Genomic DNA, 144,179 nt, shown 5'->3' on the forward strand with positions numbered 1-144,179 from the left:
CTAAAAGATAAGGTTAGGTACAAAAGTTATATGGATGTACATAGGGTCCCCAATAATAGACGCAATGGTCAAAGGGTGTATTGCATGCACAAGCATACATATAGCATGTCATAGATGTATGGCAAAAAAAGATAGTAAACCCAATATGGAGAGTTAATACAAAAACATAATCCCCAATGCTCATTTCATGTGTTTAGATCATGCTTCCTCAGGGCGTCTGACATATTATAGTGTCCCACACAGCCTTAAATATCCTGAACTCTCATCACATGAATAGAGAACAGCAAATGGGATCCGTTTTGAGCGGCACATGCGCACTTTGCTTCCTCTGCTCACAGTTTGTATTGAAAGTCTAAGACACTCCTCCCTGCTCTGGGCTGGAATATAGGACTGTGTCTGAGGCTAGTCTATGCACTCCATCCTTTAGTAGCCTGAGATATTCTCCCTTATCTTACAACGAGCATGGCAGAGCAGGGCGTGTCTCAGATTTCAAAAACACAATGTACATATAGGAAGATGGAAGCCTTTTTCTATACATGTAGATAGGATTGGAATTCAGAGGAACCACACCATAAAAATTAAATAGGAGGACACCAGGTTAGTTAATTATGCATTATCTATTTACTGTGAAAATGTTATTGGTAGGCTGAGGGTTGAAGGGTGGAGGGCTACTCTAAGTAATGATCATTGCTAATTTTGACTCTTAATTTTATATTCCTTCATTCGTATCTAGTTGGATATTGGCTTTTTTAACTACAATTCAGTTGAGCCCTGCTTTTGTGTGTTATTTGGGCATGAATTTGCCACAGCAGGATGTTCATAAAATCATATCCTTGCATATTCGCAAAAGCTCCCTGTTCCTTATAACCATATGGTTAATGTTGGGTCATAAGATCACATATGGCTCCTTTTCATCATATACTTTTTCTTGCAATGGAATAAGTTTTGTTTTAATATATGGTGACAGAGCTACAAGACCATCTTTGTGTAAAACACAAAGAAATTGATTTATTAAATTTAGTGAATATACATCATTTGACATAAGTTATATACACAATTCATAGGTAAGATATGGAATGTTCTAATATGTTTGTGCCAATAAGTTCCTATATAGATGACAAGGATATTAATATTTTCAAGCACATTGGCCAATGACAAACTGCTTCTAGATTTTCAGAAAATCTATAACATTTCATGAACCTGTAAAACTTCTTGCAACTTACATAGACCCATAGTTTAAATAGCACTAGAAAGTCATATTGCAAACATTTATTTGCTATGTGTTTTTAAGTTTTACTTAAATTGTATCTGTCACTAGATTTAACAATACAACATGCATATATTCTTAAATAAATCCATTAGACATGATGAGGATTCTTTATATTCTTTGAAAATCAATGTCAAAATGGATGAATAAATCTATATGAAAGTTTATCTAAATCTGTGCCCATCTATCCTGATAGATCGCTCCTCAATGTCTCTTGTCCTTCCTGCTGCTGAGATCTCACACTGCTCAGTACAAGCTGCAGCTGTCAGTTATACTCAATAAGTGGAGATTGAATACACTTGGACTTATGATGAGCCAATATCAGGATTGTACAGTTATTATCACATAGATTTTAAAAGTTAATACACCTGCATTGCTTATATCCAGCAACCGCTAGTGAAGATTTGGGCTGACACCCAACTTCAGTCCCACATCCAGCACTCCAAATGATCTCTTATTTGGAGTTGGATAGGTAATCGATTAATTATTCCTTAACAACCTTTCTACGTATCTATAAAGTTTTGTCTGTATAATTATATGCATATAAAATGTATTGTGAAATCTGATGGTAGATTGCTTTAATATGTTTAGAGAATTACTTGGCACTATGTACCCATTTTTTGTTTTTTGCTTGGCCTTGTCAATTTGCATTGGAGAAAAGTGGGGATAGTTTTAGTGTGGGGAGAAACCTGATTAACTTTAAAAATATTTGACCATATCATATTGAAATACCAACTTTCACAAAAATGAAAGTCAGATTTTCACAGAACTTCATTACTGCAATGTAACAAATCTAACTATTTAGAATCTGTAAAAGCAAAGCATACAGACTTTTTCATACTTTGTGGTCATTTCACAGTTATGTATTTGTCATGATTTACATGAATTTGTGTTGAACAATGGACCATGTTGTGTGAATAAACCTTTACAGTCAATCCACAGAAAATATTGCTTATATAGTCTCCCCATTAACTGTAGTTAATCAATTTGTATGTGTATAAGGGGGCTATGTGGGACTCATACTGTATATGGAAAGCTCATGCTGTGTATAAGAGGCTATGTGTGGGCTCATGCAGTAAATAGAGGGTTATGTGGGGCTCATTCTGTATATAAGAGGCTATGCGGGGTGCATACGATACACAGGGGGCTATGTGGGGCACATGATGTTTACAAGAGGCTATTTGGGGCACATGCTGTATATAAGAGGTTATGTGGGGCACATGCTGTACATAAGAGGCTATGTGGGGCACATGCTGTATATTGGGGCTATGTGGGGCTCATGCTTTAGGGTTGGTGGATTGCACTAAATAAAATACAAATTAATGCGCAATTGCAACCCGGCGTCTACTGTCCAGAGATGTATAACTGCTGCCAGTGTGAACAATGGCGGAATGAAGCAGTGAATGTTAACCTTAATCAAACTGCATTAACTCTACACATTATGAACGGAACACAAGGTGTCAAGCTCAGTTACTTCACTGAGAGGTACTGCATGCTATATGCTGAGCACTATACCCTGTTAAATGTCACAGGGATGATAGCATGTAGGTTGCGCTCGCTCTGCAACTAAACTGTGCTAATCGCACACAAGAATAAAGCAGATGCAGAGCCAAAGGAAAGAACTAATGTGATGCTAGGTGCAAAGCCCTCACACTTTCCCTGAGAGGTGTAGCCTGAGGGTTGGACTTGCTCTGTAACTCAGCTGTGCTATCCGCACACATGGAGGAAACAGATGCTAAGCCAAGGGGTAGCTACCCAGTCCTAACTCTACCTGCCAACGTAAGAACTCTCAGTGTATAGAGCGTCATGTGCTAACAGAGTGGTAGAGTATACACTCACAAACTCCACACATAAGTGATACTAGCATGCCCACATGCGCCGCTGAAAGCCTTTTAAACCCTAGGCTCCACCCCAAACTTTCACGCCCAGCCGGCTGTGGCATCGCCCGTGGGCCAATCCGGAGCTGCCACATCACCAGAGCAGCTAACAGCCGACCACCAATGAAAACATCACATCACAGATATGCTCAGTAAAGGTACCTTCACACTAAACGACGCTGCAGCGATATCGACAACGATGCCGATCGCTGCAGCGTCGCTGTTTGGTCGCTGGAGAGCTGTCACACAGACAGCTCTCCAGCGACCAACGATGCCGAGGTCCCCGGGTAACCAGGGTAAACATCGGGTTACTAAGCGCAGGGCCGCGCTTAGTAACCCGATGTTTACCCTGGTTACCATTGTAAATGTAAAAAAAACAAACAGTACATACTCACCTTCTGCTGTCTGTCACACATCCCTCGCCGTCTGCTTCCTGCACTGACTGTGATTGCCGGCCGTAAAGTACAGCACAGCGGTGACGTCACTGCTGTGCTCTGCTTTTACTTTACGGCCGGCACTCGGGAAGCAGGCGGCGAGGGACATGTGACAGACAGCAGAAGGTGAGTATGTACTGTTTGTTTTTTTTACATTTACAATGGTAACCAGGGTAAACATCGGGTTACTAAGCACTGCCCTGCACTTAGTAACCCGATATTTACCCTGGTTACCACTGTAAAACATCGCTGGCATCATTGCTTTGGCTGTCAAACACGACGATACACGCCGATCTGACGAGCAAATAAAGTTCTGAACTTTCAGCAACGACCAGCGATATCACAGCAGGATCCAGATCGCTGCTGCGTGTCAAACACAATGATATCGCTATCCAGGACGCTGCAACGTCACGGATCGCTATCGTTATCGCTGCAAAGTCGTTTAGTGTGAAGGTACCTTAAGGTTATCTCTGGTCTTAGACTCCAAAGCACAGGACTGCACCAGAATATCACTGGTTTCCATAGACTTGGCTGGAGAGCCAGCAGTAACCAAGTGTATACCGCGAGCCTGAGCAAGAAGCTGGGACCGACATCTTTGCTGAGCAGCACCCACCTCAGAAGGACCTGAATGGGAGACCACAGCACCAGGCAATGCTTGGGATCTATCTTGCGCAGTGGGAGAATCCCGATGCCTAACACATTCTGAATATAGGGGGCTATATTGGGCTCATTCTGTTTATAAGAGGCTATGCGGGGCTCATGCTATGCACAGGGGGCTATGTGGGGCACATGATATTTATAAGAGGCTATCTGGGGCATATGATGTATATAGGGGTACGTGGGGTACATGTTGTATATAAAGAGCTATGTGGGGCACATATTGTATTCAGGGGGCTGCATGGGGCACATGCTGCATATTAGAGGCTATGTGGGGCACATGCTGTAAATCAGAGGCAATGTGGGGCACATGCTGTACATGGGAGGCAACGTGGGGTTCATACTGTATATAGGAGGCTATGTTTGGGCTCTTACAGTATATAAGGGACTGTGTGTATGCTCTTACAGTATATAGGGGGCTGTATGTGTGCTCATATGGTATATAAGGGGCTGTTCGTGGGTCCATACTATATATAGCAAGATGTCAGCATGCTTAATTTGGCTCAATATTAAGTCATACAATTAATATTAACATTAAATAATCATAATTAAAGGGAATCTGTCATCACTTTTATGGCATAGCAGCTAAAAATATTGCCTTATTAAGCGTCTGCTATGCATTCCCTACATCATTATAGAACCCCCTAACTCCTCTTGTATACTTACAAAAACGTGTTTTAATGTGTCCCGCGCTGTATGTTGAGTTCTCAGTCCGGTCCGATGGGTGTGGTTTCGAGTCTCTACATCATGCCCATTGGCTGTTGGTCACCATCCTACTTCATAGGTAAGGCCTCTTGACCCTTGCGACAACTCGCGCCTGCTCAGAAATACAGCCTTGTGCGCCTGTGCAATACGCTTTGCCCAACTGCGGGCAAAGCCGAAAAACAAAAGTGAGTATGCACCGACACATACTTTCGGCTCACGTAACTCATGTACCGAAACTACATTTGCCAGCGCATGTGCCCTTCTGTCAACATATAGAATTGTCAACAGATCTACGGGAAAAGGTAGTTGAACTGTATAAAACAGGAAAGGGATACAAAAAGATATCCAAGGATTTGATAATGCGCTAAAGTACTTTTTATAAAATACAGCACAAACTTCCAAAAAAACTCCAATATGCATCAAAGTTGCTTCCAGACACTCATTATTGTACTGTTCTCCAGCTCATTGGCAAACAAACCTCATATTGCAGATATTATTATTATGCTTTGCTTATATAGAACTATCTTATTCCGCAGCGCTTTACATACATTATCATTGCTGTCCCCAATGGGGCTCACAATCTAAATTCCCTGTCAGCATGTCTTTGGAGTGTGGGAGGAAACCAGAGATAAATATTTCAAATTTTGACTCATCTCTCCAAAGCACATGTTCCTATATTTTCGGGCATAGTTGAGTCATGTGGCCTTGTTTGCATATAAAACGTATGGCTTTTTGGCCAAAATTCTTCAATGAAGCCCGCATCTGGCTTGACTTCTCTGAATAGTAGATAAATGTAGATAAATGTATCTGGGTTCCACTGGCTGCTACCAGTTATGAGATTATGGCACTGCTGGAAATCTTCCAAAGGCAAGTAAGCATGATGTGCATTTAGCTTGCTGTATTAAGATCCCTTGGTTGACCACTATGTCTACAGTCCTCCATGTTGTCCATTTCTTGGTAGTTTTTCAAAAAAGCTTAAAGAGCACTGTCACGATCCATTTTTGGATTTGTGGCAGCTCTGGTTCCACTTAGTTTAAAACTTTTTCCTTTTGGACCATTGGGGGTTAATGTAAGTTTCTTCCCTCCCCCCGCTGGCAATCTGATGGTACTGCAGTGCTGCTGAGTCAGCTGATGCAGGTGGTGACCACTCCCACCATCCTTTCAAAGGTCACTTGATGCATCAGCTGACTGTTGGTGATAGAGTTTCTTTCTGAAGTCCAGCCAAGCAGGAGCAGCTATTTGGTGTCAGCCACGTCTGGCTTTGCCCTCGTTCTTTAGGGAGTGAGGAACAGCGTGAGGGGATTATATTTTCCATTCTCAAGGGTGATCCCCAATCCTGGGACTTCCCCCTGCCAATCGGTTCACCATCTTTACTGCTCAGAGTTTAGGAGATGGGCCAGTGACATGCAGTGGAATGACCCTGCCTTTAGGAGCTATATTTGTCATGGTCTGTCACCTAGGCTACAAGATACTCTGGTGCAGTACGCTGCTCCCAGGTCATTTAAAGCTGCCATGTCCCTTGCTATCTGGGTGGATAGATGCCTCAGGGAGAGACATACACTAAATCTGCCCCACTGTCCTTTCTACGGAGGAGGACACAGCGGTACAGATGGACGAACCTATGCAGGTGGGATGAGTGTCATCTCAAATGGGGTTGCCTATGGTTTGCCATGGTATGGGGGCATGTTTTTACTGTGGGCAGACTCGTCATTTTATCAATGTCTTGCCTGCTCGTGCCAAAGTACCATCACCATATCAAAAGCCGTGTCCCCCTGGTCGAGTGGAGGGAAGTGATCAGGGTGTGTATTGTTCCTCCATCTTCTCTTCTCAGTGTTCCATACCTGCTGAAGTGGTGACTGGCAGGGTAACTGAGACTGTACCGGTGCTTGTGGACAGTGGAACTGGAGTCAATTTGGTGGATACCCGCTTTGTTCAAACCCATGGTCTGAGGAGTAGGAAACTAGCGAGACCCCTAAGCATTCAGGCCATTGACTCAGTCCCACTCAGCCAGAGGAGGGTGACCCAAGTCGTAGATGATATAAACCTGCGTATAGGGACTCATCATGAAGAATCCCTGTCGTGCTATGTCTTGGATGGTATGCCAATTCCCATCTTTTTAGGCCTCCCTTGGTTGAAAAAACACAACCCGGTCATAGATTGGAGGTCCAGGGAAGTAGTCAGCTGGCATCAGTCGTGTAAAGACTGCTGCTCAGGAGCTATGATCTCTGCTGTCTTTCTGCAACCTACCCCTTCTTCTCCAGTGGGGCAGCAGAGGTGCTGCCAGGGGGTACAGGCAAGACTCAACCCTCACCACAAGTAAACCCTGTGTGTCCGAGTCCTCTTAGGAGGAGGGTCAGGGGAGGGGGGTCATTCATTCTGTGCAATGTGGGGGTATGAGTGTAGTGACAAAGGGGGACGCCTCTGTTGTCAGTTCCTCAAAGAGTTCATCATCTTGTGGCAAACGTATGCATGGAAATAAACATTCAGATCTGGACCTATGTGTGAATGAGTACATGTGGTTGTCCAGCAAAAACATCAGGTGGAAGTGTGCTAGGGTGATCGGGCCATATTGGGTGTCGGCCATTCTCAACCTGAGGACTTTCCAGTGGAAGTTACCCCCTGTAATGCACAAACACAAGTTATTCCACAGGTCCACAGCTCTGGAGCTTATGCTATCGTCACCTTCATTGGGCTGTGTTTGCCATAAACCTGAGGGTCAGGTGACTGCGGAGGTGAACTCTGGTAGAACGAGGCATCCTCACCATGTGTTGTTTTCTGGTGAGGTCCGGTGTTGAGGGTCCAGAGGCCCCTCATTGAAAGGGGGTTACTGTCACGATCCATTTTTGGATTTGTGGCAGCTCTGGTTCTACTCAGCTTAAAACTTTTTTCCTTTTGGACCATCGGGGTGTTAGATCTAGTGGAACACACTGAGAAAATATAGTTTTTTATTGTTATTGATGCGTTCGCAGCCCGGGGTCCACCGTGCAGAAAAAAATGGCGGTATTGGCTAGCTCTGTTAACTCACAGAACAGCCGTGAAAGCAAAGCACTGTGCCCTGTTAGACTTCACAGGAGCACAGGCTAACTGCCCAACAGAGAGCAGACAGTGGTCATGCATGCACACAAAACTCCTAGCCAGAGGAGCCAGCATTCTAGGGGCTTATTTCCGCCAGGTCCCTGAATACACACAAACTCCTCGCCGGAGGTGCCAGCATTCTAGGGGCTTATTTCAGCTGGGTCCCTGAACACAATCTTACATGACCACACTGGCGCAAAGCACATAACTTAGAAAGATACTAGCGCATGGCCGTGCGGCCATGCAAGCCTTTTATAGCTGCAGCCAGAACAAGACCTTCCTAGAAGGACCAATGAGAAGCTGCCACAAAGCCTGAGCACCTTCAGGACCTTCCTGGAGGACCAATGGGCTTTGCTGCAGTATCCAAGCATGTGACCCTCGATCTCCAATGAGAGATCTTACCCTGGGCATGCTCAGAAGGAGAAAAGCAGGACTTAGTCCCAAAAGCGTCTGCTTGCCGCTGCCCAGCACTGACTTCAATGGCAGAAGCTGGAAAAGCAGCAGTAATCCTCTTAACAGAGTCAGATTGAGCGAGAAGCTGGGACTGACATCTCCGCCGAGCAGCCTCCACTGTGGCAGAAGAAGAATGGGAGACCGCAGCGGAGATGGCCCGAGATTCCCCCTGTGCAGAGGCGGGAACTTGATCCCTAACACGGGGGTTAATGTTAGTTTCTTTCCCCCACTGGCAATCTGATGTTACTGCAGTGCTGCTGGGTCAGCTGATGCAGGTGGTGACCACTCCCACCATCCATTAAAAGGTCACCTGATGCATCAGCTGACTCTTGGTTATACAGTTTCTGTCTGGAGACCAGCCAAGCAGGAGCAGCTATCTGGTGTCAGCCATGTCTGGTGATTGGAGTCCAGTTACTGTTGTTTTCTGTGGTGTGGAGCTTAGCAGCGGTGTTTATAAGCTAAGTATGGTGTTTTTGTTACCTTGTCCCTTTTGGTGTTTGTCACTTTCCCCTGTGTGTATTATTTGCATAGGTGAGGCTAGTTGTCAGGACTCTGAACATTTTTTTTACCTTTTTGTGCACTACTGCCCTTTTCCAAGATGGCGTCTTTGGTCTCATGTGCACTGTGTCTTCCTGCTATAAAACTCCACCCCAGCCTTCAGTCTGTGCTAGAGTATTCTGTCTTGCATCCAGCTCCTGACCTCTGGTGACTCCCTGGCTATATACCTGCTCCTGTGAACCTGTGGGGTTATCCTGCTACTCTGCTCTGAGTTCCTGCTGCATACACCAGTTCCAGTAATCCTCCTTCATCTGCTGCTCGTGTTTACTTCCATCTGCATTTGCTGGACATGTAAGCTGTTGCTGCTCTGCAAGAACCTGAGACTATTACCCAGACCTCCCTGGTTGAGCTAAGATATTATTTGAACTGCCTTATAAGCATATCTATCTGTGTTTTGGACTAAGCAAGGACTTATTCGTGTCAAGAATCCTCGAGAATAACTGTGCTTCATAGACTTTCTGCGTGATTGCATTTTCCTCTGAAGTTTCCTATAGACTGCTGAGCTGCATTTGATATTTTCACCAAGTGTTGTGGACTTGAGTTTCTCTCTGCACCTGTTTGAATCACCGTGTGTTGTGAATTCTGTTCTCGAACTCCCTCCGGTGGTTATGAATGGTACTTCGGCGAGTTCTTTCCATGGACTCCCTCTGGTGGCTGTGAGTGGAGCTGCTGGTTCTGAGGTTCTTTCCTCAGCTGACCTTGTTTAGTCCTAGGCTGGCTGCTCTATTTAACTCCACTTAGATCGTTACTTGATGCCAGCTGTCAATGTCCTAGTACTGGTTCAGTTTGCTCTTGGATCTTTCAGATGACCTGTCTACTCCAGCAAAAGCTAAGTCCCTGCTAGCTTATTTTGTTTACCACTGTTTTCTGTCCAGCTTGCTATCATGATTCTGCCTGGCTAGCTGGAAGCTCTGGGATGCAGAGTGGCACCTCCATGCCGTGAGTCGGTGTGGGGTCTCTTTTGCACACTCTGCGTGGTTTTTTTGGTAGTTTTTTATGCTGACCGCAAAGATACCTTTTCTATCCTCGTTTGTTTAGTTAAGTCTGGCCTCCTTTGCTGAAACCTATTTCATTCCTGTGTTTGTGACTTCCATCTTAACTCACAGTCAATACATGTGGGGGGCTGCCTATTTCTTTGGGAAATTTCTCTGAGGCAAGTTAGGCCTTATTTTCTATCTTTAGGGGTAGTTAGCTCTTAGGCTGTGAAGAGGCATCTAGGCAGAGTCAGGTACGCTCCACGGCTATTTCTAGGTGTTGTGATAGGTTTAGGGGTTGCGGTCAGCAAAGCTCCCACTTCCCAGAGCTTGTCCTGTATTACTAGTTTGCTCATCAGGTCATTCCTAGTGTTCCTAACCACCAGGTCATCATAACAGTACAGCTGGCCCGTAAAGTGTTAATGCATCTCAATAGAGGGATAAAGGAAGTTCTGAGACCTTTTTTTTTTTTTCCTCTGCAGCGTGTTTTGTTTTTCTTTTCCCCTAAATCTCTGGGTGGCTCAGGACACAGGTGTAGATATGGACATTCAAGGTCTGTCCTCTTGTGTGGATCAACTCACTGCAAGGGTACAAGGCATTCAAGATTATGTAGTTCAGAACCCGATGTTGGAACCCAGAATTCCAATTCCTGATTTGTTTTCTGGGGATAAATCTAAGTTCCTGAATTTCAAAAATAATTGTAGACTGTTTTTTGCTTTGAAACCCCGCTCCTCTGGTGACCCCATTCAGCAAGTAAAAATCATTATTTCTTTGCTACGTGGCGACCCTCAAGACTGGGCATTTTCCCTCGCGCCAGGAGATCCTGCATTCCGTAATGTAGATGTGTTTTTTCTGGCGCTTGGGCTGCTTTATGATGAACCAGATTCAGTGGATCAGGCAGAGAAAATCTTGCTGGCTTTGTGTCAGGGTCAGGATGAAGCGGAGGTATATTGTCAGAAGTTTAGAAAGTGGTCTGTGCTTACTCAGTGGAATGAGTGTGCCCTGGCAGCAATTTTCAGAAAGGGTCTTTCTGAAGCCCTTAAGGATGTTATGGTGGGATTCCCCACGCCTGCTGGTCTGAATGAGTCTGTGTCCTTGGCCATTCAGATCGATCGACGCTTACGTGAGCGCAAAACTGTGCACCATTTGGCGGTATCTTCTGAGCAGAGGCCTGAGCCTATGCAGTGTGATAGGACCTTGACCAGAGCTGAACGGCAAGAATACAGACGTCAGAATGGGCTGTGTTTTTACTGTGGTGACTGCACTCATGCTATCTCTGATTGTCCTAAACGCACTAAGCGGTTCGCTAGGTCTGCCACCATTGGTACGGTACAGCCAAAATTTCTTTTGTCCGTTACTCTGATTTGCTCTTTGTCATCCTATTCTGTTATGGCATTTGTGGATTCAGGCGCTGCCCTGAATTTGATGGACTTGGAGTTTGCCAGGCGCTGTGGTTTTTTCTTGGAGCCTTTACAGTATCCCATTCCATTGAGAGTAATTGATGCTACGCCTTTGGCCAAGAATAAGCCTCAGTACTGGACTCAATTGACCATGTGCATGGCTCCTGCACATCTGGAGGATGTTCGCTTTTTGGTGTTGCATAATCTGCATGATGTGGTCGTTTTGGGTTTGCCATGGCTACAGGTCCATAATCCAGTATTGGATTGGAAATCAATGTCTGTGTCCAGTTGGGGTTGTCAAGGGGTACATGGGGATGTCCCATTGTTGTCAATTTCATCTTCCCATCCTTCTGAAGTCCCTGAGTTCTTGTCAGATTATCGGGATGTATTTGATGAGCCCAAATCCAGTGCCCTACCTCCTCATAGGGATTGTGATTGTGCTATTAATTTGATTCCTGGTAGTAAGTTTCCGAAGGGCCGACTGTTCAATTTATCTGTGCCAGAACACGCCGCTATGCGGAGTTATGTAAAAGAGTCCTTGGAGAAAGGGCATATTCGCCCGTCGTCATCACTGTTGGGAGCAGGGTTCTTTTTTGTGGCCAAGAAGGATGGTTCTCTGAGACCTTGTATAGATTACCGCCTTCTCAATAAAATTACCGTCAAATTTCAGTACCCTTTGCCGCTACTTTCTGATTTGTTTGCTCGGATTAAGGGGGCTAGCTGGTTCACTAAGATAGATCTTCGAGGGGCATATAATCTTGTGCGTATTAAACAGGGCGACAAATGGAAAACAGCATTTAATACGCCCGAGGGCCATTTTGAGTACCTGGTGATGCCATTCGGGCTTTCTAATGCTCCATCTGTGTTTCAGTCCTTTATGCATGACATCTTCCGAAAGTACCTGGATCGATTCATGATTGTATATTTGGATGATATTTTGGTCTTTTCGGACGATTGGGAGTCTCATGTGAAGCAGGTCAGAATGGTGTTCCAGGTCCTTCGTGCTAATTCCTTGTTTGTGAAGGGGTCTAAATGTCTCTTTGGAGTTCAGAAGGTTTCATTTTTGGGCTTCATTTTTTCCCCTTCTACTATCGAGATGGATCCTGTTAAAGTTCAGGCCATTTATGATTGGACTCAGCCTACTTCTGTGAAGAGCCTGCAGAAATTCCTGGGCTTTGCTAATTTTTACCGTCGCTTCATCGCTAATTTTTCTAGTGGTGTTAAACCATTGACTGATTTAACCAAGAAAGGTGCGGATGTGGTCAATTGGTCCTCTTCGGCCGTTGAGGCTTTTCAGGAGTTGAAGCGTCGTTTTTCTTCTGCCCCTGTGTTGTGTCAGCCAGATGTTTCGCTCCCGTTTCAGGTCGAGGTGGATGCTTCTGAGATTGGAGCAGGGGCTGTTCTGTCTCAAAGAAGTTCTGATGGCTCAGTGATGAAGCCATGTGCTTTCTTTTCTAGAAAGTTTTCGCCTGCTGAGCGCAATTATGATGTGGGCAATCGAGAGATGTTGGCCATGAAGTGGGCATTCGAGGAGTGGCGACATTGGCTTGAAGGAGCCAAGCATCGCGTGGTGGTCTTGACGGATCACAAGAATTTGACTTATCTCGAGTCTGCCAAGCGGTTGAATCCTAGACAGGCTCGATGGTCGCTGTTTTTCTCCCGCTTCGATTTTGTGGTTTCGTACCTTCCGGGTTCGATGAATGTGAAGGCTGATGCCCTTTCAAGGAGTTTTGTGCCTGATTCTCCGGGAGTTCATGAGCCGGCTGGTATTCTCAAAGAGGGGGTAATTTTGTCTGCCATCTCCCCTGATTTGTGGCGGGTGCTGCAGGAGTTTCAGGCTGATAGACCTGACCGTTGCCCAGCGGAGAAACTGTTTGTCCCTGATAGATGGACTAGTAGAGTTATCTCTGAGGTTCATTGTTCGGTGTTGGCTGGTCATCCTAGAATCTTTGGTACCAGGGATTTGGTGGCTAGATCCTTTTGGTGGCCTTCCTTGTCACGGGATGTGCGTTCTTTTGTGCAGTCCAGTGGGACTTGTGCTCGGGCTAAGCCCTGCTGTTCTCATGCCAGTGGGTTGCTTTTGCCCTTGCCGGTCCCAAAAAGGCCCTGGACGCATATTTCCATGGATTTTATTTCAGATCTCCCTGTCTCTCAAAGGATGTCGGTTATCTGGGTGGTTTGTGATCGCTTCTCTAAGATGGTCCATTTGGTACCTTTGCCTAAATTGCCTTCCTCCTCTGATTTGGTTCCATTGTTTTTCCAGCACGTGGTTCGTTTACATGGCATTCCGGAGAACATCGTGTCGGATAGAGGTTCCCAGTTTGTTTCGAGGTTTTGGCGGTCCTTTTGTGCTAAGATGGGCATTGATTTGTCTTTTTCTTCAGCTTTCCATCCTCAGACAAATGGCCAAACCGAACGAACCAATCAGACTTTGGAGACATATCTGAGATGCTTTGTTTCTGCTGATCAGGATGATTGGGTGTCCTTCTTGCCTTTGGCTGAGTTCGCCCTTAATAATCGGGCCAGCTCGGCCACTTTGGTTTCGCCTTTTTTCTGTAATTCTGGTTTCCACCCTCGTTTTTCTTCAGGACAGGTTGAGCCTTCGGACTGTCCTGGTGTGGATTCTGTGGTGGACAGGTTGCAGCAGATTTGGACTCACGTGGTCGACAATTTGACATTGTCCCAGGAGAAGGCTCAACGTTTCGCTAACCGCCGTCGCTGTGTTGGTCCCCGACTTCGTGTTGGGGATTTGGTTTGGTTATCGTCTCGTTATGTTCCTATGAAGGTTTTGTCTCCTAAGTTTAAGCCTCGTTTCATTGGTCCTTATAAAATTTCTGAAATTCTTAATCCTGTGTCATTTCGTTTGGACCTTCCAGCTTCTTTCGCCATCTATAATGTGTTCCATAGGTCGTTACTGCGGAGATATGTGGCTCCTATGGTTCCCTCCGTCGACCCTCCTGCCCCAGTGTTGGTTGAGGGGGAGTTGGAGTATGTGGTGGAGAAGATTTTAGATTCTCGTATTTCAAGACGGAAACTTCAGTACCTAGTCCAGTGGAAAGGTTATGGTCAGGAGGATAATTCCTGGGTGGTTGCCTCTGATGTTCATGCTGCCGATCTTGTTCGTGCCTTTCATTTGGCTCGTCCTGATCGGCCTGGGGGCTCTGGTGAGGGTTCGGTGACCCCTCCTCAAGGGGGGGTACTGTTGTGAATTCTGTTCTCGAACTCGCTCCGGTGGTTATGAATGGTACTTCGGCGAGTTCTGTCCATGGACTCCCTCTGGTGGCTGTGAGTGGAGCTGCTGGTTCTGAGGTTCTTTCCTCAGCTGACCTCGTTTAGTCCTAGGCTGGCTGCTCTATTTAACTCCACTTAGATCGTTACTTGATGCCAGCTGTCAATGTCCTAGTACTGGTTCAGTTTGCTCTTGGATCTTTCAGATGACCTGTCTACTCCAGCAAAAGCTAAGTCCCTGCTAGCTTATTTTGTTTACCACTGTTTTCTGTCCAGCTTGCTATCATGATTCTGCCTGGCTAGCTGGAAGCTCTGGGATGCAGAGTGGCACCTCTACGCCGTGAGTCGGTGTGGGGTCTCTTTTGCACACTCTGCGTGTTTTTTTGGTAGTTTTTTATGCTGACCGCAAAGATACCTTTTCTATCCTCAAGTCTGTTTAGTTAAGTCTGGCCTTCTTTGCTGAAACCTATTTCATTCCTGTGTTTGTGACTTCCATCTTAACTCACAGGCAATACGTGTGGGGGGCTGCCTATTTCTTTGGGAAATTTCTCTGAGGCAAGTTAGGCCTTATTTTCTATCTTTAGGGGTAGTTAGCTCTTAGGCTGTGAAGAGGCGTCTAGGCAGAGTCAGGTACGCTCCACGGCTATTTCTAGTTGTTGTGATAGGTTTAGGGGTTGCGGTCAGCAAAGCTCCCACTTCCCAGAGCTTGTCCTGTATTACTAGTTTGCTCATCAGGTCATTCCTAGTGTTCCTAACCACCAGGTCATCATAACACCATGTGATAATATAGACTTTACCACTTTTAAAACTGTGTCCTGTAGTTGTCTTGTTCCACGCAGAGTCTCCTGAGTTATCACCTATAATTATTACACTAGTGCTCCTTTGCCGACCAGTGCACTAGCCAGAATAGTAATAGGTGACTACTAGGGACGAGGTATCCTGACAGCAGTGGAGGGGAGGACCCGCATAGGGCATTAGAGGAGTGCAGGGACAGGCTCAGGTTTGAGCTCAGGTGGTGACCATCCCCCATTCCCTACGAGTAGGGCCTTCACTCACCTATTCCATAACATTGTTTGTGAGTTGTGCCGTCTGTTGACCGACCACCTGTTGGGTCTGGTCACTCCATGAGAAGCACATCTTGCAATACCAGTCTGATTTGAAATATTTGCATGTGAGTGACCTTGCTGATGCAGTTTAACTATCTTGTGTCTTGTTTCCATACTCAGTATTAACGTGGTGTGTGACCTGTGACATTTTACTGTCTTCCAAAACCTCACCTTTGTCACAGAGTTTTGCTGGTCCTCACCCAATTTTAAGCCTCCAATTTTCTGTGTCAGATAATAACTTTGTTTCAAACTATATATTAATATGATTTAGATTTCTTTTTTGTTCATGTACTTTGCATAATAGCATAAACTATTAATACTTCCATTTAAAAATTTTTTTTTACTTTGCCACAGTTTTTCTACACCTGCCTAAATCTTTTTTCCCAGTACTGTATATTAAATACAATGAATAATTATTAAGTCAAATATTTAAAATATTTTAACTTTTCTACTATGATCTTTTCTAAACTAGTATTATACAACTGTAATATAGATACATCTTATAGACCACTCAATGGCTGCAAAGCTCTAATCCCCTGTGGTTCTAGTAAACCAAACTTAGACCAACATATAATTCAATGATTGTTTAGCTATATTTAGGTAGGTTCTTCAAAGTAAAACACATTTTTCTTTAGGAATATTAATTCTACAATTTTTAGTAATTCAACCTCATTACTAAGATATTGATTTTTGAAAAAAATGGTTTGTTTAAATGTTGATACCACGCAAAGTTAAATCTAATGTAACACCAGATTTTACAGATTTTAAATATAATACAAACTTGAAATGTCTGGTGATAAGACTAGTTATAAAATTTTCCTTCCTTACTCTTAAAACATCAGACTGGTAGTAGTATCATCTTTCAAGATTACAAGTAAACAACGTAAAACAAACTTTTCTGCAATTTTTAAAATGCGTTTGACTATTCAGAAACTTTTAATTATCTCCTTTACAATAGAAGCTGCCAGAGCACTGGCAGAGTGTGTGTGGTCTCTAGGTGACTGTGTTGAGACCACCAACCACATTTAACTCTGGTCCCTAAGGCGTAATCATGCCCTTTCTGACCACACAGGTGAGAACACATATTTTCTCACTTGCCTTAAAAAAATGAAAAAGAAAATAAAAGTATATAAAGGTATAGTTATTATTATATATATATATATATATATATATATATATATATATATATATATAACTCCTTCTGTGGAAAGTAAAATACAATGGATTTCTGCTATAAACATTTAGGGTTGCTACCACCCAAGCATAACAGATGAAGGGATAAGTGATGTTTATTACACGGTAACTTGACAAAAGTGCCGCCATGCTTCATGTGGATAAGCCTTAAACATGAACTGTCAAGTAACATAATGGACTAGTAGGGACTGGGGTTGTTCGGCTGAGAGTAGGAACAACCTACTTATGCACAGCGAGACATGCAAAGGAAGTGAAAATGCTACAGATAAGATGATAAATTAAATAATTTAAGGACAATTTGTGAGAATCCAGCAGCAAAGCTAACAATCTTCAATTTATTTTTTAAGTGTGCTTTGGCAGTGAAATTTCATCTGCCTTTTCTCAGTATATAGAACATGTGCAGTCCAGATGCTCATACGTGCTGTGGCATTACAGGACCTGAGTTAACTTAACAATAATCTGAGGACAGCGGGTGTGAACTTGAGCTGGGCCAACACCTCATCAGAACGTATGGCTAATTGATTTCAAAATTAGACTTGGTATTTCTAAACAATAATCTTAAAAGGCAGCAATAAAATACATCAGAATCCTTTGAGCTAGCCAAGCTTTCATCCAACTAGCTTATTACAAAGAGCTGGCACACCTGAACTTTGGCACACACAAATAAATCCCAAAACAGCAAATGGAAACCACATTTGGCACTTTTAGGTTTGTCAAGAGAGGTTTGTAGTTATAAAGGAACAAGAGTTATTTTTTTTTTCTTTTTAGCAGCAGGAAATAATTCATCGAATTTGTTTTATTGTGACACCTGTGACTCTTACAATAAAACTAGGCATTGTGCTCCTGATGGAGTGCTTGCAGTTTTGTGTTACTGGAACAGAAGCCCAAGGAGTGTTAGAGATGTTCAATGCTCTTGTCAGTGAGTTCCCTTTGAACTCTGAACTAGTGATCTGTGGCATTAAGGACCTGAGGGCTTTAGATTAGACATTTGTGTTGGCTAGAATAAATTAGGGCCAACAATCTAAGAAATGTATGGAATCTAGTAGAGAAGACACAAAGGTGCCACACGACTAGGAGTTGACAGTTGAAAGCATGTCCTATGCTCATATTATATTGAGTATGTGCCCGAAAATGAAACGCTAAGGAAATTCATCACATTCAATTTACATTGCTTTCAAAGTGACTGTAAGAGTTGAAATGTCCCTGGTGATAGTAGGACAAATGAAGATATTAATCTAACTTCCAATTAGTATGTGATCCAGTGAAGTAAGTGTGCATTGCATCACAGAGGCTGCCTAAAAGATTGCTAGTGTAAATGACAGAGTGCAGATGACACAGTCCTCACACATACCTACTAGAAATCATGTTTCCTCAAATACTTTGCATATCACCACATTATCACTATGAAAAAAATATTGTACTTCAATCAGATTTTTTTTTATCTGGCAGTGTTGTTCAATTTTTGTCAAACTTGTTACCTTCTAAGTTTTATTACCTGTAATGAACTACTCATTATCTAATTCCTGTATTTTGCTCTGCCATAAAATAAAATAAATACAATAAAATTAATATCTGTTTTAGACCCAAAGAGAAAAGACAACCAGCTCCCCTCCACCATGCAGTAACACTAAGCCTTAGTTCACAAACTGCTTCTCGACACGACATCCAACTAAGTCATGTTAATCCATAAAGATTGTTTCAGCTCCAAATGGTTAAAATAATGCATTTTATTCATATAATTAAAACTTCACGACTAGAGATCAGTGAACCTTTCAAGGTTCGGTTCTGTTCAATTCGCTGAATGTTTAGACGTTCGCCAAACGGTTCGACAAATGTACCTGAATGCCATTCGATTTAAAGGGAGGTCAAACAAAATGTAAACTCATCTCCATAAGTGGTGACAAAAAGCTTCCCAAACAGCTAAAATTAGGGGCAGACACCAAAAAAGTGGCATCAATTGACCCACAGAAATTTGTAAATGGCACAGTAGCAGTCAGCCATGGGCCATGCATGAGGTATCACGGTCTGACTCGGCATTTGCAGCTTGGAATTGAAGTTTCAATGAGAACCTGGTGGATAAGGGAGCAGTGTAAGGGTACGTTTCCACGTGCCAGATTACATCAGTATTTGCTGCGGATTGGGCGCTACGTACAGTTGCAGCATCCAATCTGCAGCATCCAGGTGTTCCAGCATAGTGGAGGGGATTTTATGAAATCCCGTCTCCACCCTGTGCACATCCGGTGGCCCTGTGCATCTGGACATGCGGCTCATCTTTATAGACCGCAGCATGCCTATTTATAAAAACCTCAGTCAATGAATATGATGTGGTGATTCCGCATGTGCTCAATGAACACATCCGGAATCACTGCGCGTACAATAGGGGCGACGCTTTGGGCAGAGAGGGGTATCCACTGCGCCCAAAGCGCAGAGATTATGCCCCATGGATACATAGCCTTAGCCTTCTGGGCTGGGAGCCTTGATACCTGATGCAACACCTCCAAATTTTTTTTTTTAAATTCCAGCCACACTCAGATGGCACAAACATCAGTTTCTTACAGTTCTATTGGTTTGAAAATGTAAGGAAAGTAACACAGGTTTTTGACTGATAAAGTAACCCTGAAAGTCTTGAGGATTCAAAGACTTGTGGAGCAGCCCTTTGACCGCTTGCCCCCACAGCCACCAGAGCCATCCAGTGCCCAGTCAGTGAGATGTAATGCACCTGCCAATGTTTGCTTGTCCAGGTGTCAATGGTGAAATGCACCCTGGCAGACAGATTTTTTCAAGGAAAGGGTTATGAATTCTGCAACATGCTGGTGTAGCGCAGGCACAGCTTTCTTAGAGAAGTAATGGTGACTGGGCAACTGGTACTGGGTGATTGTGATGGCCATCAACTTTCTAAAACTGTCTGTATCCACCAGGCAGAAAGCCAGCATTTCCCCGGGCAAAATATTAGATATGGTGCAGTTCAAGCTCTTAGCTTTGGCATGGTAGGAGGAAACATTCTTTTATGTGATCACAACTGCGGGACCGAGAGCTGGCTGCTGTGCCGAGAGAGGGTGGAGTACGGAGAACAGGACAAACTGCTGGTCAGTGAGTGAGGTGCAGGTTGAGATGTTATGGCGGATTGAGAATGATGTGTTGTGCTAGGTGCACAAAACAGCAGTCACGTCCACTGCCGTAACAGCTGACGGGCTCTCACTCACCCTGACTGTAGGGAGTAAACAAATGGAGTTTATGTGGCCAGAGACCTGTGTGAGAAGACTTGGCACGGTAATGGAGGAGGAAAAAGCAGCAGATGTGGTTAATGGGACAGCCTATGGTTGGCGACGCCTGCTAGTCCACATTTTAGAGCAGCGAGTTTCCAACACTAAGGCATGTGCCGGTTCATGCATGTAGTTGTCAAATCATTGCAATTTTTGCCTCTACTGAGTTTTTTTTTTTGTTGCAAATTTGGCAGATACCATGTGTTGGGTCATCCATTGCAGTTTCAAAAAAGGCCCAGGGTAGGCAACCCTTGCTGCCCTTGAGAACTGCACACTCAAGACTGGTGCTGGCCACAGTTGGAGTTGGGGCTGAGGATGCAGTGCTTGTCATTTGTCACCACTTCATGTCTGTCTGGGAAGCCACAATGTAACCTCTTCGTCTTCCTCTTCCGCCACCTCCGCTGCTGAGCTACTCATCTGTATACCTCTGGGTTCTCACCAAGTGGGATCTATTATCTATTATCATTACACTGGCTACCCATCCACTCCATAATCCAGTACAAAACTACTACCCTCATCCACAAAGCACTCCATGGCTCAGCACCACCCTACATCTCCTCTCTGGTCTCAGTCTACCACCCTACCCGTGCCCTCCGCTCTGCTAATGACCTCAGGTTAGCATCCTCAATAATCAGAACCTCCCACTCCCGTCTCCAAGACTTTACACGTGCTGCGCCGATTCTTTGGAATGCACTACCTAGGTTAATACGATGAATCCCCAATCCCCACAGTTTTAAGCGTGCCCTAAAAACTCATTTGTTCAGATTGGCCTACCGCCTCAATGCATTAACCTAACAATCCCTGTGTGGCCTATCATTAAAAAAAAAAAAAAACATAATCAGGTTCCACGTATCATGTTCTCATACACTTTATGCAGTTAATAGCCCTCTGTGTCTGTACTGTTACATACTTAGGCAGTTAACTGGTTTATGCAGCTTTACATGAACACCCGAGCCTTACACTATGGCTGGTCCAAATAACTAAAGCAATTGTTACCATCCACCTCTCGTGTCTCCCCTTTTCCTCATAGTTTGTAAGCTTGCGAGCAGGGCCCTCATTCCTCCTGGTATCTATTTTGAACTGTGATTTCTGTTATGCTGTAATGTCTATTGTCTGTACAAGTCCCCTCTATAATTTGTAAAGCGCTGCGGAATATGTTGGCACTATATAAATAAAATTATTATTATTATTATTATTATTATTATATTATTATTATCTATAACCTTCATCCTTTCTGTTCTCACACTCCTCACCCTAAGGGTCACCATCCTCCTTTTCCTGCCCTGACACCACAGTACAGTCCGCGTGTGCCTCTGGCATCTGAGTCTCAGGATCACCTTCACCCTTGGTGGTTAACATGTGATGATGAGGTTCTGGATTCTGCTTGGACCATACTTCGTCCGGCCCTGGATACAACATGAAAACATTTTGGGCATCGGTGCAGATACTCTCCTCCTCTGGATTCTGTGACTTTTTTAAAGCAGACCTTTGATGCTCATGGAATAGAATGTTTGAGCAGCTCTCAGAATGGCCCATTCAAGAGGAAAGGCCACTTGATACAGCGCTTGCCATCCACTGGTATACATGCTCTTTCTGAGATTCATCTGCAAGACATACAGCTGTGTGGTTGCCAAAGAAAGGGAGTCGAGTAGCCCATTCAGTAACAGATTTTTGTCAGTGGTCTTTGGATAGGAAAAGATGGTGTTTGTTCAGTTGAGCTTTCATTAACATTAACACCTAACCCACGTACATGTCTAACACCCTAACACCAAGCCTATTCCCCAACGACCTCACTTCTTCCCACTCATGTTGTATGTAGTCTTTCCCTCTTGTAACGTGCTGTTTGAAAACTAAATCACTATCACTATTTATCTTCTTAGTGTGCCTGAACAACACTGTTATACCTAACAATTTTAAATGGAGATCTGACCTTCTGATTTGTCAGTGAAACACCATTTTATCACAAACTGTTTGGATTAGCCAATTGGGCCTCCTCGCTGCACCCCAATATTAAGCCTAGAAATTTTTAAGTGGAAATCTGGCCTTCTGATTTGTCACTGAAACACAGTTTTATCCCAAACTATTTGGATTGGCTAATTGGGTCTCCTCGTTGCACTCCAATATTAGGCCTAATAATTTTTAAGTGGAAATATGGCCTTCTGATTTGTCTCTGAAAAGCAGCTTTATCATAAACAATTTGGATTAGCTAATTGGTAGTGTTGAGCATTCCGATACCACAAGTATCGGGTATCGGCCGATACCGAGATCCGATACTTTTGTGGTATCGGGAATCGGTATCGGATCCATATTACTGTGTACAATAAAGAATTAAAATAAAAAATATTGATATACTCACCTCTCCGGAGGCCCCTGGACATCACCGCTGGTAACCATCAGCCTTCTTTGCTTAAAATGAGCGCGTTTAAGGCCTTCCATGACGTCACGGCTTCTGATTGGTCGCGTGCCGCTCATGTGACCGCCACGCGACCAATCACAAGCCGTGACGTCATTCTCAGGCCCTAAACTCCTCATTCTAGGAATTTAGGACCTGAGAATGACGTCGCGGCTTGTGATTTAATTCTTTATTTTACACAGTAATATGGATCCCAGGGCCTGAAGGAGAGTTTCCTCTCCTTCAGACCCTGGGAACCATCAGGATACCTTCCGATACTTGGTGTCCCATTGACTTGTATTGGTATCGGGTATCGGTATCGGCGATATCCGATACTTTTCGGGTATTGGCCGATACTATCCGATACCGATACTTTCAAGTATCGGATGGTATCGCTCAACACTACTAATTGGGCCTCGTGGCCGCACCGCCATTTTAGGTCTAACAATTTTTAAGTGGAAATCTGGCCTTCTGATTTGTCTCTGAAACACAGTTTTATCACAAACAATTTAAATTAGCAAATGCGGGCTACTGAGACTGCCACGCAGTTTTTCCAAAGTTTAGTTAGATGCTGAAAGATAGATATCACACAGAACAGAATCTTATCTAGCTATCTGACAAGTTCACTTGAAAAGCCACTCCTGATAGTGTTTCTATTCTGCATTGTGACACTGCAAAAATGGCACCAGAAAAACAAGATGCCAGCTTTTTATATGGCCACGGACATGTGACTTTGTCAGCCTATCACAGAAGCCTTTGTGTCATTATGTTGTGGATGGTTTCTACACCCTGATTGGCTGCCGGAATCAACACACTTAACCCCTTTCTGTCATTGGATGTACTATTCTGTCCATGTGGGGTGGGCCCTAATTCCCAAGGACGGAATAGTACGTCCAGCGCGATTAGCCACGCTCACGGGGGGAGCGCGGCCGATCGCGGCCGGGTGTCAGCTGACTATCGCAGCTGACATCCGGCACTATGTGCCAGGAGCAGTCACAGACCGCCCCCGGCACATTAACCCTCGGCACACTGCGATCAAACATGATCGCAGTGTACCGGCGGTACCGGGAAGCATTGTGCAGGGAGGGGGCTCCCTGCGGGCTTCCCTGAGACGATTGGTACAAGGCGATGTGCTCACCTTGTACCGAGAGTCTTCTCCCTGCAGTCCCCGGATCCAAAATGGCAGCGGGGCTGCATCTCCGGGTCCTACAGGGAGGTGACGTCACAGCGCCTGCTCAGAGCAGGCGCCGGGAAGCCTCCCGGCTGTGCACGTCAGATCGCCGATCTGACACAGTGCATAGCAAAGTGTCAGATCGGCGATCTGTCACTTTACTGTGATGCCCCCCCCCCCTTCCCCGGGGTAAAGTAAAAAAAAAAAATCACGTGAAAAAAAAATAAAAAATTCCTAAAAAAATAATAGTAATAAAATTTATTGTTCCAATAAATACATTCCTTTAGCTAAATTAAAAAAAACAATAAAAGTACACATATTTAGTATCGCCACGTCCATAACGACCCGCCCTATAAAACTGTCCCACTAGTTAACCCCTTCAGTGAACACCGGATTAAAAAAAAAAAAAAATGAGGCAAAAAACAACGCTTTATTATCATACCGCCGAACAAAAAGTGGAATAACATATGGTACCGCTGAAAACATCATCTTGTCCCGCAAAAAACGAGCCACCACACAGCATCGTCAGCAAAAAAATAAAAAAGTTATAGTCCTCAGAATAAAGCGATGCAAAAATAATTATTTTTTCTATAAAATAGTTTTTATCGTATAAAAGCGCCAAAACATAAAAAAATGATATAAATGAGGTATCGCTGTAATCGTACTGACCCAAAGAATAAAACTGCTTTATCCATTTTACGAAACGCGGAACGGTATAAACGCCCCCCCCAAAAGAAATTCATGAATAGCTGCTTTTTGGTCATTCTGCCTACCAATTACCTTCTCATTTTTCCAACAAAAATTAAAAACACAGTTTTTTGTATAAATTCTTTATTTAGAAAATTTCAATAGTATAACCAGAAAGAAAAAATGGGTAAATATTTTCCAGAAATAGTGAAAGAAAAAAAAACAACCTTAATAACCACAACGATAACACTACAAGGCTGCCGATTTGCAAACCAAAAGGGTTGTAAAAAAAAGTTTAAAAAACAAGGTGCAGTGGTGGGGAGGGACACGGGAAGAAAAGGGAAGGGTAGGGAGTCAGAAAGTCCAGCTTAAAATATAGAAATAAACTAAGCGATTTGGGAGATCAAACTCAAATCAAGGCATCAACATTACAGAACAGTCTATACTGTATGTAAAGAGAAAAAAAAGGGGATAACAAAAGAAATTAGTAGGAAGACAGAAGTTAAGGATTACTGGTTGTGCTTATTTGGTGATCCTCCGAGGCATTCAACCAGGCTATACATGCGTTTAGAGTCTTTAGGTTTTTAGATCCTGAAAGTCTAATTTTCTCGTATATACTGATTTGGTTGGATTCTTTTATCCATTCTTTGCAGGTAGGGGTCTCTACATCTTTCCAGTGTCTTGCGATAGTTATTTTAGCTGCGTTGAGCAGGTGGGGTATCAGCGAGCCTTTTTTAAAGTGTAAATTTGAAGGATCCAGATTGAACAGAATGAAACTTGATGTTAATGGGATGTCTACTAGTGATGAGCGAGTGTACTCGTTGCTCGGGTTTTCCCGAGCATGCTCGGGTGACCTCCGAGTATTTATGACTGTTCGGAGATTTAGTTTTCATTGTTGCAGCTGAATGATTTACAGCTAGTAGCCAGGCTAAGTACATGTGGGGGTTGCCTGGTTGCTAGGGAATTCCCACATGTAATCAAGCAGGCTAGTAGCTGTAAATCATTCAGCTGCCCCAATGAAAACTAAATCTCCGAGCAGTCATAAATACTCGGGGGTCACCCGAGCGTGCTCAGGAAAACCCAAGCAACGAGTACACTCGCTCATCACTAATGCCTACATTTAAGGGTTTCTTTATATGCTCTCTAAATCTCTCCCAGAAACTTTTAATTTTTGTGCATTCCAGCCAAATGTGAGGTGGAGAACCCTTCTCTTTTGTGCATCTCCAACAGAGAGGGGAGATTGAGCTGTTTATTTTATTCAATATGTCAGGTGTTTTATACCATCTTGATATGATTTTATAGTTACGTTCTTGGAATCTCACTAAAGATGTTAGGAAGTGGATGTTTTTGAAGATTGTATGAATTTCTTCTGGGAAAATTTTTTTGTTTAGTTCTAATTCCCATTTTTTTAAATGAAATCTATGATCTCCTGTATTTGGATTTGGTTCTTATTTAATTTAGGCTATCATTTTTCCCTTTTATTTTGTGTTCATAAATAGTTTAAGAATTGGTGGATCAGGTGCTGAGGTAGAAGTGTCTGGGAGATAAAGTTTTGTTACTTCCTATAGAGTTTGAATTTCCACATCTTTCAAGTGAAGGTTTTTAGTGAGTGAGCTGATCTTGTTCTTGCTCATACATCTGTTTTTGTACACCAAGGAGTAAATCGGCATATTTCGGAAGGGAATTGAGAGCCTGATTTTCCTCTTAAGAGATCTATAATTATTAGGGATCAAATGCAAGATAGGAGTGGTTTTGCATATATTTGGAATAAGAAGTGACTTTGAAGGGTCTATACGAAAGGAAATACTCAAAAGTGACACCATTCTAAAATCTGCACCCCTTAAGGTACTCCAAATCACATTCAAGAAGTTTAATAAGCTTTCAAGTGCTTCACAGAAATGTTTGGAATATGGAAGAAAAAATGAACATTTACCTTTTTTCACAAAAATTTTACATTGGACGCAAATTATTTTATTTTTGGAAGGATAACAGGAAAAAAAGGCCCCCAAAATTTGGTGTGCAATTTCTCCTGAGTACGCTGATACCCCATACACCGTGTTCCAAATTATTATGCAAATTGGATTTAAGTGTCATAAAGATTTAATTGTTTTGTTTTTCAAATAAACTCATGGATGGTATTGTGTCTCAGGGCTCAATGGATCACTGACGCCTGAGCCACAGTAACCTTTTCACCGCAGGTCACAGTTTCTAGCTCACACGCTGTCATCTGTTTGACAGCACAGAAACCATAGCGCTGTGACTAACAGTAATGAGTAAGGTTACTGCCGATCAGAGCCAGTGTTTTTTCCAAAGTTCGGCAGAACGTGACAGACTCAAACATCCACAGGTCTGCCCATCACTAGTCCTCACCAATCTTTTTTCTGCATACTTGAATCATGAACGCTGCTAACAATCAATGGGCTCAACTGTTTTTTGTCATACAAAGACCACCAGAAGGAAGGTGTGTGCTGGTATTGCAGGGTTTTAAAATTTGAGTAATGGTTATTTTTTAATTGCATCCTCTTTTTTATGCTAATTTTAAAAATTTCTTAGAAAACCTTAACAAAGAACACAGATAATTTTTGTCACACGCAAAATTTTAAATTCATTATATTTGCCCTATATACATATAGGATTAATTAATTCTTCACTAATATTCACATTTTCAATCGCAAGCATGAACACAGATGGATAGCGATATCATTTGTCATCAATCCCACATGTTATTTCTTTATCATAAATTATGCTTTACATTCTCTATTCAACATTCATATCTCATGTTCAACAGTTTTTAATTACTCACTTGCACCCACTATGCACTTCCATAAGAACTAGTATTTTCTTTTTTGCACATGGCACTTTTTTGCCAGGAATTTTTTATCAAATATCTTTGCATTCTTCCCTTCAATAAGACGAGTGCAGGGAACGCTGTGCACCGCAGTGTGTTTGTGCCTGGCTCATATCCACAGTGGACTGACTCGGTGGCACATCATGAATAGCCCTTCAGCCCTTCATGCCCTTCAGTGATGTGTGGCTTGTTCTTCGCTCCAGATGTTTTCTCATGAGCATGCTTGAATGGCAGCGCCCTGTACCATGGCGTTTCCTCATTGGTAATTATGAGCCGCTGCCGATATACTATATATACAATGTTCTTTCCCCCCTCCATCACACTCCCTGGTGAAGCGATAGCGAAACTGCATTGGAGTGGTGTAAGGGAATTGTTGTATGTTCTCATATTATATTGTCAATAGCATCTATTGTCATACCTTCCACTATTTGTATCTGACTTGCTAAAATGAGCACTTAGTTTTGCTAAATTGTTGCACATATAGCACTTTATGTGAATTATATTTGATAGCAATCTTTGTATCTAATCAAATACAAGCAATCATTGAACATATTGTCATTGTACAAGTATTATAACTATAGGAAATTTGCTGTTAAAGACTGATATGTGCGCTATTAAGTACTGAATACTTTGCTACTATACAAGTATTATAACTACAGTATATTAAATTTATGATGTGCGTAGCTAATCTTGGATGCTATTAATTTCATTCTAGTGGTTTATTTCATTGGTAAGGCTTTAAGTAGTATTATATCTTCTTTGACACACCCCTCCGGCTCCTGAGCTGATTTTTGAATTTGTGTGGTTTCCGCAAAGTTGGCATGTGAAGCACTCTTCCCACTAACTAGGAGACCTGTTGTGATTTTGCTTTTTGCTCCCTCTAGTGGTCATTAGTGATTTGACTCTGGAGCGTCTGTCTTTTTCTATATCCTCACCTGGGCCGTTAGTTCAGGGGCGTTGCTATATAAGCTCCCTGGACCTTCAGTTCAATGCCTGGCATCGTTGAAATCAGAGCTAATCTGTTGTGCTCTTGTCCTCTGATCCTGGTTCCTGTTTTTCAAGCTAAGTCTGCTTCTTTGCTTTTTGCTTTTGTTTTGTTTGGTATTTTTGTCCAGCTTGTTCCTATCTGTATCCTGACCTTTGCTGGAAGCTCTAGGGGGCTGGTGTTCTCCCCCCGGACCGTTAGACGGTTCGGGAGTTCTTGAATCTCCAGCGTGGATTTTTATAGGGTTTTTGTTGACCAGATAAGTTATCTTGCTATATTCTGCTATTAGTAAGCTGGCCTCTCTTTGCTGAACCTAGTTCATTTCTGTGTTTGTCATTTCCTCTTACCTCACCGTTATTATTTGTGGGGGGGCTTGTATCTTGCTTTGGGGTCCCTTTCTCTGGAGGCAAGAGAGGTCTTTGTTTTCTTCTCCTAGGGGTAGTTAGATTCTCCGGCTGGCGCGAGTCATCTAGCGATCACCGTAGGCATGATCCCCGGCTACTTCTAGTGTTGGCGTTAGGAGTAGCTATTTGGTCAACCCAGTTACCACAGCCCTATGAGCTGGATTTTTGTATCTTGCAGACTTACACGTTCCTCTGAGACCCTGTCCACTGGGGTCATAACAGTATGCCAGGCCAGTATTAAATGTTTAATGCATTGCAGAAGTGGGATTATAAGAAAGAAAATTTTGAGTTTTTTTTTTTCCCTCTCTCATTTTTTTTTTCTTTTCCCCTTTACCTCAGAGTTGCTTAAGCTTGCTGCAGACATGAATGTCCAGACCTTGATTACAAGTGTGGACCAGCTTGCCGCTCGTGTGCAGGGTATACAAGATTATGTTACCAGAAATCCTAGGTCTGAACCCAAGATTCCGATTCCTGAACTGTTTTCAGGAGACCGATTTAAGTTTAGGAATTTCAGGAATAATTGTAAATTATTTTTGTCCCTGAAACCTTGTTCGTCTGGAGACTCTGCTCAACAAGTAAAAATTGTTATTTCATTCTTACGGGGTGACCCTCAGGATTGGGCTCTCTAATGCACCTTCAGTTTTTCAGTCCTTTATGCATGACATTTTCCGGAACTATCTGGATAAATTTCTGATCGTTTATCTGGATAATATTCTGTTTTTTTCTGATAATTGGGACTCGCATGTGGAGCAGGTCAGGATGGTCTTTAAAATTTTGCGTGAAAATTCTTTGTTTGTCAAGGGCTCAAAGTGTCTTTTTGGTGTACAGAAGGTTCCCTTTTTGGGGTTCATTTTTTCCCCTTATGCTGTGGAGATGGACCCAGTCAAAGTCCGAGCTATTCTTGATTGGACTCAGCCCTCGTCAGTTAAGAGTCTTCAGAAGTTCTTGGGTTTCGCTAACTTCTACCGTCGTTTTATCGCTAACTTTTCTAGCATTGTGAAACCTTTGACGGATATGACCAAGAAGGGCTCCGATGTGGTTAATTGGGCTCCTGCTGCCGTGGAGGCTTTCCAGGAGTTGAAACGTCGGTTTACTTCGGCGCCTGTTTTGTGCCAGCCTGATGTCTCGCTTCCCTTTCAAGTTGAGGTGGATGCTTCAGAGATTGGAGCAGGGGCCGTTTTGTCGCAGAGAGGCCCTGGTTGCTCTGTTATGAGACCTTGCGCCTTTTTCTCTAGGAAGTTTTCGCCTGCGGAGCGAAATTATGATGTGGGCAATCGGGAGTTGTTGGCCATGAAATGGGCATTTGAGGAGTGGCGTCATTGGCTCGAGGGTGCTAAGCATCGTGTGGTGGTCTTGACTGATCACAAAAAATCTGATGTATCTCGAGTCTGCTAAACGCCTGAATCCTAGACAGGCCCGCTGGTCATTGTTTTTCTCCCGTTTTGACTTTGTTGTCTCGTATTTACCAGGTTCAAAGAATGTGAAGGCCGATGCTCTTTCCAGGAGCTTTGTGCCTGATGCTCCTGGAGTCGCTGAACCTGTTGGTATTCTTAAGGATGGTATTATCTTGTCAGCTATTTCTCCAGATCTGCGACGTGTGTTGCAGAGATTTCAGGCTGATAGGCCTGATTCTTGTCCACCTGACAGACTGTTTGTGCCTGATAAGTGGACCAGCAGAGTCATTTCCGAGGTTCATTCCTCGGTGTTGGCAGGTCAAACAGGAATTTTTGGCACCAGAGATCTGGTGGCCAGATCCTTTTGGTGGCCTTCCTTGTCTAGGGATGTGCGGTCATTTGTACAGTCCTGTGGGACTTGTGCTCGAGCTAAGCCTTGCTGTTCTCGTGCCAGCGGGTTGCTCTTGCCCTTGCCTGTCCCTAAGAGACCTTGGACACATATCTCCATGGATTTCATTTCTGATCTTCCGGTGTCTCAGGGCATGTCTGTTATCTGGGTGATATGTGATCGCTTCTCCAAGATGGTCCATTTGGTTCCTTTGCCTAAGCTGCCTTCCTCTTCCGATCTGGTTCCTGTGTTTTTCCAGAACGTGGTTCGTTTGCACGGCATCCCTGAGAATATTGTGTCAGACAGAGGATCCCAGTTCGTTTCCAGATTCTGGCGATCCTTTTGTAGTAGGATGGGCATTGACTTGTCGTTTTCGTCTGCTTTCCATCCTCAGACTAATGGACAGATGGAGCGAACTAATCAGACTTTGAAGGCTTATTTGAGGTGTTTTGTCTCTGCTGATCAGGACGATTGGGTGACCTTCTTGCCGTTAGCTGAGTTTGCCCTTAATAATCGGGCTAGTTCCGCCACCTTGGTTTCGCCGTTTTTCTGCAACTCTGGTTTCCACCCTCGTTTTTCTTCGGGTCATGTGGAACCTTCTGACTGCCCTGGGGTGGATTCTGTGGTGGATAGGTTGCAGCGGATCTGGAATCTTGTGGTGGACAACTTGAAGTTGTCACAGGAGAGGGCTCAGCGCTTTGCCAACCGCCGCCGCGGTGTGGGTCCCCGACTACGTGTTGGGGATTTGGTGTGGCTTTCTTCCCGCTTTGTTCCTATGAAGGTTTCCTCTCCCAAATTTAAACCTCGTTTTATTGGTCCTTACAAGATATTGGAAATTCTTAATCCTGTATCCTTTCGCCTGGATCTTCCTGTGTCGTTTGCTATCCACAACGTGTTTCATAGGTCCTTGTTGCGGCGGTACGTTGTGCCTGTGGTTCCTTCTGCTGAGCCTCCTGCTCCGGTGTTGGTTAAGGGCGAGTTGGAGTACGTGGTGGAGAAGATCTTGGATTCTCGTCTCTCCAGGCGGAGGCTTCAGTACCTAGTCAAGTGGAAGGGCTATGGTCAGGAAGATAATTCCTGGGTGGTCGCCTCTGATGTTCATGCGGCCGATTTAGTTCGTGCCTTTCACGCCGCTCATCCTGATCGCCCTGGTGGTCGTGGTGAGGGTTCGGTGACCCCTCACTAAGGGGGGGGTACTGTTGTGATTTTGCTTTTTGCTCCCTCTAGTGGTCATTAGTGATTTGACTCTGGAGCGTCTGTCTTTTTCTATATCCTCACCTGGGCCGTTAGTTCAGGGCCGTTGCTATATAAGCTCCCTGGACCTTCAGTTCAATGCCTGGCATCGTTGAAATCAGAGCTAATCTGTTGTGCTCTTGTCCTCTGATCCTGGTTCCTGTTTTTCAAGCTAAGTCTGCTTCTTTGCTTTTTGCTTTTGTTTTGTTTGGTATTTTTGTCCAGCTTGTTCCTATCTGTATCCTGACCTTTGCTGGAAGCTCTAGGGGGCTGGTGTTCTCCCCCCGGACCGTTAGACGGTTCGGGGGTTCTTGAATCTCCAGCGTGGATTTTTATAGGGTTTTTGTTGACCAGATAAGTTATCTTGCTATATTCTGCTATTAGTAAGCTGGCCTCTCTTTGCTGAACCTAGTTCATTTCTGTGTTTGTCATTTCCTCTTACCTCACCGTTATTATTTGTGGGGGGCTTGTATCTTGCTTTGGGGTCCCTTTCTCTGGAGGCAAGAGAGGTCTTTGTTTTCTTCTCCTAGGGGTAGTTAGATTCTCCGGCTGGCGCGAGTCATCTAGCGATCACCGTAGGCATGATCCCCGGCTACTTCTAGTGTTGGCGTTAGGAGTAGCTATTTGGTCAACCCAGTTACCACAGCCCTATGAGCTGGATTTTTGTATCTTGCAGACTTACACGTTCCTCTGAGACCCTGTCCACTGGGGTCATAACAGAGACCAACTGGAATTTATGATGTTTTTATGGATCAGAATAGTGGTTAATTTGGTTATTAGCATATCACTCTATGTTTATATAGAAGAGTTGAAGGAACAATCAAATTCCCCCTTTTTGAATATTTCCGGAACGTCTTTATTATCTATATGGAGGAATATGATGAGGAAATACATTACTCTTACTGGCCGGACCGCATTTCTCCTCTGGAGATCTGTTCCAAGGGAAGCTTCCGGGTAATGAACCGAAAGTTCAGAGGCCATTTTGGATACACGCTGCTCAAAATATTATGTAGGTTCTGGTAAGCGGTCCCAATTCTCCTTTGGAGAGCATAGTGCGTTCCAGGGGATGCTTCCGGGTTATGAACCGGAAGTTCAGCAGCCATTTTTGATACATGTGCCGCAAGACACTATGTAGGTCCCAGTGAGCGATTATATGCAAATGGTTGAGTCATTACGATTGGAGAACTTTTTCAAATGTTTTTTCTGACCAATTAGGTGTTAGCCTATAAAGGCAATTAAACCGGGCGCGGTGGCATGACAATAGAAAGCCCGGGAGTAACGAAAAAAACTCTTTTCTCTTGCAATTAGCAATGTCCCCTAGTAGTTCATGGAGGTCCCCTGAGGATTCATAGTATTGATGAAAGTCAGCTGTGGACTGCCCTTGTGAGGGCAGGAGTTATTGGGGTTAGGGCCGTAATAGCCTTTACAGGGCTTAATAGGTTAAGATCACCCCACTCCTCTACACCAAGCCCGGCTGTTTGGAAATGAAGAATTGATGGTCGGTGCCTTCGCTGCTTATGGGTGAGATCCTTCCGTATTCTTTATACAAAATGGTGTGGAATTAATATGTGCACCCAAGCAATCAAGTCCACATTTGGACTGTGATTTTTGTTTATAGATTGGACACCTTGGATGATGCTGGGATTGTTGCAATAATATCGCAGTTTATGATTATGTGAATTTGTATCCAATTTAAATGTCAATCGGAATTGGAATCAGTCATAATTAATTGTGTATAGGGACTCTTGGAGAAGAGTACGGAAGTATCCCTATGTTTTTGGTTCATTGGAACGAATAGTTGATGAGTGAGATTTTATTTGCACTATATCACTTTTCTCTTATAGGTAGTTTTTTATTTTATAAGGAAATTAAAGTTATATTTTAATACATTCTCTTTGCTGGCAGGTGTCTAAATTGAGAGAATCTTGGGCTTTGACCCTTATTTTTCCTGAGCTGATTTTTGACAATATTTTTAATATGTCCTTGTCTCTGTGTTTTTATGTAATTTATTTTCTAAATAAAGTGATTAGTATGTATATGTGACATTACCGTCTTTGTTCCCTTTACTGAATACGTTATTTGGGGTTTCTTTTCGTCTATTTGTGTATTCTAGGGTATGCTGCTAATTTTCTGTTGTGAAACGAAGAGAAGAAAGCACACCTTGCACAGATTAAGCAGGACAAAAAATACTCATGGAACATGCAAGTGCTCACCTGTGATGGTTGTGCACCTGAGTCACAACACTAATTTTGATTAAACATGTGCTACTGTTGGCTGCTGCTCCACCCACTGGTTCTCTCGAAGAGTCCAGATATAGAATGGGAGAATATGGGAATTGGGATGGTGAAAAATTAGTGCTGCCTAGGATCTTTGAGTAAAGTAAATTCAAGCTCCTTCTTCAGGCAAAAACATGAGTATACCATGAACCATATATTCAGAACATTATATACACCCCTAAGGGTGTCAACTAACAGATCAGGTGTTCAAATAATTAGTTGCCTACTAAATTATGCAAATGGGAAACAGCAACATTTTCCCAAAAATGATTACCAGTCTATTAAAATACTGTTATACTGTTAAAAGCATAACATATATGTATTTTATACAATAATTCAAATTAACACAGAACAGATTAAACAATGATTATTTGGTTACTTGTCCCTGTGGGACAAAAATATTTCAAAAAGTTCCCAACATTCCCCCAGTGTTATCCAGCATTATCTATACATTCATTCAAACTATCCAGCTTGATTCTAGATAGTTTAAAGATCCAATAGGACTCCCTATTAATCAGTCTTTGCAATCTATTTGTTATATTCTCTGGTACAATTAATTTCATATTAGCAGGATCTTTATTATGTTCAGTAAGAAAATGTCTGGAAAGACTGTGACATGTGATTTCGTCTCTAATGTTGTGTCTATGTCCATTTATCCTATTGTGTATAGCTCGAGTCATGCATCTTACATACTTTGCATTTACATTCCAGTTACTAAATTGCGATGTTCGTGTTAAGGCCCCGTCACACACAGCGACGCTGCAGCGATACAGACAACGATGCTGATCGCTGCAGCGTCGCTGTTTTGTCGCTGTGTGGTCGCTGGGGAGCTGTCACACAGACAGCTCTCTCCAGCGACCAACGATCAGGGGAACGACTTCGGCATCGTTGAAACTGTCTTCAACGATGCCGAAGTCCCCCTGCAGCACCCGGGTAACCAGGGTAAACATCGGGTTACTAAGCGCAGGGCCGCGCTTAGTAACCCGATGTTTACCCTGGTTACCAAAAAAAAACAAACAGTACATACTCACCATCTGATGTCCGTCAGGTCCCTTGCCGTCTGCTTCCTGCTCTAATTGAGCCGGAGCCGCCGTACAGTGAGATCAGAGCGCAGCGGTGACGTCACTGCTGTGCTGTGCTCTCACTGTACGGCGGCAGTCAGTCAGAGCAGGAAGCAGACGGCAAGGGACCTGACGGACATCAGATGGTGAGTATGTACTGTTTGTTTTTTTTTGGTAACCAGGGTAAACATCGGGTTACTAAGCGCGGCCCTGCGCTTAGTAACCCGATGTTTACCCTGGTTACCAGTGAAGACATCGCTGGATCGGTGTCACACACACCGATTCAGCGATGTCAGCGGGACCTCAATGGTTACTGATCCCTGGTAGCTGTGAGTGCCACCCTGTGGTCGGCGCTCACAGCACACCTGCATTTCTGCTGCATAGCAGCAATCTGATGATCGCTGCTATGTAGCAAAGCCGATCGCGTTGTGCCAGCTTCTAGCCTCCCATGGAGGCTACTAAAGCATGGCAAAAGTTAAAAAAAAGTAAAAAAATGTGAAAAAATAAAAAAATATAAAAGTTTAAATCACCCCCCTTTCGCCCCATTTAAAATAAATTAATAAAAAAAATCAAACCTACACATATTTGGTATTGCCGTGTTCAGAATCACCCGATCTATCAATAGAAAAAAGGATTAACCTGATCGCTAAACGGCGTAGCGAGAAAAAAATTAGAAACGCCAGAATTACGTTTTTTTTGGTCACCGCAACATTGCATTAAAATGCAATAACAGGTGATCAAAAGAATGTATCTGCACCAAAATAGTATCAGTAAAAATGCCAGCTCGGCATGCAAAAAATAAGCCCTCACTTGACCCCAGATCATGAAAAATGGAGACGTTACGGGTATCGGAAAATGGCGCAATTTTTTTTTTTTTTAGCAAAGTTTGGAATTTTTTTTCACCACTTAGATAAAAAATAACCTAGTCATGTTAGGTGTCTATGAACTCGTACTGACCTGGAGAATCATAATGACAGGCCAGTTTTAGCATTTATTGAACCTAGCAAAGAAGCCAAGCAAAAAAACAGTGTGGGATTGCACTTTTTTTGCAATTTCACCGCACTTGGAATTTTTTTTCTGATTTCTAGTACACGACATGGTAAAACCAATAATGTCGTTCAAAAGTACAACTCGTCCCACAAAAAATAAGCCCTCAAATGGCCATATTAACGGAAAAATAAAAAAGTTATGGCTCTGGGAAGGAGGGGAGCGAAAAACGAACACGGAAAAATGGAGAATCCCAAGGTCATGAAGGGGTTAAAGGCATAATTTATTAAATCTTTTGGATAATGTTTTTCCGTAAATCTCTTTTCCAGAATGCATGCTTCTATTAAGAAATCCGTATTATTTGTGCAATTTTTCCCATATTCTTCTATGTGCGGAATATTAGTGATATGTTTTGGATAATGGCCACTGTTAAAATCTTGTTTGCTGTTTACATCAACGCTTTTGAAGAATGTTGAAGAAAGGATGATATCTTGCTTGCCCTTATATACCTTCAAGTCTAAAAACTCGATGGTTGTGGGAGAAAAATTATTTGAAAATTTTAAACCCCAATAATTCATGTTGAGGTCCCTTACAAATATTTCTGCTTTCATATCAACAGATCATCTATGGAACTTTTGTAGTAGTGGATGTGGCCCACCAGTTGGGGCAGGATGATATGTAAGGACTCAAAACGATCCATAAAAAGGCTTGCATAAGCAGGTGAAAATTGCAGTCCCGCAGTTACTGGTAAGCCACACCCTCAAAAGAGAACACCCTATGTTCCAGCACAAACCTAATGCTTTGTAGCAGAAAAGAAAACTGGATAACAGAAATAAGTGGATCTTGAGACAAATAATACTGGATGGCCTCCAAACCCAACTAGTGTGAAATGTTGGAGTATAAGGCTATAGTTTTTCTTAAATCAGAGGGTAATTGTAACACATAAGATTGCAAAAAAAGATCAACATAATGGGACAGATTAGCGATGAGTGAATGGATTCCTGATATTACTGGACAACCAGGGGGATTGGTGAGACATTTATTAACTTTGTTAAAAAATAAAAGAAAGGTAACAGAAATTTGTTGATGTCTGAAATGCTTTTTTATTCAAAAGACTGTGTGTTGGGTTGAGGGATCCGCCCAGAGCTTGATATAATAATCTTCATCATTGAGGATCCTGAAACCTTCTTTGAGGTAATCATCTCTGTTGAGGATGACCACCCCCCACCCTTGTCTGCTGTCCGCATAACAATATGGGGATTTTTCTTTAGTTGTTCCATGTCAATATGTTCACCTTGCGTAAGGTTGTCCCTATGTATTTTGTTGGGCATGGACCTCAACTCCTTTTGTACCAAATGATGAAATGTTTTGCTGTGGCTGCCTTTGTGATGGTGTGGATAGAATTGAGACTTAGGTTGAATGTTTACATGTTGAACCGGGATGTCATCACCAGACTCTATATGTGGAGGGTTGGATTGATCTGAAATTTTTGGTTGTTTCTTCTTTATTAGAAAGTGTAGGTTTAAGGTCAATTGTCTCACAAAGGAATTGAGTTCCAAGAATAAATTAAAGGGATCTGCCCTTGCTGTTAGGCAAAAGGACAATCCTCTATTTAATAATTGGATCGCCTGTGTGCTGAAAACATATCTGATCATGTTGTGAGCACACAAGAAGTGAGAAATTTCTCCCAATGAACTGCAGTGAACTCGTGTCTGCACTGTGAGACTTATTCTCACTGAGCTAGCATTGATCTCACCGAGGTCATCACAGTTCAGGGGCCCGGCTGGGAATGCAGCCTCAGTGACTGGCGGTAACCTTGATGATGTCACCGCTAGTCACTAATGCTGCACTCGCAGCAGTTCATTCCCCAGTGGTTCTCAGCCTGGACGGTCGCGTCTTCGCACCATCCAGGTTGATAGTTGTTTATCCCAAGATATGGAATACAATGTGGGACAGAACGAGAGACAAGTGAGGGATATTGCTATTGTTGATTTTTGTTTTATTACAGGAGACGAGGGCTTCAAGGGAATGAGTGTTAGGTGAGTATAACTATGGTTGTTATTTTTAAATAAAAAAGGAAAAGTGTGCTTTTTGTTTCAAATAAAAGACTTTATACTTGTGTGTTTATTTACAATATAACTATAGCATTAGTAATAGACAGGCATTTTATAGATGCCTGTCCATTATTAAGCCGTGGGCTTGAGGTCAACAGACAATACAAAGGTCTGAACCTCACTTGCCACCCCAACGCCACAGGGCAAGTGTGAAGAGCCGGGCAAAGCACCAGAATTAGTGCATCTAAAAGACTTTCATTTTCTGGGCAGCTGCGGGCTGCTATTTTTAGGCGGAGGGGCCAATATCAATGACCCCTTACCAGCCTGGATTATCAGCCCCCAGTTGTCTGCTTTAATTCGGCTAGTTGTCAAAAATGGGGGACCGTCCCATGTTTTTGAAAATTATTTATTTAAATTATTTTAAAAAAATGGCATGGGGACCCCTCTATTCTTGATAACTAACCTTGCTAAAGCTGACACCTGAGGGTTGGAGCCTGCAGCTGTCAGTTTTACCTGGCTGGTTATCAAAAATATAGGGGAACCTATGCCTTTATTTATATATTTATTTAGAGCGTAGGTGGAGGTTGATGGATACTCCCATCAGCCGTCACCTGCTATCGCTGTTATTAGCCGCAGCAGGCATAGGCTGATAGTAGCAGTAGTCCCATCAGCCAACACCAGTGACCTGAGGTAAACTTTTTACCTTCGATCATAGCTGAGGGCTCACACTGTCATTTGACAGCATGGGAACCGTGGCTGTCTGACAGGCGGTAATGATTTTACCGCTGATCAGAGTCAGTGTTTGCCATGCTGTCATGCACATGACAGTGCTAGAAACATCCAGTGTTCGGGGGGGCTGAAACCAAACAGTAAAACGGACTTCCTGGTGAAGTCTGTGCTCGAAGTCCATGCAGGAACAGTAGGTTTTCCATACAAACCCTGAACTGTACTGTTCAGGTTCACTGATCTCTACCCCTGAGCAGATACAAAATCACAGCATTTCTTTCTTCAGCTGCTTGTTTCTCTCATGAGCTGCATAGTCCTTTTCAGGGCTGTTACAGCTCTCGACATAGTGCAATGAAGCTGGTGGCCTAAAACTGTCAGACAAGGAGGAGCAACTCACGAAGGAAGAACATAAAAAACCCTTTAAACGCATTTATTTTTGGCTTAAAAATTATTTTTGTAATAGGATTTCATTAACACCTTCCCTTGGTGATTTTACATTTTTGTGTTTTTGTTTATTACTCCACTCATTCCAATAGCCATAACTTTCTTATTTTTCCATTGACATAGCTGTGTGAGGGCTTGTTTTTTGCAAGATGAGTTGTACTTGTAAATGACTGTTAGGAGTCGAGTTTCCTCTGCTGCACAGGGGGAATCTCAATCCGTCTCTGCTGCGGTCTCCCATTCTCCATCGGCCGCAGTGGAGCCTGCGCAGCGGAGACGTCGGTCCCAGTGTCTCACTGAGTCTGATTCAGTGCAAAGTGTTACTACTGCCTCTCCAGGCTCTGCTATTGTACCCTGCACTGATCTACGGTGAACAGGCTTTTCTGGGACTAAGTCCTGCTTTGCACACACTGAGCATGCCCAGGGTAAGATCTCTCAGTGGAGATCAAGGGTCACATGTTCAGGTACTGCAGCCAAGTCTATTAGTCTTTCTAGGAAGGTCCTGTAGGTATGCAGACTCAGTAGCAGTCTCTCATTGATCCTCTTTTTTAAGGTCCTGTACGTGCTACAGCTATTTAAGGCTCGCATGGCCGCACGGCCATGCGCTAGTATCTTCTAAAGTTACATGCTTTGTGCCACTGTGGTCATATGCGTGAATGTGTTCAGGGACCCGGCTGAAATAAGCCCCTAGAATGCTGGCACCTCCGGCGAGGAGATTGTGTATGAGAGTATTCAGGGACCCGGCTGAAATAAGCCCCTAGAATGCTGGCACCTCCGGCGAGGAGTGTTGTGTGCATGCATGACCACTGACTGCTCTCTTCTAGGTAGTTAGCCTGTGTCTCTGTGAGAGTTAACAGGGCACAGAGCTTTGCTTTCTCGGCCGCTCTGTGAAGCTAACAGAGCTGGTTAATACCGCCATATTGTGCTGCCATTTACTTAGCAGCAGGTTCTTTCCTGCACGGTGGATCCTGGGTTGCGAACGCACCAATCACATCAATAAATATATTCGGTGCATTCCGCAAACCCTAACAATGACACCATTCATTTTATCATGTGATGTACTGGATCCAAATTCCAATAAATAGTGAAAAAAGTGCAATTCGCCAATTGTTGTTTGCTTTTTTTATATATTTACATCATATTACAGTATATTTACAATAAAAATGTCCCTGCAATATGATTCTCCAGGTCAGTACAATTATGCAGATACCAAACATGCATAATTTTTATTTTATTAAAAAGGTGAAAAAAATTCAGAAATGTATTAAAAAACTTTTTTTTGCTTGTGTCGCCATTTCCTGAGAGCTGTAACGTTTTTAATTTCTGCAATATGCAGCTGTGTGAGGGCTTGTGCTCTGTGCCACAAAAAGATGTTTCTATTCACATCACTTTGGGGTAGATGTGGTGTTTTGATTTCTTGCTACTATATCATGTTCTGTTGTTGCCGCAGCAAAAACATCGCAATTCTAGCGTTTTGACTCCTTTTCTCGTTACACCATTTACTAATTACAGTAGGCAGGAAAGTGGTTATGTTATTCAAAATAAATAGTTTAAAATATTGCATGAAATTTACTCTTAGTTTTGGACAACCTATTTAACAGTGTTTGCAGGGTTTGTAAACCTTATCTCTGTTCTAAGTTGATGCGTCACAACATAAAAGGTCTACTTTCAAATGGAAACAAATCAGGGTAGATGATTATTAAAATAATTAAAAATATCAACCTTGCATCAGAATGAACTCATTAAAGGATTTAACTGCTAACTAATTCTGCAGTCTGCTATGCACTCATTCCCATTCCCACTCCCATTCCCTCAGCGTATCGAGTTCAAATTACTAATACTGACCTACAAAGCCATCCATAACCTGTCTCCTCCATATATCTCTGAACTAATCTCCCGATATCTTCCCTCACATAATCTCCGGTCCTCCCAAGACCTCCTCTCCTCCACACTTATTCACTCCTCACCCAACCGCCTCCAAGTCTTCTCCCAAATATCCCCCATCCTCTGGAATTCTTTGCCCCAACAAGTCCGACTATTAACCACATTCGGATCCTTCAGACGGAACCTGAAAACCCACCTCTTCAGGAAAGCCTACAGCCTGCACTGACCCCACTGCCTCCTCATCACTACTGAAGTTACCGCCTCACCAACACCGGAGCTCCTGCAACCCTCAACCTACTGTCTCCTTCCCCATAATCCTGTAGAATGGGTCATCACCCCTCTGTATCAGGCTGTAATTGTTAGCTTGCTTACTGTAAGCGATATCTGTAATTTGTATGTAACCCCTTCTCATGTACAGCACCATGGAATCAATGGTGCTATATAAATAAATAATAATAATATGTAGCAGATGTAGAATCTAAATGGAATTGTAACTTAAACTATTGCTAAAATGATTTTTATGCAAAAAGAAAATTGATGTATTGAAGTAAAAATGGCTTTTTCAGTTGTCAATGTCCATTAAGCCAATATGTATTATAACTTTCACTTGTAAAAACAATACACAGAAAGTCTTTGCAATGAGCAGGACAGATATTATTTGCATTATTTTTAAAAATGCAACAAAATCGATTTTCAGCTCGTTTTTAAAAATGTAATTTTCAGCTTGAAATATACCAGAGAGATTAATGTGGCATATTATTATCATTGTACTTACCTCAAAAAGCCATGTCATCAGCCAATGTAAGATGACGATGATGAAAAAAATCTTAGCCAATCACAGGCTGTAATTAATGAGATAGCCTCAAACCAAATGCACCTGCTTGACGACAAAGACTAGAACAAAAATACAGATTAATGAGATTTTGCAGTTATCTGTTGAGTGTCAAATGCTGTCATTTAGTAATAGATCTTAGTCCACATCTCATTCATTTGTCCGTCACAGTAACAAAGCATTATAATTTTTGTATGTACTTGATGTGAGTAATTTGGAAAGTCTGTTGGCAAGGAAAATCAGGTTAAAATGACAGAGTGAGAAATTAAGCAGAGGTCTGATGTAATTAGCTATAACAATCAGTGCCCTAATTTCTGATTTATTGTTTCCTGTTTTCCTGCTGTATTCATACTCACGCATAATGTACATGCCTCGTATAGGTCAAACTATTGTCTTATCAGTTCTGGCAAACCGAGGGGTCAGAGTTAACAATATTTATTTAAGCATGCAGGATGCTTCCCACTGCAATTAGGAAATAAGTATAACTAATGGGTCATTGGCTCTATTTCCTAGTTGATATATTTATAAGTGCTTTCCATTATAAAACATTCTGTAGATTATCAAACATGCAAAAACGCATTATAAATTAGATGAATGAGTATAATCCAGGTTCCTAGATTGGAATTGTAATTGAAAATATTTTATTGTTGAGTGTAGAGATAAAGGGTCATGGCACACAGATGCCGAAAATTTAACATGTTGTATAAAACTATGAAATTATCTCTAAATGTTTGAAATGCTATTAAAATGTAATCATGCCTGATGAAGAGTATGAATATAGAATATGTGATATTTAGTGGTAATACTTAAAGCCACGGATTGTTTAATAGGACTATTGAAAAATAGGGACATGGAGTTTACTTAGCAGAGCACTAAATATGTAATATAGAATCTGTTTTAACTCCGTTCCTAGAAACTAAAAAATAATTTTTACCTTAAAGGGGTTGTCTGGTCAAAACCGACAAGTCTGCAGTCACTCTGTGTGACTGCAGACTTATGAATCCCCCAGCACAAGCACCGTGCACTGCAGAGATTTGCCGATTTCAGACCTTGGAATGGAGGGCATGTATGAATTATTACACCACCCCCCAGACAACCACTGGACATGGCCGACTAGAGAGTGTGGCCTCACTCCATACAAGTGTATGGAGAGCGAGGATGAGCCAACTGCCCAGGGGTATGTCTAACTCATAAATACCTTCCGCTCCCCAGTCTGAACCAGTGAACCTTCACAGTGTACAGTGCGTGTGCTGGGGGGATTCATAATTCTGCAGTCACGCAGAGTACCTGCAGACTTGTCTGTTTTGACTGGAAAACCCCTTTATTGAAGTCATCCAACAAGTTTTTTTTTTCATTAAATATGTGCATGTGTGTGTATGGTGTAAAGTATGAGTGTATTAACATACTTTCCTATCACTGCTTTCTTAGGGATCTAGTGCCATACTGCTTCTCTTCTTAGTGACATCACTGTAATGCCGACTAGCCAGACTAGTTTATGTTCTATAAGTGAGCTGGAAGTGTCTTTTGCATTGTAAGCCTATAAAGCCTCGTTCTGATGCTTCTAAGACTTCCGGATCATACCGCACGCAACATGCTCTGGAGATATTGTAGAGCGGTGACATCTCTGAGAAGAGGAGCAGAGCGGAGCTGGATATTGAATGATAGATAAGTATTTGCCTGTATTTCTCAGCATTGAGGACACCATTAAAGAGGTTGATCGGGCATACTGTTTATCGAACCATTGTAAAGTCTCTGAGACAAAGAAAATTCACAATTTATTTGCTATTAAGATACTTGTTTGCTTCTAAACTGTCAAATGTGGTAACTCATTTCTTCATGCTACTGTCTTTCAAAGCTCAGAATACAGAGATTTCCTATCTCTGTTTTGTCCAGAAAGTAGCTAGTCAACAAGGCTGAGCCCTACATGCTGCTATTAGATCTCAGAGCAATTTGCTTTAAACAATGCTAAATTGATACTGTTTTAAAGGTAAATGTTTGTCACTAGAGATTTTAGAATTTTTTGAAATTCGAATGTTCTGGATTCGCTTAATTTTCAAAAATATTTCAGTCTCAATACTATAAAACCACTAATTACCCTTAAAATATATGTATAAAAAAGCAAGCTCTCATAACACTGCTCTGAATTTCTTTTGAGTTATTATTAGTGCCAAAGTTATCTCCACCTATCTGGCTAGGTGAAAACAGAAAAGAGCCAGTAAGTTTTACATTTTTTTAAGGGGTGAGGTGTCTCCTTGTGGATTGTGACATACCGACTCTGGCTTGCCACTGTAATACAATTAAGATCAGATAGATATATAAATTGGAAGTGCAAATCATTAATATTCAGCCACCCCAGATAGTTGGTAAGTGTGGTTTCAATGCCAAAAATGTCATCTTTAGTGGGGAAAAGTTGCAATTTTCCCACTTAAAATAATAGAGAGGTCTGTAATTTTTAACGTAGGTACATTTCAACTGTGAGAGACAGAAAATAAAAAATAAAAACAAGAAAATGACATTTTATGATTTTTAAATGATTAGATTGCATTTTATTGCATAAAATGAGTATTTGATCACCTAACAAGCAATATTTCTGACTCCCACAAACCTGTTTTTCTTTAAGAAGCCCTCCTACTCTTCACTTATTACCTATATTAATTGTACCTATATGAACTCATTACCTGTGTAAAAGATACCTGTAAACACAGTCAATCAATCAAATTCCAACCTCTCCACCATGGTCAAGACCAAAAAGCTGTCTAAGGATACCAGGGGCAAAATTGTAGACCCGCATAAGGCTGGTATGTGCTATAGGACAATAGTAAAACAGCTTGGTTAGAATGCAACAAGTGTTGGTGCAATTAATAGAAAATGGAAGAAATACATGACTGTTAATCTTCCTCGTTCTGGGGCTCCATGCAAAATCTTGCCTCGTGGCGTAAGGATGATTCTGAGAAAGGTCAGGAATCATCCCTGAACTACTTAGGAGGACCTGGTCAATGACCTGAAGAGAGCTGTGACCACAGTCTCAAACATTATTCTTAGTAACACACTATGCTGTCATGGATTAAAATCCTTCAGGGCACGCAAGGTCCAACTGCTCACGCCAGCACATGTCCAGACCAGTTTGAAGTTTGCCAATGACTATCTGGATGATCCAGAGAAGGCATCAGAGAAGGTTATATGATCAGATGAGATCAAAATAGAACATTTTGTTATCAACTTCACTCGCCGTGTTTGGAGGAAGAAGGATGAGTACAATCCCAAAAATGCCATCCCAACCATGAAGCATGGTGGAGGAAACATCATACTTTAGAGGTGCTTACTGCAAAGGGGAGAAGATGACTTCAACATATTGAAGGGAGGATGGATGGGGTCATGAATTGTGAGATTTTGGCCAATAACCTCCTTACCTCAGTAAGAGCATTGAAGATGGGTCGTGGCTGGGTCTTCCAGCATGACACTGACCAGAAACACACAGCCAGGGCAATGAAGGAGTGGCTCCATAAGAAGCATTTCAAGGTCCTAGAGTGGCCTAGTCAGTCTCCATTCCTGAACCAGATAGAAAGTCTTTGAAACTCAATACTGTCCAATGACAGCCCAACTTGGTCAAAAAATACAGGAAATATCTTACATTTGTAATTGCAAACAAAGGTTCCTGTATGTTTCTGTACTAAGTATTAAGTTCTGTTTTTCTATTGTATCAAATATTTAGTTCATGCAGTAAAATGAAAGTTAATTATACAAAATTATACAATGTGATTTTCTGGATTTTTTTTTATTCTGTTTCCCCACAAATGAAGTGTACATTTTATAAAAAATTACAGACCTCTCCATTTTTTTAGGTGGAAAAACTCTCAAAATCGTCAGTGTATCAAATACTTATTCTCTCCACTGTATGTACCGCAGCCAGGCACCAACAAGACTGTTATACTAAATTTTGTGGTACACAGCATGTTCCTCCTGCCTTTACAAGTGCAAGTAAGCATAAGAAGGGGTACCTGAAGACAGTATTTCTAATTATATGAGAAAAAATATGCTATAGAATAAATTCAAGCATTTCAAGGATGAACTCATTTTCATCTGCCCAATCTGTGCCACGATTTTTTTTTTTTTTAAATTGTAATACTGGGCTGCTTGCAGATATTTTTTATGAGACATTGAGATATACGGGGATTCAATGTCAATCCCCACAAGAAAGCAGTGTTCAAGTACTTTCAATTCGACTAACCTCTTCAAGACATCACCTTTTTCCAAACATAGTGAAGGCAGAACTAACAAAAGATTGTAATTTAAGATCTACATATTCACCCAAAATGATCCTTTGGGCCATCATTATCCAAAATGATTAATCTACCTTTGGCACTCTGGGAGACTAACAGCTTTTAAGTATAATATAAATCAATTCACTGTCGATATTACTATTAGCTAGTTATTCTAGAGGAGAGATGGAAACCAGTTTACCGCATGGTCAGATGGGGGCACCAGCAGGAATCGGAGGGGGCAGAGTGGGTTTTCTGTACATCCTTAATTACCGTATATGCTTATGCATAAGATTAGTTTTTCAGCACGTTTTTTGTGCTGAAAATGCCCCCCCTCGTCTTATACAGAAAGACGGCGGGGGAGAGGTGGAGCAGCGGGTCACAGAGGCAGGAGCCGGCGGCTGCGGCTAAAGCCTATGCCCCCTGCTAAAGAGAAATGAATATTCACAGCACTGGCAGTGAATATTCATTTCTCTTACAGCGCACAGTTACAGCCGCAGCTGCCAGCTTCCAGTACACATTCTACTTACCTTCCCTGCGTGCCCTGGCTGCATCTCATTCCGGCGCCAGCAGCTCTTCCAGCCAAGCAATCACATGTCTCCACTCATTAAGGTAATGAATATTCACCCCTCTCTGCTTCCATAGGCGTGGAGTGAATATTCATTACCTTAATTAGCAGGGACACGTGATCGCTCAGCTGGAAGAGCTGCTGGCACCGGAACGAGATGCAGCAAGGGAGCGCAAGGAAGGTACGTATGATTTTTTTATATAGAAAGCATGCATGCAAGGACAGGGATGGGGGTAAGGAGCTATGCATACAGGGATAGGGATGGAGAGCCATGGATACAAGGACAGGGGATAAGAAGCCATGCATAAGGGGATGGGGAGCCATGCATACCAGGATAGGGATACGGGGACAATGCATAATCAGCTTGTGCTCGAGTCAATAAATTTTCCTAGTTTTTCATGGCAAATTTAGGTGCCTCGACTTATACTCGGGTCAACTTATACGGTATAGATGGTACATTTTTACCCCAAATCATAAAGGAGAAACTTAGACCCTTATTAAAAGAGCAGATATGTAAGTGATAAATGTAAAATAGTTTGGTTCACAAACTTGTTCTCATCACCTTGTAGATTTATTTCTTCTTCACTGTTGTCGTTATTCTCCCTCTTTCCTCTCCAACTTTGATTCCTACATGTGTTTTTTTATTTCATCTAAGTAGAAATATTATTCTTTACTTGCTGGCAGCTATGAATTGCAGGCATGAATGGGAAAGTATCACCACACTCATTTGTAAACACATCCCCAGAAAATTCAATACCAGAAGTAGTTGTATCTGAATTTACTTCATTTTTTATTAATTTTACGATTAGACTAAACTTTTTTGTATTTTATGAACCTTCATATAATAATCAAATAAATGACCTATATCAAAATCAAGGACATCCTTTTGCTATTTCATTCTTTCCTTTTCATTATGTTATGCTGTTCCTTTTCAACCTCCTGCTTTAAGGAACAGTTTAGTCTTTGAAAATTAATTGCATTTTTCCGCCTGAATACTAAGGTGCATGAATCTGAGAGAATGCTTGTTGCACACCTCATCTTATTTAAGCAAAAAAGATTAATTATGCAAGTGAGAGGCTGCAAGTATTCATGTTCTCAAACCTCATTTTGTGATATTGAGCTGAGAACAGGCCTCTAAACTTTTTTCATCAGATTTTCTTCGTAGATGGGATAAAGTGAGATTATGATGCCATTTGAAAAGACTGAACTGCTTCCTTTTTGACTCTTCAGTTGACTTTTTAACTTCATAATTACATTTGGGAAAATAAAAGAAGAATTAACGAATAAATTAATTAAAGGATGAAGGATAAAACCAGCTACAAAATAAATATACCTGCATGTAACAAATTTCAAATGAAGTAGCAATGAATGAATGGATGTTTTGCAGACAGTCTACAATAGGAAATTAAGATTTCCAAATTAAATGACTAGAAGTAAAAAAAAAGAAAATTCTGCAAAGCAAAAATTGTAAAATTAAACCACACAACAACAAATAAAATATTATTAGGGGTGCTGATATTCATATAGTATATTAAAAAAACAAGAAACTGGAAATGTATTATATAAGCATACCCAAATAGTGGCAAAATATACTATTTTAAAACTTACTGAATTTGTTAATAATGTTAATAAAAATATATATGTTATAAGGAATTGAATATTAAATGTATATTAAAAGTACGTGTAAATCATCTTATATTTCGATAGACAAGACTTTAACTTCACAGTGATACCAAATATGTTGAAAACTGAGCAAAAAGGAAGTGATTTAAAATTATATATATATATATATATATATATATATATATATAACTTAAAACATTATTTTGTTTTTTGATATAATTTGCAATTTCACTAGGGGACTTTAACCTGCTGTCAGTTGATCACTTATGCTATATACTGCAATGTGTTACAGCAGGGTGAGTATAGTAAAAATAAAATTTTTATCATAAAACATATATAAAAAACAACTAGAGTAATACACACTTAAAATGAAAGCATCTTTGTTTTCCCATGTATATGTAAATGACCAGACAGCCACAGTGGTAGAAAATCTATCCATGGAAAAGGCAGACCTAATAGAAACTCTACATATACATATACATATACTGCTTAGAAATGACAGCGGTCAAAAAGGCACATATCAGACAGGGAGAAATTGTAATTGCAGTGTCTTATGATATCGGCTGACATATAAAGTATGGAAATCTCTCACTCAATATATGTTCTCTGTAGGGTAGATAGAAAGTATTTTATTTGATAAACTATGAGACAAATTGACATCAGATCTGGAATGAGCAGAGTCACGAGCTTAGAACTATATAGGAAATATAGTAGCGGTGCTATGTACCCCATGGCTCCCTCCTTTACAATGGCAGTTCTCAGTTTGTCCTGAGTTGTACTTGCTCTAGATAGCTCGAGTGGCTGCTGACGCATTTCTCCTGCGATAGGTCTTCAGGGAGGACATATGTCAGAATAGTGTGGCAGGGAACAAGCTAACTTAGTTCATTTAAATACTTGCCTACCGGGTCAGGAACCCATGTGACCTGTTCTCACCTGTTTGTGATCCTGCCCCAGAAAACCCAGCTGGCACACAAGCCAGAAGTCGTGGAACACATAACATGTTCAGAATAATGCCCTCTGGCTCATTATCTCAGGGTTACACGATTTGTGGTATAATGTTGCCATGGCACCGCATGGGCAGCCAACTACAGAGAACTGCACACATAATAGAGAGGCTTACCTTCCAGAACCTTCCCTGAGAGCCATTTCATCAGTCACATGACCACAGCACACAGCATGGCGTCTGGCCCATATTACCGAAATGCCTCTTAAAATACTGCACTTCTTATGAATGATAACGGGCCAGTGTACAGGTGTACCTCCATAAAACATCACCTGCTGTACTGTACTAGTTAAGCATGTCATGATTGTTTCTCAATTTTATAAAAAGCAAGTTTAAAGGTACAGGTCAAGCATTTAAACTAATGAAATGGAGATAATAATTTGAAGTGGAATAATTACATTAGTAACTGATATAGAACCTCTTGGATGGGATTCCTGAAGTAGGTATTATCATCTAAGATACATATATCACCATATGGATAGCTCAACTCTCAAATGCTAATTAATCATATACCTTATTTAAAGGTACTATTGATCTTTATAGAGAGGATTAAATAACTGGAGTGGGAACCCAATAAATGTGCCAATCCAAGTGCTAGAAACAAATTAGGGAATTGTTCAGGTTCCATATGACCCAATACAGTAAATTCAATTGTGATATAATGCATAGTGAATTTTTTAGAAAAAACAACCAAAATACAACTGTTCATTAAGTCCAGAGGGGGAGACTGTATACGGGCAAAATATCCATCTGGTCTCCTTCCTCAGAATAATTAAGTCCCAGTCCCCTCCTCTTACAGGTTTAGCTATTTTGCCTATCCCTACAAATTTAATACACTTTCTGCCCCCATGATAGATATTTACATATGTGGCCAGTGGATGTCTTTATCATGCTCAATTTCACCCAAGTGTTCGCCGATATGGCGTCTAAATTCTCTCTTAGTTTTGCCTATGTTTTCAAGGCCACAGATACATGTGGCCTTGCATGCAGTGCCCCTTGGGCAACAATTAATACGATCTCTTATTTCAAAGTCCTCATGCATGACATTGCTGCAGAAGGTCTTTCCCATTATTACGTATGGACAAGCAATACATTTGCCACACCTATAACAGCCCTTGAGATTAGAACATGACCATATCCTAGAGCAGGGGTGGGGAACTTAAAGCCCACTGGCCATTTACTGCCCTCTATGATCTATTTTCTGGTCCCTGGGTAGTTTCTCGGGGATCGCAGTGCTTGGGCCATCAGTTGTATTTTGACGGCCGCATAGCCCATTAATTTCTTCTTGCTCTGTGAGCAAACACACGCAGTGTTCACCAATAAATGCTGAGGCGTGTGCAAGGAAAGATTACTTTCTGACACCAGTGTAAGCATCAGGTTTTACCTAGTGGGCGAAGCTAGTGTGCCATTTGTATAGACCCTGAAGAATGGTATAAATATTCAGATGGGCTTTGGCAAAAAATATTACCTACCCCTGTCTTAGTGTGTGGTATGGAAAAATGGCTTTGAGCCAGCCTGTCCATGAGAGATCTATCTTTTCTATAGTTGACCTAAGAAAATGAGTCCAAATGCCCCTGATGTCATCGTCCATCATCAGGACAGGCCAATGTTGAGCCAATATGTACCTGATCTCATGTATCCCACTTGATATATGTTGAAATATAACTGATAAGGTTTCCAGTCTCAGTTTTTGGGGTAAATAAAGGTAGTTCAACTCTATTTCTAGATTTTTCCTCTTTATAGGTCTCCTTTAGAATTTTATCGGGATAGCCTCTTGGGATAAACCTCAATGTTAGTTCCCTTGCCCGTTCCTCAAAAACCTATTCATCGGTTCAGTTGTATCGTACCCATAGGTACTGACCTTTAGGAATAGCTTTCCTGAGAGGCTTGGGATGATTGCTTTCCCATCTCATGAGGGAAATTCTGGCAGTAGGTTTCCTATAGATTGATGTTGACAGATATCCTTCTGCTGTCTTTTTGATGCTCACATCTAGGAATGGCAGTGTATCTGGGCCCCATTCATATGTGAAACACAGACCTAGGTCATTCCGATTCAGAATCCCCACAAATTGATTCAACTTGTCAGGTGTAATAATAATAATAATAATAACAATCTTTATTTATATAGCGCCAACATATTCCGCAGCACTTTACAGTTTAACAGTTTCAAACACAAGTCATAAGTAACAACGTTAACAATACAATAATTAAAGCACAAAAAGATGACCCTGATCGCTCGTGAGAGCTTACAATCTACAATGAGGTGGGGGAGATACAAAGTACAGGATCTTATTTACGATGATATATTTACAATGATGGTCCAGCCATCTTCAGGGGGTGGGGGATAGACGGAGATAGTGAATTGGGCTACACACGTGCCCTTACACATAAAATGACTTTTATTAGGAAACGTGATAGGCCCCTCTGAACAAATATGTTTGGTGGTCACGCCTAAAACTATGCAAATTGTAAATGGTCCTAATTTCTTGGGGTAGAGCATTCCAGAGGACTGGAGCAGCGCGGGAGAAGTCTAGGAGACGGGAGTGGGAGGTACGGATTAGTGCAGAGGTTAGTCGAAATTAATTTGCGGAGCGCGACGGTCGGCTAGGCCGATAGACAGAAATAAGTGAGGAGATGTAAGGGGGTGCTGCGTTGTGAAGAGCTTTGTGGGTGAGAACAAGTACTTTGAATTGAATCCTATAATGAATGGGCAGCCAGTGTAACGACAGGCAAAGAGTGGACACGTCTGAATACCGATTAGCCAAGCAGATGACCCTGGCTGCTGCATTAAGGATAGACTGGAGAGGGGAAAGTCGAGTGAGGGGGAGGCCAATTAATAGAGCATTACAGTAATCCAGGGGGGAGTGGATCAAGGTGACAGTGAGGGTTTTTGTTGTTTCCATGGTGAGAAAAGGGAAGATTCTAGAGATGTTATTTAGGTGTAAGCAGCAAGAGCGGGCAAGACATTGTATATGGGGTGTGAAGGAGAGATCGGAGTCAAACATAGCACCCAGAGAGCGCGCCAGCTGCCGGGGTGCTATTATGTTGCCACCCACAGAGAGGGAAATGTCAGGATTAGGGAGGTTAGTAGATGGTGGGAGCAGAAGAAGTTCAGTTTTGGAGAGGTTCAGTTTCAGCTAGAGAGTGGACATGATGTTGGAGACTGCTGACAGACCACCACAAGACCACCACCACAGGAAGGAAGGTGTACATTTCCTTCTGCGATACCTCAGTATTTTAGTGTATAATATAAATTGTGGGTTCCTTTGAAGTGAGCCATATAGCTAACCTTTATAGAATGACCAAGATAATAGTGATGGGGGCTTTCAACCTATTGGCCCTCATGATTGACAATAGCATTTAAATAGTTAAACAGCAGCTAATGTGATGGCTATGGCTATGTATTGTATCTTGAGCACATCTCTTGAGCATTCTTTATATGTGCCCCCTTGGCCATGACTTGCAAAGGTGTTAAATATAGTTTGATGAACTGAAATAATCAATTGTGAAAAACAAGCAAAAATGTAAGAAATTTGAGAAGGGAGCAAATACTTTTTTATAGCTCTATGCATTTTTTTTATTCTAAATAATATGCGGGTGTATATACATATACTGTACATGCACACTTTTTTATTCTAGATATCAGAATATGGAATACAATATTAGTTCACATTTCCATAATCTTAAATACAAAATGTGATCTGGATTTGATGTCAATTACTAAAGTTAACTAGCATCTACTGATAATTGTGAAACTGCTGAAAGTATTATATTTAGATTGTGAGCCCCATCGGGGACAGCGATGATAATGTGTGCAAAACTGTAAAGCGCAGCAGAATATGTTAGCGCTATATAAAAATAAAGATTATAAATAAAGATTATAATTATGCTGCCATATATCCATCTCCAGTGACATATGTTATTATTATTATTATTTATTGTTATAGCGCCATTTATTCCATGGCGCTTTACATGTGGGGAGGGATGTACATAATAAAAACAAGTACAATAATCTTAAACAATACAAGTCATAACTGGTACAGGAGGAGAGAGGACCCTGCCCGCGAAGGCTCACAATCTACAAGGGATGGGTGAGAATACAGAAGGCGAGGATAGAGCTGGTCATGCAGCGGTTTGGTTGATCGGTGGTTACTGCAGGTTGAAGGCTTGTCGGAAGAGGTGGGTCTTCAGGCTCTTTTTGAAGGTTTCGATGGTAGGCGAGAGTCTGATGTGTTGTGGAAGAGGGTTCCAGAGTAGGGGTGATACGCAAGAGAAATCTTGTATAAGATTGTGGGAAGAGGAGATAAGAGGGGAGTAGAGAACGAGATCTTGTGAGGATCTGAGTTTGCGTGTAGGAAAATACTGGAAGACGAGGTCACAGATGTAAGGAGGAGACAGGTTGTGGATGGCTTTGTACGTCATGGTTAGGGTTTTGTACTGGAGTCTCTGGGCAATGGAGAGCCAGTGAAGGGATTGACAGAGGGGAGAGGCCGAGGAATAGTGGGGGGACAGGTGGATTAGTCTGGCAGCAGAGTTTAGAATAGATTGGAGGGGTGCGAGAGTGTGAGAGGGGAGGCCACAGAGCAGGAGGTTGCAGTAGTCAAGGCGAGAGATGATGAGGGCATGGACTAGGGTTTTTGAAGATTCTTGGTTGAGGAATGTACGGATTCCTGAAATATTTTTGAGTGGAAGTCGGCAGGAAGTGGAAAGGGCTTGGATATCTGGTTTGAAGGAGAGATCAGCATCAAGGATTACCCCAAGGCAGCGAGCTTGTGGGACTGGCGAGAGTGGGCAGCCATTTACTGTAATGGATAGGTTCGTTGGGGGGGTCGCGTGAGATGGGGGAAAGATGATGAATTCTGTTTTGTCCATGTTAAGTTTCAGAATTCTAGCAGAGAAGAAGGATGAAATAGCGGATAGACATTGAGGGATTCTGGTTAGTAGGGAGGTGATATCTGGTCCAGAGATATAGATCTGTGTGTCATCAGCATAGAGGTGATACTGAAAGCCATGACATTCTATGAGCTGTCCCAGGCCAAAGGTGTAAATGGAGAAGAGCAGGGGCCCTAGGAATGAACCTTGTGTGACTCCAACAGATAGGGGGCGAGGTGAGGAGGTGGTGTGTGAGTGATCATATATATGATCATATGTCCATTTCTATATTTCATGGCCACATTTTATAGTGACACAAACTACAGTATATAATCAACCAATGCTGTGTATTTCTGTCCTCCGTAAGATCCCTCTAGTGGTGACTGAAATGGGTTGTCGCATCGTCCATCTTCAGAAACACACTGCTTCTGGCATCCTGTCTGCTATGGGGCACTGCACTACTCATGAGTGACAATAGGACCAGAAGCATGGCTTAGCCGCTGGCCTGCTGAACTGTGCGTTCTTGGCAGGAATGGAGAAATATAAAGTCTGTTAAACCAATTAGCATCAAACTGAATATTTTCATAGTGTCTGATTCCTAAATAGGGAAGCACTGCAGCTCCTATCTTTATTGGTTATACAGTTAAATCAGGAGCAAGAAGCTGTAGTCCAGCTTTGACCTGAGGGCAAGAAGTCTCTGTTTGCTTTCACCTTCTGACAGTTTCAACTGTTAATTACCTCAATCAAATGGAGCACAAGCACCTCTGTGTCTGCCAGCTGGCAGCTAAACATTGGAAACTGGCAGCCGCAGAAGATTTAAAACCTGCAACAAAGAATTTCCATGTAAACAGTTTATTGTACCATAGACAAGCACAACAACAGACCCACATCAGTTATCAATGGTGGCCCGATGCTTTGAATCTTGGCTGTATGTTATCTAATGTCATTAGTCTTCTAGTTACATATATTATACTTTCTGGAATGAAGACGCTGGAGAGTAACTCTGACCAATTATAGCAGGAATGTTCATCAAAACCTTAAGAACTGGGGTTGCATTAACCATCATGTGCCGCTACATACTGAGTTATTGTAAAACACATGTCAAATGTTCAATAGTCCAGAAACATGAAGACACAACAGATTAGCCCAGGTCAGTCTCTGTATACATCAATAAGATATGGTACCAATATGTTTGAGATATTTCACCAATATGTGTTGTGAAGACATTCAGGACAGTAAATAAGGTATGTTTGCAGATGTTCCTTGATTTGATTGAACAGTATACAGGTTTACATTCTTGCTCTGAGCAAAAAAATGTGGGCAGCACTGTGGCTCAGTGGTTAGCACTGGTTTTCTGCAGTCAGGAGGTCCTGGGTTCAAACCCAACAATGAATAACATCTGCAAAGAGTTTATATGTTCTTCTTGTGTTTGCATGAGTCTACTCCCACGTTCCAAAGAAATATTGATAGGGATCTAAGATTGTGTTATAAAATGCCTCCAACTACCTTATTAAAGAATTCAATTCACTGTCTAATCCAACTGGTGTAATAGTTGATATAAAATTTAACTTTTATTAATCTGATTAAAATATAAGAGTACACTGTTTTTAAAATTACTTTGAAGTCAAATAATTCAAGGGATTAGACAATGAATGGAACTTAGATTGTGAGTGAAAATGAGGAGAATGTTGTTGAATACGATGTTGCTATATACAAGGAGAGCAAAATAAAAATTAGTTTCCAAAATTGTTAGTTTCCAAAAATGAGTTTCACTTTAAACTGTAAGTTAAGCCCATCTGATATTAGTCTGATGTGCAAGGGGCACTCCCTACTGTCCCCCAACTTATGATGTCAGATTCGGCATGTATGTTGTTGAGCTGCCCAGCCTTTAGTTCTCAGCTAGATATACGACCATAAGAGGAGTCCAGCAGAAGCTATTTCACAGAGAACAAAGGAGACAGAGCAAGTGCTCCTGTGTATGGAGGGGTCAGGAGAGATAGCTTCCAAAGGACCCATTGTCCAGTGACAGCTATCTAATGCATGTGGCCACTAATATCATCAAATGGACAAGAAATAAAATATTGAGCACTGTCTAAACAATTATTTTTCAAATGGGCCCACATGAGCCAGAGTATGGTGATGCCTGGACCTCATGACTGGTCATTGACATGTCAAAATAATTAAAAGTGATGCTAATTCATCCTTTCCTCCTGAACTCAGTAGAACATCAAACCCGGTAAAGGTAGAGAAACAACTGTCCAGAATAATATCACTTGTGTCAAAGCTGTGCTTTACCAGGGGGTGCCTTATCAGTAAGAACTATTGGTCTAAAATATATAGACCCAAATGGCATTAGGTATCTAACCCAACGTATATCTCATTATTTTTTATACGTTTTATTGTCATGGATTCAGAACTATGTGACATAAAAAATAGATTTTTTAATAATATAGATGGACATATTTAACCCCTTCATGACCTTGGGATTTTCCGTTTTTCTGTGTTCGTTTTTCGCTCCCCTCCTTCCCAGAGCCATAACTTTTTTATTTTTCCGTCAATATGGCCATGTGAGGGATTATTTTTTGTGGGATGAGTTTTACTTTTGAATGACATCATTGGTTTTACCATGTTGTGTACTAGAAAACGGGAAAAAAATTCCAAGTGCGGTGAAATTGCAAAAAAAGTGAAATCCCACACTTGTTTTTTGTTTTGCTATTTTGCAAGGTTCACTAAATGCTAAAACTGACCTGCCATTATGATTTTCCAGGTTATTATGAGTTCATAGACACTAAACATGTCTGGGTTCTTTTTTATCTAAGTGGTGAAAAAAGAATTCCAAACTTTGCTAAAGAAAAAAAATTGCGCCATTTTCTGATACCCGTAGCGTCTCCATTTTTCGTGATCTGGGGTCAGGCGAGGGCTGATTTTTTGCAAGCCGAGCTGACATTTTTAATGATGCCATGTCAGTGCAGATTTTTTCTTTTGATCACCTGTTATTTCATTTTAATGCAATGTCATGGTGACCAAAAAAACGTAATTCGGGCGTTTTGAGTTTTTTTCTCGCTTAACGGTTTAGCGATCAGGTTAATAATTATTTTATTGATAGATGAGGCGATTCTGAACACAGCGATACCAAATATGTGTATATTTGATTTTTTTTTATTGTTTTTTTTTGAATGGGGCGAAAGATGGGTGATTTAAACTTTTATAATTTTTTTTATTTTTTTCATATTTTTTTAAACTTCTTTTTTACTTTTGCCATGCTTCAATAGCCTCCATGGGAGGCTAGAAGCTGGCACAACTCGATTGGCTCAGCTACATGTTAGGGCATGTTAGGTTAGGCTATGGGGTGAACTAAATAACCATAGAAAAATTGGTGTAATAAAGTCCAAAAAAATGGTATTAAATAACTTTATTAAGTATCAAAATATTAACGACAAGAAATTTGGACAATAGAGGGTTAAAAATTTGCCAACAAGCTACATGGAGCGCATGGAGTTAGACAAAAATCCCCATAAACAACCACTGAATGAAAAGACAATGAATAAAGGCATCAACACTTAGATCGCGCATGTTTCATCTAGGTAACAGTAAATCATATATTAGATCCGGAACACACAAATAAAGATATGAATATAAATCATTATGCACAACAATGTCCGCAAACAGTGGCCCAGATAGATAACATACCAGTAATGTAATACGGGGACCTGTCAGCTCCAACCCACCCCGACGTGCATTTCGGAGTGTTCCTTCTTCAGGGGGCATGTCATGATCCATCAAAGCATACCATTTATAGCTGCCGTGGACGAAAATGAGCCAATCCGCAACTACCTTACACTGAGTACGGCGCATTAACCGGCCCCGGAAAGCACGGGCCCATGCAATCCGGCGCCAGAGAACGGACCGGAAGTGAAGGAGACAAAGCTCTAAACAGCGCATGAGCGGAAGTCCTCACGCGGCCATCTTGGAAATGGGTAAGCCAATGAAATAGCCCAAACAAACGTTTTTGGTTTTTTTTTCCGTTGTTATTTTGATTCATATATTATAATGCTTGGATTGTGAGTGATTTTTACAATCTTGGCTATATATACTTATGATATGTATTTGTACTTGAAATGCTATCGGTATTTGTAGGGATTAGATGCACTTCTATGCAGGCACCAAATATGATGGACGCAATGTAAGAATATTGTGTATAGATATAGATATTGTCATTATTTATGTATATTATGTCTTTGTACATTTATGTGTTTACATCTGTGCATACATGTATATCTTTTCCCCTCTAGTTATGTTTATTCTTTGATATTTATATTCGCCGTTTGTTTGGGCTATTTCATCGGCTTACCCATTTCCAAGATGGCGTGAGGACTTCCGCTGGGAACATGCTGAAGTTTAAGAGCGCTTTCAGCGCTCGAAACGCTTCCAGCGACTTGATGGTTGTCTCCATCCTCATTTTGTGATCTACATTTTTTGTAAGCAGCTTTCCAATTTTTAAAGATGTTCGAATAAAATTTCTGTTAATTTTACTCCTGCAGCTGGATTTTTTTCTTCTCTTTTGCTCACAAACTGCAGCGTTGGACAGAGACGCTTTCCGTGCTCGGACTATACTTGGACTATGGAAAATTCTGTTATGCGGGTGAGCTGAAATATAATGTTTTTTCTTTCCATTGGTGTGTCCTACACTTTTCCATTGGCAGGCTCATGTCATCTTTACTATCTATTTAGTCTAGGTCATCAAGACTAGATGGTGTGTCTATTATTACCTCCCTTGTTTTCCTTGCTTTTACCTTATGGGTTGAACTAGATGGACTTAAAGTCTTCCTTCAACCTTAATAACTATGTTACTATGTTACATAGGAGAGATCATCAGATTGGCTGAATTACAGCATTGCTATGAGCGCCGACCACAGGATGGCGCTCACAGCAAGCTGGCATCACCAACCATAGAGGTTGTCATGCCGACGCATCGCTGACCCCAATCATGTGACGGGGTCAGCAATGCACTCATTTCCGGTCCGATGGCCGGAAGTGGTAGTTGAATGCCGCTGTCAGTGTTTCACAGCGGCATTTAACTATTTAATAGCGGCAGGTGGATCGCGATTCCACCCGTCGCTATTGCGGTCACATGTCAGCTGTCACCGCCGGAGCCCATATCAAAGCAGGGGATCTGACCTCGGATGTACTATCCCATCCGAAGTCAGAAAGGGGTTAAATTGCTAGGTAGGCTAAAGATTTAAATTTTGCACTTACATTTTTATTCATGGATAAAATTCCCACCAAGGACATCTACAAGGATTTTGTATGTTTTCTGCATGTTTACGTGGGTTTTCATCTACACACCAAAGAATTTTGATAGGGAATTGAGATTGTGAGCCCCAATGGGACAGTGATGAAAATGTCTATAAAGTGCTGTGGAGTTCAATGGCTCAAAATAAGCGAATAAAATTCTTCTTTGGAGAAACCTTTTCCTTATGCTCTTTAACAGTGTCATAAAGTGTGAGGGATCCCTAATCTATTAAAACCTGTTTATAAAGCAAGATTGTAAAGCAGAGTTATTGATTATTTGATTTTCTCCAAAGGCATACATACAGGGTCAACCTAGTATTCATAGGTATTGGGAGAATCACTGAAAAACTCTTGCCATATCATAGATGAAGAAGGCACCTTAGAGGAGAGCCCAGAGGTTTATAATACTCAAAGGCAGGAGCCTGTTTGTAAATGTGACAATCATTTCTGTAATATTGGCTGTATCCCATTGGAATATTTCATGCTCATATTGCACCAGAGCTAAAATATATTGCAGGTCATGTGGCATATGATTTAAAGTATCAAGAGAGACATCAGGTTGAATGTGTCATGTCTGCAAGTAAATACTGCATTCACTGCTTTAAAGAAAATATATATTATATTCACCTCACACCTGATATTTAATGAAGTGGAACTATATAGTAATTTCACTGCTGGTTGCATAGAAAGGAGATATGAGAAGTGCAAACTCCACACACAGCATAAACTACAGTTAAGCAACTTAGTATAACACAAAGAATAAGAAAGAAAATCTTACACAATAAGTGTGAAAGAACAAAGCTATGTGTTTGGTTGTCAAACTATGCTACTGGAAAAATGTAAGGCAAAAAGTAAACTGATACAGAAAATGTTATTAGAATGTAGATCTAATAAAAGGTTCATTGTGTACATTTAACAAGTAGTATATAGTTTAGATCAAACTGTATGTACACTTTTTCAACCAATTCCTTTTTTTGCTTCAATATATCCAAATAAAGAATGATGCAAAGATGCAACTTTGTATATAGCAAAACCAAGAAAAATGAGCCAGCTGGTATACATGCCCGTTCACACTGTGGCCATTTCACACACAAAACCCAAGAAAAAGAGAAAATGAGCAAATACCTTGTAGTAAATAAATAAGTAAATAATAATAGTGCATGTAAATGACATAGGGTACTTAGTTAATACTATTAACCCCTTTCTGCCATTGGATGAAATAGTATGTCCGATGGCAGAACCCCGCTTTGATGCGGGCTCCGGCATAGGCGTGGGTGGAATCGCAATCCACATGCCTATTAACTAGTTAAATGCTGCTGTTAAACTCTGAGAGCAGCATTTAACAAGCGCTTCCGGCAATTGGGCCGGAAATGCGCGCATCGCTGACCCCCATTACGTGATCGGGGGTCAGAGATGCATTGGCATGACAACCAGAGGTCTCCTGAAAAACTCTATAGTTGTTGATGCCAGATTGCTGTGAGCGCCACCCTGTGGTCGGCGCTCATAGCAATGCTGTAATTCAGTTACATAGGAGCGATCTGAGCATCACCTCTATGTAGCAGAGGCAATCAGGCTATGCCAGCTTCTAGCCTCTCATGGAGGCTATTGAAATATGGCAAAAGTATGTTTTAAAAAATGTGGAAAAAAATATATATGAAAGTTCAAATCACCCCCCGTTCGCCCCATTCAAAATAAAACAATAAAATAAAAATCAAACATACAAATATTTGGTATCGCCGTGATCAGAATCGCCTGATCTATCAATGAAAAGAAAGAATTAACCTGATCGCTAAACGGCGTAGTGAGAAAAAAATTAAAAACGCCAGAATTACAATTTTTTGGTCACCGCAACATTGCATTAAAATGCAATAATGAGCGATCAAAAGAATGTATCTGCACCAAATTGGTATCATTAAAAATGTCAACTTGGCAGGCAAAAAATAAGCCCTCATCTGACCCGAGATCACGAAAAATGAAAACGCTACGGGTCTCGGAAAGTTGCGCGATTTTATATTTTTTTTAGCAAAGTTTGGAATTTTTTTTACCACTTAGATAAAAGATAACTTAAACATGTTAGGTGTCTATGAACTTGCAATGACCTGGAGAATCATAATGGTAGGTCAGTTTTAGCGTTTAGTGAACCTAGCAAAAAAGCCCCCAAAAAACCCAGTGTGGGATTGCACTTTTTTTGCAATTTCACCACACTTGGAATTTTTTTTCCCATTTTCTAGTACACGACATGGTAAAAGCAATGGTGTCATTCAAAAGTACAACTCGTCCCGCAAAAAGTAAGCCCTCACACGACCATATTGACGGAAAAATAAAAAAGTTATGGCTCTGGGAAGGAGGGGAGCGAAAAAAACGAAAATGCAAAACTGAAAAAAACTCTGGGGGTTAAAGGGTTAATACACCGGCCAGCACGGTGGCTCAGTGGTTAGCATTGCAGCCTTGCACCGCTGGAGTCCTGGGTTCCAATCCCACTGAGGACAACATCTGTAAGGAGTTGTATGTTCTCCCCGTGTTTGCGTGGGTTTCCTCCGGGTTCTCAAGTTTCCTCCCACATTCGAAAGACATACTGATAGGGCATTTAGATTGTGAGCTCCATTTGGGACAGCAATGACAATGTGTGCAAAAAAACAGTAAAGCGCTGTGGAATATTTTGGTGCTATATAAATAAAGAGATTATTATTTATTATTATTTTGTTCAAAAAAGCGTAAAAGCCGTCTCACTGTGACAAGGTGTAACCAGTCAGGACAGTCCTATCCTGTCTCTAGTATGTGTTAGCCAACCAAAATGTAGATAAGGACAGAGCAGGACAGGGGCCCTACTGTTCAGCCACCTGCCCATGGGAAGTTACATAGAAATGCCTAGCTCAGAAAGAGGGGCCATGCCCCTGTTTGTACAAAGTACAAGAAACTACTGCAAAACCAAAGAAATGAGCCGGAGAATAATTTTATATGCAAACAATGTGTAAGAACATGTTTACACTGTGACCATTTCACAAATAAAACCAAGAAAAAAACAAAGTGAGCATATACCCTGTAATATGTAAATAATAATAGTACATATAAATAACATAAGGTGCTTAGTTAACACTATATTGATCAAAAAAGTGTAAAAGCCATGCCACCGCGACAAGGTGTACCTAAAATAGATCGACTAAAAATCCATTACGTCCATACAGCTTCTATGTAGACCAATATGTTTCCATGGTTGCAGACGACAAACAAGCCCTATTTGTAGTCAGATTTTACATTCATATATTATGCTCTTCCATTTGCTTAAAGGGAACCTGTTACCTAAATTTCGCGGGACCAGTTTTCGGTCATATGGGTGGGGTTTTCGGGTGTTTGATTCACCCTTTCCTTACCCACTGGCTGCATGCTGGCCGCAATATTGGATTGAAGTTCATTCTCTGTCCTCCGTAGTACACGCCTGCGCAAGGCAAACTTGCCTTGCGCACGCGCAGTATGCTTTGCCCAACTGCGGGCAAAGCCGAAAAGCATTAGTGAGCATGCACCAGCACACTATGTCCCGGAAGTATTTTGCTGTGTTCCGGGACATAGTGCGGCGGCGCATGTGCACTAATGCTTTTCGGCTTTACCCACAGTTGGGCAAAGCATACTGCGCATGCGCAAGGCAAGATTGCCTTGCACAGGCAGGTACTAAGGAGGACAGGAAATGAACTTCAATCCAATATTGCGGCCAGCATGCAGCCAGCGGGTAAGGAAAGGGTGAATCAAATACCCGAAAACCCCGCCCATATGACCGAAAACCGGTCCCACCAAATTCAGGTGACAGGTTCCCTTTAATCCTTTTGCTAATCTTCTGAAAGTAGACAAGGGAGTAAATGGGAGTGACTCATGGCTGAATAATTAAACAAAGCACAGTTTGCTGTGTGTAAGTATTAAAACTAATAAATCTGTGCTGAAGCTGCACATGCAAAATGTTAGACATTTTTTTCTGTAGACTATTAACGAAATTGCTTCTTTTTTTATTTAAAATATACCAATGCAATGAAAATTGGTGCTAAACATTAAGCTTGCTCTAGTATGGTAATAATGTAATATGATCATAGTATCATTTTACACATGTAACCATGTATGATATAATATTATTGACAACTTGAAAAATTCAATAGTACAGAATTTTCGTGCTTAGGAATTAAGCAATATCAGGTTTTTTGGCAGAACATGTGAAGACAACTTTCCAATTTCCTGCTTTGTTAACTAGAATGTGATAAAGAGATATAAGCGGACCATGGATAACAACCATAAAACCAAGAGAGGAAAATTGGGATGACCCCGAACAGTCACTGATGTGATTTGTTTCGCTGGAGAAATTACATTTAAGGACTAACTTTCCCTTCTACAATGTTTTATTTTCTTAATTTATATGATTTTACTTTCAGAGCAAGAAAACACGTTTTTGACCTTTACACAGCTGATTTAATCTTCCACAAACCCTCCCTTGAAATCCTTTATACACAATAGAGCTGCCAAAAGAAGCACAAGGGATACAGACCCCCACCAAAGATTCTCCAGTTTTTCGTTATTGCAGTTCCCATCTTGCTCTCTGACTGTTCTGAAGGCACAAATTCTACAACTACACTTAAATTCCCACTAATGGTGTCATCTTTGTCCATTACTTAGGGACTGATTTATGATCTATCTTAAAAATAGACAAGATGTTGTGTCGCAGTTCATGAATCTGGGGAGATCTGTTCCCTATCAGTCTGGTTTACATACAATTGTTACTTTCTCCTTCGGTAAAGTTTGGGTCCTCCTCCCCCTCACAAGTGCAGGTGCAGCTGGAATGAGAACATGCAGAACACAGAAAATTCTAGGCAGGTGCTTCACTTATTTCCTGTTTTAGTGGTGATTCAGTCATATTAATACAGCTAAAAAGCTGATTATCTGCAATTGTCTATCTATCTAACAGGTGTATGGAGTAAACAACAGAAACTAATGTCTCAGGAAGAACTATGAAATATTGACAAACCACGTGCCACTTCCAAGGCCATGTTGGATTGTGCCAATTATTAACTTCCTAAGGATGCCGCTATGTTTTGTTTTTGCAAGTTTGTTTTTTCATCCCCTTCTACAATGCCATATCAGGGCTTTTTTTTTTATTGCTAAATGAGCTGTAATTTTAAATGACACCTTTCCCTTTAATATTAGTGACGAGTAAATACATTCGGCAATATTTGTTACTCACACAAATAGTACAGTATTTGGGCTATTCGTTACTCGGCGAGTAATTAGCTATTCACCTTAGTATATTTGAGTGACCCACCCAGCATGTTTGGCACTTTATTTGCAGCCAATGAACATGCTGGGCTAGCTTGCTAATCACAGTAATGCTGATGCTATCTTTGGTGTGGCATTACTGTGATTGACTGGCCTTACAGCATCATAGGGACTATTTAAAGGCTGTTGGTGCCATCTTGCGCACATTGCAGCCGGAAACATCATAGGGAGAGCGTAGTTTCAGTATAGAATGGGTAAAAGGAGCGTAGGGAGAGTGATAGGAGGTTATAGTATGTGTTATTTATTCCAAAAAGCTCTTTTCAGAGCTGAAGATTGTGAAGAGATTACTTATTTGTTAGGTGGGGATTTAAGTAGGGAGAGATTTAATAGAAGGGAGAGTGAAAGGCAGGCAGCTGGGTGTTCTCATCATTGCAAGTTTATGCTGCAGATCTCTGCTATTTTCCAATATTTTGTATAGTAGTTACTATTAGAAATAGACTGTTGGATTAGGCTGAAATAGGGAGGGTTTAATCCACTACTAAAATATAAAAATCAGCTATTGATAGAGGGACATAATATTAGGTACTAACAGCATATACAAAACCATTTTTTGGGAGCTACGTAATATTCCTGTGTAGCACCCTATATTTTATTTTTTACCGCAAAATAATATTCCTGAGTGGCAGCATATAGTAACATCCGTTTTAAAATCTAATTGCTAAGTAATATTCCTCATCTATTACTTAAAATACCTAATATTTGTCTAGCAGTTGTGTGAATGGTGCAATCCGGGAGAGATAATCTTACGTAGCAATTTAGCAGGGGCAATAATCTTCATTACTTCACATTTGGAGCATGTCAGCAAGATGATCTAAAAAATAATGTGTGTTTCTTTTGTTTTAATAAATAGCTTATCTTTATGTATCTTACATCTTACATCTTATGTGCTTACAGTATAGGAAAATAATTTGTATATTTTGAGAAAGCAGATTTTTATGTATGCAGATGCCAAATATACTACAATGCAAAATGACCCAATATGTAATGGATATATACAGTATGTCACAAGTAGAGATTTGTGAATCTGAACAGTAAAGTTTGATGTCGGTACTGAACACCTACTGTTAGGGCACGGACACCAAACATGAAGTCCGTCTTACTGATTGGGTTCGGCCCCTGAACACTGAGTGTTTGGCATGCTGTCATGTGTATGACAGCGCGGCAAACACTGCTTCTGATAGGCAGTAAAATCATTACCACTGGTCAGAGAGCGGCGATTCCCATGCTGTAAAATGACAGCGAGAGCCCACAGCTGTCATCCGTGTGAAGCAGTGACCGCTGTCACAGGTAGGGTCGCTGTTTGTTCTCCACAGGAGGTGCATGGAGGCATAGTGAGGCTTTGAGGGGGCATTGCAGTCGCAGATGTAGCTGTGATTGCAGTGGTGAAGCAGTGACCGATGTCACAGGTAGGGGTCACTGTGTGTTCTCCCCAGGTTGTGTACAGAGGCGTATGAAGACCATAGGAGTGCATGTCAGTCATGGGCGTAGTGGTGGCTGCTATGCAGACTAGAAATAATAAAAGTACCGTATATACTCGATAATAAACCGACCCGAGTATAAGCCCAGACCCCTAAGTTTGACACAAAAAACTGGGAAAACTTATTGACTTGAGTATAAACCTAGGGTGGGAAATGTAGCAGCTACTGGTTAATTTCAAAAATAAAAATAGATACCAAGAAAAGTAAAATTAATTGAGACATCAGGAGCCCCATATAATGCTCCATACAGTTCATGATGGGCCCCATAAGATGCTCCATATTAAAATATGCCCCATATAATGCTGCATAAAAGGTTAATGATGGCCCCATGAGATGCTCCACAGAATATTATGCCCCATGCAATGCTGCACAAAGGTTAATGATGGCCCCATAAGATGCTCCATATTAAAATATGCCCTATATAATGCTGCATAAATGTTAATTATGGCCCTATAAGATGCTCCATAGAATATTATGCCCCATATAATGCTGCACAAAGGTTGATGGCCCTATATGATGCCTTATAGAATAATATGCCCCATATGCTGATCAATAAAGGTTGATGGCCCCATAAGATGCTCCATAGAATAATATGCCCCATATGCTGCTGCTGCAATTAAAAAAAATAAAAATACTCACCTCTCGTCGCTGTGGGAGAGGTGCCAGCATCCTGAGCAGGTGGGGACACCAGCGCGCTATCGGAGCCAGGTGGGGGAGTTTCCGCTGGCTCAGGACAACAGCACTTGCGATATTCACCTGTCTCTGTTCCACCACCGCACACCGCTATGTCTTCCGCCTCTCTGCAGTGACTGTTCAGGCAGAGGGCATGCAGAAAACACATCATCACACACTCTGACCTGAATGTCACAGCCAGAGGATGCGGAAGACACAGCCCGGCGGTGGAACGGGGACAGGTGAATATTGCATGGCTCACCCTCCCCCATCATACTCACCCCCTCCTGGTGCGGTCTCTTCTTCTCTGATGGTCTTTCCGGCGCTGGCAGCTTGTTCCTGTGTTCAGTGGTCACATGGTACCACTCATTACAGCAATGAATATGCACTCCACGCCTATGGGAGTGGAGTCGCGTCCATATTCATTACTTTAATGAGCAGTACCTCATGACCACTGAACACAGGAAGAGCTGCGGGTGCCGGAGACCATCAGAGAAGCAGAGAAGTGCAGAGACCACGCAGGGAGCAGGTGAGTATGATGTGACATATGCCACTCCTGCCGCTCCCCCTCCCCCACCATCCTCCTGGGACAATGACTCGAGTATAAGTCGAGAGGGGCACTTTTAGCCTAAAAAATGGACTGAAAATCTCGGCTTATACTCGAGTATATACAGTAAGTGTTAATCTTGGACATGCTAGTGTCCAAGGCAGATGTAGGGGAAACTTTTGCTGGGATGTTGTGTTGTAAAACAGACTTCAGGATGGTAGTTGTGCAGTCCATTTCATTCCAGGCCCAGGTTTTCCATGTGGCTGAAGATCACAGGTTTCTTTGCTAAAAGCCCTGCAGTAAAGGGCTTGTGGTGTCAGGGCCAGTTTCCGTTTCAGTTTTAGTGTAGGTGACAGTGCAGAGCAGAGACGTAGCAGAGCGTTTTCTGTGTAAAGAGACACAGGACAGAATGGAGCCAATAGGCCTGGCACCCACAGCGTACACAGCGGTGCTGCTGTCCATGGTAACTGGTTTCAGAGGTGGACTGTCTTGTCCCCGCCGGTGAACCGGATGTAGACCGTCCTGTGCCTGAAAGAGGAGTGGCATGTGTAACTACTGCAAACAGGATTATATCAAGGATTGTGTAAAGCTGTGAGTAAAAGACATTGACTCGTTGGTGCAGTCGCCCACGGCTACTAGACAAAGTGAAAGCTAGTGTGTTTAGTGACTGTAAACGAAAGGATGTATTGTAGTATGTAGTGCGGTGAAATGGACACTAATGCTATGCACTGATTATATGCACTTGTGTGAATTGGAACATTTAATGCTGTAAAGAAACACATTAAAGGAGTTCTGTGTTTTAACTTTGTGGGTCACTGCCTCCTCACTGCATAAGTGCGCTACTGTTGCACTACGTATGGCTGGAGAATGTGGAGCAGTGTGAACTGAGGCATACCCCAAAGCATGCTACATGTCATTGTGCAAGTCTGCTGGAAATATGGAGAAACTTTTGAAGCAGTATGTGCTTAGTCAGCAAGAGATGCTGCAGGTCCAACAGCAAGAGGTGCTGCAGTTCCAGCAGCAGAAAGAAATGCTGAAGTTGTAGCAGTGGCAGCAAAAGGTGCTGCAGTAGAAGTTATCGGAGCTTCGGCAGTGTAAAGAGGAGACCCCTAAGGTGAGGGGTGATCAGGGGGTGTACCAGTGGTCCTCTGTATAGTCTCTGCCCGCCAGGTCTCAGGCAAATGACTTGCTGCAGATGGTGGAGGAGTGTCTCTAACCTGAGTTTTTGACCCCAACTGAGATGGTAGAGAGAGAGGTGTTCGATCGAATGGAGTGGGCTCTGCCGGCTGCCATGCAGCATTGGGTCAGGCTAAGGGACCTAGGCACCTGGACCTTCTGATAGGATTTATTGAGCGGTATAATCTCACTCAGAACATTGTACCAGAGCAGAGGAAAAGTCCACAAATCACTGTTGAGGCTCACCAGGACTAAGCCTATGATGTGGGGGTAACCCAAAGTGAGAGTGTCAAAACTCCTGTTTCCCCTAAAGCGACTTTAAGGCCTAATCGGACTGCAGGTGTTGAGTGTTGGTGGTGTCAAGAGCCCGGGCATGGGGCTGTCAACTGTTCTGTGACATCTGAGCCCATAGACTGTGGGAATATTCACCATGTATCTATATATGCCCAGCTAGTCTGTACCACTACTACTAGGCACTGCTCCTAATAGCCAGTTTCCTACTCCACACTGATGAGGGGCAAAAACCCCGAAACAGCTGTCTGTGGATGGATACCATGCTTGGCATAGGTGGTTTTCCTTTATTGGATGTTTTCTTTTATTGGATGCTGCCCTTCCCGTGGTTGTTCCTTCCCGGGGAAAGGCCTGGCTATTCACTGCTTGCGTTGAGAAACACGTGATGGTGTCTCCACAGCTACTCTCCAGGCATGTACAACTACTACGGGCACTGCCGGCAGCGAACCGCAATTGTGCCAGGTACTTGTGAACAGGTGCCAAACAGAGGCTCTCCTGGACATGGGGAGCAAAGTGACACTGTTCCATAGGTTCCTTGTTGCCGGGGACAACCCCGAAGGACAGAAAGTGAAGGTGATGGGTATCGATGGGAAACTGTGTAAATATCCAACTCCGGAGGTTAAATTTTCCACATCATATGGTGGCAGTGGTAAAGACCCTTCTTAATGGGACTGTGTTAGGGAGAGACTTGCCCCTGTTTTGGTCCCTGTGGGAGACAAGGGTCAACCCATGGTAAAGGTTTTGTTGGGCGTAGAATCCAAAGATATTGAGATACCTGCCATGGGGTAACCAACCTAGGGACAGAGTGTAACCCCAATAGATTCCCCATAGAGGTTGTGGCGGTAGAGGACATGGAGATCTCACTGAACCCTGAGCTGGAAATGTCCTCTGGTAAGTTCGGGACTGCTCAGTTCCAGGGTTTTACACAGAAAAGTAGGTGTAAAAAGAGCAGGTTAGAAAGAATGCGGGGAAGAACCTGGAGTGTGTGGTTGCAGAGGCGACTGAGGATGTACGCATGAGGAACCCTCTGGCACCGGCCAAGGATGTGGCTGGGGGTCAGGGTAAAATAGAGAGCGCTCACTAGACAGCGGTATCAGGAGGCTCAGGTTTGGGTGCTACGTAATGTGAATGTATGCTCAGACTTGCCGGGGAGGACCATGGCGTTTCAGCATGACGTAGTCACTGAGGCACGGGTAAGGGTATGGAGGAAATGGTACCAGGGGCCTGAAGGCAGGTGCTTAGGTGACAGGATGAGCTGTGGGGTTAGTGAACCCAAAATAAAGGACTACATCTTGGAGAGTCTCCCTTTAACTAATCTAAAATTAACCTTTATTTCTTCACATTAAAAGTATTATCTACCCCTGAAATAAACATAGAAATACATGACACACACATACACTCACCGGCCACTTTATTAGGTACACCATGCTAGTAACGGGTTGGACCCCCTTTTGCCTTCAGAACTGCCTCAATTCTTCGTGGCATAGATTCAACAAGGTGCTGGAAGCATTTCTCAGAGATTTTGGTCCATATTGACATGATGGCATCACACAGTTGCCGCAGATTTGTCGGCTGCACATCCCAAAGATGCTCCATACAAGGCAGGATGGATCCATGCTTTCATGTTGTTTACGCCAAATTCTGACCCTACCATCCGAATGTCGCAGCAGAAATCGAGACTCATCAGACCAAGCAACGTTTTTCCAATCTTCTACTGTCCAATTTCGATGAGCTTGTACAAATTGTAGCCTCAGTTTCCTGTTCTTAGCTGAAAGGAGTGGTACCCGGTGTGGTCTTCTGCTGCTGGAGCCCATCTGCCTCAAAGTTCGACGCACTGTGCGTTCAGAGATGCTCTTAGGCCTACCTTGGTTGTAACGGGTGGCGATTTGAGTCACTGTTGCCTTTCTATCAGCTCGAACCAGTCTGCCCATTCTCCTCTGACCTCTGGCATCAACAAGGCATTTCCGCCCACAGAACTGCCGCTCACTGGATTTTTTTTCTTTTTCGGACCATTCTCTGTAAACCCTAGAGATGGTTGTGCGTGAAAATCCCAGTAGATCAGCAGTTTCTGAAATACTCAGACCAGCCCTTCTGGCACCAACAACCATGCCACGTTCAAAGGCACTCAAATCACCTTTCTTCCCCATACTGATGCTCGGTTTGAACTGCAGGAGATTGTCTTGACCATGTCTACATGCCTAAATGCACTGAGTTGCCGCCATGTGATTGGCTGATTAGAAATTAAGTGTTAACAAGAAGTTGGACAGGTGTACCTAATAAAGTGGCCGGTGAGTGTATATATATATATGTGTGTGTGTGCTCGTGCTTATCAGTGCTCATTAAAAGAATGGTTTGGTGTCCCCCATCCGTAGATTTCCATTAGTAGCAGTATCTCATATATCAGGAGCAATGAATGTGTATATAGAGGGTAGAGCTTTCCTTCTTACTCCCTGTCATGCCCCTGTCCCTATAAGGACAGTGCCAAAGTATGAACTGCTACTAATTGCCCACCATGCATGTATAAGTGGTAATCCTCCCTACGTGTAGATGTATACCTATTCCCTTCAATGGGAGATATAATTGACCACATCTAGGAAAGTGGGTGTTGTGAATTCCGTTCTCGGACTCCCTCCTGTGGTCATGAATGGTACTTTGGTTAGTTCTGCTCTTGGACTCCCTCTGGTGGCTTTGAGCGGAACTGCTGGTCACTGAGGTTGGCTTTGTCAGCTGCTCTCGTTTATTGCCATGTTGGCTTCCCTATTTAACTCCACTCAAATCGTTACTTCATGCCAGCTGTCAATGTTTCAGTATTGGTTCAGATCTCTCTTGGACTTCTCTGAGGACCTGTCTACTCCAGCAGAAGCTAAGTCTTTGCTAGTTCATTTGTTGTTACTGCTTCCTGAATATATTTCTTAGTACTGCCAATTTCTAGTCCAGCTTGCTATCATGATATTCCCTTGCTAGCTGGAAGCTCTGGGGTGCAGAGTGGCACCTCCACACCATGTGTCGGTGTGGGGAGTCTTTTTGCTTACTCTGCGTGGTTTTTTGTAGTCTTTTGTGCTGACCGCATAGTTCCCTTTTCGATCCTCTGACTATTTAGTGAAGTCTGGCCTCCTCTGCTAAAACCTGTTTCATTCCTGTGTTTGTGACTTTCCTCTTAACTCACAGTCAATATATGTGGGGGGCTGCCTTTACCTTTGGGGAATTTCTCTGAAGCAAGGTTAGGCTTCTATTTCTATCTTTAGGGGTAGTTAGCTCTTAGGCTGTGAAGAGGCGTCTAGGGAGAGTTAGGTACGCTCCACGGCTATTTCTAGTGTGTATGTGATTGGAGTGGAGTTTTTGCGGTCAGCAGAGTTCCCACTTTCCCAGAGCTTGTTCCGATTACTAGTTTACTCATCAGGTCATTCCGGGTGCTCCTAACCACCAGGTCCATAACAGTACAGCTGGCCAACAAAGTGTTAATGCATCTCAAAAGAGGGATAAGAGAAGTTCTGAACCCATTTTTTTTTCTTTGCAGTGTGTTTTGTCTCTCTTTTCCCCTTAATCTCTGGGTGGTTCAGGACTCAGGTGTAGATATGGATATTCAAGGTCTGTCCTCTTGTGTGGATCATCTCACTGCAAGAGTAGAAAGCATTCAAGATTATGTAGTTCAGAATCCGATGTTAGAGCCTAGAATTCCAATTCCTGATTTGTTTTCTGGGGATAGATCTAAGTTTCTGCATTTCAAAAATAATTGTAAACTGTTTCTTGCTTTGAAACCCCGCTCCCCTGGTGACCCCATTCAGCAAGTAAAAATTATTATTTCTTTGTTGCGTGGCGACCCTCAAGACTGGGCGTTCTCCCTTGCGCCAGGAGAGCCTGCATTGCTTAATGTAGATGCGTTTTTTCTGGCGCTTGGACTGCTTTATGACGAACCGAATTCAGTGGATCAGGCAGAGAAAATCTTGCTAGCTTTGTGTCAGGGTAGGATGAAGCGGAGATATATTGTCAGAAGTTTAGAAAATGGTCTGTGCTTACTCAATGGAATGAGTGTGCCCTGGCAGCAATTTTTAGAAAGGGTCTTTCTGAAGCCCTTAAGGATGTTATGGTGGGATTCCCCACGCCTGCTGGTCTGAATGAATCAATGTCCTTGGCCATCCAAATTGATCAGCGTTTGCGTGAGCGCAAAATTGTGCACCATTTGGCGGTGTCCTCTGAGCAGAGGCCTGAGCTTATGCAATGTGATAGAACTTTGACCAGAACTGAACGGCAAGAACACAGACATCAGAATAGGCTGTGTTTTTACTGTGGTGACCCCACTCATGCTATCTCTGATTGTCCTAAGCGCACTAAGCGGTTCGCTAGGTCTGTCACCATTGGTACTGTACAGCCTAAATTTCTTTTGTCTGTTACTCTGATTTGCTCTTTGTCATCCTACTCGGTTATGGCATTTGTGGATTCAGGCGCTGCCCTGAATTTGATGGACTTGGAGTTTGCCAGGTGCTGTGGTTTTTTCTTGGAGCCTTTGCAGTATCCTATTCCATTAAGCGCAATTGATGCCACGCCGTTGGCCAAGAATAAACCTCAGTACTGGACTCAGTTGACCATGTGCATGGCTCCTGCACATCAGGAAGATATTCGCTTTTTGGTGTTGCATAATTTGCATGATGTGGTCGTGTTGGGTTTGCCTTGGCTACAGGTTCATAATCCAGTATTGGATTGGAAATCAATGTCTGTGTCTAGTTGGGGTTGTCAAGGGGTACATGGCGATGTTCCATTGGTGTCAATTTCTGCTTCCACTCCTTCTGAAGTCCCTGAGTTTCTGTCGGATTACCAGGATGTATTTGGTGAGCCCAAATCCAGTGTCCTACCCCCTCATAGGGATTGTGATTGTGCTATAAATTTGATTCCTGGTAGTAAGTTTCCTAAGGGCCAACTTTTCAATTTATCTGTGCCAGAGCACGCCGCTATGCTGAGTTATATAAAGGAGTCCTTGGAGAAAGGGCATATTCGCCCGTCTTCATCACCGTTGGGAGCAGGGTTCTTTTTTGTGGCCAAGAAGGATGGTTCTCTGAGACCCTGTATAGATTACCGCCTTCTCAATAAGATCACGGTCAAATTTCAGTACCCTTTGCCTCTGCTGGATTTGTTTGCTCGGATTAAGGGGGCTAGTTGGTTCACCAAGATAGATCTTCGAGGGGCGTATAACCTTGTGCGTATTAAACAGGGCGATGAATGGAAAACAGCATTTAATACGCCCGAGGGCCATTTTGAATACCTGGTAATGCCATTCGGGCTTTCAAATGCTCCATCTGTGTTTCAGTCCTTTATGCATGACATCTTCTGAAAGTATCTGGACAGATTCATGATTGTATATTTGGATGATATTTTGGTCTTTTCGGATGATTGGGAGTATCATGTGAAACAGGTCAGAATGGTATTCCAGGTCCTTCGTGCTAATTCCTTGTTTGTGAAGGGGTCTAAATGTCTCTTCGGAGTTCAGAAGGTTTCCTTTTTGGGCTTCATTTTTTCCCCTTCTACTATCGAGATGGATCCTGTTAAACTTCAGGCCATTTATGATTGGACTCAACCTACATCTGTGAAGAGCCTCCGGAAATTCCTGGGCTTTGCTAATTTTTACCGTCGCTTCATCGCTAATTTTTCTAGTGTGGTTAAACCTTTGACTGATTTGACAAAGAAAGGTGCTGATGTGGTGAATTGGTCCTCTGCGGCCGTTGAGGCTTTTCAGGAGCTGAAACGTCATTTTTCTTCGGCCCCTGTGTTGCGTCAGCCAGATGTTTCGCTCCCTTTTCAGGTCGAGGTTGATGCTTCTGAGATTGGAGCAGGGGCTGTTTTGTCTCAAAGAAGTTCTGATGGCTCTGTGATGAAGCCATGTGCCTTCTTTTCTAGAAAATTTTCGCCTGCTGAGCGTAATTATGATGTTGGCAATCGGGAGCTGCTAGCTATGAAGTGGGCATTCGAGGAGTGGCGACATTGGCTTGAGGGAGCCAAGCACCGCGTGGTGGTCTTGACGGATCACAAAAATCTGACTTATCTCGAGTCTGCCAAGTGGTTGAATCCTAGACAGGCTCGATGGTCGCTGTTTTTCTCCCGTTTCGATTTTGTGGTCTCATACCTTCCGGGTTCTAAGAATGTGAAGGCGGATGCCCTTTCTAGGAGTTTTGTGCCTGATTCTCCGGGTGTCCCTGGGCCGGCTGGTATTCTCAAAGAGGGGGTAATTCTGTCTGCCATCTCCCCTGATTTGTGGCGGGTGCTGCAGGAGTTTCAGGCTGATAGACCTGATCGTTGTCCAGAGGAGAAACTATTTGTCCCTGATTGACGGACTAGCAGAGTTATTTCTGAGGTTCATTGCTCAGTGTTGGCTGGTCATCCTGGGATTTTTGGGACCAGAGATTTGGTGGCTAGGTCCTTTTGGTGGCCTTCCTTGTCTCGGGATGTGCGTTCTTTTGTGCAGTCCTGTGGGACTTGTGCTCGGGCTAAGCCCTGCTGTTCTCGTGCCAGTGGGTTGCTCTTGCCCTTGCCAGTCCCGAAAAGGCCTTGGACGCATGTTTCCATAGATTTTATTTCAGATCTTCCTATCTCTCAAAGGATGTCTGTCATCTGGGTGGTTTGTGATCGCTTTTCTAAGATGGTCCATTTGGTACCCTTGCCTAAATTACCTTCCTCCTCTGATTTGGTGCCATTATTTTTTCAACATGTGGTTCGTTTGCATGGCATTCCGGAGAACATTGTGTCAGACAGAGGTTCCCAGTTTGTCTCTAGGTTTTGGCGGTCCTTTTGTGCTAAGATGGGCATTGATTTGTCTTTTTCTTCGGCTTTCCATCCTCAAACAAATGGACAAACTGAACGAACCAACCAGACTTTGGAAACCTATCTGAGATGCTTTGTTTCTGCTGATCAGGATGATTGGGTGACCTTCTTGCCATTGGCTGAGTTCGCCCTTAATAATCGGGCTAGTTCGGCTACTTTGGTTTCGCCTTTTTTTTGCAATTCTGGTTTTCATCCTCGTTTTTCTTCCGGGCAGGTTGAGCCTTCTGACTGTCCTGGTGTGGATTCTGTGGTGGACAGGTTGCAGCATATTTTGACTCACGTAGTGGACAATCTGACGTTGTCACAGGAGAAGGCTCAACGTTTCGCTAACCGCCGTCATTGTGTTGGTCCCCGACTTCGTGTTGGGGATTTGGTTTGGTTGTCTTCTCGTTATGTTCCTATGAAGGTTTCTTCTCCTAAGTTTAAGCCTCGTTTCATTGGTCCTTATAAGATTTCTGAAATTCTCAACCCTGTGTCATTTCGTTTGGTCCTTCCAGCTTCTTTTGCCATCCATAATGTGTTCCATAGGTCGTTGTTGCGGAGGTACGTGGCGCCTATGGTTCCCTCCGTTGATCCTCCTGCCCTGGTGTTGATTGAGGGGGAGTTGGAGTATGTGGTGGAAAAAATTTTGGATTCTCGTATTTCGAGACGGAAGCTTCAGTACCTGGTTAAGTGGAAGGGCTATGGTCAGGAGGATAATTCCTGGGTTGTTGCCTCCGATGTCCACGCTGCCGATTTAGTTCGTGCCTTTCATTTGGCTCGTCCTGATCGGCCTGGGGGCCCTGGTGAGGGTTCGGTGACCCCTCCTCAAGGGGGGGTACTGTTGTGAATTCCATTCTCGGACTCCCTCCTGTGGTCATGAATGATACTTTGGTTAGTTCTGCTCTTGGACTCCCTCTGGTGGCTTTGAGCGGAACTGCTGGTCACTTAGGTTGGCTTTGTCAGCTGCTCTCGTTTATTGCTATGTTGGCTTCCCTTTTTAACTCCACTCAAATCGTTACTTCATGCCAGCTGTCAATGTTTCAGTATTGGTTCAGATCTCTCTTGGACTTCTCTGAGGACCTGTCTACTCCAGCAGAAGCTAAGTCTTTGCTAGTTCATTTGATGTTACTGCTTCCTGAATATATTTCTTAGTACTGCCAATTTCTAGTCCAGCTTGCTATCATGATATTCCCTTGCTAGCTGGAAGCTCTGGGGTGCAGAGTGGCACCTCCACACCGTGTGTCAGTGTGGGGAGTCTTTTTGCTTACTCTGCGTGGTTTTTGGTAGTCTTTTGTGCTGACCGCATAGTTCCCTTTTCGATCCTCTGACTATTTAGTGAAGTCTGGCCTCCTCTGCTAAAACCTGTTTCATTCCTGTGTTTGTGACTTTCCTCTTAACTCACAGTCAATATATGTGGGGGGCTGCCTTTACCTTTGGGGAATTTCTCTGAGGCAAGGTTAGGCTTCTATTTCTATCTTTAGGGGTAGTTAGCTCTTAGGCTGTGAAGAGGCATCTAGGGAGAGTTAGGTACGCTCCACGGCTATTTCTAGTGTGTGTGTGATAGGAGTAGGGTTTGCGGTCAGCAGAGTTCCCACTTTCCCAGAGCTTGTTCCGATTACTAGTTTACTCATCAGGTCATTCTGGGTGCTCCTAACCACCAGGTCCATAACAAGTGGGCTCCTGCACGGTCCATCTTGTTAAAAGCCCTGCAGTAAGGGTTAGGGAGTGTCGGGGCCAGATTCAGTTTCAGTGTAGGTGAGAGTGCAGAGCAAAGGCTCTGTCTCTGAGAATAGACACAGGACAGAGTGGAGTCAAGAGACCTGGCACCCACAGCGTACACAGCGGTGCTGCCGTCCACGGTAACTGGTCTAGGAGGTAGACCGTCTTATGCCCGAAGGACGATTGGTGTGTGTAACGACTGCAAACAGGAGGATATCAAGGACTGCGTATGGTTGTAAGAGACATTGACTCGGCAGTTCAGTTTGAGTTTTGAAAAAAGAGGAGCATATCTGAAGGATTACTCAACTGCTAAAGTAGATGGTATGTACCAGTGCTATAAAACAATGTTTATAGAAAAATTTACACTTTTTTAACAAAATAAATAAAAATATATTTCTATTTAGCATGAACACTTATGAAAATTTACAAATAATTTTGGGGTATTTATCTTAATTTCTGTGCAGAAAATTCATGTAAAGGTACCGTCACATTAAGCGACGCTGCAGCGATATAGACAACGATGCTGATCGCTGCAGCGTCGCTGTTTCGTCGTTGTGTGGTCGCTGGAGAGCTGTCACACAGACAGCTCTCCAGCGACCAACGATGCCGAAGTCCCCGGGTAACCAGGGTAAACATCGGGTTACTAAGCGCAGGCCTGTAAACCCCGGGTGCTGAAAGGAAAGCTGGGTGGTCTGTACTTACATTGAGTCGCGGTGATGCGCCCTCTGCTGGATGAACTCATATGAACTCGAGCGTGGGAACTTTTCCAAGGCTCCAGTTCGTGAGGATATCCAGCAGAGGGCAACTCAATGTAAGTACAGATCACTCTGCTTTCCTTTCAGCACCCGGGGTTTACAGGCACGAGCGAGTGCTTTAGCACAGCTCCTGCCTGTAAAATGATTTAACCCCTTCAGATGGATTTACTTCGTGGGACGTGACAGTTCATCAGAAGGTATGTATATTGTTGGTTTATTATTTTGCCGAGTGAGGGTCTTCAGGTGGATTGAGAGAGCAATAAAATATTAACACAACCTGTGTGTTTATTTCATTAAAATACTTTTTAATAATGTGTGTGTTTTTTAACCCTTTCATACAATTGGATGAATAATGGATAGGTGACATAATTGACGCCTCTCCATTATTAATCTGGCTTAATGTCACCTTACAATAGCAAGGTGACATTAACCCTTCATTACCCCATATCCCACCGCTACACGGGAGTGGGAAGAGAGTGGCCAAGTGCCAGAATAGGCGCATCTTCCAGATGTGTCTTTTCTGGGGTGGTTGGGGGCAGATGTTTGTAGCCAGGGGGGGGCCAATAACCATGGACCCTCTCCTGGCTATTAATATCTGCCCTCAGTCACTGGCTTTACCACTCTGGCGGAGAAAATTGCGCGGGAGCCCACGCCAATTTTTTCCGCCATTTAACCCTTTATTTTAGCAGCTACAGCGCCCAAATTTTGCACATACACACTACTAACATTAGTAGTGTGGAATAAAAAAAAAAAAAAGGGGATATGAGATGGTTTACTGTATGTAAACCATGTCTCATATCCTGTCGGGTTTGTGAAGGAGAAATGAAGAGCCGGCAATTGAATTACCGGCTTTTCACTAACACCGCTGCGTATTTCTCGCAAGTCACGCTGCTGGTCCGTGTGGAATCCGTGTTTTTCTCGCCCCAATAGACTTTCATTGGCGATTTTTTTGTGCAATACAGTGACAAACGCAGCATGCTGTGATTTTCTACGGCCATACAAGACCGTATATTACGGTTGCGTAATATGCGGCTGATATGAGCTGGGCCATAGAGATTCATTGGGCCGTGTGTAATGCGAATTTTACGCCAGTGTGACGCCGGCCTAACAGTCCAGTCACCCCAATCAATGCCAGAACTTTCTACATTTCCTACAGGTGTCTCCTTTTCTGAGTGATTCCCTGGCTATTTAGCTAGAGGTCTTACTCTGATCAGTGGTGCATGTTTTCCTTGTTCTGCAGTGTTCTGTCTCTGATCAATTGCTGCCTGACCTTATACCTTGCCTCTGACCATCCATTTGCCTAGAACCTTTGTCTTGACCGGCTAGCTTCCTGAAATTCTGACCTTGCATTGTGACTCGACTATGCCCTTGCCTTACCCCTTTTTTAATTTGATGAGCCATCTTGTTATCTGATTCCCGGTCCTCTTGACTACCTAGCCTCATGGCTTATCCATGAGTATCGACTCCAAATGCCGAACATTACTGTTTGGGTTCACCCATCTCTAGTAGTAACATCACAATCAGCACTCCAAATGACTGGTTCTGGTATCTCAGAAGCAAAAGACAGTCAAATAGACTAGGAAAGCAGGGGTTTAGAAGTTACATGCATTTTTTTTTACATGAATGAAGATATATCTGTGATTTTCAAAGTTTCATAACTTTTAATAATAGACAAATTATTTAAAAAAAATAGTTATTTTTAAAGAGTATAAATCAAATTTGTTCCATTTGTGCAAATCAACGATTTCCTTCCAAGGATCATTTGGCTACTATTCAGTTTCTTTACACATTGCACACCACATTAGTAGTGTGTCTTTTTACTGGATTTTTTTATATTGCATATTTAATTATTTGTTTTTTAATCTCATCTAGTATTAGCATTATTTTCTTCCATGATGGTCCATGGTAGTCTTTTATGCAAGTATTATTCCATGTTACTGTATATTTGTGATCATTGAATTTCTGTGTTTCTATAAAATTGTATTTTTAGGTGGATTTTCATGTGCCAGTTATTTTTTATTTATATTAGTTTATTCATTTTTAATCCATTGGCTCTCAGAGTTTTACTAGTGCACTGCAATCCATCAGACATTAATGCTATTTTGCTTTTTTTATAGTGCACCACCTTTCTATTTTATTTTACTTTTAAAGAGTACCTCATTGCTGGTGGACTAGAATTTAAACAAATGGCAATATCTTTAGTAATTTTTCCTACTCCTGTGATTAATAATGGAGGAGTGGGTTAAATAAAATACCTTGTTTTTAAACTTACTTCTCAATTTAGTCAAATCAGTTACAGTAATTGTGGCCATATATATGATCAACAATGCATTATATTATCCAATGAATATATTCTAATTGCTCTAGATAGCAAGAGCGAGCTATATTATTGCTAGGGTCACCTAATCCTTGGACAGCTGCAGTGTAAAGGCTTGTTTACACCGGCCAATGGTGGGCATTAAACACCCTGTGTAGATTGGCCAACCTTGCTTCCAAAACATACAGAATGATCAGTAATAGTCCCTATCATTGTTCATGGCAGCAAATTCCCTGCTGCCAAACACAATGATTTCTAACATGCTTAAAAATCACCATTTCAGTCCACATTTAGCTAATTTGTCGGTTAATTGGCAGTTTCTGTAAACTAGACGATTATTGGTAAACGAGTATTCTCAGGAACAATAATCGCCCAATGTAGATATACCTTAAGATGCTATAGGTGGTTATTACAGTGTAATATTTACAAAGGTAGATACATATCATACTCTAATTATGATTATACTTTTTGTATAATCAGTATAAAGGGGGGGTGCTTTATGGCAGCTGAAATGAATAAGAGGCAAATCTCATAGATTTTTACATTCTACGGAAAGTGGTTGATGACAGCTCCATCCCTAACAGACCAAGTCACTCTCGCCCAGTGTTTTCAAATTTATGAAAATAGTGTATAGGACTGGTAACAGATCTGGAGCAGTCCCATCGGCAGAGGATCGAATTTGAGTCGAATTTCCTAAAATTCATGCTTTCACTCGAATTTGAACAGTTTGTAATTTGATTCACTGTTCATAAAATATAGAAAAACTTGCCTGTCATTTCCCACAATATTTAAACATCAGAAATCAGACATCTTATAGATTATTATATCCTGCACAGTGGTAGTCAGTATTTGGGTCATTAGAGATTAGCAGATCTCAGTAGAGCACAGTTTGCATGGCAGAGTCATTTTCCAACACCAGAGTCACTGGGCAAGTCTCCCAAGTGTAAGCTCTTGTGATCAGCGGGGTAATTTCTCTCTCTTGTAGAGTGTAAGCTCTTACGATCAGTGGAATTCTCTCTCTTTCTCATTTCTGTAGAATGTAAGCTTTTATGGTCAGCGGGGTTCTCTCTCCAGTACAGTATATGCTCTTGTGGTCAGCGGAGGCCTGCCTCTCTCTCTTGTCTGTAAATGATAAGCTCCTATGACCAGCGGGGTCCTCTCTTCATAGGGGGTTAATTCTTGGGCCATCACAGATCCTAGGAGGACAGTCATTAACCCCTTAGTGTCAGAGCCAATTTGGTACTTAATGACCGAGCCAATTTTTACAATTCTGACCAGTGTCACTTTATGAGGTTATAACTCTGGAACGCTTTATCGGATCCCGCTGATTCTAAGACTGTTTTTTCGTGACATGTTGTACTTCAAGTTAGTGGTAACATTTCTTCGATATTACTTGCGATTATTTATGAAAAAAATGGAAATATGGCGAAAATTTTTAAAATTTTGCAATTTTCAAACTTTGTATTTTTATGCCCTTAAATCAGAGAGATATGTCACAAAAAATAGTTAATAAATAACATTTCTCACATGTCTACTTTACATCAGCATAATTTTGGAAACAATTTTTTTTTTTGTTAGGGAGTTATAAGGGTTAAAAGTTGACCAGCAATTTCTCATTTTTACAACACCATGTTTTTTTTAGGGACCACATCACCTTTGAAGTGATTTTGAGGGGTCTATATGATAGAAAATAACCAAGTGTGACACCATTCTAAAAACTGCACCCCTCAAGCTGCTCAAAACCACATTCAAGAAGTTTATTAACCCTTTACGTACTTCACAGGAACTAAAACAATGTGGAAGAAAAAAATGAACATTTAACTTTTTTTTGCAAACATTTTACTTCAGAACCATTTTTTTTAATTTTCACAAGTGTAAAAACAGAAATTTAACCATAAATTTTGTTGTGCAATTTTTCCTGAGTACGCCGATACCCCATATGTGGAGGTAAACCACTGTTTGGGCGCACCGCAGAGCTTGGAAGTGAAGGAGCACCGTTTGACTGTTTCAATGCAGAATTGGCTGGAATTGAGATCGGACGCCATGTCGCGTTTGGAGAGCCCCTAATGTGCCTAAACAGTGGAAACCCCCCACAAGTGACACCATTTTGGAAACTAGACCCCCCAAGGAACTTATCTAGATGTGTGGTGAGCACTTTGAACCCCCAAGTGCTTCACAGAAGTTTATAACGTAGAGCCGTGAAAATAAAAAATCGCATTTGTTTTCACAAAAATGATTTTTTCGCCCACAAATTCTTATTTTCACAAGGGTAACAGGAGAAATTAGACCACAAAAGTTGTTGTGCAATTTCTCCTGAGTACGTTGATACCCTATATGTGGAGGTAAACCACTGTTTGGGCGCACCGCAGAGCTTGGAAGTGAAGGAGCACCGTTTGACTTTTTCAATGCAGAATTGGCTGGAATTGAGATCGGATGCCATGTCGCGTTTGGAGAGTCCCTGATGTGCCTAAACAGTGGAAACCCCCCACAAGTGATACCATTTTGGAAACTAGACCCCTTAAGGAACTTATCTAGATGTGTGGTGAGCACTTTGAACCCCCAAGTGCTTCACAGAAGTTTATAACGTAGAGCCGTGAAAATAAAAAAATCTCATTTTTTCTACAAAAATGATCTTTTTGCCCCCAAATTTTTATTTTCACAAGGGTAACAGGAGAAATTAGACCACAAAAGTTGTTGTGCAATTTCTCCTGAGTACGTCGATACCCCATATATGGGGGTAAACCACTGTTTGGGCGCACCGCAGAGCTTGGAAGAGAAGGAGTGTCATTTTACTTTTTCAATGTAGAATTGGCTGGAATTGAGATCGGACGCCATGTCACGTTTGGAGAGCCGCTGATGTGCCTAAACAGTAGAGACCCCCCACATATGACACCATTTTGGAAACTAGACACCTTAAGGAACTTATCTAGATGTGTGGTGAGCACTTTAAACCCCCAGGTGCTTCACAGAAGTTTATAACGTAGAGCCGTGAAAATAAAAAAATCGCATTTTTTCTACAAAAATGATCTTTTTGCCTCCAAATTTTTATTTTACCAAGGGTAACAGGAGAAAATGGACCCCAGAAGCTGTTGTACAATTTGCCTTGAGTACGCCGACACCCCATATGTGGGGGTAAACCACTGTTTGGGCACATGGCTGAGCTCGGAAGCAAAGGAGCGCCATTTGACTTTTCAATGCAAAATTGACTGAAATTGAGATCGGACGCCATGTCGCGTTTGGAGAGCCCCTGATGTGCCTAAACAGTAGAAACCCCCCAAAAGTGACCCCATTTTGGAAACTAGACCCCCCATGGAACTTATCTAGATGTGTAGTGAGAACTTTGAATGCCCAAGTGCATCACAGAAGTTTATAATGCAGAGTCGTGAAAATAAAAAATATATATTTTTTAACAATAAAGATTTTTTAGCCCCCAAGTTTTTATTTTCACAAGGGTAACAAGAGAAATTGGACCCCAAAAGTTGTTGTCCAATTTGTCCTGAGTATGCTGGTACCCCATATGTGGGGGTAAACCACTGTTTGGGCGCACGGCAGAGCTCGGAAGGGAAGGAGTGCCATTTTGGAATGCAGACTTTGATAGAATTGTCTGCGGGCGTTATGTTGCGTTTGCAGACCCCTAATGTACCTAAACAGTAGAAACCCCCAACAAGTGACCCCATTTTGGAAAATAGACCCCCCAAGGAACTTATCTAGATATGTGGTGAGAACTTTGAATGCCCAAGTGCTTCACAGAAGTTTATAATGCAGAGTAGTGAAAATAAAAAATATTTTTTTCCCACAAAAAAGATTTTTTTAGCCCCCAAATTTTTATTTTCACAATGGTAACAAGAGAAATTGGACCCCAAAAGTTGTTGTCCAATTTGTCCTGAGTATGCTGGTACCCCATATGTGGGGGTAAACCACTGTTTGGGCGCACGGCAGAGCTCAGAAGGGAGGGAGTACCATTTGACTTTTTTAGCGCAAAATTGGCTGTCGTGTTTGGAGACCCCCTGATGTACCTAAACAGTGGAAACCCCCCAATTCTAACTCCAACCCTAACCCCAACACACCCCTAACCCTAATCTCAACCCGATCCATAATCCTAATCACAACCCTAACGATAATCACAACCCTAACCCCAAAACAGCCCTAATCTCAACCCTAACCATAACCCTAATCAAAACCCTAAATCCAACACACCCCTAACCCTAATCCCAACCCTAACCCTAATCCCAACCCTAATCCCAAATGTAACACTAATCCCAACCCTAATCCAAACCCTAACCCTAATCCCAACTCTAACCCTAACTTTAGCCCCAACCCTAACTTTAGCCCCAACCCTAACCATAACTTTAGCCCCCGTCGTCACAAAAAAAGTTCAATGTAACCTTTTTTTTGTACGTCGCGTCCGCCATTTCCGCGCATGCGTGGCCGTAACTCTGCCCCCTCCTCCCCAGGACATAGACTGGGCAGCGGATGCGTTGAAAAACTGCATCCGCTGCCCACGTTGTGCACAATTTTCACAACGTGCGTCGGTACATCTGGCCGACGCATTGCGACCGCCCCGTACCGACGCAAGTGTGAAAGAAGCCCAAGGCTACTTTCACACTAGCGTCGTACTCGGCCCATCGCAGTGTCGGGCCGACGTACCGACGCTAGCGTTGTAAGCGCCGCACAACGGGTGCAGCGGATGCTGTTTTTTCAACGCATCCGCTGCCCCATTGTGAGGTGCGGGGAGGCGGGGGCGGAGTTCCGGCCACGCATGCGTGGTCGGAAATGGCGGACACGTCGCACAAAAAAGTTACATGTAGTTTTTTTTGTGTCGACGGTCCGCCAAAGCACGACGCATCCATCGCACGACGGATGCGACATGTGGCAATCCGTCGCAATGCGTCGCTAATGCAAGCCAATGGAGAAAAAACGCATCCTGCAAGCACTTTTGCAGGATGCGTTTTTTCTCCAACGACGCATTGCGACGGAAGCCAAAAAACGCTAGTGTGAAAGTAGCCTAACCCTAACCCTAGCCCTAACCCTAAATTTAGCCCCAACCCTAACCCTAACTCTAACCCTAACCCTAACCCTAACTCTAACCCTAACCCTAACCCTAACTCTAACCCTAACCCTAACTCTAACTCTAACCCTAACCCTAACCCTAACTCTAACCCTAACCCTAACCCTAATTTTAGCCCCAACTTGTCTTCTCCTGCCGGCCGGCAGATGGCAGCAGATGGCGGGCGCACTGCGCATGCGCCCGCCATGATGAAAAAGCCGGCTGGCAGGAGAAGACAGAAGAGGACCCAGGGACCCCGGGTGAGTATGTTAGGGTCCCCGAATCCCCCTATTTCTCTGTCCTCTGATGTGCGATCACATCAGAGGACAGAGAAATAACTGATCGCTTTTTTTTTTTTTTTGCGGTCGCCGGTAAACTGTTAATTACCGGCGATCGCAAAGCAGGGGTCGGTGCAAACCGACCCCGATCATGTTCTTTGGGGTCTCAGCTACCCCTGGCAGCCGAGACCCCAAAGATCTTCCGGGTGCCGGGCGGCGGGCGCACTGCGCGTGCGCCCGCCATTTTTTCCCGGAAAAAAGATGGCGGCGCCCATGGGGAGACACGAGGAGCACCGGGGGAGGTGAGTATTGGGGGGCTATTGGGGGCCATCGGGGACCACATTTCTCTGTCCTCCGATGTGCGATCACATCGGAGGACAGAGAAATTAAACGGCAAATCGCGTTTTTTTTTGTTGTTGTTGCGACCGCCTGTAAACGGTTAATTACCGGCGATCGCAACTCGGGGGTCGGTAAAAACCCCCCGAATCATGTTCTCTGGGGTCTCGGCTACCCTCGGCATCCGAGACCCCAGAGAAAATCCGACTCTGGGGGGCGCTATTCACTTTTTCCACAGCGCCGTTAATTAACGGCGCTGTGGATTAAGTACCCTTAGCGGCCGCCGTTAAAAGGCATATCGGCAGTCATTAAGGGGTTAAGGAAGAGTTGTTTTCTATCTCCAGAGTGACTAGGTAAGTCTCTTTCTTCTGCAGAATGTAAACTCTAAGTATAAGTACTTATGGTCAGCAGGGTTAATCATTAATACAAGAAAGTATTAATTACAAGAAGTATTTACCAGCAGAGAGTGCTATTAATTGCATGGATAGAGTGTGAATAGATAAAACAATAGACCTGATTCTGAGGAAAATTTTGGAAGGGCAAAGAGGGAATAGTTAGGTTAGTGAGGTGAGGTGATAAGCCAGTCTTAAAAAAATTCATTTTTGTGCACCCTTACAACTGTGGATACTGGAAATCAAATTGACCGGGGTATTGCTTTCCAGGGAACTGGGCAGCATGAGAGAAGTCTTGGTGATGGGAGTGGGAGGTTCAGTTTATTAACAATAATAGTACAGGTAGGGTGGTAGACCGAGATGAGGGAAGAGATGTAGGGCAGTGCAGAACTGTGGAGAGCTTTGTGGGTGATATTGATAAGTTTATATTGTATTTTGTAGCAGATGGACAACCAGTGCAATAATTGGCACAATCTGGAGGAATTAGTGTAGCAGTTGGACAATAATATGATCCTGGCTGCTGCCTTTAGGATGTATTGGAGTGGGGAGTGGGGAGGGTTTAGTAAAAAGGAGACTGATTAGTAGAGAGTTGCAATAGTCCAGGCAAGAATAAGTAAGAGCAACAGTGAGAATTTTTGTGATAGGTAAGAAAAAGTCATGTTCTAGAGATGGCGAGAGGCGCAGGTGGCATTAGCAAGTGCGTAGTCAGATATAGAGAGTGAAGGAAAGTTCTGAGTCAAATATAACCTCTTCACAGAAAGATTGCAGCTTAGGAGCTATGGTAGAACCACACATGGAGATTAAAATGTTGGGGGTTGATTGGTTGTTAAAGGGGTTGTTCGGAACTTTAAAATTGGTGGCCTATCCTTAGGATAGATCACTAATGTCTGATTGGTGTAAGTGCGATATTCTGCACCCCCACTGATCAGCTGATCCTGGTGTCAGTGGTGGCCAAGGTTGCTTAGTTACGGAGCTGCACAGCACAGTTCCATTGACTGTATAGTGGATGCACCCGAGTACTGCACATCCGCTTCATATTCAAATCAATAGGGGGTGAATGTGCAATGCCCATTCGCTGACACTATTCTGTCGACAGAGCTGTGCTATACAGCACAGTAACTGAGCAAGGAACAGCTGATCGGCGGAGGTGTCGGGTATTGCACCCCCACCAACCAGACATTGATGACAAATACAAGGGATAGGTCATGAATGTTAAAGTCCTGGAAAACTTCTTTAAAGAAAAAATATACCAAGAAAATATATTAATCATTTATGATTAATATGTAAAAAATATTTTTGGTGTTTATTTTTATGTCACTGTCAACAAAATAATTCTTAAAATATTCCAATTAGCACACTGAACAAGAGAACAAACATTAGAATAAACTGACATTTCCTTTCTTTATAGTTGACTTATAAGATTTGGTGTAAAACCTGGGGTGGAATAAACAGAATGCTTTCATTATCACTAGAGGAGAAGGACTTAATGGTGCTGTAATAATAATAATAATAATCTTCATTTTTATATAGCACTAACATATTCCGCAATGCTTTACAGTTTGCACACATTATCATTGCAGTCCCGGATGGGGCTCACAACCTAAATTCCCTATCAGTATGTGCTGTAGCTCTATAGTACTGCTGTAGGACTAAATAAGGTAGTATTACTATGTACTATATGCTTTAGTAGTAATTTATCAAGAGGGGAGCTTTTAACTTCATACCAAGATATAACATACAGTTATGTCATATGTCAGCTGCCTATCTTTGATGCGGACTTGCATATTTGTGCGGCAGATGATGGCTGTGTTATTAAGGCATCATGTAGTTCTAACAGATAACCAGTGATGTGAGTGTTTTTTTTTTTACCTTTTTACTTACTATAATTCAGTAAAATGGCAGAGTGAATCTAAAAAAAAAATTAATTCTGGAGAATTAAATCTTTTATAGAATTCAAGTCAAACACAATTTACCTAGAACAGATTCGCTCATCTGTAAGGAATGAAATATTCCATTTAATATTTACTTCAAATATATATGATGTGATTAAAAAACAGCGCAAGTCACATAAACAGTTGATGTTTTTAATGCTGTTTTTCTTAAAGAACCATTCTACTGCCTTCTTAATGTTGCCGCCATTGATGCCAAATTCATGAACGAATTTCTAGTCCTATTTTATAGCTTGTATTTTATGCTCTATTTTATTTGATATTTCCAGATTACACTGCTTCCTAAATAATTTGCAGGTCATAATAACATGTTCAGATATAACTAAGTCATTACAATTATGGAAAGATATAAAGTTACAGTGTTTATAACTGTATGCAATATCATAAAGTCCTGGCTTGTATGGAAAACACACAAATGGTAATAATGTATGATTTTGAGGTTTCGGGCTCTGTTTCACCATCACATTCATTTATCTTTATTTAAAACATGTCCTTTTTCTTGCTAAATGAAAGCTGCGTTTCAGACATTTAACCATCACAATCAAACTACTGACGCTAGGCACCAGCCACACGGAATTAAATGAAAAGAGAGAAACATGAACATTTGTCAGACGTGAGATTATGCAGATAAGTGTTTGAGTTCTTTTATCTGCTAAACATCCTAATGATCGACTTCAAAGGACACGGAGAGAAGAGCTCTTTCTTATGTGCTAGATGGAGAGGGGCTGGTCTCTTTTACATCTCCTATGGCCTTTGAATGGATCATTGCTTTTTATGAGTAGTAATGAGGTGAGAAGTATTCTAGTGTGTGGCATTGGCCTTCATTAAAAGCGTGAAAAAGTATGGCTCCTAGTTAAAACCAGCTAATTTGTCCTAACATACTTGCCAATAGCCTCACTCAACAACTTATAGAGGTTTAACTACTTACTTAGCCCAACGCTCCGTATAATACCAACTCAAAAAAGTTAAATTAAATTTTGATTGAACAATTAATGTGTTAGATTTTTATGGTGATTTGTTTTATATTATTTTGTCATTAGAAATAAACACAACATAGTCTATTTAGAATTGTTATATTGAAATTTCTCAACAATAGAAATATGGAAAAGAAATTATGTTTTCAATGCCATAAACATAGAATGGATTTGGGGTTTTGATTTAAATACTGTATTTAAAAGGGTAATATTTCTATAGTTAAATTAGGCTTTCAGTCTGTATTGCAATAGTAAGATAAAATAAAAAAAGTCAGAGCAGTTAAAAAAAGCAATTAAAATTAAAAAAATGAAGAAAATTAATTTATGAGCTTATGTAAACAAGTGCTTATATGTTATGTATTCTCATTAATATAAATTAATGCGCTATTCCACCTGTTTGTTCCATAGAGTTTATAAAGAGCCATTATGATAGGTTATATTAAGAAAAAAAAACTACATTTAATAGGTAGACATTTATGTTTAACTTCAGACATGGCAAATTAATACACAGCGAATCAGTGGCAATAGTGGTCAGGTCAATGGTGGTCATGATCATTTGGGGTCCGGTTGAGACCATTACCTTTGAACCTCTGGAGTAAAGGACAAATTCTGGGCTTCTTTAATTTTATTATCAGGATGGCTTCCCATCGGTGACTTCTCACAAAAGGGGTAAAAATCTCTTTGAATCCAAATGCTCCCCTTATAAATCAATATTTTATGCTATTTATAGTCAAATGGTCAAAATCAACCGCAGACTTGCAATGCTTTAGCTTTTAAATGTTTCATAAATTACTATTATTAATATCTCAATGGCCTTGTTATGAAAAAAGAAACTGGGTTCAGCTACTTTGACCCCATAATTTTGAATCTTATCTGTTTTTAATTATAGTTGTCTTTGTAACCATCTAATGGGGAAACACATTCACGATTTCTGATATTTGTTAGTGATCATCAGAGGAGCTCATGGCTCATTTTATTAATAGTAACCTTTTTCACTATATAGTCCATTAAATTTACAGTTTTAGAAAAGTAAATATATATATATATATATATATACACACTGTAAAGTTATAGCAGTATAGCAGAGATTATTTTTTACCTTCTATACTAATAGTAACACATTTACTACATCTACAGTAAATGCAAATGTTACAGTTTTTAGTTTGGATTACTTGGTCCAATTCTTCCTTTTTTTGGCCCGATCTTCAACTATTAGGAGAAATAATGTAAAAACCTGACACACAGGAAAAAAAAGGAGAAAAATAAATATATATGCATACATAGTCTAAGTTATCATATATGTCCTCTGCATAAAGAATAAACTGGTTTCAAACAGTATTAACACCATGTAATGCTAAAAACATGTTAACTGATGTCGCTCGCTCACTCTCCAGGGCAAGCTGAGAAGTTTAATATGAAAGTATTATTTTTACGCAAGTTCTCAATTTCTCTCTAAAACGAAGAGAGTGTGAGGAAATGTGGCCTGCTTGGTACCAGTTTCCAAATGACTTGTATGTTAATAGAGTGTTATTTTAATGCATCATCTGTAAATTCATAGCGCTCGACTCGCACAATAGAAACGCTTTGTGCGTTTTATTTTAGGCAACAAATGCCAGATTATCAATGTAAGTCTGATGACGATAATTATCATGACAGCAAATAGGCAAAAGGAAATGGATGATATGAATGACATTTCTTAAATGAGAGGAGAGACTTGTGAGTATTATCCGGACTATGCAGGGAATGATTTGTGGCTTGCAGCACACCTAATGGATGAAAGGACAACGTATCACAAATGGATTTAATCAAGGAACCTGTAAACTGGATACAGCAGGAAAAGACCTATAAAAAAGGAAATCTTTTATGAAGTGTAACTCCTCTAGTTTCATTATTTAAAACTTCAGATGTTAACAAATTGCAGTCAGGGATGAAAGCATGATAGAAAAGGCATGGATGCAATTCTCTTGTCTGTATCGGCTGCATGGCACTACACTAAACCAGAGTGTTATCTGATAATATAAAGTCCCAAGGGTTATTATAAGTGATGTAAAAGGCATCATAGAAATATTACATATGCTATCATTGCAAAATCCTCTGAATAGTTAAGACACCAAAAATAGAACCATCTAACTGACAGCAAAATGTAATTATTATCTGCATAATGGAAATTTAATGGTAACTCTATGCCAGTAATATTCAGAGGTACTCCCATAAAGTAAGACGTGACAGTAACTCTGAAAACAAGCATGGTACAATAGGAAAAATCAGCTTTTCAGGTGAATATTTATTTTAATATACTGTCAGCAATTTATTCACAACTTCCAGAAACTACAGCAGAATACCGTTTAAGTGGAAATTTAAATGGTACTTAGTCAAATCTTCGATGGGGTTGCCTGAAGACTTTTAAAAAGATTCTCTCGGAAGGAAAAAAAAGGAAAAGAAATGTCTTTACACTGTTCCAATCTGCTGAGCCAGACATCTATGGGATATGTACTCGGGATGTCTACCGGAGAAAGGAAATAGTGCAGAGGCCACAGAACCGGTTCTGATGGTGCGACTTTGTTTGCTGAAGTGAATCAGATTGGTGCAGTGGCAGATAAAAGATCGGGTTAATCTAATGACAAATAGTGTAATTGTTTACACTGCCTAGGTTATCTATAGTGCGTACACACGTTAGATTTCTTCCCCCAAAAAAATCATGATTTTGACAAACATTGAACATTTTCTTAAAGAAAATTGCATTCCAGAATTCCTGGAATTTTAGTTTGATAATTTAAATTCCCCATTCCTGCACAGGGGAAGTATGGGAGGGAGCTCTATGCTTCTCAGGGAGTATAGAGAGTTCTCCTGGGCAGACAGGTGGTGGGCAGCCATCTGCTTTGCAAAAGCTTCACCTAACAGGAAACACAGCTTATCCTGGTAACAGGTTAATTCAAATCACTCTAAAGAATAATAAACAATTTTGACAAAAACTGTAAGCTTAAAAAAATAAAATTTAATTGAAAGAATTCTAAGGATTTTGAATTAATAAGTTACAATAATTTTGCCCTTTGTGCTCTGCTCTTAAGGGCACTACCAAGGAAATTCACACCAGATGTAGGCACAATGATGTTGAATTTCACCAAAAATTACAGAGGGGGTGAGTTGAAAATTTTATACCTGGGACATGTAAAACATTTTGGAGGAAAAATATAAAATGTTTTGTCAAAACCTGACAGTGATGGCTTTTTTCATAAAATAATAGCAGCTAAGTATCTTCCATTGGGGCTGAGCGCCTGGAATTATTTTGCAAATGGCAGTACAATCCAGGTGCTTTCATATTGATTGTGATGAAGTTGGACATGTGGCAGTTCAGTGTTCACACAAATGGATAACTGGAAGCATGTTTATTGGGCGCACAAAAGGCTAACTAATGATGCAATGGAGAATGAAGGAAGAAAAATATGGAAAGCAGTATATGGGAATGATGATGGGACTGCTGAAAATGATAAGGCTTATAAGTGTGGACTAGTTACCGGAAAGACGTTCATGAGGAGTAGAAGAGCTTCCTCATCTTGCCCATCAGTTTGCTTTTCCCGCATGAGGAGGTTTCATGTGCTGACAGAGTGACATAGTTCCTATTCGATGAGTGCTAGGATACACATGAGTTATTTTCCAACACCAGAGCCTGCACAGTGCAATAGATTGGTCCTCCAGCAACGTGTAAAATAAATCCACACCCCAGATATTTGCTCATAGGAATTGCAACTACAGCTTTCAGGCACTGTTGAGCCTTGTGCACCAACAGCATGTGCAGCATCCAGAGCAGACTGCAGAACATGTACATTTTGCCTAAGAGTATCTTTAAGCCACAAATCACCTGTGTTGTGCATTACCAAGGACAACACCCTGCCCTTCTGATGACATTGCCTTCTCAGCACCCATATCTTCTTAGATCTTGTCCATCGCATAATTATAATTATTATCATCATCACCACCTTTGTGTGGCAAAAAGCCAGAAGATTGACTCAAACTGATGGTGGCACTGTTAGAGGCTAGATCAAAAGAGCACAATTGTAACCTGTGTTTAGGTCTACTACTCCTGAGATGGTTGCTGCCAGCAGTGGGAGTGGTGCTGCAGTGGTTTGTAACTCCCACATTTTAAGCAATTGTATGGTTTTTTTTTTCTCACACTACTACATTGGTGGCTAGTTCCATATTTTGATTTAATACATACATTTTGGACACAAGTATAATGTTTTATTTGTTTCCCAAAAAGTTCACACCCAGCTATCCCTTGAAATATATAGACTCAACCAGAAAATAGCAGGCAGGATTCACGTGATGGCTATAACAGCCTGGCCTGCCAGTAATATTAATGTGACATGTAGGTGTTTTTAATTTGACATTTTATACAGGTGTGGCAGGACTGACCTGCACAGATAATTGTCTTGATTTACTTTAATAGTTTGTACACTGATGTTTGGTTAGAGGGGATGAATTCTCCCTGGCCAAAAAGTACCACATAACAAAAAATGCCAGGAGGTAGAAACATGTCATAAAGATGTTACAATAGCCCACAGTATGTGGGGTGTAAAATTGCCACATTAGAATATTAAAACCGATATACAATAAGTAAAATATGTTTATAATGTGTTTCACTCTGTAAGGTAGACAGCTATATTAAAATTTCTGGATAATGGAGATTTTCCTTTGGACTTTAAAAAAAAGACATATTTTATTATGGCTTGCCCCTGTCACCAGCTAGGAAGTACCCTTTCTGTGATACATAAGCCTTGTTTTCAGGAATTTAGTTTAGTATCAAAATTTGGAAAAAGGGGTATGAAAATGCCCTTTGTGTTTTCACTGTGAGTGTGATGTTGAGAAACTATTCACAGGCAAGCCGTGAGACAATAAAGTCAAGGAGTCCAGAGTCAAATACCAGGAGAGCACGTCAGAGGTAAAAGGATAAGGCAAAAGGATGGTCAGAAGGCAAAGTCCAAGGTCGGGCATCAAAGGTTAGAGTATGTCAAAGGCAAAAAGGCAATATAGGAGAATGGTCAAAAGGTAAAGTCTTAAGTCAAGCAACAAACATCAGAGTAGCATAACTCTAAGCACAAGGCAAGCACACCACCAAGCAAGGGTACAACAGGCCTAAGGGTTAGGGTTAGGATCCCTAGGGTTAGGGTTGGGGTTAGGATCCCTAGGGTTACTAGGGATCCTAACCTTAGGGTTAGGGTTAGGGTTAGGATCCCTAGTAACCCTAGGGTTAGGGTTAGGGTTAGAGTTTTCTTGTTTTTTCTTGTGTTTAGGGTTAGGGTTAGGGTTAGGGTTTTCTTGTTTTTTCTTTTGTTTTCTTTTGTTTTTCTATAAAAACGCATGCGTTTTTAACGCAAGCAAACGCATGTGCTTAAAAACGCATGCATTTACATAGACAGTAATACATTTTTTTGCCGCGAAAAAACGCATGTGTTTTTTTGCGGCAAAAAAAGCCGCTAGAAATTACTACAGGTTGCATTTCTGCATCTAAACGCACGCGTCAAAAAACGCATGCGTTGCCGAAAACGCATCAAAACGCATGCTAAAAACGCATGCGTTTTTTAATGTTAAGTATAGAAAATAAACGCATGCGTTTTTTAGCGCTAAAACGCTGCAGATCAAAACGCAAGTGTGAAACCAGCCTTAGTTGCAAACAATTTAGGATTTTATTTTCAAAACACCAAATTAAATGATTCACCGCAGTTGAGACAATAAGGTATTCCAATGGTATAAGGTAATGTTTCGACCCACTGGGTCTTTATCAAATCTTACTCATAGTAGAAAGGCAAAGAGAGGAAATATTTCATGAGAGGTGCTGAAGTCCCATTAGGGGCTACTTGTATGCTGTATCTGGAGACTGAGGTGTTGTGTGGAGGAAACCCAGCAGGCCTGGTCAGATCGGGCAACCACTCACAATACTGACAGCAGAGCATGCCCCTGCCTTTGATTAGGCAGCTGGGATGTTAAACACAATACTGACAGTCCAGCAGCACATCCTTGATTCTATATAGCAGCTGAGCTGTCACTCACGGCTTCTCTAGGGCACTGTGAGTTTTGGAATTTTGACAGTGAGAATAATTTGAAAAAACGCTGTTGTTCAGGGGCTCTTACAAACAGGGGCATGGCTCCCATTTTGGTCAGTCTATTTCCTTTATATAGCTTTCCACGGATGGGTGGCTGCACAGTTTGGACCTGATCCTGCTCTGCTTTTATTTATTTGAAGGCATGCTTACACATAGTGAGGTGAGCAGGTTAGCTAGAAGAGTTAGGTACTGTCCCGATTGGGTAGACCTTGTCACGGTGGGATGGCTTTTACACTTTACTGATCAAAATAGTGTTGACCAAACAAGGCAAACCTTCACTGTTCCACCACCCAAACCACTCCATATACCAGACCTCTGCCCTTCCCTAATAACCTCCCTCTCCAACATCACTGAAGGAGAGGGAATAGTGATCACAAAATAATAAGTTTTCGTGTATCCTTTAATAAGATGTGTAGTAGAGGGGTGACAAGGACACTAAACTTCAGGAGGGCAAATTTCCAACGGATGAGAGATGATCTTGGTGCAATTAACTGGGACGATATCCTGAGATATAAAAATACACAAAGAAAATGGGAGATTTTTATTAGCATCCTGGATAGGACCTGTGCACAGTATATACCGTATGGGAATAAACATACTAGAAATAGGAGGAAACCAATATGGCTAAATAGAGCTGTAAGGGGCGCAATAAGGGACAAAAAGAAAGCATTTAGAGAATTAAAGGAAGTAGGTAGTGAGGAGGCATTAAATAAATACAGAAAATTAAATAAATTCTGTAAAAAGCAAATCAAAGCAGCAAAGATTGAGACAGAGAGACTCATTGCCAGAGAGAGTAAAAATAATCCCAAAATATTCTTTAACTATATAAATAGTAAGAAACTAAAAAATGACAGTGTTGGCCCCCTTAAAAATAGTCTGGGTGAAATGGTGGATGAGGATGAGGAAAAAGCCAATATGCTAAATGACTTTTTTTCATCAGTATTTACAAAAGAAAATCCCATGGCAGACAAAATGACTAGTGATAAAAATTCCCCATTAAATGTCACCTGCTTAACCCAGCAGGAAGTACAGCGGCGTCTAAAAATAACTAAAATTGATAAATCTCCGGGCCCGGATGGGATACACCCCCGAGTACTGCAGGAACTAAGTACAGTCATTGATAGACCATTATTTTTAATCTTTAAAGACTCCATAATAACAGGGTCTGTACCACAGGACTGGCGTATAGCAAATGTGGTGCCAATATTCAAAAAAGGGTCAAAAACTGAACTCGGTAATTATAGGCCAGTAAGCTTAACCTCTACTGTGGGTAAAATCCTGGAGGGCATTCTAAGGGATGCTATGCTGGAGTATCTGAAGAGGAATAACCTCATGACCCAGTATCAGCACGGGTTTACTAGGGACCGTTCATGTCAGACTAATTTGATCAGCTTCTATGAAGAGGTAAGTTCCGGACTGGACCAAGGGAACCCAGTGGACGTAGTATATATGGACTTTTCCAAAGCTTTTGATACGGTGCCACACAAAAGGTTGTTACATAAAATGAGAGTAATGGGGATAGGGGAAAATATGTGTAAGTGGGTTGAGAGCTGGCTCAGGGATAGGAAACAAAGGGTGGTTATTAATGGAGCACACTCGGACTGGGTCACGGTTAGCAGTGGGGTACCACAGGGGTCAGTATTGGGCCCTCTTCTTTTTAACATATTTATTAATGACCTTGTAGGGGGCATTCAGAGTAGAATTTCAATATTTGCAGATGACACTAAACTCTGCAGGGTAATCAATACAGGGGAGGACAATTTTATATTACAGGATGATTTATGTAAACTAGAAGCTTGGGCTGATAAATGGCAAATGAGCTTTAATGGGGATACGTGTAAGGTCATGCACTTGGGTAGAAGTAATAAGATATATAACTATGTGCTTAATTCTAAAACTCTGGGCAAAACCGTCAATGAAAAAGACCTGGGTGTATGGGTGGATGACAAACTCATATTCAGTGGCCAGTGTCAGGCAGCTGCTACAAAGGCAAATAAAATAATGGGATGTATTAAAAGAGGCATAGATGCTCATGAGGAGAACATAATTTTACCTCTATACAAGTCACTAGTTCGACCACACTTAGAATACTGTGCACAGTTCTGGTCTCCGGTGTATAAGAAAGACATAGCTGAACTGGAGCGGGTGCAGAGAAGAGCGACCAAGGTTATTAGAGGACTGGGGGGTCTGCAATACCAAGATAGGTTATTACACTTGGGTCTATTTAGTTTGGAAAAACGAAGACTAAGGGGTGATCTTATTTTAATGTATAAATATATGAGGGGACAGTACAAAGACCTTTCTGGTGATCTTTTTAATCATAGACCTGAGACAGGGACAAGGGGGCATCCTCTACGTCTGGAGGAAAGAAGGTTTAAGCATAATAACAGACGCGGATTCTTTACTGTAAGAGCAGTGAGACTATGGAACTCTCTGCCGTATGATGTTGTAATGAGTGATTCATTAATTAAATTTAAGAGGGGACTGGATACCTTTCTGGAAAAGTATAATGTTACAGGGTATATACACTAGATTCCTTGATAAGGCGTTGATCCAGGGACCTAGTCTGATTGCCGTATGTGGAGTCGGGAAGGAATTTTTTTCCCCATGGTGGAGTTACTCTTTGCCACATGGGGTTTTTTTGCCTTCCCCTGGATCAACATGTTAGGGCATGTTAGGTTAGGCTATGGGTTGAACTAGATGGACTTACAGTCTTCCTTCAACCTTAATAACTATGTAACTATGTAGCTTACTCACCTCCTTTCCAAATCACACCTCACTACCTGTGCACTTGACCCCATCCCTTTCCACCTGCTCCCCAACCTCACTAACACGCTCATTCCAGCCCTAACCCATCTCTTCAAGCTATCGCTATCTTCTGGTACCTTCCCCTCTGCCTTCAAACATGCCACCATCACACCCATCCTCAAAAAAACAGACCTTGACCCAACTGCTATGCCGAGCTATCGCCCCATATCACTGCTCCCGTTTGCTTCAAAACTCCTTGAGCAGCATGTCCATGCCCATATTTTCTCCCACCTCTCATCTAACTCTTTCCTTGACAACCTCCAATCTGGCTTACACCCCCACCACTCCACTGAAATTGCCCTGACCAAAATTACTAATGACTTACTCACAGCCAAAGCTAACAGACAGTTCTCCTTCCTCCTCCTTCTTGACCTGTCCTCTGTCTTTGACACAGTCAACCACTGCCTACTCCTACAGATTCTTTCTTCCCTTGGCATCAAAGACCTTGCCCTGTCCTTGATTGCCTCATACCTTTCCGACCGCACATTTAGTGTTTCCCACTCCCACACTACCTCATCATCCCGCCCTCTCTCTGTTGGTGTCTTTCAAGGCTCTGTCCTGGGGCCCCTACTTTTTTCCTTCTATACCCTTGGCCTAGGACAACTCATAAAGTCCCATGGCTTCCAGTACTACCTGTATGCTGATGACACTCAGATCTACCTCTCTGGCCCAGATGTCACCTCTCTGCTGTCTAGAATCCCGGAGTGTCTATCAGCCATATCTTCCTTCTTCAACTCTAACTTCCTAAAACTCAATGTAGACAAAACTTTCCTCCATCTCGCCTATCTCCCCTACCCGATCTATCTATTATGGTAAATGACATCATGCTCTTTCCCACACCTGAAATCCACTGCCTCGGAGTAACTCTCGACTCTGCCCTGTCCTTCAAACCGCACATCCAAACTCTTGCCACCTCCTGTTGCCTCCAATGCAAAAATATTGCCAGAATCTGTCCTCTTCCTCAGCCCTCAATCTACTAAAACTCTTGTGCATGCCCTCATCATCTCCCACCTCCATAACTGCAACACCCTCTTCTGTGGCCTCCCCGCTAACTCTCTTGCACCACTCCAGTCTGTCCTCAACTCTGCTGCTTGGCTAATCCACCTCTCTCCTCGCTACTCCCCTGTTTCTCCTCTCTGCAAATCTCTCCACTGGCTCCTAATTCCCCAACTAATCCAGTTCAAACTACTAACACTGATCTACAAAGCCATCCACAACCTGTCCCCTCCCTATATCTCTGAACTAATCTCCCAATATCTTTCCTCACGTAATCTTCGATCCTCCCAAGACCTCCTACTCTCCTCCACACTTATTCGTTCCTCACACAACCGCTTCCAAGATTTCTCCTGAATATCCCCCATTCTCTGGAATTCCACACCTCAATACGTCCAACTATCCACCACCCTTGGATCCTTCAGACATAACCTGAAAACCCATCTCTTCAGGAAAGGCTATAGCCCGCAATAACAATGCTGCTGCCTCAGCACCACCAGAGCTGCCGCCTCACCACCACCAGAGCTACCGCCTCACCACCACCAGAGCTGATGCCTCACCACCACCAGAGCTGCTGCACCCCCACCTTCTGTCTCTTCCCCATTATCCTGTAGAATGTAAGTCCAGGAGGAAAGGTCCTCTCCCCTCTGTACCAGTCTGTCATTGTAAAAAGTTACTGTATGCATTTGGGCACCAAACATCTGCATGCATCATTATGTGTTCTAAGTGGGGTAAAACTGGTAGAGACTGAATAACAACATGCAATGTCAACCAGCTAAATGGAAGACAAGCAGTATCTTGTCATATATTAAAAGTGGCATGGACTTGTGCGATAATAACGCAATACTACCACTTTGCAAAGCATTATTGTGGCATGGAAAATGTTAGTTGTGAAAAAAGATTAAAATAATTAAATATATTTAGTCTTCAGAAAATAGGTCTATATGGTATTTATGATCATCATGAAGAAGTGTATAAATGGCTCATGCAATAAATATGGTGAAAATCTGTTACATGTAAAATGCCTTTAAAAAGTAGGTGGTCAATTCATCCAGCTAAATAAAAATACAGGTATTGAAAATAGTCTATTTGTTACACATACTATATTCAATTAGAACTCTCAACCACAGCACTACCAAAGAATATTAAAGTGAGCTCATTACAACAACCCATTCTATCACAAATGTTTGTACAGTGTGGGCCATTTATATGGATACACCTGGGTGGGCCATTTATAAAGTTGGATCCAAAATGGCTGACTTCAAAATGGCCACTATGGTCACCACCCATCTTGAAAAGTTTTCCCCCTTCCATATACTAATGTGCTACAAACAGGATGTTGAAATCACCAACCATTCCCTTTTTATTTAGGTGTATCCATATACATGGCCGATCCAGGTGTATCCATATAAATGGCCCACCCTGTAAAGGTAGATTTCAGGGTAGGTGCTGGATTTTATAAACCTGTGTCAATGGGACTAAATGAAAAACCTAAATTCAACAAATTAGATGTATAACCCAATAACTTTTTACGTACTGTACATTTGATATGATAATGCAATTACCATAGACACATCTGATTGTTGTCTAAAAATTTGTTGACCCCGGATTTCCTCCTATCTTTCCCCAAATGTCATATGCCATAAAACCTTGTAGCATATATTATCATGTTGTGCACTTTAGCGATGAAAAAGTCTGGTATTATTCAAATTCATCAGTTTACTCGAATTTGGCCAAAAAACTTGATTTGCATTGAAGTTATTTGATGGAAATGAAATGTTACTTATTACCTCTCTAAACCCCAAAACATAATAAACAAGAGGCCATTTATCCGATCCTCTGCACAACCTCTTTGGATTTTCCATTCTCTTCACTTGGTGCAGCGATTTCCAGCACTGAAAAGGTCTCAGGCATCTAAAGTCTAGTCAGTTCCTGCTGTCACAATACAGACTGTGACGACTGTGGCATACTCGGTAGAGAAAGCTCTGACATCAAGTGAAGATGACTACAGAAGACACGAGGAGCACTGGACTGTGGGCTGCGGCAGCAGGACAGGTAAGCAGCCAGACATGAATATTTGTCCGGTCCTCTAAAATTCAGCAAAATAGCGACCAATAAGCCAGCATTTTGCTGAATTTCTTCAAAGTGAATTGCAAAAATGATAGTTTATGGAGAATCAAATTTGAGGTTTATTCAAATTGCCAAAAAAAAATATCTCTAGTCCCCTCCATTTCACTCACCAAGTGACTTGGAACTTTTTTTATTTTCTACATATATCACACTCTTTCTTGTTAATCTTACAGTATATTCACAATTATACATTAAAAAAAATAGCTTCTTCCATGGAAAACCCTACTACAGAGGAAATCATTTATCAATGTCAGTTCACAACACACATTAGTCCAATAATTGTAATACACATCTAATTGTAAATAAATAGCACAACCTCAAAGGCATCATATCAATGCCATGCATGTCACTAAACAAGGCTATGACGAGAGCCACACAAAAGAACCCGCTCAATAAGAACTGTTATAACTCCGGAGGAAAGAAGAGCAAACAGGTGTAGAAAAGGAAAACACTTTATTATTATATGAATAAACATACAAAATACAAAAAAGTGCATAAAAAGTAGCAGGGGAAGGCCCAAAGGGGAACCACAGGACTCCAAAACGAAATGACCCGACATTAAGACACACAGCACAGGTTTAATTCACAACCTGGCATAAAGTGCATAGTGCATAGTATAATGATAATACCGTGTCTAGAAAGCATAACCGCTTGTTACCCCATAAGTGACTGCATAGTGCTGCAAGAGTATAATAGCGGGTAACCCCTAAGGGTAGGATGCTTACCGGGCATTAAGTTTGCAGGAGTCCAGGGCCGGGTATGCGTCTCCCGACGCGCGTTTCGCGGGTAACAGACCCCGCTTTCTCAAGGGAATGTCATAATGGCCCAGGCAGGACCTTAAATTAGCCTCTGACCTGTCATGTGACAACATGCCGGCCAATCACAGATGGGATCAGCGGCGCATGCGCACCGCAGTTGCCAGGCACTCGGCCAAAGAAGCAGAGCGTCATCGTCGTCACATGGGAGAGGGGAGGAGGAGCAATCCCCCGACCCATGGAAGAAGATAAAGACGCACCGCTACACAGCCAATGCCAGCACCGCAGCACGCATGCGCACCCCTACTGCGCCACCACTGTGGGGTATATGTGCACCTGAGAGATATCTAAGATACCGAATATTAATACAATACATCTAAGAGCGGCGCAATATAAACATACTGCACCACCAATGTAAAATATATGTGTACAAGAGAGATATCAAAAGGTACAGGACATAAATACAGTACATATAAATACGGTGCCATATGAAAATATAAGAATTCCAAGATGGTCTAAAATGTGCAGCATCACGTAATGTCCCATCCCTTGTGCATATTCAGATGGTCCAAAAGCAGTACTAAAGAGTAAGGGCGATATGAGGGTGAACAACCGTGTCCAGTAAGAGCATCATGCCTGGGATAAAGAAGGATAAATGGAAGATAAAAAGATGAAACAAATTAAAACCAAAAACTTAAAAACAAAAAAACACACACCCAAACCCCGCCAGGGGCGAGCAAGAAGACAGGAATACTAATTTTTCATGGTATTTTAAGGGATAACTATAACTGTATATAAACCAGAGCAACTCAAAGAAAAGAGGAAAAAGAGAGTGACTCATTTAGTCCATTTGGGGTCATGGTATCTAAAGCCACAATCCATTTGGCCTCTACCTGTGCGAGTAGTTTTTTATAATTCCCCCCTCGAATCCCCAGATGAATCACATCAATACCACGCACCAACAGTGATGTGGGGTCACATCCATGAAATTGCCTAAAGTGGCGCGGGATGGTCTTGAGGAGGGATAAATCAGTCACTGTCCTGGCCGCGCAAATGTCCCGCACGTGCTCACGCACACGTACTCTAAGTTCTCTTGATGTTAAACCAACGTAGATTTTTGGACAGCCACACGTGGCGAAATAAATAACATTAGTGGTCCCACACGAGATACGGTGCCTAATATCAAACTCTCTTTGACCATTGGATGATTTAAATGTAGTGCACCGCAGGACATTTGCGCATGCCAGGCAGTGACCGCAAGGTATAGATCCAACAATGGGCCCTCTGGACCCAAAAGGATTGGCTCTAAATGGAACATAATGGCTTTGTGCCAACAGATCTTTTAAGTTTTTAGATCTCCTGGCGGTCATAGAAGGACCCATCCCTAATGATGTTTGTAAGGAGGGTTCAGCCCCAAGAATGGACCAGTATTTTTTGAGAATACATCGCATCTCCTCCCATTCGTGGTTGTAGGTCGAGATATACCTAATTGGGCCATTGGCAAGGGTCCCTCTTTTTGTCCTTGGTGGCTGTAGTAGGTCATTACGAATGGTTTCTCTAGCCCTTTTATACCCACGTTTGATGCATCTGTTCGAGTAACCACGCGCAGAAAACCGTGTTTTAAGATCAGCACACTGGCTCTCGAATTTGGCATCTGATGAGCAGATCCGTCTCATCCTCAGGAACTGGCCAACCGGGACAGCCCTAATCGTGGATGGATTATGGGCAGAAGATGCATGGATGAGTGCATTAACCGATGTTGGTTTGCGATAAACATCCGTCTGAATGCGACCAGCACGGTCCACTTCAAAAGTGACATCCAGAAAGTTAACTCTCTTGGTGTCATAGGTATACGTTAGACGGATGTTTAAAGCATTTTGGTTTAATGCCCCCATAAATTCACCCAGCTGCTGCACCGTCCCGTCCCACAAAAAGAAAACATCGTCTATATAACGATGCCAGCACAGCACATGGGAGGCGGCCCGTGGGCCCTCGTCCCCAAATACGAATCTCTCCCAGGAACCCAGGAAGAGATTTGCGTACGAGGGCGCACAGGCCGCGCCCATGGCTGTGCCGCGCGTCTGGAGGTAAAAATAATCTTTAAAGACAAACGATGTGACGACGATGACGCTCTGCTTCTTTGGCCGAGTGCCTGGCAACTGCGGTGCGCATGCGCCGCTGATCCCATCTGTGATTGGCCGGCATGTTGTCACATGACAGGTCAGAGGCTAATTTAAGGTCCTGCCTGGGCCATTATGACATTCCCTTGAGAAAGCGGGGTCTGTTACCCGCGAAACGCGCGTCGGGAGACGCATACCCGGCCCTGGACTCCTGCAAACTTAATGCCCGGTAAGCATCCTACCCTTAGGGGTTACCCGCTATTATACTCTTGCAGCACTATGCAGTCACTTATGGGGTAACAAGCGGTTATGCTTTTTAGACACGGTATTATCATTATACTATGCACTATGCACTTTATGCCAGGTTGTGAATTAAACCTGTGCTGTGTGTCTTAATGTTGGGTCATTTCGTTTTGGAGTCCTGTGGTTCCCCTTTGGGCCTTCCCCTGCTACTTTTTATGCACTTTTTTGTATTTTGTATGTTTATTCATATAATAATAAAGTGTTTTCCTTTTCTACACCTGTTTGCACATCTAATTGTAAGTGTGATTCAAGCAAAGCTTTTATTGGTTGTTAATTTTAATACATATCTTATTGATCCCATGATTTAATTTATAAATGGAAAACAAAGATTAAAAGTGTTGTGGTATAGTTTCTCAAATTTATCTTATATATATATCCATCCATATTTACTATTATGTGGCTGCTGACTCAGCTTCTATATTTATTTAGATATCCACAGTACAATATGTGCTGAGTAATGAAGTTCTTGCTTCACATATAATAAGCATATTTTACAGTTGTAGTTATAATCAACGTTTGTGCAGTAGTATATGGGGCAAATGTCAGTATGGAGTATCTTTGTGGGGCCATAACGTTTGTGCAGCACTATATGGGGCAAATATCTTTATGGAGCATCTTATGGGGCCATAATTAACGTTTGTGCAGCATTGTATGGAGCAAATGTCTGTATGGAGCATCTTATGGGGCCATAATGTTTGTGCAGGACTATATGGGGCAAGTGTCTGTATGGAGCATCTTATGGGGCCATAATCAACGTTTGTGCAGTACTATATGGGGCAAGTGTCTGTATGGAGCATCTTATGGGGCCATAATTAACGTTTGTGGAGCATTATATGGGGCAAGTGTCTGTATGGAGCATCTTATGGGGCCATAATCAAGGTTTGTGCAGCACTATATGGGGCAAATATCTTTATGGAGCATCTTATGGGGCCATAATCAACATTTGTGCAGCATTATATTGGGCAAATGTGTCTATGGAGCATCTTATGGGGCCATTATTAACCTTTATGCAGGATTATATGGGGCATATTTTAATATGGAGCATCTTATGGCGCCATCATAAACTTTATGGAGCATTATATGGGGCTCCTGATTCAATATGGATATTCAAAAACACTTAACCTACTGATGTCTCAATTAATTTTACTTTTATTGGTATCTATTTTTACTTTTGACATTTACCGGTAGCTGCTGCATTTTCCACTCTAGGCTTATACTCGAGTCATTAAGTTTTCCCAGTTTTTTGTGGCAAAATTAGGGGGGTCGGCTAATACTCGGGTCACCCAGCTTATACTCGAGTATATACGGTAGATAGAGTGATTACAAACAGAGTGATGTATTTCAAGTGTTTATTTCTGTAAATGTTGATGATTACTGTTGTGAATTCCGTTCTCGAACTCCCTCCTGTGGTCATGAATGGTACTTCGGTGAGTTCTGTCCGTGAACTCCCTCTGGTGGCTGTGAGTGGAGCTGCTGGTTCTGAGATTCCTTCCCCACCTGCCCTCGTTTAGGGCTAGGCTGGATTCTCTATTTTACTCCACTCAGATCGTTACTCCATGCCAGCTGTCAATGTTCTAGTACTGGTTCAGATCTCTCCTGGATCTTTCTGAGGACCTGTCTACTCCAGTGAAGCTAAGTTCCTGCTTGTTCATTTGTTACATATGGTTTTTCTTGCTATGTTCTAGTCCAGCTTGCTATCATGAAACTGCCTGGCTAGCTGGAAGCTCTGGGGGTGCAGAGTGGCACCACCGCACCGTGAGTCGGTGCGGAGGTATTTTTTGCACACTCTGCGTGGTTTTGTAGTTTTTTTGTGTTGACCGCAAAGATCCCTTTTCTATCCTCAATCTGTTTAGTTAGACTGGCCTCCCTTTGCTAACGCCTATTTCATCCTGTGTTTGTGATTTCCTCTTAACTCACAGTCAATACTTGTGGGGGGCTGCTTTTACCTTTGGGGAAATTTCTCTGAGGCAAGTGAGGCTTTGTTTCCTTTCTTTAGGGGTAGTTAGCTCTTAGGCTGTGAAGAGGCGTCTAGGCAGAGTCAGGCACGCTCCACGGCTATTTCTAGTTGTGTTGATAGGAGTAGGGTTTGCGGTCAGCAGAGTTCCCATTTCCCCAGAGCTCGTCCCGATTCCGTGTTTAACTATCAGGTCATTCCTGGTGCACCTAACCACCAGGTCCATAACAGTACAGCTGGCCCACAAAGTGTTAATGCATCTCAATAGAGGGAAAAGAGTAGTTCTGAGGCCTTTTTTTTTTTCTCTGCAGTGTGTTTTGCCTTTCTTTTCCCCTTAAACTCTGGGTGGTTCAGAACTCAGGTGTGGATATGGACATTCAAGGTCTGTCCTCTAGTGTAGATCAACTCGCTGCAAAGGTACAAAACATTCAAGATTATGTAGTTCAGAATCCTATGTTGGAGCCTAGAATTCCAATTCCTGATTTGTTTTCTGGGGATAGATCTAAATTTCTGAATTTCAAAAACAATTGTAAACTGTTTCTTGCTCTGAAACCCCGCTCTTCTGGTGACCCTATTCAGCAAGTAAGAATCATTATTTCTTTGTTGCGTGGTGACCCTCAAGACTGGACATTCGCCCTGGCGCCAAGAGATCCTGCATTGTGTAATGTAGATGCGTTTTTTCTGGCGCTGGGATTGTTTTATGATGAACCGAATTCTGTGGATCAGGCAGAGAAAATATTTCTGGCTTTGTGTCAGGGTCAGGATGAAGCAGAGGTATATTGCCAGAAGTTCAGAAAGTGGTCTGTGCTTACTCAGTGGAATGAGTGTGCCCTGGCAGCAATTTTCAGAAAGGGTCTTTCTGAAGCCCTTAAGGATGTTATGGTGGGGTTCCCCACGCCTGCTGGTCTGAATGAATCAATGTCCTTGGCCATACAGATCGATCGGCGCTTACGTGAGCGCAAAACTGTGCACCATTTGGCGGTATCCTCTGAGCAGAGGCCTGAGCCTATGCAATGTGATAGGACTTTGACCAGAGCTGAACGGCAAGAACATAGACATCAGAATGGGCTGTGTTTTTACTGTGGTGACTCCACTCATGCTATCTCTGATTGTCCCTAAGCGCACTAAGCGGTTCGCTAGGTCCGTCACCATTGGTACTGTACAGCCTAAATTTCTTTTGTCCGTTACTCTGATTTGCTCTTTGTCATCCTATTCTGTTATGGCATTTGTGGATTCAGGCGCTGCCCTGAATTTGATGGACTGAGTTTGCCAGGCACTGTGGTTTTTTCTTGGAGCCCTTGCAGCATCCCATTCCTTTGAGGGGAATTGATGCTACACCTTTGGCCAAGAATAAGCCTCAGTACTGGACCCAGTTGACCATGTGCATGGCTCCTGCACATCAGGAGGATATTCGCTTTTTGGTGTTGCATAATCTGCATGATGTGGTCGTGTTGGGTTTGCCATGGCTGCAGGTCCATAATCCAGTATTGGATTGGAAATCAATGTCGGTGTCCAGTTGGGGTTGTCAAGGGGTACATGGGGATGTTTCATTGTTGTCAATTTCTTCCTCCACTCCTTCTGAAGTCCCTGAGTTTTTGTCGGACTACCGGGATGTATTTGATGAACCCAAGTCTAGTACCCTACCTCCTCATAGGGATTGTGATTGTGCTATTAATTTGATTCCTGGTAGCAAGTTCCCTAAGGGACGACTTTTCAATTTGTCTGTGCCAGAACACGCCGCTATGCGGAGTTATATAAAGAAGTCCTTGGAGAAAGGGCATATTCGCCCGTCGTCGTCACCATTGGGAGCAGGGTTCTTTTTTGTGGCCAAGAAGGATGGTTCTCTGAGACCTTGTATAGATTACCGCCTTCTTAATAAAATCACGGTCAAATTTCAGTACCCTTTGCCTCTACTGTCTGATTTATTTGCTCGGATTAAGGGGGCTAGTTGGTTCACCAAGATAGACCTTCGAGGGGCGTATAATCTCGTGCGTTTTAAACAGGGCGATGAATGGAAAACAGCATTTAATATGCCAGAGGGCCATTTTGAGTACCTGGTGATGCCATTCGGCCTTTCTAATGCTCCCTCTGTGTTTCAGTGCTTTATGCATGACATCTTCCGAAAGTATCTGGATAGATTCATGATCGTATATTTGGATGATATTTTGGTCTTTTCAGATGTTTGGGAGTCCCATGTGAAGCAGGTCAGAATGGTGTTCCAGGTCCTTCGTGCTAATTCCTTGTTTGTGAAGGGATCTAAGTGTCTCTTTGGAGTTCAGAAGGTTTCCTTTTTGGGTTTCATTTTTTCCCCTTCTACTATCGAGATGGATCCTGTTAAAGTCCAAGCTATTTATGATTGAACTCGGCCTACATTTGTGAAGAGCCTTCAGAAATTTCTGGGCTTTGCCAATTTTTACCGTCGCTTCATCGCTAATTTTTCTAGTGTTGTTAAACCGTTGACTGATTTGACCAAGAAGGGTGCTGATGTGGTGAATTGGTCCTCTGCGGCCGTTGAGGCTTTTCAGGAGTTGAAACGTCGTTTCTCTTCGGCTCCTGTGTTGTATCAGCCAGATGTTTCGCTCCCTTTTCAGGTCGAGGTTAATGCTTCTGAAATTGGAGCAGGGGCTGTTTTGTCTCAGAGAAGTTCTGATTGCTCTGTAATGAAGCCATGCGCTTTCTTTTCAAGAAAGTTTTCGCCTGCTGAGCGTAATTATGATGTTGGCAATCGGGAGTTGTTGGCTATGAAGTGGGCATTCGAGGAGTGGCGACATTGGCTTGAAGGAGCCAAGCATCGCGTGGTGGTCTTGACAGATCACAAGAATCTGACTTATCTCGAGTCTGCCAAGCGGTTGAATCCTAGACAGGCTCGTTGGTCGCTGTTTTTCTCCCGTTTCAATTTTGTGGTTTCGTACCTTCCGGGTTCTAAGAATGTGAAGGCTGATGCCCTTTCAAGGAGTTTTGTGCCTGATTCTCCTGGGGTTCCTGAGCCAGCTGGTATTCTCAGAGAGGGGGTAGTTCTGTCTGCCATCTCCCCTGATTTGCGGCGGGTGCTGCAGGAGTTCCAGGCTGATAGACCTGACCGTTGTCCAGCGGAGAAACTGTTTGTCCCTGATAGATGGACTAATAGAGTTATCTCTGAGGTTCATTGTTCGGTGTTGGCTGGTCATCCTGGGATTTTTGGTACCAGAGATTTGGTGGCTAGGTCCTTTTGGTGGCCTTCTTTGTCGCGGGATGTGCGTGCTTTTGTGCAGTCTTGTGGGACTTGTGCTCGGGCTAAGCCCTGCTGTTCTCGTGCCAGTGGGTTACTTTTGCCCTTGCTGGTCCCGAAAAGGCCCTGGACGCATGTTTCCATGGATTTTATTTCAGATCTTCCTGTTTCTCAAAGGATGTCGGTCATCTGGGTGGTTTGTGATCGCTTCTCTAAAATGGTCCATTTGGTACCCTTGCCTAAATAGCCTTCTTCCTCTGATTTGGTTCCATTATTTTTCCAACATGTGGTTCGTTTGCATGGCATTCCGGAGAACATCGTGTCTGACAGAGGTTCCCAGTTTGTTTCAAGGTTTTGGCGTTCCTTTTGTGCTAGGATGGGCATTGATTTGTCTTTTTCTTCGGCTTTCCATCCTCAGACAAATGGCCAAACCGAACGAACGAATCAGACTTTGGAAACTTATCTGAGATGCTTTGTTTCTGCGGATCAGGATGATTGGGTGACCTTCTTGCCATTGGCTGAGTTCGCCCTTAATAATCGGGCCAGTTCGGCTACTTTGGTTTCGCCTTTTTTTTGTAATTCTGGTTTTCATCCTCGTTTTTCTTCAGGGCAGGTTGAGCCTTCGGACTGTCCTGGTGTGGATTCTGTGGTGGACAGGTTGCAACAAATTTGGACTCATGTGGTGGACAATTTGACCTTGTCCCAAGAGAAGGCTCAACGTTTCGCTAACCGCCGTCGCCGTGTTGGTCCCCGACTTCGTGTTGGGGATTTGGTTTGGTTATCATCTCGTTATGTTCCTATGAAGGTTTCTTCTCCTAAGTTTAAGCCTCGTTTCATTGGTCCTTGTAAGATTTCTGAAATTCTTAATCCTGTATCATTTCGTTTGGCCCTTCCTGCTTCATTTGCCATCCATAATGTGTTCCATAGGTCGTTGCTGCAGAGATATGTGGCGCCTATGGTTCCCTCCGTTGATCCTCCTGCTCCGGTGTTGGTCGAGGGGGAGTTGGAGTATGTGGTGGAGAAGATTTTGGATTCTCGTATTTCGAGATGAAAACTTCAGTACTTGGTCAAATGGAAGGGCTATGGTCAGGAGGATAATTCCTGGGTTGTTGCCTCTGATGTCCATGCTGCCGATTTAGTTCGTGCCTTTCATTTGGCTCGTCCTGATCGGCCTGAGGGCTCTGGTGAGGGTTCGGTGACCCCTCCTCAAGGGGAAGGTACTGTTGTGAATGCCGTTCTCAAACTCCCTCCTGTGGTCATGAATGGTACTTCGGTGAGTTCTGTCCGTGAACTCCCTCTGGTGGCTGTGAGTGGAGCTGATGGTTCTGAGATTCCTTCCCCACCTGCCCTCGTTTAGGGCTAGGCTGGATTCTCTATTTACCTCCACTCAGATCATTACTCCATGCCAGCTGTCAATGTTCTAGTACTGGTTCAGATCTCTCCTGGATCTTTCTGAGGACCTGTCTACTCCAGTGAAGCTAAGTTCCTGCTTGTTCATTTGTTACATATGGTTTTTCTTGCTAAGTTCTAGTCCAGCTTGCTATCATGAAACTGCCTGACTAGCTGGAAGCTCTGGGGGTGCAGAGTTGCACCACCGCACCGTGAGTCGGTGCGGGGGTATTTTTTGCACACTCTGCGTGGTTTTGTAGTTTTTTGTGTTGACCGCAAAGATCCCTTTTCTATCCTCAACCTGTTTAGTTAGACTGGCCTCCCTTTGCTAAAGCCTATTTCATCCTGTGTTTGTGATTTCCTCTTAACTCACAGTCAATACTTGTGGGGGGCTGCTTTTACCTTTGGGGAAATTTCTCTGAGGCAAGTGAGGCTTTGTTTCCTTTCTTTAGGGGTAGTTAGCTCTTAGGCTGTGAAGAGGCGTCTAGGCAGAGTCAGGCACGCTCCACGGCTATTTCTAGTTGTGTTGATAGGAGTAGGGTTTGCGGTCAGCAGAGTTCCCATTTCCCCAGAGCTCGTCCCGATTCCGTGTTTAACTATCAGGTCATTCCTGGTGCACCTAACCACCAGGTCCATAACAGATTACGGCTTACAGCCATTAAAAACACAAAAGTCATTATCTCAGTAAATTATAATACTTTATAACACCAGCTTGAAAAAATTATTTTAAAATCTGAAATGTTAGCCTACTAAAATGTATATTCAGTAAATGCACTCAATACTTGGTTGGGGGTCCTTTTACATCTATTGCTGTGTCAATGCGGCGTGGTATGGAGGCGATCAACCAGTGGCACTGCTGAGGTGTTATGGAAGCCCAGGTTGCTTTGATAGCAGCATTTGCCTCATCTGCATTTTTGGTCTGGTGTCTCTCATCTTCCTCTTTACAATACCCCATAGATTCTTTATCTGGTTAAGGTCAGATGAGTTTGCTGGCCAATCAAGCACATTGATGCTGTTGTTTATAAACAGGTATTGGTTCTTTTGGCAGTGTGGACAGGTGCCAAGTCCTGCTGGAGAATGGAATTTCCATCTCCAAAAAGCTTGTAGGCAGATGGAAGCATGAAGTGCTCTAAAATTTCCTGGTAGACAGCTGTACTGACTTTGGTCTTGATAAAACACAGTGTATCTATACCGGCAGGTGACATAGCTCCCCAAACCATCACTGATTGTGGAAACTTCATGCTAGACCTCAAGCAGCTTGGATTGTCTGTCTCTCCACTCTTCCTCCAGACTCTGGGATCTTGATTTCTAAGATCTATTGTGAAATATCAACAATCAATGATGGTCTCGGAAGCCTTGTCATCTGCTGGTCGTGGCCCACTGTGTTTTCTCAAGGCTAAAGTCAACATTGCGATCTACCAAATTTTTTTAGAACATTTCATGCTTCCGTCTGCCAACAAGCTTCAAAGAGGAGGAGCTGCAGATATAATCACATGGCCACACTACGTAGGGCTACATTTGAGCACTCAGTGCATAGGTAAAGATTATTTTATTAAATTATTATAATTCAATATTTTGAATATAAAAAACTGCCAAGATATTTTGGGCAGTGCATTTATGATCCAGAGCACAGGCCTTGGATCTAAGTATCTAACAATGCCCTTGACAACTGGACATTATATCACACTAAGACAATGGTGCCCTCTATCTGACAGCCCCTCCTGATGTAGGAAGGCATCCAAAAATGGTGTCCCTGGTGTCATCACCTAGAAGAGGAAATGGAGATACAGTTTTTACATTGTTAGGCAGTGCCAAAACTATGAGGTGTTAAAACAATATGCAGCACAATATCCAGACCCCTTAACTACAAAATACAATGGTTTGTCTGTCCTAAACCATGAACGTTTTATTACTCAGCATAAAACAAATTGAACAGTGCTTCTTTTTCAACCAATTCTATGATTCATTTGCATATACTGTATACTAAATATTGCTTTTTACATTGAGACTTAAAGGGTTATTCGAAAAATCATAATGTGGTCTTATTACATTATACAAATGTATTTATGCCAATATAACTCCATTTACACCTGAACTGTTTTGTCCATATTTGCCTCCAAATAATGCATATCCTTGATCAGTGGAACCATCCTGGCATATCTTCACTTCTCCTTGTCGATCATGCATGGCTTCCTGCCAACATAGTACTGCTTTGGGACATGTCTGTAAAGGTACCGTTACACTAAACGACTTACCAACGATCACGACCAGCAATACGACCTGGCCGTGATCGTTGGTAAGTCGTTGTGTGGTCGCTGGGGAGCTGTCACACAGACAGCTCTCTCCAGTGACCAACAATCAGGGGAATGACTTCGGCATCGTTGAAACTGTCTTCAACGATGCCGAAGTCCCCCTGCAGCACCCGGGTAACCAGGGTAAACATCGGGTTACTAAGTGCAGGACCGCACTTAGTAACCCGATATTTACCCTGGTTACCATTGTAAAAGTTAAAAAAACCCAAAAAAACACTACATACTCACATTCCGATGTCTGTCACGTCCCCCGCCGTCAGCTTCCCGCACTGACTGTGTCAGCGCCGGCCGTAAAGCAGAGCACAGCGGTGAAGTCACCGCTGTGCTCTGCTTTACGGCCGGCACTGACAGTCAGTGCGGGAAGCTGACGGCTGGGGACGTGACAGACATCGGAATGTGAGTATGTAGTGTTTTTTTTTTTTACTTTTACAATGGTAACCAGGGTAAATATCGGGTTACTAAGCACGGCCCTGCGCTTAGTAACCCAATATTTACCCTGGTTACAAGTAAACAGCGGGTGATCAGCAACCAAATAAAGGTCCTGATCATTCCCTACGACCAACGATCTCCCAGCAGGGGCCTGATCGTTAGTCGCTGTCACACATAACGAGATCGTTAGCAGGATCGTTGCTACATCACAAAAAAGCGTGACGTTGCAATGATATCGTTAACTAAATCGTTATGTGTGAAGGTACCTTAAGTGAGCTTCTCCAGTGAGAAATGATGTCACTGAAAGCAGTAGAGTCTCCTTCATTACAGTGCAGATCTCATACATGCCAATAAGCAGTAGGGTGCATGTGTTCTGGTTAATAAGAGGAGTGATATACTTCAGGGCACTATATAGGTGTCAGAGAGAAGTAATATACTTCAGGATGAGCTGTGTATAGGGAGCTGAGAGGAGTGATATACTGCGGGTTGGGGCTGTGTATAGGGGCTAAGAGGTGTGATGTACTGCTAGATGGGTCTATATTTGGAGGGGCTGAGAGGAGTGATATATTGCAGAATGGGGCTGCATTCAAAGGGCTGAACGGAGAGGTATACATTGAAGGATGTAACTGTAAACATGCGTCTGGAAGGAAAGATATAATGCTGAATGAAGCTTTGTATTAGAGGGGCCTAGAAGGAGAGATATACTACAATATGAGGCTGTATATAGAAGGGATGAGAGGTGTGATACTGCAGGATGGGGCTGTGTTGATAACGGGAGAAAGGAGAGATGTGCTGCTGGATAAGGCTGCATATAGAGTGACTGAGAGGAGTGATAAACTGAAGGAGGAGGCTGTATATAAATTGGATGAAAAGAACTGAGCTGTTTGTTGCTGAGAGATCAGTGATGTGAAACTCTAAATGTTGCTCTGTGGATGCATATGTCAGAAGATTAACTTATCCTATGTACATTAATGAAGCAACATTTGTAGTTTCACACTGATTTGTCAGCAAACATCAAATATAACTGTGCATTGCCTAGTTATTACAGGCTATATTATGGAGAGAAGTGCAGGAGAATTGAGCTCTCCTATAAAAGAGCTAGCAATTATCTACACACGTGCAGCTACATTTAGATGGCATAAGATAAAAAAACTGTTAGAAATTGTGCTGTACAGGAGAAGAGAGTGCACAGATAAAAAGGTGAGGTTTGTCAGGAGCACCAGGGGAATTGCAGCACTGAGGAAGAGCAAGTGCTGCTCAGAAATCTAGTAGATAAGAATAGGACCAAACATGTGAATCTCAATATAAAAGGTGCAGAAAGAAATAAAAAAAATGACAAATATACAAGAAAAAATATTTTACCCCCTTAGTGAAAGAACCAATTTGACACTTAATGACCAAGCCAATTTTTACAATTCTAGACCACTGTCACTTTATAAAGTTATAGCTCTGGAATGCTTCACCATATCCCACTGATTCTGAGATTGGTTGGAGTTAATGTATCTAAACAGTAGAACCTCCCCACTTCTAACTCTAACACTAACCCCAACACAGCCCTAACCCTAATCCCCACCCTAACCATGACCCTAACCACAAACCTACCCCCAACATACCACAAACCTAACCCTAACACACCCCTAACCGTTATCCTAACCCTAACCGTAATCACAACCATTAGCACAACCCTAACCCTAGCCCAACTCTAACTTTAGCCCAACCCTAACCCTAGCCCAACCCTAACCCTAACTTTAGCCCAAACCTAACTTTAGCCCAACTCTAAAGCTAATGAAAAAATGAAAATAAAAACATTTTTTTATTTTATTATTCTTACATAAGGCGGTGATAAAGGAGGCTAGATTTACTATTTATTTTATTTTGATCACTGTGATAGGGTCTATCACAATGATCAAAATTAACCAATAGGAAAAATATCCTTTTGTTGCCAGGTGCCACGTGGCAGATCTCGGCGGGCGCACTGCGCATGCGCCTGCCATTTTCTCCAGGAAGAAGACGCTGGCGGTCCGGGGAACTTCATGGGGGGTTGCAAGGACTCCGGAAGTAATTGGAAAATCAGACTTTTTTTTTTGGTAGCTGTTATTCCGTTAATAACGGCTATTGCAAAACTGGGGTCAGTAAAAACCAATCCGAATCATGTTCTCTGGGCTCTTGGCTACTCCCAGTAGTCAAAATCTCAGAATTTCTCAGAGAAATTCCGACTCTGGGGAGCGTTATACACTTTTTTCTCAGCGCCATTAAAAAGCGGCGCTGAGGCATAAGTACCCTTAACTGCCACAATTAAAGGGCGTATCAGTGGTCTTTAAGGGGTTATTGGAATTAATTTATATATTTCCAGTAAGTATGCATTTACTGTGCTTTGAAAAAAATATTGTGATTTGTGGGAATATTCCTTTAAACATTCATCGTGAACATAAGGCAATCTTTCCTCAGTATTCTCAAGGGCTTTCAGATGGTGCAACACCAGAGAGAGTCTGTGATTAAAAAGCAAGCTGCCTATGTCTGTAGGTGACTGTTGAGAGTTTAAGTGGGGTGTGGGGTTGCCCCATTGGCCACAAAATTTATTAATCATACTTGGTGGCCAGACTGGTCAACAGAAACACAAACTCGCTGTCTTATTACCTCACAATATTGATTTTTTTTAATGTGACTTAACTGACTGCCTCTTTCACCAGGCACTGCTCTGCTGGGTGTTCTGGTGGGTGGCAGCAGAACACCCAACAATACAGTAGAACTTTCTCCAACTTATGCCAGCAAGGCCAGCATCACTGCCTCTCCCTTCACCAGTGCTGTCCACCTATTCTTTGCTGCAGTGCCTAGTGAGAGAGGCAGACATTACTGAAGTCATAGTAAAATGATCAATACAGTGAGGTCATAACTAAGTAGAATCATAAAATATATTAAGTACATGATCATACCTTTCTAGGGATGTGTTGCATAGTGGAAGAGATTTCATATTGAATAGAGGATACCTTTATATAGACAGACAAACAGATAGATATAGGCCTAAATAAACAAATACATATAAGAATTTGATCACTACTCAATTTATCTGCTACATGCAGTGCCGCAGGCCATACCAGTAAAAGAGTAGCAAGTATATTATTAATATTTTGCAGTCTCAAAAACTTTCACATATTTTATTTTGAGTCATCCCAAACTATTGAAATGTATTTCAATCTAGCTATTTTTCTCACAGAAGTTTATAGGTGGACTAATAAAAATGAAATAATATTAAAAAATATATATAGAATGTCATGGAAGTGTAAGGGGCTCACTAAAGGATTAGAAATTAGTTCAGAAACCAATGTATTCATGAGATGAAGGTTAGAACAGTAAGCTTATAAAACAGATAGAACTAATTATGCAGAAAAGACAACATAAAGCCCTCAGCACATGCATGTTTTGTATTCATGAACACATCATTAAAACTTTAAGACACACTATCAAATTCTACATTTTAATACTCTCCCCTACAGCATACAACCCTCCCAACAAGAAAATCAGATTGTTTAATGGTCTTGTTTGTCACACTGTTTTTATATGTCTGCTGCTTAAGCAGATGTTGGCATTCTTACTGACAAATACTTTTTTATCATCAAAGACAATTAACCTATTCTTCAACTTCCTCATATAAAATGTGGCATTACCAATCATGTCTGTATTTCACAATCCTTGCACACCTGCAGACAGAAAAACATGCACGTATTATATTTTTATTAATTTTGTTTTATTATTTTGTTCAAGTATGTTAAATGCATAAAAGCAATAAGATACAAATAAAAAATAAATTAATAGTGTATACAGTAGATATGACAAATTGGATTAGCTTTATCAAAACTAGCGCTAGTGACAAGAAGAGCTCAAAGCAACCAATAAAGTGCTTTTCCGCACCTGATACTGTTCACACTACAAATGTTGCTGCAACTGTATATATCTTCTTTACGAGCAAGTATTCAGTTTGTCTGGTCTTTATTGCTTAGATCATAAAATAATCTTAGCACAGTGACAAAAAGATCTGCAAAAATATTATAAAAATGGAATGAAAACTAACAACACAAGTCCAAAATATTGCAAATATAAAGTATCTGTATAACATTTTCAATGCAACTGGTCATTTGTAGTAGCAGATAGTTCGTTAATAACTCAGTAAAAGACAGAGAAAAAACAAAATTATGGGAACTCAACAACACTATTATCGTCTGAATGATGTTATAGGAAAACCTGGCTTTCATTAATGTTTTTTTAACATTTGGCAGGTCTTCACAATGCCTTAGATGTTTTTCACAAAATAAGCGGTGCGACTATCTATATATCATTGTAGCCAAGACATAGTGTAAAACCAATACCATTTTTTACTATATAATGCAGTAAGCACACTCACACAAGAGCATATTATAGTCAACATATCAATATAGTTTAATTTCAGAAAATAAAACCATACATTTAGCATTCTACCAAAGACAACAGTTTTGCCCTTTAAACTTCTTTGAGGGACATCCTTAAAGAAGCTGAAAGGGCAAAATTCTGGGTCTGGCAAGATATGGAGTGTATGGTTTTGTTTTCCAAAATTGGACTACATCGTTGTTCCCTTGTAAATATGTGCATAAAGACTCCAAAATCCACATGGAGTCTATTGAACCCGTTTTGAGATATGTAATGAAAACACAGGCTTTTTAATATAAAAGTGACCCTAACCTATCTGGCTAGGGGAAGACAGATAACTAACCTGTGGTAACCAGCAGCTGATTTACCACACACATCAGACTTCAGATTTCAGACTTTGTAGGCATCATCCCATCTTTCCTATGCACAAATTTCTCGTAACATCTATTAAATGTGGTGCTCTTGTCTCAGTAATTCATTTGTAAACCAGCCTGAAGGAGGAGCTTCTGTGCAGTGAAAGCGTGCAAGTATAATTTTTCTGGTCAGCCAATAAAGGTATCACTCTAAAAATACTTTTGGCATTTTGGGCATAAAGGTATCTACATTGATTTTTCTGGCTAACATGATACCACAATATAATTTTTTATTGTACGTCATATGGGGACAGAAGCATGTCATCTCATTTGTTCATAAACAGGTGGTGCAAAGCAGTATAAAATGTTTCCTTTACTTAAGGTTGACAAAGCAAACATTTAGTATGTCAAAACTTTATTGTTACTCAACTAGGATTAAAAAATATCCTTTTTTGCGTCAACATCTGGTTTGCTAACCTGTCATGATTCTCAATGGCGAGAGAACATAGCCCAGCATATATGAGAACTAGCTCTTGGAAGATGGAAACTATACTGACCATGAACTAAACCTGCCGCACAACTAGAAGTGGCCGGGTAGCATGCGTACGTTTTTTTATCCCTAGATGCCCAGCGCCAGCCGGAGAACTACCTAATCCTAGCAGAGGAAAAGACAGTCCTGGCTCACCTCTAGAGAAATTTTCCCAAAAGGCAGACAGAGGCCCCCACATATATTGGCGGTGATTTTAGATGAAATGACAAACGTAGTATGAAAATAGGTTTAGCAAAAATCGAGGTCCGCTTACTAGATAGCAAGAAGACAGAAAGGGCACTTTCATGGTCAGCAGAAAACCCTATCAAAACACCATCCAGAAATTACTTTAAGACTCTAGCATTAACTCATAACACCAGAGTGGCAATTTCCGCTCACAAGAGCTTTCCAGACACAGTAACGAAACAGCAGCTGTGAACAGGAACAAAATGCAAAAACACACAAGGACAAAAGTCCAACTTAGCTGGGAGTTGTCTAGTAGCAGGAACATGCACAGAAAGGCTTCTGATTACATTGTTGACCGGCATGAAACTGACAGAGGAGCAAGGTTATATAGCGACTCCCACATCCTGATAGGAGCAGGTGAACAGAGGGGATGATGCACACAAGTACAATTCCACAAGTGGCCACCGGGGGAGCCCAGAATCCAATTTCACAACAGTACCCCCCCCTCAAGGAGGGGGCACCGAACCCTCACCAGAACCACCAGGGCGATCAGGATGAGCCCTATGAAAGGCACGGACAAGATCGGAGGCATGAACATCAGAGGCAGTGACCCAAGAATTATCCTCCTGACCGTATCCCTTCCATTTGACCAGATACTGGAGTTTCCGTCTGGAAACACGAGAGTCCAAGATCTTTTCCACAACGTACTCCAACTCACCCTCAACCAACACCGGAGCAGGAGGCTCAACGGAAGGCACAGCCGGTACCTCATACCTGCGCAACAATGACCGATGAAAAACATTATGAATCGAAAAGGATGCAGGGAGGTCCAAACGGAAGGACACAGGGTTAAGAATCTCCAATATCTTGTACGGGCCGATGAACCGAGGCTTAAACTTAGGAGAAGAAACCCTCATAGGGACAAAACGAGAAGACAACCACACCAAGTCCCCAACACAAAGCCGAGGACCAACACGACGACGGCGGTTGGCAAAAAGCTGAGTCTTCTCCTGGGACAACTTCAAATTGTCCACCACCTGCCCCCAAATCTGATGCAACCTCTCCACCACAGCATCCACTCCAGGACAATCCGAAGATTCCACTTGACCGGAGGAAAATCGAGGATGAAACCCCGAATTACAGAAAAACGGGGACACCAAGGTGGCAGAGCTGGCCCGATTATTGAGGGCGAACTCCGCCAAAGGCAAAAAAGCAACCCAATCATCCTGATCCGCAGACACAAAACACCTCAAATATGTCTCCAAGGTCTGATTAGTCCGCTCGGTCTGGCCATTAGTCTGAGGATGGAAAGCAGACGAAAAAGACAAATCTATGCCCATCCTAGCACAGAATGCCCGCCAAAATCTAGACACGAATTGGGTCCCTCTGTCAGAAACGATATTCTCCGGAATACCATGCAAACGAACAACATTTTGAAAAAACAGAGGAACCAACTCGGAAGAAGAAGGCAACTTAGGCAAGGGAACCAGATGGACCATCTTAGAGAAACGGTCACACACCACCCAGATGACAGACATCTTATGAGAAACAGGCAGATCCGAAATAAAATCCATCGAGATGTGCGTCCAAGGCCTCTTCGGGATAGGCAAGGGTAACAACAATCCACTAGCCCGAGAACAACAAGGCTTGGCCCGAGCACAAACGTCACAAGCCTGCACAAAGCCTCGCACATCTCGTGACAGGGAAGGCCACCAGAAGGACCTTGCCACCAAATCCCTGGTACCAAAGATTCCAGGATGACCTGCCAACGCAGAAGAATGAACCTCAGAGATGACTCTACTGGTCCAATCATCAGGAACAAACAGTCTACCAGGTGGGCAACGATCAGGTCTATCCGCCTGAAACTCCTGCAAGGCCCGCCGCAGGTCTGGAGAAACGGCAGACAATATCACTCCATCTTTAAGGATACCTGTGGGCTCAGAATTACCAGGGGAGTCAGGCTCAAAACTCCTAGAAAGGGCATCCGCCTTAACATTCTTAGAACCCGGTAGGTAAGACACCACAAAATTAAACCGAGAGAAAAACAACGACCAGCGCGCCTGTCTAGGATTCAGGCGCCTGGCAGACTCAAGGTAAATTAAATTTTTGTGGTCAGTCAATACCACCACCTGATGTCTGGCCCCCTCAAGCCAGTGACGCCACTCCTCAAAAGCCCACTTCATGGCCAAAAGCTCCCGATTCCCAATATCATAATTCCGCTCGGCGGGCGAAAATTTACGGGAAAAAAAAGCACAAGGTCTCATCACGGAGCAGTCGGAACTTCTCTGCGACAACACCGCCCCAGCTCCGATTTCAGAAGCGTCGACCTCAACCTGAAAAGGAAGAGCAACATCAGGCTGACGCAACACTGGGGCGGAAGAAAAGCGGCGCTTGAGCTCCCGAAAGGCCTCCACAGCATCAGGGGACCAATCAGCAACATCAGCACCCTTCTTAGTCAAATCAGTCAATGGTTTTACAACATCAGAAAAACCAGCAATAAATCGACGATAAAAGTTAGCAAAGCCCAAAAATTTCTGAAGACTCTTAAGAGAAGAGGGTTGCGTCCAGTCACCAATAGCCTGAACCTTGACAGGATCCATCTCGATGGAAGAGGGGGAAAAAATGTATCCCAAGAAGGAAATCTTTTGAACCCCAAAAACACACTTAGAACCCTTCACACACAAGGAATTAGACCGCAAAACCTGAAAAACCCTCCTGACCTGCTGGACATGAGAGTCCCAGTCATCCGAAAAAATCAGAATATCATCCAGATACACAATCATAAATTTGTCCAAATAATCGCGGAAAATGTCATGCATAAAGGACTGGAAGACTGAAGGGGCATTTGAAAGACCAAAAGGCATCACCAATTACTCAAAATGGCCCTCGGGCGTATTAAATGCGGTTTTCCACTCATCCCCCTGCTTGATTCGCACCAAATTATACGCCCCACGGAGATCAATCTTAGAGAACCACTTGGCCCCCTTTATACGAGCAAACAAATCAGTAAGCAGTGGTAACGGATATTGATATTTAACCGTGATTTTATTCAAAAGTCGATAATCAATACACGGCCTCAAAGAGCCGTCTTTCTTAGACACAAAGAAAAAACCGGCTCCTAAGGGAGATGACGAAGGACGAATATGTCCCTTTTCCAAGGACTCCTTTATATATTCTCGCATAGCCGCGTGTTCAGGCACAGACAGATTAAATAAACGACCCTTAGGGTATTTACTACCCGGGATCAAGTCTATGGCACAATCGCACTCCCGGTGCGGAGGTAGTGAACCAACCTTGGGTTCTTCAAAAACGTCACGAAAGTCAGACAAGAATTCAGGAATCTCAAAGGGAATAGATGATGAAATGGAAACCAAAGGTACGTCCCCATGAGTTCCTTTACATCCCCAGCTTAACACAGACATAGCTCTCCAGTCGAGGACTGGGTTATGAGATTGCAGCCATGGCAATCCCAGCACCAAAACATCATGTAGATTATACAGCACCAGAAAGCGAATAACCTCCTGGTGATCCGGATTAACACGCATAGTCACTTGTGTCCAGTATTGTGGTTTATTACTAGCCAATGGGGTGGAGTCAATCCCTTTCAGAGGTATCGGAGCCTCCAATGGCTCCAAATCATACCCACAGCGTTTGGCAAAGGACCAATCCATAAGACTCAAAGCAGCGCCAGAGTCGACATAGGCGTCCGCGGTAATAGATGACAAAGAACAAATCAGGGTCACAGATAGAATAAACTTAGACTGTAAAATGCTAATTGAAACAGACTTGTCAGGCTTCTTAGTACGCTTAAAGCATGCTGATATAACATGAGTTGAATCACCACAATAGAAGCACAACCCATTTTTTCGTCTAAAATTCTGCCGCTCGCTTCTGGACAGAATTCTATCACATTGCATATTTTCTGGCATTTTCTCAGTAGACACCGCCAAATGGTGCACAGGTTTGCGCTCCCGCAGACGCCTATCGATCTGAATAGCCATTGTCATGGACTCATTCAGACTCGCAGGCACAGGGAACCCCACCATAACATCCTTAATGGCATCAGAGAGACCTTCTCTGAAAATCGCCGCCAGGGCGCACTCATTCCACTGAGTAAGCACAGACCATTTGCGGAATTTTTGGCAGTATATTTCAGCTTCATCTTGCCCCTGAGACAAGGACATCAAGGCCTTTTCCGCCTGAAGCTCTAAATGAGGTTCCTCATAAAGCAACCCCAAGGCCAGAAAAAACGCATCCACATTGAGCAACGCAGGATCCCCTGGTGCCAATGCAAAAGCCCAGTCTTGAGGGTCGCCCCGGAGCAAGGAAATTACAATCCTGACCTGCTGTGCAGGGTCTCCGGCAGAGCGAGACTTCAGGGACAAAAACAATTTGCAATTATTTTTAAAATTTTGAAAGTGAGATCTATTCCCCGAGAAGAATTCAGGCAAAGGAATTCTAGGCTCAGACATAGGTGCATGAACAACAAAATCTTGCAAATTTTGTACCTTTGTGGTGAGATTATTCAAACCTGTAGCTACACTCTGAAGATCCATTTGAAACAGGTGAACACAGAGCCATTCAAGGATAAGAAGGAGAGAAAGAGAGGAAGGCTGCAGTATAGGCAGACTAGCAAGTGATTCAATTAAGAGCACACTCAGAACTAGAGAAAAAAAAAAAAAAAAAATTGTAGCAGACTTCTTTTTTCTCTCCTTTCTCAGCCAGTAATTTAACCCTTTTTTTTGGCCGGTCAAACTGTCATGATTCTCAATGGCGAGAGAACATAGCCCAGCATATATGAGAACTAGCTCTTGGAAGATGGAAACTATACTGACCATGAACTAAACCTGCCGCACAACTAGAAGTGGCCGGGTAGCATGCGTACGTTTTTTTATCCCTAGATGCCCAGCGCCAGCCGGAGAACTACCTAATCCTAGCAGAGGAAAAGACAGTCCTGGCTCACCTCTAGAGAAATTTTCCCAAAAGGCAGACAGAGGCCCCCACATATATTGGCGGTGATTTTAGATGAAATGACAAACGTAGTATGAAAATAGGTTTAGCAAAAATCGAGGTCCGCTTACTAGATAGCAAGAAGACAGAAAGGGCACTTTCATGGTCAGCAGAAAACCCTATCAAAACACCATCCAGAAATTACTTTAAGACTCTAGCATTAACTCATAACACCAGAGTGGCAATTTCCGCTCACAAGAGCTTTCCAGACACAGTAACGAAACAGCAGCTGTGAACAGGAACAAAATGCAAAAACACACAAGGACAAAAGTCCAACTTAGCTGGGAGTTGTCTAGTAGCAGGAACATGCACAGAAAGGCTTCTGATTACATTGTTGACCGGCATGAAACTGACAGAGGAGCAAGGTTATATAGCGACTCCCACATCCTGATAGGAGCAGGTGAACAGAGGGGATGATGCACACAAGTACAATTCCACAAGTGGCCACCGGGGGAGCCCAGAATCCAATTTCACAACACTAACCACCAAATGATTATGCAATTACAAAGGCTTTATCTCAAGCAGTCCAAAAATTATCCTCTTTTTTGAGGGACATAATAGGAGTACTATTTTAAAAGGGAAGAAGCTATAACTTGTTGTCACCAAGCCTTTTAAAAAATTAGACCTATTTTGGGAGCTGTTTTATGCTTGTGGCTGGTGTGGTTGTTCAGTGGCTGCCAAAGAAGCAGCATGGGGGACAGTTCAGACAGGGCAAATATGTGGCAATTTAGGGCCAGCAACGGCAGCCCCTGCAGCAGCAGAATTGCAGTATAGATTATATGATAGCATGACACTGATAGTAGCAAAATAGTATATGAGACAGAAAATGGACAGTTAAGCATGCAGGTGGCATTGCAAATTTAATGATTGGCCACAGCCGTAGGTGAATGAAAGTCAGCACTAAACCATTCCTTATTTATTTTGAGAAATGTTAGGTTTTCCACACTTATACTGAATAACCTGCTCTACTTGAATTTGACGAAGCAACCCCACCCTTTTGGACCATTCACTGGAAGCTAGACATGACAGTACATGAAAAGCAGTTCATGGCACTGGTCGAATATGTTGAAACAGAAGTCAATAGGTTTGGAGTTTAGGGTATCTGATAGAAAAAGGAGAAAGTGAAGGTAAGACTGAACCAGGCTGTTTAGGTTGTGCAACTCTAGCTTTGATGTCCACAAGTTTGTTTCGCTGGCAGGTAAATCATTGTGTCTTTCATGTCATGTACAGGTGCTTCTCACAAAATTAGAATATCAGCAAAAAGATAATTTATTTCAGTGCTTCAATACAAAAAGTGAAACTCATATATTATATAGAGTCCTTACAAACAGAGTGATCTATTTGAAGTGAACAATGGAAAACCATAATATCAGCCGGCAGCTGTCTGCCCAGCCTTTAAGGTTACATTTTATAGGGGGACCCAAAGTAATTTTTTTCTGGGAATCCCCCTGTAAACTAGCCAGTAAAGGCTATCAAAATAGGTGTGAGCTGATATTAATAGCTTGGGAACCTTTATGGCTATTGGCTCCTTCCCAGAATATTAACATCAGCCCTCAGCTGTCGGCTTTCTCTTTGCTGGTTATGAAAATTACGTGGGAGCCCATGCAATTATTTTTCCATTTTTTGTAAAATTAACAGTTGCTGTTTGGTTACAGCCTATGTAAGTTCAATCTATTATTGCGTATATATATGCTAGTGACAATGTATGTTTTTATTTAACTCTTTACTTAGGCTGGGTTCACATTTGCGTCTGTGTGCGCAGCGTACGATCCACATCAATCTGCATGCGTCACTCGAATATATCTCTAACTTTGTGTACGCAGTGACATGTTTTTGCATGTGTTCGCTTGTGGATGCGTACACATGCGTCGTTTGGAGGTGTGCGGTGGGTTCCGGCGAATGCAACATGTTGCATTTTGTAGCGGCAAAAATTGCTAAATCGTCCGCATGCATACAATTGCGTAAAAAAAGCATTACTGTCTATGGGAAAGCATGGTTACATAAGGACATGAGTACGCTTGTGCTCGATACGCATGCGTACTTCTGACTACTTTTGCCTTCAAAATGATGTAACCACCTGAAAATTGCCAGTTTAAAAGGGTGCCTGGATATAGGAAGCCCATTACTCTCAAGAGTCTTGATGCAGCAACAGGACATTGGAAGAAGGCAGAAGACTCTGGATGTGGGCACAGTACATTGGATGAAGGCAGAATACTCTGGATGTAGGTATAGAAGCTTTGAAAAGGTCTGTCTCTCACTGCATTCTGTACTCTGTACTTATGTTTTTTTTTCTGTTGCTTCTAGACTGCTTGTTGCTGCCATCCCGGTACTGCTGTCTTGGTCCCAGTGCCGCTGTCATGGTCCCAGTGCCTCCGTCTTGGTCCCAGTATCGACTTCTTGGTCCCAGTGCCGCCGTCTTGGTCCCAGTTGCACCGTCTTGGTCCCATTGGTGCCGTCTATATGTAAGCATAGAAGATGTAAAACTGTCTTTGTTTTTGCACTCTGTACTCCGTACAGATTTTTTTTTTACATTCCTTGTAGATTAGGTGCTGCTGTCTTGGTCCCAGTCCTGCCGTCTTGATCCCAGTGCCTCCGTCTTGTTGCCAGTACTGCCATCTTGGTCCCAGTGCCGCCATCTTGGTCCCAGTGGTGCCATCTGTTATGATCCGGTGACCTTGGAGCCGCATGAGACTTTCTCAGGAGTAGGTGGAACCTGTACTGACCGCAAACCCTAAACTGTCACCGCAACTAGAAGTAGCCGTGGGGTGTACCTAACACATCCTAGACACCTCGACACAGCCGGAGGACTAAATACCCCTATACATGGAAATGGGAATTCTATCTTGCCTCAGAGCAGAACCCCAAAGGATAGGCAGCCCCCCACAAATATTGACTGTGAGTATTAGAGGAAAGACACACGCAGGCAGAAATCAGGATTTAGCAAAAGAGGCCACACTAGCTAAATAGGAAAGGATAGGACAGAATACTAAGCGGTCAGTATTAAAACCCTAAAAATATCCACAGCAGATAATACAAAAATTCCACCATCTAACTAAAGACATGGAATGTATATCTGCATCTCCTGAGAATCCAACTTGACTGAAATAACCAAACACAGTCTAAGCTGGACAAGAAAAAACATTGAATAGTACTGAATTGTAAAGCACACAGCATGTGTGCTGTAGAAACAAAACCAGACACTTATCTTTGTTGATTTGGAAGCAGGGCAGGAGGAACCAGACAGAGATGCAAAACCTCCAAGAACAATGGACAACTGGCAAGGGCTAATGAATCCTGCACACCTAAATATCCCAGTCAGAGCTGCAATCAGCAGGGACACCTGCCCAGGATTGCAACCCAGGGACAACTGCATTACTACCAACAACCACCGGAGGGAACCCAAGAGCAGAATTCACAACAGTACCCCCCCTTGAAGAGGGGTCACCGAACCCTCACCAGAGCCCCCAGGCCAATCAGGACGAGCCAGATGAAAGGCACGGACCAAATCAGCAGCATGGACATCAGAGGCAAAAACCCAAGAATTATCCTCCTGGCCATAACCCTTCCATTTAACAAGGTACTGAAGCCTCCGCCTCGAAAAGCGAGAATTCAAAATCTTCTCAACCACATACTCCAACTCCCCATCAACCAACACAGGGGCCGGAGGATCAACAGAGGGAACAACGGGCACCACATATTTCCGCAATAAAGATCTATGGAAGACATTATGGATAGCAAAAGAAGCCAGAAGGGCCAATCGAAAAGACACCGGATTAATAATCTCAGAAATCCTATAAGGACCAATAAAGCGAGGCTTAAACTTAGGGGAAGAAACCTTCATAGGAATATGACGGGAAGACAACCAGACCAGATCCCCAACCCGAAGCCGGGAACCAACACACCGACGACGGTTAGCAAAACGTTGAACCTCCTCCTGAGACAATACCAAATTGTCCACCACATGAGCCCAAATCTGCTGCAACCTGTCAACCACAGAATCCACACCAGGACAGTCAGAAGGCTCAACCTGCCCCGAAGAAAAACGAGGATGAAAACCAAAATTACAAAAAAAGGGCGAAACCAAGGTAGCCGAACTAGCCCGATTATTAAGGGCAAACTCGGCCAATGGCAAAAAAGCCACCCAATCATCCTCATCAGCAGACACAAAGCATCTCAGATAAGTTTCTAAAGTCTGATTAGTTCGCTCGGTCTGGCCATTTGTCTGAGGATGAAATGCAGAAGAAAAAGACAAATCAATGCCCAGCCTAGCACAAAAGGCCCGCCAAAACCTAGAAACAAACTGGGAACCTCTGTCGGACACAATATTCTCCGGAATACCATGCAAACGAACCACATGCTGAAAAAACAACGGAACCAAATCAGAAGAGGAAGGCAATTTAGGTAAAGGCAACAAATGGACCATGTTAGAGAACCGGTCACAAACAACCCAGATGACAGACATCTTCTGGGAAACCGGAAGATCAGAAATAAAATCCATAGAAATATGCATCCAAGGCCTCTCAGGGACCGGCAAAGGCAAAAGCAACCCACTAGCACGGGAACAACAAGGCTTGGCCCGCGCACAAGTCCCACAGGACTGCACAAAAGAACGCACATCACGCGACAAAGAAGGCCACCAAAAGGACCTACCAACCAAATCTCTGGTACCAAAAATACCAGGATGGCCAGCCAACACAGAACAATGAACCTCAGAAATCACTCTACTAGTCCATCTATCAGGTACAAACAGTTTCCCTACTGGACAGCGGTCAGGTTTGTCAGCCTGAAATTCCTGAAGAACCCGTCGTAAATCAGGGGAAATGGCAGAAAGGACCACCCCTTCTTTAAGAATGCCGACCGGTTCAAGGACCTCAAGAGAATCAGGCAAAAAACTCCTAGAGAGGGCCTCAGCCTTAACATTCTTAGAACCCGGAAGATACGAGACCACAAAATCAAAACGGGAAAAAAACAAGGACCATCGAGCCTGTCTAGGATTCAGCCGCCTGGCAGACTCGAGGTAAATCAGATTTTTATGATCGGTCAAGACCACAATACGGTGCTTAGCTCCCTCGAGCCAATGTCGCCACTCCTCAAACGCCCACTTCATAGCCAACAACTCCCGATTGCCGACATCATAATTGCGTTCAGCGGGCGAAAACTTACGGGAAAAGAAGGCACACGGTTTCATCAGGGAACCAACAGGATCCCTCTGAGACAAAACGGCCCCTGCCCCAATCTCAGAAGCGTCAACCTCAACCTGAAACGGAAGAGAAACATCTGGTTGACGCAACACCGGGGCAGAAGTAAATCGGCGTTTAAGCTCCTGAAAGGCAGAGACAGCCGCAGAGGACCAATTCGTCACATCAGCGCCTTTCTTCGTCAAATCGGTCAAGGGTTTAACCACACTGGAGAAGTTAGCAATGAAACGGCGATAAAAATTAGCAAAGCCCAAAAATTTCTGAAGGCTCTTCACAGATGTGGGTTGAATCCAATCATGAATGGCCTGAACCCTAACCGGATCCATCTCTATAGATGAGGGAGAAAGAATAAAGCCCAAAAAAGAAACCTTCTGCACTCCAAAGAGACACTTAGACCCCTTCACAAACAAAGCATTATCACGAAGGATCTGAAATACCATCCTGACCTGTTTGACATGAGACTCCCAATCATCGGAAAAAATTAAAATGTCATCCAAATATACAATCATGAATTTATCAAGATAAGTCCGGAAGATATCGTGCATGAAGGACTGAAAAACAGATGGAGCATTAGAGAGCCCGAATGGCATCACAAGGTATTCAAAATGGCCTTCGGGCGTATTAAACGCAGTTTTCCATTCATCACCCTGCTTAATACAAACAAGATTATATGCCCCCCGAAGGTCAATCTTAGTAAACCAACTAGCCCCCTTAACCCTAGCAAACAAATCGGAAAGCAGAGGTAAAGGGTATTGAAACTTAACCGTGATCTTATTCAAGAGGCGATAATCAATACAGGGTCTCAAGGAGCCATCCTTCTTAGCAACAAAAAAAAAACCTGCTCCCAACGGTGAAGAAGATGTCCGAATATGTCCTTTCTCCAAAGACTCCTTAACATAACTCCGCATGGCGGTATGTTCAGGCACAGACAGGTTAAAAAGTCGGCCCTTAGGAAACTTACAGCCTGGAATCAAGTCAATCGCACAATCACAGTCCCTATGCGGTGGAAGGGAACTGGACTTGGGCTCATCGAATACATCCTGAAAATCAGACAAAAACTCTGGAATTTCAGAAGTGGAAGAAGAGGAGATTGACATCAAAGGAACATCATTATGAACCCCCTGACATCCCCAACTAGTCACAGACATAGACTTCCAATCCAACACAGGATTATGTGCCTGCAACCACGGAAAACCCAGCACGATAGCATCATGTAAATTATGCAACACCAGAAATCGACAATCTTCCTGATGGGCTGGCGCCATGCACATGGTCACCTGCATCCAGAACTGGGGCTTATTTTTAACCAAAGGTGTAGCATCAATGCCCTTTAAAGGAGTAGGGTTCTGCAAAGACTGCAAGGGAAAACCACAACGCCTGGCAAACTCAAAGTCCATTAAGTTCAAGGCGGCGCCTGAATCCACAAACGCCATGACAGAAAATGATGATAATGAGCAGATCAAGGACACAGATAATAAAAATTTAGGTTGTACAGAACTAGCGATCCTCTTTGTATGCCTAGGACAGACTGAAATGACATGAGAAGCATCGCCACAATAAAAACACAACCTATTCTGACGTCTGAATACCTGTTATTCCATTCTAGACAGAATCCTATCACACTGCATTGACTCAGGCATCTGCTCTGAGGACAACGCCACAGTGCGCACAGTTCTGCGCTCCCGCAAACGCCGATCAATCTGAATGGCCAGAGACATAGAATCACTCAGACCGAAAGGCGTGGGAAACCCCACCATAACATCTTTAACGGATTCAGAAAGACCCTTTCTAAAAATTGCCGCCAAAGCATCATCATTCCATTTAGTCAACACAGACCATTTTCTACATTTCTGACAATACAATTCTGCCGCTTCTTGACCCTGAGACAGGACCAACAAGGTCTTCTCCACTTGATCCAAAGAATTTGGTTCATCATATAATAATCCTAAAGCCTGAAAAAAGGCGTCTATATTAAGCAAGGCCGGATTCCCAGATTCCAGGGAAAATGCCCATACCTGAGGATCACCACGCAGCAGGGAGATGACAATTTTAACCTGCTGAATGGAATCACCAGAGGATCAAGGTCTCAGAGCAAAAAACAGTTTACAGTTGTTTTTAAAACTCAAAAATTTGGACCTGTCCCCAAAAAACAAATCAGGAGTAGGAATCTTAGGCTCTAAAACTGGAGTCTGAACAATATAATCAGAAATACCCTGTACCCTAGCAGCAAGCTGGTCTACACGAGAAGCTAATCCCTGAACATCCATGCTAGCACAAGACTCCTCAGCCACCCAGAGAAAAAGAGGGAAGAAAAGACAAAGCAGGCTACAGAAAAAAAATGGCTCTTTCTTCCCTTCTTCTGAGATGCATTTAACTCATTGTTGGCTAGTTGTACTGTTATGATCTGGTGACCTTGGAGCCGCATGAGACTTTCTCAGGAGTAGGTGGAACCTGTACTGACCGCAAACCCTAAACTGTCACCGCAAATAGAAGTAGCCGTGGGGTGTACCTAACACATCCTAGACACCTCGACACAGCCGGAGGACTAAATACCCCTATAGATGGAAATGGGAATTCTATCTTGCCTCAGAGCAGAACCCCAAATGATAGGCAGCCCCCACAAATATTGACTGTGAGTATATAACTAAAGACATGGAATGTATATCTGCATCTCCTGAGAATCCAACTTGACTGAAATAACCAAACACAGTCTAAGCTGGACAAGAAAAAACATTGAATAGTACTGAATTGTAAAGCACACAGCATGTGTGCTGTAGAAACAAAACCAGACACTTATCTTTGCTGATTTGGAAGCAGGGCAGGAGGAACCAGACAGAGATGCAAAACCTCCAAGAACAATGGACAACTGGCAAGGGCTAATGAATCCTGCACACCTAAATATCCCAGTCAGAGCTGCAATCAGCAGGGACACCTGCCCAGGATTGCAACCCAGGGACAACTGCATTACTACCAACAACCACCGGAGGGAACCCAAGAGCAGAATTCACAACAGCCATCTATATGTAAGTATAGAAGATGTGAAAATGTCTTTCTGTCTTTGCACTCTGTACTCCGTACAGATCTTTTTTTTACACTCATTGTAGATTAGGTGCTGCTGTCTTGGTCCCAGTACTGCCGTCTTGGTCCCAGTGGTGCTGTCTGTATGTAAGTATAAAAGATGTGAAAATATCTTGGTGCTGGTGCTGCTCTCTTTGTCCCAGTGCTGCTGTCTTGGTCCTGGTACTGCTGTCCTGGTGCTGTTCTTCAGTCTGTCCTGGTGCTGTGCTACGGCTTCTGTTGTGTGGTGCCTGCCTGCTGTAACTACTACTGCCTGTAATGTAAGTATTGGTGTCTTTTTTTTTTTGCTAAATTGTGTTTTGCTTTTAACAAGTTACATTTGTTTGTTTTTTTTGTTTTTTTGGTGTTTCACCTGACTGCTGCCTGCTCAACATGTCCTCCACTGAAGGTTCCGAAAGTGCCCGTGACACTGATTATGTAATCACATTTGATTTACTTATTGGTATGTATTGACTGTCAATACTAGACATGTGTTAAATCATGTATTTTCTTCACAGGAACCTGACACTGCAGAAGAGAAGGAGCAGTCAAGTGGAAATGATTCTTCCCAGGGTCGTCGGCCTCAAGTTGCTGAGTTGTAAAGACGGGGTGTAAGTATCCTTTATCAGAGTTGTTATTTAATTTGATGTCATTTTTACTAACAAATTTTTTTTTTGCATTTCATCTATAGGTTCCACAACGTGACATAGATAATGACCGACTGATTCATGCTGTGCAAGACAGAGCAGCGTTGTCGTACCCCCATGTTTGGAATAATTCCAAATCAGTCTTGATCCGACGACTCCTGGAAGAAGTGGTCAGATCGCTGATGGATGATTGGGACTATGCAATGCCAAAAGTAAGAAAGGATTTTGGTAAGTATAGCCATTTTGTCCGCCTCTGTTTTTCTGTAAATTTTGCTGTCTTTTAACAATTTTTTTTCCCCCTTCACAAAGGAGTGAATAAAAGTTCACTGGCATTCGATGAAGGATTGCTTTAATAAGGACTTGAGAGAGGAGATTCGGTTTCGAAGTGGTGCATCACAAAAACTAAGAAAATACAAATATCATAAAGAGCTTTCTTTTCTGAAGCCAGTGCTTGCTCAGCAAATGTGAGTATCTTTTGTGTTGTCTTTCACTATTATTTAATTTATTCTTTTTTGTCATAATCTTTTTTTATTTCATTTCCAAACAGAACCTGGAGCTGCACTGTAGAACCTGGATCTTCCTCTGTTGGAGCGGCCCCTCATCGACCAGCCAATGAACCGGAACCCTCCCAATCATCCACCAGCAAAGCAGCAACCAGGCAGGCTTCACAGGCTGGGGAACAGGAAGCCGGTCCTTCTGGTTTTCCCCTCTCCCAGCCCTATGTGACTACTTTACTTGGGTCTGCTCAGCAGGGGCAGAGGGCTTGGGAGAGGTCAGTCATGCCCGAGTTTATTCACTTAAGCTTGGTCTTCCTGGCTGGGATGAAGCTGGTTGTGGATAGAATGGAGAGTGGGTTCACTCATGTGAACATACTCTTCCAGGAAGTCCACAAACGCCTTGACCACCTGGAAGGTGACTTTAGTAGACCGGCGCGACATTATTTTTCAACTATAGAACGTGCCGTGATGGAAAACCTTAGTCCTGATCTCCAGCTGTTTGTGAAGGCCTGTCAGGATGCTTATGCCAAGGCCATGCAGCGGTCCCGATATTAGCAGCAGGAACAAAGTTCTTTCCCTACAGGGCAACAAGCTCCAGGACAGCAGCTGTGGCAGAATCCACCAGCACCGACTCACCAAGTGACTTATCTACCACCGTCTCCACCGATGGACATTACAACATTGCCAAGAACACCCAGCTTCACCACGCAGCTGAGTGCAGCAACCCAGCCACCACATCCACCACCTTGAAGCCGAGTGCAGCAGCCCACACTTCTACACTATTGCAGCACCAGGGAAAAAAAGCAGCAAAAACGAAGTCCCGGAGGAGAAAAACAGGGAAAAATATATTTCATGCACCCCCTCAACCCTCATCTCCTAATGTGTCTGTGTTTTCTAGTCTGTATACACCTTTGCTTCGTTCTTTCCCTTCCAATGTGTCAATTCCTTCCAACTTGTTTGCCACTCCTAATGTGTCTTCTTCCCCCAATGTGTCTTCCCCCAATGTGTTTGACCCAATCCTCCAATTGTCTTACACTTCCCCTGTAACAACTTCCCCAACCACTCCTAACCTACCATCACAGCCTGACACCCCCCTGGTCCAGCATGTTACTCCCTCCCACGGACCCCAAAAGTAATTAATAATTATTCCTTTTTTTAAAAAAAAGTTGTACATTTTTTCTTTCTGTTAGTAAAAATTGTTTTGATTCACAATACCGGTCTCATTGTGTTTTCTTTATCTCTTTATTTAACCATGTGTGTATTGTTGAGTGAAGCATGAATGGGTGTAACAGTTAGGGTTTTTATTATACAAGTTAGATTCAAGGTGTTAATATTAGAGTCAGAAAACATTACAGGTACATAACATTACAGATACATAACATTACAAGTACATAACATTAAAAGTACATAACATTACAGGTACATTTTATTTACAGGTTAAACCATTTCATCTTCCCATGACACACATCCACTGTCAGAAACAAATTAGACTGCAAATTTATCCCTCAATTGGGCAACTTTGACTGTAGTCCTAAGAGGGTGATGTTGGTAATCCTGCAATGTGGTTTCCTCAAGTTCAAAGTGGGGTTGCTCTTTTGACAGGATGTAGTTATGCAGAACAACACATGCTTTCATAACCTCATCAATTGTCTCTATTTTTAGATTTATGACTGTGCCCAAAATGCGCCATTTAGATGCCAGCAAACCAAAGGCACACTCCACAGTTCTTCGTGCCATTGTCAGTCAGTAGTTGAAAATCCTTTTTGTGTGACTCAAGTCCTGACTTGAGTATGGTTTTAGGAGGTTGCCAGACATTTGAAAGGCCTCATCACCAACAATAACAAACGGCATTGGTGGTCCTTCAGTGTTAGTAAGAGGTTGTGGCAGGGGAAAATTAAAATCATTCCCATACAATCGTCCCATGTCCCAGTTTTTGAAAGTGTGAGTCATTTTCTTGTCCAAATGAGCCAACGTCAACGGCGACAAATCGACATTCAGCATCCACAATTGCCATCAAAATAATGGAAAAGTATTTTTTATAATTGAAGTACTCAGATCCACTTCCTGCAGGTTTCAGAATCCGAATATGTTTGCCATCCACAATCCCCACACAGTTAGTAAAATTATACACTTCATTGAATTTTGCTGCATTTTTCATCCAGAGCTCAGCTGTGGGTTGGTGGAGGAAGTCGGCATGCAGAACGTCACACAATGCATGGCAGGTGTCTCCAACAATTCCAGAAAGGGTGGACAGTCAAATTCGAAACTGAAAATGTAGAGATCTTAAACCCTTTCTGACATTAGACGTACTATCCCGTCGAGGTGGTAAGGGCCCATATGACCACTGACAGGATAGTACGTCTAACACGATCAGCCGCGCACACGTCACGGACCGCTCCTGGCACATTAACCCCTGGAACACTGTGATCAAACATGATCGCAGCGTTGAGGCAGCATAGGAAAGCATCGCGCAGGGAGGGGGCTCCCTGCGTGCTTCCCTGAGACCCTCAGAGCAACGCGATCACATCGCATCTCCTCCATCCTCCTCCTTGAAGGCCCCGGGTCCAAGATGGCTGTGGGGGTCCTTCCGGGTCCTGCAGGGAGGTGGCTTTCAAGCGCCTGCTCAGAGCAGGCACCGGCAAGCCTCCTGCAGTGCCTGTCAGATCGCTGATCTGACACAGTGCATTGCAAAGTGTCAGATCACCGATCTGACACTATACTGTGATGTCCCACACTGGGACAAAGTGAAAAAGTAAAAAAAAAATATTTACATGTGTAAAAAAAAAAATCCTAAATAAATAAATAAAAAAGAAAATATTGTTCCAATAAATACATTTCTTTATGTAAATTAAAGAAGAAAAAAAAACAATAAAAGTACACATATTTAGTATCGCCGTGACCATAATGACCCGACCTATAAAACTGTCCCACTAGTTAACCCCTTCAGTGAACACCATAAAAAAAAAAAAATTAGGCAAACAACGCTTTATTATTATACTGCCGAACAAAAAGTGGACTAACACGCTATCAAAAAGACAGATATAAATAAACATTGTACCGCCAAAAAAGTCATCTTGTCCCTCAAAAAATGAGCTCCCATACAGCATCATCAGAGAAAAAATAAGAAAGTTACAGCCGTCAGAATAAAGCAATGCAAAAATAATTATTTTTTCTATAAAATAGTTTTCATTGTATGAAAGCGGCAAATCATAAAAAAAATATAAATGAGGTATCGCTGTAATTATACTGACCCAAAGAATAAAACTGCTTTATCAATTTTACCAAAAGCGGAATGGTATAAATGCCCCCCCCCAAAAGAAATTCACGAATTGCTGGTTTTTGTTCATTCTGCCTGACAAAAATTGGAATAAAAAGCGATCAAAAAATGTCATATGCCCGAAAATGATGCCAATAAAAACATCAACTCGTCCTGCAAAAAACAAGACCTCACATGACTCTGTGGACCAAAATATGGAAAAATTATAGCTCTTGGAATGTGGCAATGCAAAAAATATTTTTTGCAATAAAAGCGTCTTTTAGTGTGTGACAGCTGCCAATCATAAAAACCCAACATAAAAACCCGCTATAAAAACCCTCTATAAATAGTAAATCAAACCCCCCATTATCATTGCCTTAGTTAGGGAAAAATAATGAAATAAAAAAAGTATTTATTTATATTTTCCCATTAGGGTTAGGGTTATGTTATGATCCTTAGTGGTTGAGGATCACAAAATACTCCAGCTAAGTAACAAAACATAGGACAAGCTCTAGAGAGGTGGCAAACTGGACTGACCGCAAATCTGAACCTATCCAACACACTAAAGGTAGCCGGTGAACGTGGCTAAAATCCTAGATGTCTCGAGCCAGCCTGAGGAACTAACTACCCCTAGAGAGAAAGAAAGACCTCACTTGCCTCCAGAGAAATAATCCCCAAAGATATAGAAGCCCCCAACAAATAATAACGGTGAGGTAAGAGGAAGGCACATACACAGGGGTGAAAGCAGATTCAGCAAATGAGGCTCACTAATACTAGATAGCAGAAAATAGAAAAGGGGTCTGTGCGGTCAGTAAAAAACCCTTACAAAATATCCACACTGAGATTTCAAGAACCCCCGCACCAACTAACGGTGTGGGGGGAGAAACTCAGTCCCCTAGAGCAACCAGCAAGCGAGGAAATCACATTTTAGCAAGCTGGACAAGAAACATGATGAATGCTGATAATCAAAAAATAAACAAACAAATACTTAGCTTGTCTTGGAGAGACTGGGAGCAAGGTAGTCACAAGGAATCTGAAGAGCACTGAGAGCAGGCAAGGAACTGAGTATCCAGGTGAGCTAAATAGGAAACCAACCAAGGATAATGAACCAGCTGATGCTGCCAACCTGCAGAAAGACAACACTACACAGTACCGCTTGTGACCACTAGAGGGAGCCCAAAAATAGAGTTCACAACAGTACCCCCCCTTGAGGAGGGGTCACCGAACCCTCATCAAGACCCCCAGGGCGATCAGGATGAGCCGTGTGGAAGGCATGAACCAAATCGGCCGCATGAACATCAGAGGCGACAACCCAGGAATTATCCTCCTGACCATAGCCCTTCCACTTAACCAAATATTGAAGCCTCCATCTAGAGATATGAGAATCCAAAATCTTCTCCACCACGTACTCCAATTCGCCCTCGACCAGCACCGGAGCAGGAGGCTCAACAGAAGGAACCACAGGTACCACATACCTCTGCAACAAAGACCTATGGAACACTTTATGAATGGCAAACGATGCTGGGAGATCCAAACGAAAAGACACCGGGTTAAGGATTTCCAAGATCTTATAAGGACCGATGAAGCGAGGCTTGAATTTAGGAGAGGAGACCTTCATAGGAACATACCGAGAAGACAGCCACACCAAATCCCCAACACGAAGTCGGGGACCCACATCGCGGCGGCGGTTGGCAAAGCGCTGAGCCTTCTCCTGTGACAACCTCAAATTGTCCACCACATGGTTCCAAATCTGCTGCAACCTATCCACCACAGAATCCACCCCAGGACAGTCAGAAGGCTCAACCTGACCCTAGGAAAAACGAGGATGGAAACCAGAGTTGCAGAAAAAAGGCGAAACCAAAGTAGCAGAACTAGCCTGATTATTAAGGGCAAACTCGGCCAATGGCAAAAAAGTCACCCAATCATCCTGATCAGCAGAAACAAAACATCTCAAATAAGTTTCCAACGTCTGATTAGTTCGCTCGGTTTGGCCATTAGTCTGAGGATGGAAGGCCGACGAAAAAGACAAATCAATGCCCATCTTAGCACAAAAAGTCCGCCAAAACCTGGACACAAACTGGGATCCTCTATCAGACACAATATTTTCAGGAATGCCGTGCAAGCGAACCACATTCTGAAAAAATAGAGGAACCAAATCGGAGGAAGAAGGCAACTTAGGCAAGGGCACCAAATGGACCATCTTGGAAAAACGATCACACACCACCCAGATGACAGACATTTTCTGAGATACTGGAAGATCCGAAATAAAATCCATGGAAATGTGCGTCCAAGGCCTTTTCGGAATAGGCAAAGGCAAAAGCAAACCGCTGGCACGAGAACAGCAAGGCTTAGCCCGAGCACAAATCCTACAAGACTGCACAAAGGAACGCACATCCCGCGACAAGGAAGGCCACCAGAAGGACCTAGCCACCAAATCTCTGGTACCAAAAATCCCAGGATGACCCGCCAACACCGAAGAATGAACCTCAGAAATAACTCTGCTGGTCCATCTCTCCGGGACAAACAGTCTCTCTGGTGGACAACGGTCAGGTCTATCCGCCTGAAATCTCTGCAGCACTCGTCGCAAATCTGGGGAAATGGCAGACAAAATCACTCCCTCTCCGAGAATACCAGCCGGCTCAGAAACTCCCGGAGAGTCAGGCACAAAACGCCTAGAAAGTGCATCAGCTTTCACGTTCTTCGAACCAGGCAGGTATGAGACCACGAAGTTGAAACGGGAGAAAAACAACGACCAACGAGCCTGTCTAGGATTCAGGCGCTTGGCAGATTCAAGGTAAATCAGATTTTTGTGATCAGTCAAGACCACCACGCGATGTTTAGCTCCTTCGAGCCAATGTCGAAACTCCTCAAATGCCCACTTCATAGCCAACAACTCCCGATTACCAACATCATAATTCCGCTCGGCAGGCGAAAACTTTCTTGAAAAGAAAGCACATGGCTTCATCACAGAGCCATCAGAGCTTCTCTGTGACAAAACAGCCCCTGCTCCAATCTCAGAAGCATCAACCTCGACCTGGAAGGGGAGAGAGACATCTGGCTGACATAAGACTGGAGCTGAAGAAAACCGGTGCTTCAGCTCCCGAAAGGCCTCCACGGCCGCAGGAGACCAATTAGTAACATCAGAACTAGTGTTGAGCATTCCGATACTGCAAGTATCGGGTATCGGCCGATACTTGCTGTATCGGAATTCCGATACCGAGATCCGATACTTTTGTGGTATCGGGTATCGGGTATCGAAACAACATTAATGTAATAATGTGTAAAAGAGAGAATTAAAATAAAAAATATTGCTATACTCACCTCTCCGACGCAGCCCGGACCTCAGCGAGGGAACCGGCAGCGTTGTTTGTTTAAAATTCGCGCGTTTACTTGGTTACGTGAAGTCCCGGCTTGTGATTGGTCGCGGCGGCCATGTTGCCGGGACGCGGACCAATCACAGCAAGCCGTGACGTAATTTCAGGTCCTTGCAGGATTTTAAAATTATGTTCCGGCGTTGTGATTGGGCGCGTCGTGGTCACATGGGCGACGTAACCAATCACAAGCCGGGACGTCACGGGAGGCTGGACACGCGCACATTTTAAAATGCGCGCGTGTCCAGCCTCCCGTGACGTCCCGGCTTGTGATTGGTCGCGGCGGCCATGTTGCCGGGACGCGGACCAATCACAACGCCGGAACGTAATTTTAAAATCCTGCAGGACCTGAAATTACATCACGGCTTGCTGTGATTGGTCCGCGTCCCGGCAACATGGCCGCCGCGACCAATCACAAGCCGTGACGTCATGGGAGGCTGGACACGCGCACATTTTAAAATGCGCGCGTCCAGCCTCCCGGCTTGTGATTGGTTGACCGCGATGCAACCAATCACAAGCCAGGACGTCACGGGAGGCTGGACAAGCGCGCATTTTAAAATACGCGCGTGTCCAGCCTCCCGTGACGTCACGGCTTGTGATTGGTTGCGTCGCCCATGTGACTGCGGCGCAACCAATCACAACGCCGGGACGTAATTTTAAAATCCTGCAGGACCTGAAATTACGTCACATATTTGAAAAAACTGACCGTCACATCCATACATAGACTAAGTGTGAACAGGTGCTGAACCTAGAGTAACCAACTCATATATAGTCAAGTAAAAAAGGCAGCACACTGCAGCGCTAAGACATGCAAATATGAAACATGAAAACTGAACTGCAATACTGCACTAGAAATATGAAAAATGAGAGCGTTTAGCGCATAAAAATGGCCAATTTTATGTGTACCTGATAGCCCCTTTACGGCATCTCTCGTATATCAGGTCCTACGCTTGCCTACCTCGCTGAGAATAAACGTTTATTCTCAGCGAGGTAGGCAAGCGTAGGACCTGATATACGAGAGATGCCGTAAAGGGGCTATCAGGTACACATAAAATTGGCCATTTTTATGCGCTAAACGCTCTCATTTTTCATATTTCTAGTGCAGTATTGCAGTTCAGTTTTCATGTTTCATATTTGCATGTCTTAGCGCTGCAGTGTGCTGCCTTTTTTACTTGACTATATATGAGTTGGTTACTCTAGGTTCAGCACCTGTTCACACTTAGTCTATGTATGGATGTGACGGTCAGTTTTTTCAAATATATTATTTAGCCTTCTGACTGAGCACTCCGCCTCCTAGCCCAGGTGTTTTAATCGCAGCAGGTCCAGTACCCCTCCACAGAGAGAGAGAATATGAGTCTAGGAAGAGGTTTTCACAGGTACCCATTCACATGGAGACGTTTATTCTCAGCGAGGTAGGCAAGCGTAGGACCTGATATACGAGAGATGCCGTAAAGGGGCTATCAGGTACACATAAAATTGGCCATTTTTATGCGCTAAACGCTCTCATTTTTCATATTTCTAGTGCAGTATTGCAGTTCAGTTTTCATGTTTCATATTTGCATGTCTTAGCGCTGCAGTGTGCTGCCTTTTTTACTTGACTGAAATTACGTCACGGCTTGCTGTGATTGGTCCGCGTCCCGGCAACATGGCCGCCGCGACCAATCACAAGCCGGGACTTCACGTAACCAAGTAAACGCGCGAATTTTAAACAAAGAACGCTGCCGGTTCCCTCGGTAAGGTGCCGGTTCCCTCGGAGAGGTGAGTATAGCAATATTTTTTATTTTAATTCTTTCTTTTACACATTAATATGGTTCCCAGGGCCTGAAGGAGAGTTTCCTCTCCTTCAGACCCTGGGAACCATCAGGAATACCGTCCGATACTTGAGTCCCATTGACTTGTATTGGTATCGGGTATCGGTATCGGATTGGATCCGATACTTTGCCGGTATCGGCCGATACTTTCCGATACCGATACTTTCAAGTATCGGACGGTATCGCTCAACACTAATCAGAACCCTTCTTGGTCAAATCCGTCAAAGGTTTAACCACGCTAGAAAAATTAGCGATGAAACGACGGTAAAAATTAGCAGAACCCAAGAACTTCTGAAGACTCTTAACAGACGTGGGCTGAGTCCAGTCATGAATAGCCTGGACCTTGACTGGGTCCATCTCTACAGTAGAAGGAGAAAAAATAAAACCCAAAAAGGAGACCTTCTGTACTCCGAAGAGGCATTTTGAGCCCTTCACAAATAAAGCATTAGCACGCAGGACCTGAAACACCATTCTGACCTGCTTCACATGGGACTCCCAATCATCAGAAAAGACCAAAATGTCATCCAGATAAACAATCATAAATTTATCCAGATATTCTCGGAAGATGTCATGCATGAAGGACTGAAACACAGAAGGAGCATTAGAGAGTCCAAAAGGCATCACCAAGTACTCAAAATGGTCTTCAGGCGTATTAAATGCTGTTTTCCATTCATCTCCCTGCTTAATGCGCACAAGGTTATACGCACCACGGAGATCTATCTTGGTGAACCAACTGGCACCCTTAATCCGAGCAAACAAATCAGACAATAGTGGTAAAGGATACTGAAATTTGACTGTGATTTTATTCAGAAGACGATAATCTATACAAGGTCTCAAAGAACCGTCCTTCTTGGCCACAAAAAAAAATCCTGCACCAAGAGGGGAAGAGGATGGGCGAATATGTCCCTTCTCCAAAGACTCCTTTATATAACTCCGCATCACGGCATGCTCAGGTATAGACAGATTAAAAAGTCGTCCCTTAGGGAATTTACTACCAGGAATTAAATTTATAGCACAGTCACAATCCCTATGAGGGGGCAGGGCACTGGACCTGGGCTCATCAAATACATCCTGGTAGTCGGACAAAAACACAGGGACCTCAGAAGGAGTGGAAGAAGCAATAGACACCAACGGAGCATCGCCATGAATTCCCTGACAACCCCAACTTGACACAGACATAGCTTTCCAATCTAAAACTGGATTATGAGCCTGCAGCCATGGCAGACCCAAAACGACAACATCATGCAAATTATGCAGAACAAGAAAGCGAATCACCTCCTGATGTACGGGAGTCATGCACATGGTCATTTGCGTCCAATACTGAGGCTTATTCTCAGCCAATGGTGTAGCATCATTTCCCCTCAGAGGAATGGGAAATTCCAAAGGATCCAGGACAAAACCACAGCGCCTGGCAAACGACAAATCCATCAGATTCAGGGCAGCACCCGAATCCACAAAAGCCATAACCGGGTAGGACGACAAAGAACAAATCAAAGTAACAGACAAAATAAATTTAGGCTGCATAGTACCAATGGTGACAGGTTTAACGATTTTTTTTAAGCGTTTAGAGCATGCTGAGATAACATGAGTAGAATCACCACAGTAAAAGCACAACCCATTTTGACGTCTATGACTTTGTCGCTCAATTCTGGTCAGAGTTCGGTCACATTGCATAGACTCAGGTCTCTGTTCAGAAAATACCGCCAAAGGATGAGCAGATTTGCGCTCCCGCAAACGCCAATCAACCTGAATGGCTA

Source organism: Ranitomeya variabilis, chromosome 1, assembly GCF_051348905.1.
Source record: "Ranitomeya variabilis isolate aRanVar5 chromosome 1, aRanVar5.hap1, whole genome shotgun sequence".
In the NCBI taxonomy this organism is placed as follows: domain Eukaryota; kingdom Metazoa; phylum Chordata; class Amphibia; order Anura; family Dendrobatidae; genus Ranitomeya; species Ranitomeya variabilis.